General features: G+C 39.6%; 2 protein-coding genes across 3 annotated transcripts in view; one reads left to right on the top strand and one right to left on the bottom strand.

Annotated features, from left to right (window-relative positions):
• SRD5A3 (steroid 5 alpha-reductase 3) overlaps window positions 1-7,673 on the bottom strand; it is a 12,231-nt gene extending 4,558 nt beyond the window's left edge. Inside the window, exons 1-3 of one of the 2 annotated variants that reach the window (XM_007425328.4) lie at window positions 7,381-7,673; window positions 3,324-3,490; window positions 1,893-2,087 (exon numbers count right to left, since the gene is read on the bottom strand). In XM_007425328.4, coding sequence (XP_007425390.1) covers window positions 1,893-2,087; window positions 3,324-3,490; window positions 7,381-7,583 — 565 coding nt within the window. In that variant the 5' untranslated portion in view covers window positions 7,584-7,673. The remainder of the gene's footprint in view (window positions 1-1,892; window positions 2,088-3,323; window positions 3,491-7,380) is intronic. The other variant, XM_088130862.1, reaches the window with a different exon arrangement.
• Window positions 7,674-69,327: 61,654 nt separating this feature from the next.
• KDR (kinase insert domain receptor) lies at window positions 69,328-121,705 on the top strand. Its single transcript, XM_007425330.3, has 30 exons — window positions 69,328-69,559; window positions 76,163-76,253; window positions 79,992-80,188; window positions 81,343-81,464; window positions 81,990-82,158; window positions 82,782-82,921; window positions 84,315-84,486; window positions 85,946-86,057; window positions 86,548-86,711; window positions 92,059-92,215; window positions 96,046-96,169; window positions 97,288-97,396; window positions 98,802-99,146; window positions 100,217-100,363; window positions 101,176-101,307; window positions 103,994-104,100; window positions 104,508-104,643; window positions 105,922-106,026; window positions 107,031-107,144; window positions 107,504-107,592; window positions 109,509-109,653; window positions 111,442-111,542; window positions 113,975-114,097; window positions 114,322-114,433; window positions 115,430-115,529; window positions 115,808-115,913; window positions 116,007-116,158; window positions 118,772-118,868; window positions 118,973-119,061; window positions 120,164-121,705. Exons 1-30 carry the CDS (start codon window positions 69,487-69,489, stop codon window positions 120,372-120,374), a joined length of 4,041 nt encoding a protein of 1,346 aa, XP_007425392.2. The 5' UTR covers window positions 69,328-69,486; the 3' UTR covers window positions 120,375-121,705.
• The last annotated feature ends 22,474 nt before the right edge of the window (window positions 121,706-144,179 follow it).

Below are 144,179 nucleotides of genomic sequence, written 5' to 3'. Positions count from 1 at the left end.
TGAGGTGGGTTGGGCTGAGAGAGTGTGACTGGCTCAAAGTCACCCAGCTGACTTTCATGTCTAAGGGAGGCCTAGAACTCACAGTCTCCTGGTGTCATTATAGAATTTAAAATACTGGGGTAAATAAGGCATCTAAAATAGGGTTACAATAACTGGGCTATGAAAATCCAGAAGACCTCCAGATGTTTACTTCTAATTCTATGTTAAAACATTAATTAAATTATTCTCAAAGTATGGCCATGCAATTAACTCTTAGGTTCTGCTACTGAACTAGGGCCCTGATTAATCAATTAGAGCTAATCTAAACACTTAAAAGGTTGTGCCGGATATATCTCAGATACCCCGATGAATTAAAAAAATTCAAAACTTGAATGACTTTCTTACTTCACAATAAAGGTGTCAAAAGTACCAAATTCTGTGACAGAGGACTATTCTATATCAGGGTTTCTCAACCTTGACAAGTTTTAAGACGTTTTTAGCCAGCATGCTGGCTGGGGAATTCTGGGAATTGAAGTCCACACATCTTAAAACTTGCCAAGGCTGAGAAACACCGTTCCACAGAATGTTATGTCTGTAGCTTGTGTTATCTTTCTTTTACAACCAAAGATCATGCCAGTTTAATCATCAGTTCAAGAGAGCTGCTCTAAAACATGCATGATGTATGGTGTCAAGGAATTGATGGTAACTCTTAATGTCTACTGTATAGCACCGACTGTCAATACAACCCTATCCTTGGCAACTCTACTCAGAAGCAAACCCACTGCCTTCAGTGGGATTCAACTCTAATTAAATGTGCATAAGATTGAAGCCTGAAATTGTTATTTCCACAGATCTGATAACCAAGGGCAACTTGTTTTAAAAAGCACATGCATTTTAATGAAGTGGCACTCTACAGACTCTTGTAAGAATTGCAGTTTGAACCTCATATTTCTAATAGTCTAAAGTGGGTGAAAAAAAAATCTTATCATGGCAATACCCACTACGTTCCCAATTTACGAAAGCAGTGGAAAAGCTCTTGTCTCCAAAGTTTTTTTTCCCCCATCCTTAAAAAAAGATTTTGGGATATAGTTTGGCACCTTGTCCCTTACACATTAACTTACTTTGGATTAAGTGAAAATATGAAAACACTTATAGCTCAAATCCTCAGTGTTTCTGCAAACTACCTGCAAGCTTAATGCAACAAATTCTAATAAACTGTCCACCTTGAGCATGGGTTTTGTGTAGTTCATTTATTTATTAATAAATAATACATTTATTATTTTGGCAACTCTCACAGAGAGAGAAACCACTGACCAGAAGGCAGCACATGAGAAATACGTAAGGCTTCCAAATTCAGCCATCTGATCCAAAGGCACATTTGGAATTAAGCTTTTTTTCCTCCCCTCTTAAACTCAGCAGGGTCACAAGCACATCTGAATAGTTTTTGCTGGGATAAATGTCAGAATGCAGGCAAGAGAGGCATCTCATCTAGGGAAGAACTCACCAAGAGCTTAAAATCAGGGTGAATGAGCTGTAATACTTTTCCTGATACAATAATTTTCTGCTTGACGGGAACTTGGTCTGTTTCATAGAGAAGGGCATGAGGCATGCACCCCACACCTCAAGCTGTGCCAACTCCACTGAATGATTTGGAAGGGAATGGCCATAGTTCAATGGTAAAAGATCTGATCTTGCATTCAGTAGCCCCAGGTAAGTTTCCTGCAGCTGGGAAAGACCTGAAGAACAACTGCCCATCAGTGCAACAGTTCTGAATGAGATAAACCAACAGCTTCACTTTGTAGTGGACTGTGTCCTATGCTCCTATGTGCCATTAGACGAGGTCTGATACTCATCTGTTCCTGAACAAAACAAAAAAGAATGTTTATTGCAAGAGCGCAAGAGAAGATGCTTACCATCTCTATTCTTTGCTGGCACTTGACACAGCACTGTAAGCCCCACCAAAACATAGTAAAAAAGGCCAAAGCAGTACTGGACAAAATGAATGACACCTCCAGAATAGATGCTAATGTGAAGACATTCTTTTAACCGTCTACAGCTATTCACCCAGACCAAAAGGCATACCAGGAAGGCTGACAGGAACTCGGCACCTAGAAACCCAGCAAAAGCACTGTGTAAATAACTCTATCTTTTCTTAGGCATGTCAAATGCAGCCCAAACAAACCACAAGATATCCAAGAAATCCCCAGAGCTGTTGCACACGTTAACATACAAAATTCTGTTGGGACAAATATGGGATCAGCCTCTGCATTTTTCTATCTCAAATAAAAGACATCAAGCTTCAAGTGATTCTGGGTGGCTAACAGAAGATTAAAAACATCAAAGTATGACAGAAGTCAATAAAAAACACACCAGACCAGAAGCCACTCATCACATGCTACATATTAAAACAGGCTCCAATAGCATCTTGGCCAACTGCCTGGAGAAAGAACCAGGTCTTCAAGGCCTTTTTGAAGGCTAGAAGGATCAGATCATCTGAATCTTCAGGACAGTGCTGTTCTGTAGGACAGACATAATGAAAAGAAGGTCCTAGCTCCTGTCAGTTGACACTGATGAATTGATAGGACCCAGAACATGCCAACCTTGCTGATCTAGTTGGACAGGAAGTGATAATTTGTCTGATTTTGTTGGACAAGCAGAGATGGTTTCAGAATCTACAGGCTCTGTGCTCTGAAAACTTTTATAGGTGACCACCAGCATCTTGACTTGCATCTGGAAGCCCAAGGGTAAGCAGTGCAGCTCACGTGGTAGCAGTGTTACGTGGGCGTACTGAGGTGGGCCCATAGCTTCTTGCATTTGTTCAAAGGCTCTCCTGGCCACAGTTGTCACCTGCTTTTCAAGCAGGAGCTGAGAGTTTAGGAGGATTCTCAAGTTTAGATGTCTCAGTGCTTTTCAATAAAAATGTCCTGTTCATGCAAAGCTGTGGGGAAGGCATCTACTCAATATGTTTTTTGTTGATTCAAAACATTAAAAAATGCCCTTCAACCTCCAGCATTGTTTTGGGTACAGTTACTATTTCTATCATGCCTCTTTTCTACCCTGGGTTTATCAGCTCTGGGCCACAAAACTCTAGATGGTCACTAGGTGCAATAGTCTGGATCTTTCCAGATCTGGTAGCCTATTCTTCTCCCCTGCTCTCCCTAACTGAAGGTGGGATACATGGAGAGAAATATATTTTAAAAATCTGTAGTGTAAATGATTTTGCTTGCCACTGATTTTATGCACAGAACAAATAACTTCAGCTTTACTAGAGAAGATATTCTGGAAAATCCAGAACATATTGGGACCCTCTCCACCAAATTATATACATACAGAAGAATTCATACCATTCCCTGAATGGTGGATAACTCTGTCTCCCTTCGTTCCATCAAGAATGCCAAGCAAGTCCTGAAGCCAAATGGGGAATGGCTGAGAGAAAAGCACACGCTGGATAAACAGCAGTAGCAGGAAGCCGTTCCAGGTCACAGACACAATATAAAAATGGTAGAACCACCTGCAGAAGGAAACACGGTCAGTTCAGGCCTAGTCTGCACATGGCACTGAATCAAAATGTGGTTGGTTTTTAAATTAGCATATTGTCTAAACCCTGCCAATTAAGACTTATTTAAGCAAATCGTGGCTTAACATACTAGTTCCCAACCTATGCAACTTTTATGTTAGAGGGCAAGAATTTTCTGTTCCAGGAGAGAAGGAACATAACCTCAGCAAGGATTAGCAAAGCAGTTTTTGTAACTTTAACAGACAGATTTATTTACAGGAAATGCATGAGGTGGGCAGGATGTGCACTGCATGCTACCAGGAGAATCAAGAAGAAAGTGCCCTACAGAACAAAGCCAGGACCTAAAACCTTGGGATTAGCAATCTCATGAACAAAGAGCAGGCAGAATCCGAGAATAAAGAGGGAACACGGGGAATTCCTAACTCTCACTGTATATAGTACCTCACTGCCCTTGTGGTCAGGTGGTTGCAAGGGACTGCAAGCTGATTTTGGAATGAAAATTTATTTTTCTTTCTCAAAATTTATGGAAATCAAAGGTAAGATCTGCTTCATCTTTCATTTCTTTAAAGTCTCATAGCTTTCCAAGAGGGAATAGGGCAATCATGATTTCTGACTGTATAGATCTCTCACATCTTATTCACGTGCAGATTCAGATCTCTGCCCCGGCCCCTTGTTGTAAATCCGAAAAGATTGCAAAATAGGGTATTATATTGCTTAATCAGCTTGTACAGTTCCATGTGTGTAGGCTGCTGCCTTTTTACCAATTGTAGATTCTGGGTACAGCCCCAGGTACTGTGCACTGCAGTTCTCTAACCCAGAGGTAATGAGGACAAGAGTGACTGTTGCCAAAGCCTCTCATTCCAAAAAGGGCAGGCAAGCTGAAGCTAGTCAAAGGCATTTCTGACTATGGCTTCCATCTCTGATCTAGGAGCAGCCACAAATCCAGGAGCACTCCAAGTGGCAGACTTGCTCCTTCCACAAACCAGCTGGCAGCCTACAAAAGCAACCACTCCGTCTTGCTAGACTTGCCCGTGCCATTAGATCCAGCAGGGAAGGTAAGCTACGCCAGCCAGGGACCTGCATTTGGTGGGCCCCAGGAGGCGGGCCTTCTCTGCCATGGCTCCCCCATTGTGGAATGTTCTCCCCCCTGAAGTGAGGCTCGCCCCTTCCCTGCTGTCATTTAGGAAGTCCCTCAAGACCTGCTTGTGTCATCAGGCCTGGGGGTCTTTGGGAGCCGGAGACGTTCTTAGATGGCTCCACTGTAATTGATATTCTGCTCTCTCCATGGGGTTTGTATATTCTAAAATTTTAAAACGTTTTGATAATGTTGCATTTTAATAATCACTTTTTTTATCTTTTATAATGATTGTTTTTATCTATTTGTTATTTTATGGTATGCCGTTTTATCTATTTGTTCAATTATGGTATGCCGCCCAGAGTCGCTTTGTGTGAGACGGGCAGCTATATAAATGTGATATATAAATAAATAAATAAAATAAATAAAACCCAAAACGTGCTTGGTTCTATCCAGACCCTTACAGCCTTAAGGTAAGGCAAAGACCACAACATCTCCTATTTGGCTCTGGTAGAGAGATGTAACAGATAGCAACAGCATGTTGAGGATGTTTTTCCTTGAACTGACCAATGATCTCCCCAGTAGCTTCCTATACAGGTACTCCTCGACTTTCAACCACAGTTGGGACTGGAACTTCCATTGCTAAGTGATGCGGTCGTTAAGTGAGTCACGCCCAATTTTAGGACCTTTTTTCCTGTGGTTGTTAAGTGAATCACAAGGTCATTAAGCAAATCCTGTTTCCCCCATTCACTTTGCTTGTTGGAAGGTTGGACCCATGGGAAGGTCACAAATGGGGATCATGTGACCCCAGGACATTGCAACCACTGGAAATACATGCCAGTTGCCAAGCACCTGAATTTTGGTCACGTGACCACAGGGACACTGCAATGGTCATAAGTGCCAGGACTGGCCATAAATCACTTTTTTCAGTGCTGTTGTAACTTTGAACGGTCATTAAATGAATGGTTGTAATTCGAGGACTACCTGTAGATGTTAAATAATGTGGGGAAAAGGACTAAGCCTTGTTAGGCAGCCCATATAAAAAGAGCCAAGACTTGAATGTTCATCTCCCACCACTGCTGATTGGCTGTCATCTCAAAAAGTGTGGGACCACTGTAAAACAGTACCCCAACTCCTTGTCCTCCTAGGCAGTCCAGAAGGATACCATGGTTGATGGTTTTACTCTTTCTCTCTCCTCCTCAACCCACTCCCTCATTCCCATCTATGTCACCTGAAAGAGACAGGAGGGGCAGTGACCCAGCCCACAGATGGCTGAAGTTGTCAAGAACCATGTCCTGATCTTCAGAATCCACAAGACTAAAAGAATCCCAGGAAACATTCCAAGATGTTGCCCTAATTATCTCCTCTAGTTCTGCCAATGTTGTATCCAACGCTAAGCAAATGCAAACAATATTCTCTGCAATACATCTTGCTCTGACCACAGCAGCCCAAAAGTAGATCTGTGAGTTGCCCAATCACAAAGGGTTCTGTACAGCATTCCATTGACGCAATAAGTACAGAGTAATATTGATGTTTTGCTTCCCTTTCCATTACTGTCTAGGCCTGAACATCATTTATCTTGCTGAGAAAACTGAAGGACGTATCCAGGCAGTGGCCAGGAGCCAAGACTGACTAGAAAGCAACCCCCCCCCAAAAAAGTTTGTTAAAGACAAATTCTTAAGGACAGTGCCCACGAAAACTCATTTCATAAGTAATTTTTTAACCAGCAATATTTTATAAGACTATTTTTCTAAGATTTACTTCTCCAGAAAATATTATTTAAGGCGCAATCCTATGAAAAATTAAGTTCTACGGAAACAAGAATTGCTCATATAGACTCAGGCTTTTAAGGATAAGCTCCATTAATTTTACAAATATCAAAGGTTTTTTTTGTACTTATGTAGACCTGCTACTATTTTGTTTATTCTATATTTATATAAAAGTAAATTCTTAAATAATGAAATAGACATGAGAGAAAGTAATTGCCTAGTCGTAAATATTTATTGAGAAGAAAGTCACAAGGGAAACCATGTGAAAATAATTTTCTCCCTGGCTGGAATGCAAAGGTTTAACCCTAAAAGTTTCCCTTGAAGGCAGTGACTTGATAACATGACCGTTTAAGCCAAACAATGATAATAAAACCCCATTCGAAAGTTAATCCTGCATTAAATTTAATCACAAGGAAATCTAACTATAATTTCACTCTAACCTCATCACTTTTTTTCACCCTAGCAGACAATCCCGACATCACATAACTGTAAGATGACCACTAACTGTAGAAACTTGTCCAAATGCTAACCCTGCCATTAAATCTGACCCTCAACTGCTTTGCACCACCAAACTCAACCCTAACCTTAACTTTGTCCTAGCTGTAATCAAAATGTTTAACCTTAAAAAACAACAGCAGAGTAGCTCAGAGCTCTTGGCAGCTGAAACTGCCAAGAAATTCCAGAAATGAGATTACCAGCTGGAAAGTTTGCCTTTCTAGAATACACAGAGCCCCATAATAAGGGAGACTTCATTCTCCTTGAGTAAGTCCCCACCTGCCGAGCAATAAGCAGACTATCAACCCCACATCGGGAATTCCGGACTGAGAATCGGACAGGAACGGGTACGAGAAAACATTCTGCCCACGCTTGGCTGCACTCCGCAAATGCTCTCATGCACTCTGCAGTGCGGATTTATGAGAGCCCCGGCATGGAAAAGGACCTGTGGCGAAGCCCCGGGGGATGGAGCAGCTCCGCCGTATCCAGAGTCACTCCAGCAGACATTCTGGATACAGGGCAGGATAACTTCTGACTTGGCTTACCTCTTGGGGACATCAAAGGTCTGCAGAAAGGCAGGGCGCTGCCCACAGGCGGTCTTGGTCTTTCCGTACCGGATCAGGTCCTGAAAGAGCCCGGCGAGGCTGAGCGAGAGAACCCCCGGCGGTGCTTTCAGCAGCGGCGCCCGCAAAGCTAGCAGCGCGGCGAAGAAACCGGCGGACAGACCCAGCCACACCCCGGCCAACATGTCCCTCGCTGCGCAGATGCCGAACCCGTCCCTCCCTGCTCAACTAAATCAGAGCAATCCGCGAGAGTAGCCCCGAAGAGGGTTCCACTCCGGCAGCCAATGGAAGGGCGGGGGCGGAGCTGCGGGGCCAATCGGGACGACCGAACCGTCACTGACGGTAAGACCGTTTATGCCCGCCTCTAACTCGGCCTATCTCTGCCGGCAGCAGCTCGCGGAATTGCTGCTTTCGGTTTCCGTTTGCGCGCGCTCCGTTTGTGGGGTGTCTTCGAGGCAACGTGGGCGTGGCTGTATTGCAAGGTGGCGGTTTGGTGCCTGTTCTCTTCTGCTTTTCGGGTGCTTTTGAGCCATTTTCCCATTGGTTGCATACGTGTGGCTCCGAAGATGAGCGAAAAGCACGGGGCGTTGAGGATACAAGAGCTTTACAAGGCCCCGCCCGCGCCCCCCGCCCCAGTTCTGATTCGTTTTGAAACATTTGCTGTTTAAAACATGCGCACACGAAAGAAGAATAATCGCAGCGTTTCAGCGTCATCCGATTTGGTGCAGATTTGTGCATGTGATGTCGGTCGTGGAATGGTTCTAGTTTTAAAAAATCATTTATTTAACCTCATTGGCCGCTAGTAGGTATTTATTTGATTGATTAAATTGATTGGCTGCCCACTTCCAATGGAGTTTGGGCGGTGCACAACACGTAAAAGAAAAAACGACATATAGTCAGTCGCCTTGTGCAGGAGAATCAAAAATACCAGGACTTCGTCTGATCCAGTTATTACTTTCAGACCTGCTAATCTGAAGTAGGGTCACTACTGAGCGCAAAGATTTGGTAATTCTGGAGGCTGAGCAGACGTGGTTGTGGTGGTAACTAAGAGCAGAGTATAGTAATCTTAAATAAAGCTAAGCAGGGTTGGAATTGTTTTTTGGATGGGAAAAAGACTAGGCTCTAGGCTAGACAGGGAGATTGAAAAAAACACCCCAGAGCAGTGATGGCAAACCTATGACGTGCGTGTCAAAGGTGACACGCCACGACGTTTTGGGTGACACGCCAGCATTCATCACACCCGACAACAACTATTCTCCCTGTTTGAGTTACCAAAGAAGCTGAGTTTGTTTTACTCATATTTCATTTTTGTAATTACTTGATGTTTCTTTATATAATACATAGCACCACAAGATTGGACTATACATATATTTTAAATAAATGAATATGTAAAGAATTGTTTCTCTTTTGTTCCGGGGGGGGGGCGGACATGCCAGCAGAGTCAAGTTAGGCACTTTCTGAATATTTGATTTGCCGAGCCCAAAAGGTTTGCCATCGCTGACCTGAGCTAAGTGGCTCTCAACTTTTTTGAATCCACGGCATAATAACGAATACAGCAGTAGTTCTGGGGCACACCAGAAAATTATTAACCATATTTATGTGTTTTTAAAGATGTAAGATGTGGCTTCAGGGGAACTCATACAATTTTTAAAAATATCTGCACAGTATTGAATATACAGATTATATAGAATACACATAATATAAAAATTAAAATTAAAAAAATAGCATAAGATAAAAATCTTGTGGCACACTAGAAACAAGTCCATGACACATCTATGTGCTGCTATGAAGAATGTGCATAAGCACAGACTTTACTATTTCTTGCTGGGGGGAAAAAAAGTGACTCAAATGGAAGGAAGAGAACAATAAATCAGTTTGAACCTAGGCAGGTTTGAACTGCCTCTTTATTCAGTTTAAAATTAGTCTGATAGCCCAGTCTGGACTACTGTTTTAAGCAGTCTGGGCATTACATTTTTAAAATATGTGTTAACGCAGAACATCCAGCTCTTAAGAGAAGGCTGTATTTGGTTTCAGTATGTGGTGGAATGATGAAGTTATCTCTTTTTCTTGCAAATTCAGGGTGGAGTAGTTATATACCATAATGTAACTGTATTAGGCCAGTATATGACATGGCCTAATATACCATATAAGCTTTCACAGTCTTATCTAGGACAGTTCTTGCAGAGAGGGGTGGAATTTGGACTAACTTTTCATTTAAATTAAATTTCCAAATTTCATTTAAATTTGGATTGGACCTTAGCACTAGGTGGCACCAAATCCATGACTAACTTTTGAAGGAAATTAATCTGTGGAAGAGTTTAAGGAAAACTTTCATCCTTTAATCCACTGTTTCTTAAAGTGTGGTCCTAGGACCTCTGGGGGTCCCCCCAGACCCTCTCAGGGGTCTGCGAAATCAAAATGTTTGAATCAAAATGCCAGCCTATGCTGAAAAATAATACAATATTAAAATCCCATCAAACAATCATGAGAAGTGGTAGCAGGAGTGAATATGTCAATTCTAATTATTAATACGATAAATATTGATAAATATAATCCATACAAACAAAAGCTCTTTTGGGGTCCTCCATAATTTTTAAAAGTGGGAAGGGGTCCTGAGAGAAAAAAGTTTAAGAAAATTGCTAAAATCCAAAACATAGTTCAATGCCTGGTAGATGTTTTGATTAGATGGTCTGCAAAATAATTATTTTGATAATTTTTGTCTGAATCAAGCTGCTGGTTAAAAAGGTTTTAGAATCTTTATTAGTTTATTAGTTTGTATCAGTTCCATTTTCTAAAATAGATATAGTACATGCCAACTTTCAACTGCAAGGAATCCCAGGTTGATGTACATAAGCAACAATAAAATTATAAATGAAGAGGTATAATACAGTAATTTCAAACAAATTTCAATATATATTTTTTAAATAATGCCTTGGCAAAAAGGATTTGTTTGATTTGAAACAAAAAAAGAAAGGTTGGTTCCAACCATATCTGTCTTGAGAGCATGTTTCAAAGGTGAGATGCCACTAAAAACAAAAACCTCTTTTTCTGTAAAGGCAATATGTGTTTCTCCCACTAATGCAGTGGATTCCTCTAAAGATCTCTCCTTGAGGAGAGATCCCCCTTCAGATGTATGGGGTCCAAGCTATTTAGGGATTTAAAAGAAGTAGCCAGGACATTCAAAGTAAGAGTTAATTTAATATTTTAAGAATTCATTTATGACTTCATCTACATAAACTGCTCTTAATTCTAGCTTTCAATTTTTGCACAGATCGATTCCTTCTTGATGGCTATGGACTGTAAGTCAAGGTTATTGAGTCAAGGTTATTAGAGTCCAGGAAATGACACAGGTGGTGATGACTAAAAGATGTCCCAGTCACCAAGGCCACTTGGGTCTCAAATGACATTGTTAGATCAAAGAACACCTCAAGCTGAATATCTGGTCCTTCAAGGGGAATACATCTTCCAGAATGGGTTGGATTCCAATTCCCAGGATCATCTGCCTGCAAGGTTTTCATACTGGCAGGATTTATCTTTAGTTTATAAGTCTTTATCTATCAAATTACCATGTCAGATAGTGGCTTCAGCAACAATCTGATTCTGGGAGTCCTGGGAGACAGAATGGGATTTTCCTAGAAATGTTGACATCTCCCTCTAAATTTCCAAATGAGCTTGCCTAGAAGTTTAATGTAGTTGTGAAAAGTATTGTGATAAAATGGAAATGTACAGATTTTATAGCTCAAATCAGAAAGCTGATTTAGAAAATAGTGGAATTACTGTGGCTAACACTACATCCCAGCCATTGCTATAAGATATCAGGATCAATGGAATCAAAAGCTAGTGAAAAGACAAGAGAATCAGGAGTCAACTCTTCTTCCCTCCCTTCTTCTACACTGATTAAGACAATTTCAACCCCAAACTTCAGCCTAAAATCATATGAACTATATTTAAATAATATTTCTCTTCTGTTTGTATGTTATTTGAAGCGCCAGGGCCTTGGGGGTAGGGGTGGGGAAAAGAAGTCCAGACAACATTTGTGACCACACAGTTGAAGCCCACCTCCCTCCTATATGAGGATTCACTTCACTTTGCAGTATTTCAACTTTCTCCTTAAAATTTTAAAATTAAACATTCTAAATAAAAATGAGGTGGAAAGAATATGGTGGGCATCAAGCCCTTGAATGCTGAAAGGATTTGGGTATGTTTAGCCTATAAAAAGACACCTGAAGGGAGATGTGTTTCAGCACTCTTCAAGTATCTGAAGAGTTATCACATAGAAGAAGGAGTGGATTTATTTTCTGTTGTCCCATAGGGCAGGACTAGAGCCACTGGGTTAAAACTACAATGCAGTAGCATGGGGCTGTACCGCAGAAGGAATCTCCTGACTGTATGACCTGTCATCCAGTGGAACAGACTCCCACATGAAGTGATGAGTTCTCCTTCATTGGAAGTCTTCAAACAGAGCCTGGTTGGCCATCTGTCAGAGATGCTCTGTTGGAACTTGCACTGAGCAGAGGTTGACTAGATGCTCTTTAAGATCCTTCCTTACTCTAGTGTTCTATGGTTCTTGAGATTTATATTTGACTTGAAAGAGGGCATTACTGAAATCAATAGGACTATTTAATAGATGTGGTTAGGATCTGAATGTATGTCTTAAGAAAGGTTGTGGGTTTATTTTTTGTGGATACACAAAATAGGTTGCACAATATATGCCAAATAATTATTTCTCCTTTTTTAAAATCAGTTTGGTGAATTTTTGTAAATGATAGGCTGAATAAAGGATTTTTGGGTTAAAACTATAAGATAAAAAATACAGGCTAGACTTCAGGAGGAAGTTCCTGACAGTATGAGTTATCAGCCAGTGGATCTGGCTACCATATAAAGTGGGGATTTCTCCTTCATTAGAGGTCTTCAAACAGAGACTGGATAGCTATCTGTCTGAAATGTTTTGACGGATCCTGCACTGCACATGAGGTTGGACTAGGTGACTTTTAAAGTCCCTTCCAGCTCTATGATTCCAGAAAATATCTGCCATACAATCTTAAAGACCAGTGTTTCTTCACTGAAAAGACTACAAGCTGCTTACTATTTTGATGGTGAGTAATAGGGATTGCTAGCCTTTTCTGCTGATGGGCACCATTATACAATTTTGGGTGATAGTGCAGGGAGCCAACAAAATAAAATCTAGAATCTCATAAAATAGATACAACTTGTGGATCCTGCACTGAGTAGGAGATTGGATCTCTATGGTATCTTCCAACTCTATGAGTTTATGAGGCTTCTGAGGGGGCAGATATGGGTCTGGGTACTGGGTCCCGGGTCCCATATTACCAATCCTTACTCTGAGAGAATGCAGTTCTCAGCACACACATACCCACAAAAATGGGTTTCCTCTCCTTTAAGAGAAATTCAGTTTCTAGTTAGTTGTGCCTACATTGCTTGAATTGATTTCTGGTTTGACTCCAGATTTGGAAATAGCATGGGCTTCAGACTGTCAGGCTGGGTGAGAAGAGAGTCAAACCCAGCCATCTGATACATCTAGTGGCTATTCCTGTCTTCCCCCTCCACACAGGCTCATATATCTTTTCATACCTATGTACATCGATCTGGAGGTCCACATGCCTTTGAAAGTGTTCAGAGATGTACACTAGCATTTTTGGGTCTACACTTTGTGTACTGTGGACAAAACCAGTACTCTGGAGGTCCAAGATCCCAAGGAGGAAATATTCAGGCTCACTTGGCTTTTAGCAGCAGAGTAAGTACAGAGAATATAGAAGGCTTTGTCCTAGACTCTTGGTGCCTCATTTGTCTCTGATACTGAGGCCCAAATCCTATATTTGGCAACATGGGCAGATCATTCAAGTGACCCTCAGAGGCTCTGATCCAGCCCAGCTCAGGTCTCCTCTACAAAGGAGAAGACTCTGATAAGAGCAACACAACATTCTCTCTTGCTCTTTTAAGAGAGAGAGAACAAAACAAAACAAAACTTGGGAACTTATCAGCAGCATGCATGCAATCCCATGCTAATCTTTCTTTTAAATGACTAGAGGCACCAAAAAGCTCCCCTTATTTTCAAGATGTTGCAATTGCAGTTCCACGCCATTCCGTTGGTCTACTTTTGCATTTCACTCCACCCAATTTGAGTAACAGGAAAAAAAATGCATTTTGAGTCATTCATTTTTTAAAATAATCATTGCAATAAACAGTTGTTAGACATTCCTTACATAGACTTCTGACATCTTCCATCAAACTAGATCTCTTATTTTCTTATTTTCTCAGCACTGAATGCTATCACTTTGCTTCGAGGAACTTATCAGTGAGATCTGCTTTCTTTGTATGATTTCTGTGTAGCTCCTTGTAAGCCCTCTAGATAGACCAGACCATAGAATCAACTCCATAGAAAGGTTGAAACTACTTTTATTGAAATTGGCTATAATAACAGAATCTTGCAAGTCAGATTGCACTATTCCTTCTCCCTCTTCTTATATACTCCAGTGAATTCAGGGTGGCATCTGCCTAAGGTATCTCTGAACATTATCTTATTGTTCTGGACTTAAAAAAAATTTCAGCCACTTTTGCCTTAGGAAATATTTCCTGCATATATCTATCAAGGTCATCTTCCTTACTCTTCAGCAATAACAATATCTTGAATACAGAGAATGTAAAAAAGAAAGGAATAAACAGTCTCTTGAAGTGGTCCACTTCAGCTGCTGTTATCAGAAACTGATGGCCAAGCTAGTTATGACTTGTGGACGATCAATAACTGGCTTCCTTCTAGGTAAAAGAGGGCCAGTATAATGCATTGGCTAGGTTGCTGGAATTGGGATGTAGGACACCAAAGTTCAAATCTGGCCTCAGCTGTGGTAGTTCATGGTGCCTTGGGCCAAGCCAATCCTCGTGTCTTACTCAGCCTACTTCAGAGAGCTGTTGCAAGGAAAAATGAAAGAAGGAAGTGCCACATACTTGTCTTTCTTTCCTTTTTTCCAGCCTCGTGGAGCAAAGACGGAGGGCTGTATCCCATAACCAGGGTTGGAACAAAGTTTAGTTCCCATTTCAGTTGACAAAAGGCAGTGCAAAATGTCCTGGCCTTTGTCACTTAGGGAGTGGTGATTCTTATCAAGGGAGGAAGTTTTAATCTCTATCCATATGAACTGGTGTCCCACCTTCCTTCCATGTTTTGTTGAATGCAGGCAGGGAGAAAGGCAATCAAACCCATCCCACATGCAGTCATATACCTGCCTGTATCCAATTCTGCACACATTTATTATGTGGTGTGACTGGAACCATTATGCACATACATGTAATTCAAAATTGGTCAAATTGGCCATTAATTCATGTAGGTTTGCTTTGGAAGGGTGTATGTTCATCTTCACTGTGCAGTGATTGGATCCCTCAGATCCTGGGGATATTAGCAGCATCCACTGTGACTGTTGTCTCACCAATATATTTGGATAAATTGCTCTGCTTCGTGGTCCCATGACCTTGACTCAGCATGGTCTCTCTGATGTCCTTGGGCCTTTGGACATATGGGTGGAGTAACTGCTATTCTGCCACCTCCAGCTTCACGATCTCATGAACTTTTGTTCTTTGACTCCTTTCTCTGTGGCTGATAGGGAGATAGGCAATTTGTGCTCTTAAGGAGCACAATACTTCCCTTCCTGGCATGTGCATTATGTTTTCAACCTCTGCTTGCTTAGGAGTTTATTTTTATAGTAGTGGGGTGGCTTGGTTTTTTTTTTTTTCATTTTTTAAAATCTCCATGTGTTTCCTCTCCGCGAAATAACTCTGTAAATATTTATTATAAATGTGTTGGTGAGTCATGCTTTTATCAATAAATATTTGCTAACATTTGCTCTTGCTCACCATGGGAGATCTCTGTGGATACAAATTCTAGGCAAGAGGAATAAAACAATAGCAGCCATGCCACTAGTGGGAAGCATTTACAGGGGCACAGAGCTGAAGTGTCTGAAGATGGTAATGTCGGTGATTATTATCACCCGTTGGGGGAGATGGGCGGCATACAAATTTAATAATAAATAAATAAATAAATATAAATAAATAAATAAGATTATATCTCAGCTCAGTGTTTTTCAACCTCAGCAAATTTAAGATTATGGGCTTCAACTCCCAGAATTGGGAGTCTGTTCAATCTCATTCTCACACAGAACAATCCAAAATTCTGTTGGAAAAAAAAAATAGCTGTAGGTCAGCATTATCTTTGGGAACATTCTGCTTTGTACTTGTAGTAAAAGTTACAGTCCCGATGAATAAAATGCTATCTGTATTGTTTAATGGCAGCCCAAAAATCAATTTAGCAATGTTATATAAGGCATCAGGTCCAGGCAAATTTAATAATGGTGGAAATCATCCTAAAGAACAGGGTTTAATGTAAATCACATTTTAGCTATCTAAATGTCAAGCTAAAAAATATAACATTCACCGAGGCAAGGTTGGCTTGTAGTTTGACTAAGCCAGAAAAGGCTTTCTACTTCATTTTGTGAGATGCCACAAGCAGGTCCAGTTGGTATAGCATCTCACTCAATATTTCATATCTTATATGTATATAGTTTGGTATGTATAGATATCAGGGATATTAAAACTGTCTTCTAAGAATGAAATTAATTCATAGACATTCTGCTCAGATGGAAAGCAAAGGCGTTATGTATTTGTAATTGGTGGAATTGTACACAGTCTTAATTAGCTTGTATTCAAAATAAGCAAAAGCAGTGGAGATGTTATTCTGGCATCTAGATTCCAAATTATTTTTCCTGGAGTGTGGCACAAAAATCAGGGTAGACGGTGTGTCAGTCGTTCAGATGTGGATTTGTGGGGGTGGAGAACCAAGGTGATACAGAGCCATTCATGGGCTGCATGGTTGCACCAGCTGTGACCCCAAGACTTTTTGTATGACTCTTTACCCCTGCTAATTGCTGCGAAGCAAATTAAAATGAGTAATATAAAGATTAGAGTAAATTGGAGATTATGGATGGGGTTGGGGGAAAATGTGTTTTTCAGTCTGGATAAAGTCAGTCAGTCACTTTCTAACTCCACAATGTGGATCCATCTTTTTCTCTGTTACTGCCCACATGAGACCCTTGAACCCAGAAAAACCAAAATAAAAGTGAAGCCACAAAGACTTTCTAGTGGTCCCTCCAAACTTTATGTCCATCTTTCTGAATAAGGCACTGCAGGAGGACAGTAGCCACCATCAACAAATGGGACAGACAAGCAGGACACGAAGGACCAAAACTGTAGGCAGCTAATGGGGAAGAGAAACCCACCTTGTTTCTTCCCTTCTTTCTGCCTCTCCTTTCAAGAGGGAAACACACGATTCTAGTAAGCCGTGATAAAGCAGTTAACTTTCCCAGACACATAATATAGTGGCTTCGTGAGGTTCACTTGCAGTATGCAGATAAAAGATACTACGCCATCACATGTTAATTTGTTCAGCAGAACGAACAATTAGAGCTGACAGCTATATGAAGTGATGTGACTCTAAGGACTGAATAGCAGCCTTGATTTATCCTCCTTTACTATCGAGGTCAATTGCACATGCCAAGATGCTGTTTGATCTCACTCAGTATTCATGTTTCTTGCTTTGAAGAGACAGGTCTTTCCAATAAATCATCTACTGAATTAAACACAGCAGTGTTTGCTGATTTGGTCAAAATATTTGCAAACATGACCTCTGCTGGAGTTCGTACAGGGGTGGTGCACCCATCTTGGCTTTCCTAGATTTCTTACCACTCTTCGATTCCATTAATCATTGTGTTCTTCTGGCTTAGGGGGTTAAGAATGGAGGGGACAGTGTTTTGGTGATTCTTTTCCTTTCTCCATGGGCAATTTCAGTTGATGTTTGTGGGAAGTAAGAGATCATGTCCAAAACCCCTGACCTGCAGGGTGACATAGGGTTCACACCCTTCCTATTTAATATCTACATGTACCACTGTATGAGGTCATCCATTGGCACACAGTCAGTTAACATCAGTAGGCTGACGATACTCAGCTGTATATCTTGATCTGTGGCTGACAAAAGGATGCTGTTGCGGTCTTGTCCCAGTGCCTGAAGGCTGTGAAGGTGGGGATAGGGAGGAGAGACTTAATCTCAGCCCTAGCTGTGGGTGCACGGACCTTCTGGATCCAAGGATTTTTCATCTCTAGTTCTGAATTGGGTTGCACTTCTCCAGACAGAAATAGATTTGTGCTAACAAATGACAAATTTAGAAAGTATGTTTATTATTTATTTATTTATTTCATCATATTTATATGGCTGCCCATCTCACAGACAAGTGACTCTGGGAGGCGTACAACAAAGCTAAAAACAATATATACAAATAAATATGAATATTATTATTATTATTAAAAACTTTAAAAATGATAAAAGGCACAAAACTAAACTAATATGTGTATATATTGAAGAAGAGCAGGTGTTAATTGCACTGGAGCCATCTCAATATTTTGCCAGTCCCCTGGGGTCCCCAGGCCTGATGACATAGCCAGGTCTCAAGGGACTTCTAGAAAGTTAAAAGAGATGCAGCCAGGCTCACTGTTTACTCCAAAGTAATTCTAACTGCATTCGGTGGGGCTTTCTCCCAAGTCAGCATGACTAGGACTACTTCTTTATAATACAGCTGGACTCCTGTTTTCTCTGCAATAAGCATGACCAAGTTCAGTATGGTTTTTTTTAGCCTCAAGCTGCTGCACCTAGAATTTCACTGTCATTGTTCTATTTTATGCATTATTATCCTGGAATAAGTTCCACAGCATTCAAAGGAACTTGATCCCAATTCAGCGTGCAGAGGATTATAGCCTGCGTTAGTTTCATTAAGCTCTTCTTTGTGGTTGTGATTCCTAGTCTATTCTCATAACACATATACATGTGTTGCTCAAACTGTATCTATGAAGTAGAGCAGGGAATTCATCAGCTAGGTAAGTACACAGTAGGCCAGCTTCCTGTATTTTGTAATCTTCAGTGTAGGATCACAGTAATACTGGTTGAATTATTTTTCATACTGGAGTTTTTCCATGATACATTCAAGGTTAGCTTACAATAAGTATGTGTGTGGGTGCGTGTATGTGTCTATAACATTTCCAGGTTGCCTGTGCGCGTATATGTGCATGTATAAATACTAAATGCAGGAGCAGAGGGCTGTTATAAATGAGTCTTTTATTGTGCAATCATCTTGTCTTACTCATAAAATCACAGGATCCCTCTCTGGGCATCATTATATCCAAAGGGCTTATTAGGCCCCTTCTCTTTCGTCAAGACTTTGGCAACTTAGTGAGGCAGTATCTTATTCTTAGGTGCTGCGTCAGCACAGCACAGTAGCCCTCCAAGCAGCATTGTCTAAATGAAGGAACAACTAGTTTGGATTTAGCCTATTTTCTTAGAGTATTCCCACTGTTGTCACTGATCTTCCCACATTTTCCTAGCTTTTTCTTACCAGCCCCCAACCCAGATCTTCCCAGTGTCTTCTCATTGGCCCACCCACCTTGATCTTCTCCACATCTTCCAGCTGGCCTACATGTCCCCCATCTTCCCATCTTTCTGCTTGCCTGCCTACCTCTGTCTTCTCCACATCTTCTTGCTGGCCCATCCACCTCCCATCTTTACACCCACAACCCCAAATCTTCCCAGTGTCTTCCCATTTGCCCACTCCTTGTCTTCCCAGTATATTCCAACCAATAGTGCTCATATTCCTACTTACTTGACCCCAATCTTCAGTTATATATTAAAATTGTATGTTTTATTCTGTTTAGTGTGGAATGACAATAGAAGAGGTACAGCTTAGAAGGAACTGGACTGGAAAGGTTAAAAATCACCCTGAGCCCATCTCAATGTTTCTAGTGAGGCAGGGTGTCTTATTTTTCCATATCAAGACACCACTTTAAAGCAGATCACTGAAATAATAGGAAGCAAGATAGCTCACAGAGAGCCAGTTTGGTATAGTGGTAAGGCACCAGGCTAGGAGCTGGGAGACTGGGTTCTAGTCCTACCTTAAGCACAAAACCAGCTGGGTCACTTTGGGCCAGTCACTCTCTCTTAGCCCTAGGAAAGAGGCAAGGGCAAACCACTTCTGAAAAACCTTGCCAAGAAAAATGCAGGAACTGACTTGAGGGCACCTAAAAAAGAAAAGAAAAGAAAGAAAGAGAAGAAAAAGAAAAAAAAGCGGCTCATAGTTAATGATATCACTTTGCACAGCCCTAATGTTTAGTATGTGTCCATGCTAGCTAAGCTTTATCACCAGCCAATATGATTCAGATGTGATTGGCTTTGAATGGATGTTTGCTTGTTGAGTCTGATGGAGAGACATCTTTGCACATGTGATTGTACATACATTGGCTTCCATATGAGCAAGAATCCTGTCATGCATAGAAATAGTATGTGTATGATGATGTACATGAAGCCTTCTTTCCTCCAGACATTCACATGACCTGTGGAAGGCTGAGATCATTTGAGTAGTACTGGGAAGGGACAGATTGTCTGAACTGCTCATGTGGTAAGAGTGGTGTTATTATAATTTCTGATCAGGGCTAAAGAGTTCAGAACATCTTATCTTCAATTTTGGAAACCTCTTTCTTTCCCCTCCACTCCCACTGCCATGTTTCCTTGCTGTTTCTCCTGTCTCTTACAGGAAGAAAAGTTGGAAAACTACACAATATCCAATGGTAACATTGTGAGTTCTCTGTCTATCCAGACACTCTAAAAGAAAAGTGATCAATTTCAAGTTTTAACCTGAGGACACAAGCTTTCCTCTGCTGTGGCTGTGAAATCTTGTTTCTATCAAAAGACTGCAAAGCTTTGGAGACAGTCTGTTTCAAATGAACGTTGGTGGGGTTTGTGAAGCTAGCCATGGGTTGTCCACAGCCTAAGGTGGGCAGGCCCATCTCCTTTTGATATCCCTTTTCTAGCTTATATCTTCTTCCATAATGCACAGTAGCAGAGACCACTGATCCTCTTTGGAAGCCAGATTTGAGCTCTGAAAACAGCCCATCCCATTCCTTCCTACCCCAGGTGATAATCTTTCTAACTGATTCTCAATTCTGGAGCATGATTTGTGAAAACAGAACTTGCTTCCAGTGGATGGACTCTTCGTATTCTCTCTCCCCCCCCCGCCCCGTCTCTCTCTCTCTATCCTCATCTATCTCCAGGATCGGTGTGTGTAATCTTTAACGGAGAAGTGGTAGAGGCCCAGCTATTCTATTGAAATCAGGTACCTTTTTATTTTCCCCCTCTAACCATCTGCAGCACATGACTGTGCAGGACCTTCTCTGTATCCGAGAGAGAGAGAGATGGAATGGATTGTCAGGTTGTGTAAAGGAGAAAGCACTGACCTAGAGACATTTTAATACTCTATCAGCTGTTTTTCTGTCAATAGCAACTCATTCTCTCTGAAGCTGAATGTCCAACTAACATGACATATCACAGGTATATAGCCTTGTATGTTCATTTTTTCTCTTTTGATGGTAGCGACTACTGCTTGCATACTGTTCCCAAAACTCCCAGTGTGGAAAAGGCTTTTCTACACAATATTAAGAGAAATGGGGAAACTACCTATGGAGTGCTGGAAAAAAGCAAGAACTCTACAAGGGGGAAAAGAAATTTGATCTTCTTCAGCAAAGGAATTACAGGCTTGATTTTATTCCCCCAAAGAAATGTATTGTGGTATAATTTGACTCTCCATAAATTGTGGAAGGGATGTTTTTGAAATCTGATTTGATAAGTAGATATGGAGATTTTATGTACACCTGAAACGTATATGTGTCATTTAGATTGGTAGGAAACCTCCCAAGGCACACTCTTTTCTGCTTTCTTTTTAAACTAATTCTACAGATTTAGCTTGAATCTTCGCAAAACTGCTTGTCCGGCCCCGTGGTAGAAGTTGGGTAGATCAATGCACAAGACAAACCTTGTTAACAGTAAATCATTTTCCTTTTTAAAAAGGAGTGCTGTCAAAAGTAAACATTTGCAAACACTTTAAGTGAAAAAATGTTCTTTTGTATCTTAACTTAAATTCAGTGGAATTTGAATTGTTTTGTATAGCTTCTCTGTATATGCAAATTGCATCTCCCTGTATTCCTGCACTTCTTTTTCCATTTGACTTGGAATGAAGGAAGCTACAGCTAATGTTACTGAGTAATTGGTCCATCATGCACAAAGCTTCAGTGTTTAACATGTTGTGAAAATGATGAACTTTTGTGGGGGATGTTAGGCAAATCGCTGTATCTCACTTCAAGAAGATATAATGTTCCAGCTGAAAGATCTGTCTAACTGCTTGGAATATATCTGATTGTGTAGCCTCAGCATGCCATGCCATGCCATGCCATGCCATGCCATGCCATGCCATCACAAAATGCATCCTTCAGCTTGAAAAAGGTTGCCCACCTAAGATTGCTTGGTGAAGATGACAGAACTAGCAGAGATGGCAAAATTAACTTGTCTGATTAGAGAAAGATCAATAACTACATTTATTAGTGACCAGAAACCCTTTATGGACTTTTTGCTGAAAAAAGAGAAAAATGAACTTGTGATTTATGGGTTTGAAGATTAGAAAGGGTCGACTATGGAAAGAAGGAAACTATGATGTAACCTTAGAGAGAGAGAGAGGGTAAAATATAAATGTATCTATAAGCACCGTCAAGAAGATCAGAAGCCGCTTCTTTAGAATCTTTTCTTCTCCTTTTTTCTTTTCTATTTCTTTTTCTATAGTTCTTTTTTACTTTCTTATTACTTTTTTTTATTCTTCTTTATTCAGAATTTGTACTGCTTCAACAGAATTAAATTTTGTTGAAAAACTTCAATAAAAATTATTAAAAGAAAAAGAAAAAGGTTGCCCATCTTTGCTTTATAGTGGTGTCTGGAAACCCCCAAAAGTGACAGGTGGAAGGTGGTGGTGTCATCTGTTACTCCCACAAAATTTAGCAAACAATACAGACAATTGCACAAAAAAAATCTTGTCTAGAAGCACTCTTGTTCTGAAACATCCCAGCACTTGTGCATTTTTCCTGGAGATTAACTGAAAGCTTTAAATGTCTCCAGTGTTGTAATGTTATCATGTACACTTAAGAAACACGGCCAAACAGCACTACTGTGAAAGGTTTGGATTCAAGGGCTTAACAAGTCATGTAGGAAGAAATATCCCAATAAATACAATATCACTAGGCCAAATGGCTTTTTATTTGTCATCTGCAGGACACATGGAAACTCTTTTACTGCTTTATGCTTCTTGAAAATGTGCAACCATTTTAGGACAGTTCAAAAAAACAATTGGAAGTACAGCACTAGTATGGGAATAACCTGGCCTTACAGACCGTTTCCACGACGGGGCTTACTATACTGATAATCAGAGTCCAGCATGAAGCAGGAAAGTGTTTTTGGTTTGATCACATGGACTTCCCAATAACATGCCGATGTTGACAGAAAAAAAGCAAAGCAACCTTTGAAATTTGGGTGAAATGTCATAACAACGCTAAGGCTTAATAGATTCTTGAAGGACTGATTTTGGGGCAGGAAGTGGTTATTTTCATTAACATTAAGCTAATGACACGATCACTCTTTCTCCTAAGTGTTAAGGGTTGATAGATCCTTGCCATTTGTGCCTTAATCCCTTTGATCCATTTCTATACTCTTTGTTTATACCTTTGGAATCTACTCAGCCCTGGGCCAGAGGGATGTATTCTCCTAGGACATACAGCAGTGCCTGCTGAATTCATGCAGTGACCTCTGGAGAAGTTATATAATAAATCTGTTCCAACATATGTCGCAAATACAAGAGACTGTGCTAAATAGTGCCTTTTGGCCCTGGCCGTTTTGCATTTGCTCTGTCAGATGTGGGTATTATGAAATAAGATGTCTGTGTCTATGTTGACATCTGTACTGATATTAAATTTGTGAGAAACAGTGTTTGGTTTGAAAATCACACTGATGTACTAATTTGAGGAGCAGTGATTGTGCCAAATAGCTGTTGACTTCTTGGTGCTGCTAGTTCCTTTAGTAAGTTCTTCAATGCATTTACTTCAGAGTAAGTTCCATTAAGGTTGGCGAGTTTTTGTTTGGTGAGACATGCCCAGGACTACATTCTAAAATTTTGATTTATTTATTGAAAAAAAATTAAAAGCATGGAATATATAAAGAGAATTTTTTCCAAAGGGTGATAGTCTCTGAAACCTTGATTAAAAAAGTGTGATATATGTGAAATTATGGTTATGAGAAACCACCTTTCTCTTCTACTTTCTCAATAAAGAAACAGGATGATTCTTTTCTATTTTCTTTCTCCCTATGTAATTTTCTTTGTTGTTTCAATCTTCCACTTTGATGTCTTTCTTGCAATAAAATGTTAGAGCCTAAAGACCTTGAGACAGACAACAATATTGCTTAGATATTCTGTAAATGCCCATGTGTGTGATAAATGTACTGTATATCACATATTCATATTAATCTCTGCAATTATACTGGGCGTGCAAAGAAATAAGAGTTGTGACCTTTAAGTATTCATTTTGGATTCTAAGAAAAACACCAGTTACATCTGGTCATTACCCATCCATAGGTGACTTTGCTTTTAAAAGAAGGAGGAAGAGGAAGATCAAAGCTTAAGTTTAATTGAAGTAAAATCTAGGCAGCACTGGAGAAAGTCCCCTCTAACATTTCAGGGAAGAAATATGAATGTGTTAGTGAAAATTCAAGTATACATATAAAAAAGAAATAAAGCAGTTACAGAGACATACATTGCTGCTACAGAAGTTGGCAATCTTATATGAAGTTCTTCCCTTTACTGAGTTCTGTGTAACATACAATAAAGGTGTCAGTATTCTAACATCACCATGTCATGCAGTTCCCTGCCATTAAACCATCATTGTTAGAGGTCTGGGAAATGCATAAAATGATCAGGTGAAAAGAGAAAATACATTTTCCAACACTATTGAAGGAAAAGGGGAGAATTCAACACTGGATTGCTATAGTCAGCACTAGTCCCAAATGTCATGTGTCTAGCCGTAACTTCCACCATCCTCTCTGAAGCTATAACAGAATGGAGATGGTGGAGGTGGGTGAGCTTTTCTCAGTGACTTTGTTGGTATACCACACACTGTTCCACCTGTTCCGTGTTACTGTAATACCTAGTTGGGTGCAGTCAGCACTTGCAATGGCCTCTTCCCGATTTTTTCCTGTGGCTGAGGACCTCAGGGAAGCCAGCTAGGGACAGATAATCACAATGAGTGGATGAGAGAGGACTGGATTTTGGCAGAACAAATGACTATCAGGACCTTGGAGAGTTCAGTAAGGAAGCTACAGCCTAGGTTAACTCTCCTTTCAAGAGCTGTGGCTCCAGCACGCATGTTCAGCAGAAGCATTACAGAAACAAGATGTAGATAATTCCTTAGCCCCACCCCTGCTTGCTGCTGACTCTGGATACAAAGAGCCACAGCTTTTCTAAAGCTTGGGACTCCTATGTGATTGTGGGAACTATGAAAGACCCTGAACCTGTGTTAGCAGATGGTGGGGAGGTTACATCCTCAGGTCAAAAAGGCATAAGGAGACTTCCCCTGAGTTAGATATCCTGAGGTTTAGAGTTGTTTCAGAAATGGGCAGCACCTGAACTGAATTAATTAAATAAATACATTATTGATCCTTGCCCAAGCCCTACTGGGCTTCCAAATCTATGGATGCAACATCTTCCACCACTTTCCCAAGCTTGCTGCTTTCCTCCACCCCGAATTGTTCATCATCACATGAATTTCATTCATTTAATTCACAGCAGTTGATCATTACATGCATTTCATCCTAAGTGCAGATGTCCCAACTTCTGACAGTAAATGAATATACACATGACTTTATTTATTTACTTACATTTCTGGGGCTGCCCAGTTTGCAGTTGTGACTCTGGGCAGCTGACATCAGGCACGCACAAGGTAACAAAAATAAATAAAAAACCAGCCCTTCTGAGATCAGCCACAATCACCTTCCTAACCTGTTCAGAATGGGCTTGTCTAACTCTCTAACCCAATGTGTGAATGTCAAAGATGAAATAACAATCATCATGGTGAGCTACATCCATAGATTATTGCAGCAAGTACATTATTAAGAACATTATTGGGTTACAGGTCTCTTTAACTGCAGTTGTTTGATCTCTCTAAGCATTCTGATACGTTTGTAACTGATTGCCAGAAGGTTCTCATTAAAGAGGAGAAATCAGCAATAAAAACATGATTTTACCATCTCCCAACACTTCTGAAAGGTCAGGAGGAAAGATAAACAACTTCCTGCAGCTGTGTCTACATCTGGCACACGACCCACTGCAGAGAACGTGCTCTGGAAAGATAAACAGATCTGCTTGTGTCTTCCTGGTGTCCCTATACATTTAGAGAAGGCTGAAGGATTGAACTTGGCTGCATACCTTCATCGGTAATTAATTTTAAAAACCTGTCAGGATGTAAATGAATACAAACTCTGATTATGAGCACCTAGGGATTAAAAGTTCATTTCCCATGATCTTCCTTTATCTAAGGGTGGGTTTTAAATGCTTCACGGGGTGTAGGGTTGTCACAGCTCACAGTTTTGCAAATATATCCATTTGGAAAGTTGCCCAAAATAAAGCAATGGAGGGATCAGCCCCATTAGGATGAAAGACTGGAAATGTGTAGTACAGGAAAAGAAGTGCATCGTCTATTTGGAAAGAGTGTACACATACAATGGAACTCCTCGTGCAGTAGTTGATGCACTCATTTATTGGAGAACAACCAAAGACCTACACCCATGTCATTAGGAAGACTTGCTGATCTGTGAAACCTCAAAAATGTTTTTAGAGATGTTGCAGGGGAGGAACTGCTTGTATATGGGTTAGCAACATTTCCCTAGCATTTAGGCTGAGATTTTGAAGCATTTGTCACAGCTGAAATACTTGAGAAACAACATAATTAATTGTCCCTCGGAAATATTTCTAGAAGTAATGAGTAGGAAAGTTGGTTTTTTTGTTTTTTGTTTGCATTACCAACAAAAAAGGTTCTTACCTTTTGTGCAAACCAATTTGGGAATGTTTATTTGCGAGGTTGTTTATGCTTTTGGTGTTCTTAAGTAAACTGACTGAATGCTTGGTAAGATCACAGAAAGTTCTGTATCTCCTGATTAGCATTTAAAAAAACCTGGAGAATTACAAGAGACCCCAAAGAGGCCTGGATAGTTGAGAGGAAGGAGCTCATCACACCAATGGCTGATAAGGCTTCAGAGTGATCAATCACAACTGCCCCAATTTAATCTGTCATGATATCTACATCTGATTAGATATTGCCTTTTTAAAAAACTGATCAGTTGAGGTATCTTTGAGGAAGGAGGAAGTATGGTGTTCTGGCAATTGTGGCTGCTCAAATCCAACCTGCAGGTTGATAATCTGATTTTTTTACATTAAATCAGACTTCTCTAATCTGGAACCCTTCAGATGTGCTGATTCACACACATTCTATAATTCCTACATGGACTGAAAATAATGGGAGTTGCAATCTCAAAGCAACTGAAGGGCAACAATTTGTAGTATTTCCTCCTTTTTCTGTTGTATTTACTGTTTTATCCTTCTATCTTATTTTAATGTACTTAATCTGATTGTGCTGATATGTATGTTGGGCCTGTGACCTGTAATAAAGCAATTGATTGATCAATAATTCTCTCTGTGCCTGAGAATAGACTGGATATTTTATTGTGCCTCTGGCTTTCCTGAAATAGGCTGTTTCTTTTAATCTGGATCATACAAAGTCCAAGAATTAGACCCTAGGGCAGGGGAGCATGCTTGTTAACATTTTATTGCTAAGGTTCACAAACTTTTATTCTTTCCAGCCCAATAGAATGTTGGGAATAAAGTTTGTAAAAGGGGCTTGGTGCTCTGACTCTGTTAGCAGGATAATTCTCTGAAAACTGCACAGGATTAAATTTGGGTGGGGGAGAGAAGTTGGCAAAAAACAAGAAGTGTGAGTTCAAATATGGTCTGCTTAGAAAGAAAGATCCAGAAAAAAATTCCCCAGGGTGTCCCTATAGGAAAGGCTGTGGGCTAGTGGCTCAGAGGCTTGCTGATTGCTCCATTGTTAGCCCCCTCCTCTCCCTGGTCACATGACCAAAAGTGAAGCTATTAAGGGATTGGAAAGAATTCTAGAAGCTCTGCTTTGCCAGTTTTCCTTGCCCCATTAAAGCATCGTGTAAGGTGTCAGTGGCTGTTTTAATAAACTTTTAGGTGTCACATCATAACAACAAAGTATTTTAATAAGTCAAAGCCAGCCCTTTATTATGAAAACCATATATCGAGACCAGAAGTTTATTGTTCTTTGCAACAATCCAACCTGATCAACATACTAAATCCCCACCATCAGGAAACTGAACCAAGATCTAGGTCAAATACAGACATTTTCAATTAGTCCACAATTTTTCCAGAGGACACCTGAATGGAGCTTATTGATCAACTGGGACTTGTGGACCGTAGTTCGAGAAACTCTGCTATTATATAAACCAGGATGTGCATCTCATGTATGTGATGTAGGCCAAAAGAGGAATTAGTTGAAGGATATCCATAAGACTTGTCAGTCAGTGGGTTGGCAGATGAGTGACAAACCAATAACAAAGGAAAGATTTGTTGTTGGCCAAAAACATGAGGAAGTGAGAAAATTGTAGCCAGGTAATAGCGTGGAAAGGGCGTATTTGAAAAGTAAATTATTTCAATTGAAAGGATTACAGATCTGTGCCTATATCCTTGGAATTCAAGCCTCTAATAGTAAATAGTCCTAGACTAGATGGGTGTACAGAATGTGATAGTGTCATATGTTAAAGTTCTGCATGGTGATTGTAGGAAAGAGCACTGAATTGCAAGGGAATGTTGGCTATCCAATAGCACAAACCAGCCCTAGCCATTTTTAACTTAAAAAGAAAATTGAAATTCATATATCTGAAAGGTCCCTGCCACTTCTTTCAAGAGATCTTTAAAAGCAGAGGTGTCTGCAGGGTGCGGTCAAAGAAGTCAAGATGATGGTTCGACCGAAGCTCTGCCAGTTTTGATGTGCAATGCAATCCACGTAAAAAATGGGAGGAGCTTCAATCACACTGTCATGGCTGCCATCTTGACTTCTTTGACCATGCCCTGTGAACACCTTGATTAAAAGCTTCTAACATTCTATAAAACTACAGTGGTTTGCGGTATTTTAAATAAACACCAGCCATGAATGAATGAAAGCTTCTAATTTTACAAGCCAGTTGGTAAGAGGGCTTTTACTAATGACTTTAAAAAGCTCTAAACCATTTAGGACTGTAGGGAAATTAAGCGTGGTTTGATGCATGTGGTCTTGCAAGTCGTTTCTACCAGTCCACAGGGACTCTCTTCCAGCAGATGCAGGTAGGAGTGCAGCTTCAGCTGTTTTCGTATAACTCCACCATATCTGGATCATGTAATTAAGTAACCTGATAGCTCAGGGCTGAGGTTTCTACCCGCTCTTCATCTTGACATTTTTTGTCTCAATACTAGAATGCAGAATCTGGTTTCTGCTACTGTACTTCAGTGACTCTCATGGACTCATCAGCTTTGGTTAATCATCTCAAGCCAATTATCTGTGGCAACTGATTTGAGTCATGAACTATCATAGGTGTCCTACACACCTATCCACAGTAAAGCCGAATCCCCATGGACCAATCACCCAATGCTAGCAAGGTTTGAAAGAAGCAATGCTGTAGCCATTTCTGATGGGAGTTGTAGTCCAACACCTTTTGCAATCACCTGGTTGGAGCAATCACATAACCTAACTGAATGAGTTTGATTATTGTGGCAGATGGATTTTTCTTATGTTGTTCCAAAAGGTTCTTTCCTTTGATTATTGATCTGGTGGGAGTAACATCCATCTGATACAAATAATTAAAACTTGGATGCCAATTGTAGGATCATGTTTCATCATTTCAGATTTAATGATGCCTTCCCTTCCCCAAAATGACAATCATCCCAAGCTATTTCCATTTCAGACTGTTCCATCATTTTAAAGCAGAGACTCTCAAGAGCATTCTGAAATTTTGGTTTAGAATATAAGCATTTTAATGGATTTGCTTCCTTCCTTCTGCAAGGCCATGCAGGAAAATAAAAAGCACTGTATTTTCTAAGAACATCCAAGTGGTGCTGAGAGGCATTCTTGCAAGTAAAGATGTACCAGGTGACTTTGCAATATGTCATTTTTATTTTTTTAAAAAATAGTAAAATCTTCTAAAACAGGAAGTTAGATGGGACAAGCAGTATTCTGTGTTCAAGGCCAAGAGCTGCCATGTTCTGCAAGATACCAACTGTCATCATAAGTAACGCCCCCCGGAGAAAAAATTCTCTGTGGTGTATTATAAATACATCTGAGTTTGGATTCAAGCAATAACCTTATGCATCATTTATTTCATTTAAACAACACTTTCAAGAGCAAGTGTAGCAGTCAAAGGGGGAATATTCTGTGGGAAATTGGCATGAAGAAAAAAAGGTGTATCCTTGCTGTTTTTAAACATCCTTTCCACTTCATCTTTGATAACATTCTGCAGAAAAATACCATAATCTCATAGTTGTTTCAAAACTGTGGGGACTTTGCACAAATTCATCTTGTGTGCCAATTGTACCTGTTCCTAGATCAGGAAGCCTTGCTTATAGTTCCTTATGCCTTACTCATCTCTTGTCTGGACTATTGTATTGCAATGCATTTGACATACGGGTGCCTGTACAGAACATTCAGAAAGCTATAGTGGTTCCAGAATGCAGTGGTGTGAGTAGTTTTGGGCACCTGATGGCGCACCCATGTAATACCATGATGTGTCAGCTGCACTGCTTACTAGAAGACTTCCATATGTAATTTGGGGTGCTGATGATTACCTATAAAGCCATACATGGCACAGGTCCTAGTTGTTTGTGAGACCATCTATCTCTAGTTATCTCTGCTCATCCTACAAGATCCAGCAGGGCTGGCATGTTCTAGTCCCATCAATTAAACAGTAAATTCTGTGGGATCCAGGCGGCACGTCTTCTGTGTCGCAGCCCCTTCCCTGTGGAATCAGGCAACCCTGACCCTGCCAACCCTTAAGGAGGTTCCAAAGACCTGGTTCTTCCCTGAGGCACTGGATCAGGATGGTAAATGAGCCTATTTTAATTACGTGAGTTGTATCCCTTCTCACCAATGCTGTGTGTTTTATTGTTTTATTGATACAATTTGTAGGCCACCCATCTCCCAATCATTCTGGGCAGCTCACAGTTTTCTTTTTCATATTGTGGTGTTTTTATCCCTTGTTAGCCTCTGGACAAGCCATATAGATTGAATAAATGAAAAATAAAATAAATAAAACAAAAAATAATATAAAAAAGACCTTTCCTCTTACTTATGACTATGTAGCTTTTCTTCCTGAGAAAATCTGGAGTCCAATGAGTTCGTAATTAAATCTATTTTGGGAATTATTTTCTCCTATTATTGACTCTGCCATCTGGGAATTGTAGTTCTCTATATATGAGTATTCCAGATTGGAAAAACCTGAAAATAAATCCTGCTATCCTGCTCTCTCAGAGGATTATGCTGAGGATAAAGAAACTCACCTAATAGTCAGTTGGACAAGCTATATCCAAGAGACCTAAGAGATATTATGTATGGTTTTGTTTTTAATCTTCTTGTAGTCATTTTGGGTTCTGTTGCACATTCTGTTTTGTTTATATCCCACTACATTTCTTGGAAATATAGAAATTGTGGCTGTAAATGATGTATTTTGGACCATGCAGGTAGCATAATGGGCCTTCACATAATGAAAGGCCTGCTGCAGTGTTAATCTACAGAGGTGGAATGGAGGCAACCCCATATGGCAGGAAGCCATTTATCTGTCTTTGTGGTTGGCGGGAGTGAAAACTGACAGGACAATGCTATCTGCTAAGCTCCCAGACAGCCAGTTCCTGCTCATCTCACTCTTGTGAAAGCTTGCATTGATCTCACCATGATGAATAGTGTAGCTAAGGTGAACAAGCTTTGTTTCTTCAATAATAAAGATCCAATCATTGGTTGTTTTGCTCAGATCTGTTTCACTGCAAACTGGAAGCCAGTAACACTTCATCTTTGAGATTTCATAGTATAATCAACATTAGGAAACTTGGTCACTAATATGAAATGGGAAGAAGAAAACACAGCAGATTTTGCTTATTTCAGGAACAATATATTTACTCTGCAGTCTCATACAAAGCTAGGTATCTGAGTGAAGTTTTGAAACTGAATGTAGATCAGTAGAAGGTCTTCTGAGCTGTGCAGTTTATTCCCTAGCATGTTTAATCAAAATCAATCCTACTCAGACTATTTACATTGTCAAGCATAAAAACAAGTTTAAACTTGCACTCATCATTTTGGTAGTAGAAGTTCTTTTGCCAAGGATGGTTTTTTGAAGGCAATCAGTGGTGTCACTTATGCATGGGGAAGATCCGCCACTGTTGCATAGCCATTGAGAAGTTGCTCTCCAGAACTACCATGCACAGGAACTGCCCTTTCATCTTCTACAATAGTGAATGCTCTGTGGGATGACTTTGTATAAATCCTTGTCTCTTCTGCATAGTGCTTATGAAATCACTATCAATATAAATTAGGCTTGCCATATTTAAAAGGGTTATTTCAAGATCAAATTCCTCGATGCTGTACCATTCAAGGAGATTTGGAGCCTTGCAAGCTTCTTCAACAATGATTTCAATCTGCTCACTTTTTTTCTGATCCCAGAATACCATTTCTTTTGTTCTACAAGACAAAGCATTGGGGTGTCCACAGGGTGAAGTCAAATAAGTCAAGATAGTGGCTGTGATGGTGCCATCGAAGCTCCACCTGTTTTTTATTTGTGATGTGGAGCTTCGATGGCACCATCACAGCCACCCGTTTGACTTATTTGACCTCACCTTGCCTGTCAAATCAGGTGCATAACTTCTAATAACACACTTTGAATTACTATCAAAACCTGTATTCTGATTGTCGTGCCTTATTGACCTGACTGTTTAAGAAGGGTAAATTTTTAACTGCTAAGTTTGTAGGAAATATTTTTAGTAGGCTGCACCAATATAGAGTTAGGATTGTTATGGACCCTTGGTGAGGGTTAACTTGTTCGGCAATCTGTCTTAGTCAAAAGGCCTCAAAACAATGTTGGGGGGGGGGGAATCAAGTGGAGGATGTAGTATAGAGATTCTTAACTGTTCTTGGGATCTAGATAAAGTTTGCAAGTGTGAGAATGCTTGGTTTATAAGTACAGCAATTCAATACCGACCATGCTATATGATCCCCCCTTCCCACTCCAAAAATGATGACCCTCCTTCAGATTTTGTTTTGTTTTTATCACACTTTAGTCTGATCTGCATTTTACCCGATTCTCATTTCCCAGTGGCAAGAAAGAATGGTTTGTGAAAAAGAAATAAAACATATTATTGGTTTCCTGGCCCCACTCCCAGTATTATTACTGTTGTCTTAACAGGATAATTTTATAGAAAAGCATACAATGGATGGGGTTTTTTTTCCTTTATGTTGCAGCGTGGTTAAAGAAAAATGTATCTAAAACCGTGAGTTATTTGCAGTATGTTTTATTTTTTTATGACTTCTACTTCAAAAAAGCCACAGAGAAATCTATTGTTTTATGGTATCGTGATCTGAATAGAAATTGCCCAGAGAAATTGTAATTGGTTGAAACCATTTTTCTTTTCAAGCGATTGCAAAAAGTAACTATAGGTAGGCTAAGCTTAAGGGGTAGGAGGAAGCAATAAAAAGGTCAAACATTGTGCTGGAATGATTGGGCTGAATTAATAAGAGTTTCTCATTTCCTTTATAAAGCACTTTTCATATTATTTCAATATTAAGCATCGTATTTTTGCTTAATGTCATAAATGCTTAAGTCACCTCAAAAGTTTTTCCCTTCCTTTCATTTTGTATTGCTATAAAATTCATAACTGATATTTTGTACAAATGAAGATATTTATTTTCTCAGAACAGATTTAATATCTGCAACCCAACTTTATTCAGATATCTCAGTTCATTTGTAAAATGCATTCACAATATAACAGACACAGGGCCGTTATGAAGGAAGGGGAGAATGTAAAGATAACCTCTATGTCTGCTGTCTTTAACATTTGATATAAAAGAAGATCCATGCTGGATCAGTGTATAGGCCTGTCTGGTCCAACATTCTGTTGCCATGATGACCAATCAGATGTTTATAGGAATCAATAACAGGCTGGTTGAAAACTGTGGTACTAATATCCAGCTAAAAACTGTATTGTCTGCAATTTGCACTGTGCATACTTTGATGAACAAGGAGTGCACAGGTTAGATACAGTGAAGTAAACAAACATCGCAATCTTTCTTTCAGCAAGAAGTTTCATACCACATTGCACCATGTCAAAGACTGTATCATTAGCCACTCTTGTAGGCTGTACATAGGACTTAGATATCCCCAGTTTATTTAGAATAAATTCAGTGTTTGTGAAGCATTACCACTGTCTTACCACTTGATATGCAATCAGTCAAGTGGTATGGCTTTAATGTATTCTTTCCTCAAAGGTTTACAAAAATATCTAAATGTTACTGCTCTCCAAGGGAGAGGGAAAAGGATAATTCTGGCATCTAAAATAATAAAGCATATCTGGTACAGAGATGGATTAATACAGTACACAAACAAAATAATCAGCAATACGGTGTACATTTATAAACAATGGCCCTTTCTACACTTCTGCACCAAGCTAAAAGTCTTCTGAATTATGGTTTACTGTAAATGAGCACAATTATTGTGTCTTGTGTCTTCCTGCCTATTAGAGCAGCTAAACAAATTTCTTCCATGCCTTTTTTAGTGAGCTCTGTAGCTCCCGTTGCTTGTTTGCCTCTTTCAAACTAGCCAGGGATTGGATTCTAAAGGATATGGTGGCTCCCAGTTGCACACCTACAGGATCTGATCCTGTAAAGTACATAATCAGTAAATTCACATTTGATAAAGTTGGGTCAGCTAACTAAATAAAGATAAATAATAGATAAATAATAATAATAATAATAATAATAATAATAATATAATAATATAATATAATATAATATAATATAATATAATATAATATAATATAATATAATATAATAAATAATAATAGATAAAGGTAGCGATCAACTTTGCTATCCCACCTTTATGAGGACTATTAAAAGAGTATGTAAAAGTGTTCAGAGTTCAAACAATAAAGTCATAATAGCCTAACACTTATTAAGAGGTTATCAACACCAGGTGATAGGATGAGAATTAATGGATTTAAATTACAAGAACAAGGATTTAGACTAAACATTAGAAAGAATGTCCTGATAGTATAAATTGTTTGACAGTAAGAAAAGACTGCCTTGGAAGTTGGTGAACTTTCCTTTGTTAACTGTTCCTTTGTCCTTGACTACCTGTCAAGGTATTATAGTAGTGGCTTTTTTACACTTACCCTCTGGGGGAGATCTTTCTGAGTCTATGATTCTAATTCACAAAGTGTAATGGTGTTTGTTCGTACAAATTTGAATCTTATTCAGTTCACATATTCATACTTAAAATTATTCATCCGGGTGCACATTTGGGAAATATATTGTTATGTGCTAATAGTTTGTTGAATTAATTTATGAATAGTACTGATCTTTTAGTAAGCTGATAGGCTTTTGAATAAGGATCTCTAATCATTATTGTGAACCACCTGGAGTCACTTAGGTGAGATGATGGCTATACAAATCAAATCAAATCAATCAATAAAATAACCAACTGGACCAATACAAATGAAAGAGTTCCACAGTGTGGTTATAAATGTCCTTTCACTTGATGGAATTGTGCTTTCTTCAGGTATGCAACTCATGCACTTACTAAGCACACAAAGAAAAGGTGAATCTCCCCAGAAAGCTTGTCCCCTCTGTCTCCACACCAATGAAGATCCCATACTGACTGAGATAGTGGTCATCAAAAAGATGAGAGAGTATCAGGTTTTAATACACAACTTGGCATCCTCCAGATATGTTGATCTGCCATTGTCAATGCTAGGTTTGGCTGAGAAAGCTATTTTATATACTGGAAGAATGTTGGTTTTTGACTGTTTTATTACTGAGGTGTGTTTTTATTATTTATTTCCTATTTCACTAAGACTATCAAACAAGTTGTTGTTGTTGTTCTTTTAGTGATGACCCTAAGTAGGATTAGAACTGGTTATTTATTCTGAAGAAAGATAATCAGAACTATTAGAAAGTTGAAAAACGTCCTGAAAGAAGGCAATGGGAAATTCCTTCCACTGTTACTAAAAACTGTATGTCCATGTAGTCACCACCAGGAATTGAGCCCCACTTGAGGAAATTCTACCTCTTTGCATGTTCAGATAACTTTTTAGTATGCTGGAAATCACAAACCATCTTATGCCAATCTATTTATTCTGAATTGGGGTGGCAGATATAGCTCTTCTATCACATCAAAGAAAAATATGTCAATAGGAGGCAAATTTGCATGTGATACCCAGTCACTTGAATCCTTCTTTCAAGTCTTAGAAATTCAGAACAAAATCTTGTTGCTATCAAATGCAAAACTGCCCCTGGCTTCAATGAATTACAACTTTACTCTTTTATTTGTGTAACTCACATTTCTCTTTTCTAATCTCAGACTTGAAAGGTCCTCCTCCTTCACTTTTCTGAGATGGAAACATAAATATCTCATTAAGGCATTAGTGCTGATTTTTGGGCGGGGGGGCTGATTGGCCTGTTCTAAAAGAAAAGAGGTCAAGGGTTAGTTGTAAGCAACAACTTTGGAAAAGCATGTTTTCTTTTAGAAAGTGGAGTTTTGACTTCATCCTCCCTCACTGATTTCACTCACTGGCCTCTAAAGTGGCTTTGGTTTCAGGGTCAAAAAAGGCCTTACTTGGAGACAGCTATTAAAATAAGATAGGAAAGCCATCAAGGACAGAACTGTGTTTTGAAAATAGAGGGCCAAATAAATGTACTATGCCCTATCAGAGGTAAAGACAACGATCATCCATTCTCAGTTCATGAAAAAGTGTAACTTTGGTAAAATATTTATGTCTGAGGAAAAACAACAGGAAGAAAACACTAGCCACTTTCCTTGGAAAAGTGGAAGGGCTTCACTTGTAACACTATCTTCTTCCCCCTGTTTATCTAGTTAACCACTTCCATATGAGCAAACTTCCTAAGTGATTGTTCCTCTTTCAGGGTATCTCCATTAAGCATTCTCTTTTTCATTAAGGTACACTGAGTAGATGCTAATGAATGTTTGAATGAAAGCAAAGCTTTTTCTGAACCCTTTCTATTGGAAAAAAGAAGAAAAGGAGAAGGAGATTATTAACATGGTCTACTTTTGCATCTCTCCATTCCTCCAATCCAAAACTAATACCTGTAATGGCTACTGATGTACAGTAGATATTTGCATACTTTGAAATCCTTGCTTGCCATGCTCAGAGGCACATCCAGGATGTTAGCAAAGACACAGATGTTTGCATAACTACATTAGGATAGACATCCAGGAGCAAAATGTTCAGTATTCTAAACAGTTTGGATGGGAATACTTTGTCTCAAATCACTTGGACAAGAACATGTATTTACTCCATCAATCGTGCAACTGTTCTCCACTGGGTCTAATAGCCTTTGTCTGAACCATTTCTCTTACTATATCCTTGGTTGTGCTAAACTTTCTAATATCTAAGCTGAGAGGAAGTACAGTTTCCTATTGAATACCATCCATTTAATAGTTGAACTAGGAATGAATAATTTAAACCCCAAAAAATTTATCCTTATGTTATGAGACAAAAGAAAGAAAGAAAGAAAGAGAGAGAGAGAGAGAGAGAGGAAAGAAAGAAAGAAAGAAAGAAAGAAAGAAAGAAAGAAAGATCCAACAAAAAACAAATAACAAACAATAGCATGTCTGAGGAAAAAGAAAATAACTAATTGGGAATACACTGCATATATATATATAGAGAGAGAGAGAGAGAGACAGAGAGAGACAGAGACAGAGAGCGTGCATAAGCTGATTGACTGGAAGCAGGGACATCCAGCTTCTAGTCCCCCCTTAGACACAGAAGACAGATGGGTGTCTTTGGTCTTTGGAACAGGCACCTTCTCTCAGCTCTAGACTGGGAAGTAAAAAAACATATTTCTACCAGCCTGCACTGGACCAGTGTAAAGTAATAATGTCCAAAGTATAATATAAAAAGTATCTATGTAGCAATTAGTGATGGGGGGGAGGATGGGGAGAGAGAAAGAGAGGAGAGCTTTTTATCGTTTTTTATTTTTTGTCTGTTTTGCTTTTTAATTTTTTTCTCAAATTCCTTTAAGTATGTGCGTGTATATGTATATGTGGAGAGAGAGAGAGAGAAGCATTTTTCTTTTTGTTTTTGCCTCTTTTTTTTTGCTTGAATGTTTTACTTAACCAATAAAAAAGAAGAGAGGTTAAAAAAGAACCAACAATTTCAATAGATTTTTAGATCACATCCTTTTCAACAAGAAACAGTATTTCAAAAATGATCATACTGCATTTATGTTGTTGGTTAGTTAGTTATGAATGTTGCTATATCCCTTAAGGTTAGTTATGAATGTTAATATTATATTAACTATTTTATATATATATATATACACACACACACAATATTATACAATAATATTATACAATAATATATATATATATATTATACAAACCAGAAACAATTGTGATATTTTATATATATATATATATATATATATATATATATATAACGATTGTTTCTGGTTTGTATAATATTAACATTCATAACTAACCTTGAGCGATAAATTCCTCTATATTCAATATTTATGTACAACATGACATTTGTACAAAGACAATTTATTAGGAAAAACATTATTAATATAGCTAATCAGAGGAGATCACATTGACTAAATTATTCTTCATTGTAAAGTTTTTCAAAGCTCTTGGTGGTTGTACTCATTTTTGGACCAAAGAAATTTCATCACACTTTTTAAAAGTGCTGATTGAATGAGATACATACTTCAGTTTTCCAATGATTTGCAATAACAAATCTAGCAACTAACCATAAACTGAACCACTCTCTTGTGCTGGATTGATTTATATCTATTTGGAAATCTATGAAGCAACCAGCACTGGGATCATTATAACAAATTATTGATTGATTTTCCCACCTTCTTCAACACTTTCAAGTCAAAGCAGTGATTATGTGGGAACTGCCACCAATTTCTTTATATTCTTGCAGCACAATCTCAGAGAGTTGCAATTTATTAACAGGGTATGGCATATGCTAAAGATGATTTTTTTTATGGTCAATTCCAGATAGTCTGTTGAAATAGATTTAAAAGAAATTCTTTAGAACGCCCTAAAGAATTTAAAGGAAATTAATCAAATTCAGTAAGCAAATAATCCTAAAGTTTTTAAAACTTTTCATGGTAAATTGTCTTGCTTAATATAAGAATATTATATATAAGATCAATGATGTTTTTATCTTCTGTTATTGATAAATATATATGTGTAAATGTTGTATTGCACTGCATTGTATTGTGAATGGTTTTCACTGACATGTGATCTATATTGTCAAATACTATTAAAGATTTTTACTGATATGATACCTACTTTTTAATGAAGGATTGATTAAATTTGAGTCATTTGAAATCAAGCTGGTACTTGTGTCCATTTGTTTTGTGCAATATATTCAAAATGTCATCATCTAATTCTATAAAATCCTCAGTGTTCTCTTTCTTGGGTTGAAAAATCTATCTTTCTGCTTACAGTGTGAATGATCAAGGAATGGGAAAAGAGAAGATGGAACAAGAGACAAATTTTTCCCCGTTTCCTCTAAACTTCTAACAAAAAAAATTAAATACGGATTTGGAATCGCACTTACTAATTTGTTACTATCAGGAAGGGATGGTATTGCTTTCACCAGAGAAGAAACAAATGCTAACTCAATGTGCATCCTTACACATTCTGAGTTTCTAATAATATGAATGACCATAATTTTAAAAAATCAAAATAATATCTCAAATTTGGTATACTTAAACCTTCATGCTTTGTTTATTCTATGAAATTATTTATAATTCTATATAATTTATAAGTATGCATACCTGAAGAAACCTTTGTAATATATGAAACCAAGGGGGTATCTCCACTTATCATGTAAGCTGCTCCTGTCCTTTGCTCATGCTGGCTTGACTCTAAGTCAGTTTAAGAAAATCCTGTCCAGCATGAGACACTTTGGCAACAGCTTGCAAGGTATTTAATCTGAACTGCCGGCCACCATCTCCTCCTAATTCTGCTACTGGTGTGTCCTATCATCTTTCCATTCCAGGAAAGTAATGGCCAATCACTTTCCTTCCTGTGGGTGGGTCTTCCTGAACATATATACTTTTATGTGTGTAACTGTATGTATGTGTGTGTGTGTGTCTAAAACTGAATGTATATATTCAAAGTGAAGACATCAAAATGCATATACATGCAGGGACAACAAGCAGTTTTTTAAAAAAATAATTTCTTATTACTGTTTCTTTCTAATGTATTTTAGAGCTACCCTTACCAAGAGTGCTAGAATAGCATAATAGCTATAACTCTTGCCTTATACTGTAAATAAAAGGTTGCTACTTCAGAACTTAGCAGAAATGTTTTTAAATTACTTTTCCTCCTGCTTTTCCCTATGCTTTTTTTTAAAAAAAGTCTACTAATGCATCATTTTACTGTTTTTCTGGTCACCCGAGCTAGTAGCATGTCACTCCCAGCTCCCATAGGGAAAAGTAGGAAGTTCAGGGAAAAAGAAAAAAAAAAGTTTTTCTGCTGAGTTTTGAACCAGCAGCCTTCTATTTGCAAGGCAAGAACTTTAGCCATTGTGTTGTTGCAGCACTCATGCTAAGGGTACAGGTAGTCCTCACTTAACGACTGCCCTATTTAATGACTGTTCAAAGTTACGATGGTGCTGAAAAGGTAACTTTACAACTGCTCTTTGTGCTTACAATCATCACAGCCCCCCCCCCCCACAGTCACATGATAGAAGATTCAGGAACTTCGTAACTGGCGGGCATCTGCGACTATCACAGCATCCTGCAGTCATGTGGTCGCCATTTTCACACTTCATAGCCAGCTTCGAACAAGCAGAGTCAAAGGAGAAGCCAGCAGTAAAATTGCAAGTTGCGGTCACATGATGTCTCGCTTAACGACTGCAATGATTTGCTTAACGATGGAAGCGGAAGTGATGTCTTAAGTCTGTCACAGTCACTTGCTATTTTGCTTAATGATCGCGTTGCTTAGCGATGAAGTTGCTAGTCCCAATTGTGGTTATTAGGTGAGGACTACCTGTAGTTCTAAAAGTGTAATGGTATGTGGGAATGACCTTGGGAGACAGGGAGAAGAGAGACAGCCAAGGGAATGGTCAGATAAAAGGCAACTTTAAACCACAGAAGGAATGGGGATGGAGAAAACATCCCAGAAGGGCCCCTCCCTAGTTTCTTGGGCTGTAAAGGGGACGGCGGGGAGAAATGTACTTTCAGACTTGCAAGATTCTGATAATGTAACCTTACGATAAGGTAGAATTAGTTCATCTGGTCATGTTTCCTGTCTGGTCTACCTCGCAAGGCTGACAAAAAGGTATTACAGACCATAGAAAGCATTGACTCAGTTGAAAGGACATTCCTGCCACTGCAAACTAGCCCATGAACTGTTAAGCTGCAACAAACTGAAGTGCGCAACTTGAAATGGACAGGAGCACTTGCAAATTTAACATGTAAAAGTGCATTTTGGAAGTGGGCAGAAAAATGCTTCCTGTGGTTGCTTTGGTGGTGAGCAGGGAATTAATAGAGGACATTGGCTGTTTCTGCCCTCCAGAAACGATTGCCTGCCTATTCTAACTACAGGGCAAAGGGGGAGCCCAGATTAACCCAACCAACAGGCAATGGCATTGGAAGTATTCGAAATAGAAACAGGATTTGGGGGAGAATGCTTGCTTTCACTGTTGCAGTTCTGTGCATCAGTGATCATGAATAATATAGCCATAACTTATCTTGTGTAGAAGAAAGAAAATTGATGTCAGTCTTTTCTAATGATTACGCTTAGGTATATGAATATATCCAGACTAATATGAAGTCCAGGAACTTCTTGAAGCTGTTTTGTAATGAATTAATTTAGCAGAGGATTTATTGAAGTTAACTTCTAAAACCTACCACTGCATGGAATTTATTTAATTGAAAATGCAGATGAGATTCATTCCTAAAGAAACACATAATAATAAGGACCTGCAAACTGGTAAATTACATGATTGTTTTGTTTTTATATTAAAAAGGTTCTTTGTGTCAAATATTTTTGCTAATGCTTCAGTTATGAGATCTAACAAAAATAGGGATGATTGGCATCCTTGATTATACTCCTATTTGTATGTAAAAAGATCTATCCCATTCATTAATGCTGATTATTGCTTTTGCCAGGGAATTTAGCTGATTAATAATAGAAAGGCACTTATTTCCAAATCTCATTTCCAGTAACTTTTTTTTGAGAAATATGCTTTCCTCAATATCATTTGCTTTTAAAACATCTGACAGCAAAGTTAATGGAGTCTCCACATCAGTTTCCTATGTTTCTAATGGAGTCCATTATATTATTTTTAGCAACAAACAAATTTATCTGAGAGGTATATTACTGATTATGTTTGTATTTAATATTTGGGGCAATAATGCTGTGAATATTTTAAATCTTGACTTAATGCAGTAGGCCTGCACGAGGACATCTGTTAAGGATCCTTATTTGGTTGGGAATAATTAAAAGTGGGGCTTGTTTTGAAAAATCAGAAATTTGTGTCCATCTCTGTCATTGGAAATGCTTTTTTGCCACTTTTAGCACTTTTCTATTATTGTGTTTCTAAAATTCAACAGCAAACTATCAGTTGTCAGAGGCACCAATGCCAGTATTTGGTGAGAAATAAATAGGTTACGATGGCATGCTGCACCCCTACAGCTCATGGCCATCAGAAATATATATATATATATATATTTAAATATACAACCTACAGCTATCAAGAAGTTGCCTACCCTTGATGGAAACGAAAGGATCTGCTAGTTGGGACTTCTATTATGACTGCATAACTATGGCATGGCCCCTTTAAGCAGAGAGTGGCGGTGGGGGGAGATAAGGTCTAAGAAAAATAAAAGCAGCAGACTGAATTTCACAGATTGATTTCAGCTAGTCAACAGTTTTTGGACTGGAGGCATCTAACAAGTTATTATTGATTCTACACTACAAACACTAATACTAGGATACAGGAAGCTCCAGACTAGACTTAAGATTATCAGTGTACTGGTTGTAGTTACCATAAACAGAGGAATTGTCACTCCTGACTTCAGAACAGAACCAATACAGGATGAAAATAGAGATTGTAGACTGTTGGACTGGATATGCTGAACAGACCTGATTCTTGAAAAACATCCGGTGTAGCTGGATGGGTCCTCAAATCCCGACACATTTCCTGTGTTTCTTTTGAAATATTCAAAGATGGGTAGGGGTGGAGTGGAGGAAGAAGACTAAAATTATTTTGCACATAAATAACACTTCCAAAAGCATCATGGTTTTCTAATAGTTACTTTCTAATAACCCAATTCTCTCTTTCTGTACCAACTGGGAAAGATTTTCAAAGATGTGACAAGCTGAGATTCTTAGTTGACCCAAATATCTGAGAGTTCTGGAAGGCACTTGGATAAATATTCTAAACATAGGATAAGGATAATTAATAGCCAAGCTTTTGGAAGCAGCACTAAATAATATGATAACCCAGAGAGTTTACACACATCTTTACATGCGTTTGTTATCATGCAAAGGCTGGCATTCTGTGCAATGTGTGATAAAAAATATTCTGCTTTGAATAAGATTGAAGTCAGTGCTTAGACCATGCAGTTCTCAGATGTCAATCTCTCTGGAGTTCAATGAGATTTCCTTTCTAGTTAGTAGGTTCAAACATGCAGACATAATCCATGTGTATAGTCTAGTCTTGAAGTGCAGTAGTCTTAAATGCTAAAGCTGTCCATTTCATGATATGAAGCCTCTTGGCATAATGAATCACTTCTTTCTGACTAGTTCATGAAAAGGGGACCATGTGTCTCCCCAAATGCAACTCTTACCTATTTCATTAAAAGAAGAAATTGCATCTTGCTATACAATAGATATTGCTTTATGAAATTTCTTTGGTCATTGCCCAGCTATTCCAGCATGTTTTTCTTGAATAATGAGAAATCCCATGGCACTGGAAATGTGTACAGTAATGTTTGAGTGAAATCTACCAAAGTTGTATGGGAACTACAGAGTTGTGGGAAGCTGGGAGGAAATGGTCATCTGAAGAACAAATCACCAGGTTGTTCAGGAGTACTTCTCTGCCTATCAACCCTTCTTTTCAGCTGATTCTCAGGCCAATTGCTGCAAATAAAAGTTTGAGTTCAGTAACCTTGATAAAGGCCCAGAGGCACTATTCTTTTTATTATTACTTCACACGTTCCAGGACTGCACTTAAAGAAGACTCCAGGCCAATATGTTGGTGAATCCTGGCCTTGATTCTGTTCTGCAAATATTAGGTAGTTTATCAGTGTGTTATCACTGAGTCACAATCAGCTCTTGATGACTGTATTGACAAATGCCCTTCGTCTTGACTTGGCCTTAGTGACAGTCCACAGCTCTTCAGTGGGCCATTGCCTGAAGTGAATAGTAATTTATTGGTTCTTCTTGCAGTCCATGGTACTCTGTGTAACCATCTCTGTCTTCTTTCTTTCCAGTTTTCATCCTTAACCAGAACTTCTTGTGAAAAGATTTGTAAAAGAAGCCACTTCTACCCAATTGTTATTTTTTAAATTCATTCTCTCTTAACAGATCACAATAGGTTTTGAAAGGCATGGCTTCACAGATCACACAAGTTGGATAAAATTCTGTCTTATTGAGTAATATTCTTCCTAATTATCTTAATGCAGCATCTACATGTGCTGTCATCTAATGGATAGGAAAACATGAAAAAAGTTAACAAGCATAATGTCAGGTCAGAAAATGATTTTATATTCAAGAAGAGTATAGCATGGTGGTTTGTTTGAGACAACCATTTGAACAAAACAATTACACCAATAATAATGTTTCTATCTAACTAATTAGACAATCATTCAATTTAACAGAATTTACTACCTATTTTCTTGGGTATTACATCCATGTAAGAAATATATGTATGTGTGTGTGTTCCTGTTTGTCTTTTCTTTAAAAAGAAAGTGACATTAAACAATTTTTCAACAACAACAAAAAATATGGATCCATTTTGGGAAACTCAGGGAAGCTGTGTCATAAGCAGGAAGACATTTCGGAAGGAAGAGTCAGAACAGTTGGCTTGACTAGTATCCAACTTTGCTCTGGCACACAACACCATCTCTCACAAGGGCCAAGTAACTTCACTGAAGCAGATGTTGCTAGCAAATTCCAACATAGCTGTTGTTATGGGGCGTTGCATCTATTTTCTGAATATCTTGAAATATGTTCATAGGCTACAAATATTTATGATTATGAACTATAGTTTCAGACTCTGATCTGAGCTTATCTGCAGGGAGAAGTTAGAAGTCAGTTGAGAACCAGGAGTTGGAGCAAATGGAAAGACACTCACTTAAGAGGCAGAAGACTGCAAAGGGTGGCAGATTTGGATTGGTACCTCACCAGCCACCCCTCCAACTTACTGCCTTGCCTCTTTACCTCTTCTGAGAAGTTCCCCAAACAAGGCATTGAGGGGAGAAGACAATGGGGTGGGTGACTTTTCTGGAGAGCCACATCAGCCCCAGTTCATCACTCTGTGTCTTGTTCAGAAGGAGGACTGGAGATGTTCAGTGGCTACAGGTCCTACATCCTGATTTAGAGAACCATGAGATGTTGGGTGGACAACTGAGAACCATTATTTGGGGGAAAAAAGGAGAGAGATTCAAGGGCACATGAGAAGAATATAGATATTTTGCCCTTGTTCTGGTCTGTTTTAGTCACAGTCTTCCTCCAATTCCATTTTTAAGGCAATAAAAAGTATAAGTACTTATTGTTATTTGCATCTCTCTCTCTCTCTCTCTCTCTCTCTCACACACACACACACACACACACACGCACAGATACACCTTGATAGAAGCTAATATTAAACAGGAGGGTTGGATTTTCTAGCCTGTCCTTGACTCTGTCTTCTCCCCTTTAATGTCCTATTCTTAATGCTGGTTTACTACAGGAAATTATAGCCTAATCAGACAGTAAAACCAGCCAGAGACGGTAATTCTAGCCACAGACTGGAGCAGATAAAGGCCTGGGTTTTAGGCCTGAGAGATAAAAGTGTGTGCATTTTCTTCCTCATTATTCAACTATTTCTGTGAAGAGTTTTCCTGCTTGAAGTTACATAAGCAGCCTAAACAGCATAAAGTGAGAAGAGAGGTGTTGTCAGGGCCAACTTAGGATAGGAACACTTCCACAAGTGAATCTCTAAAAGAGAATGGGGTCTTTATATGATAGATCTGTCTCTGCAAATTAGAAGACCAAGTCCGTTTCCTTGTCATTAAGGCAGAATTTCAGATGCTTCCAGAGATACAGAGCTCCTCATGATATCAAATCCATCTGTCATGCTTTATCTGCATTTAGCCAAGAGCTGTTCAAATAAACATACATAAAATAAACAATAATAAATATTTAAAGCTAGCCTTTTAAAATTAGTTAAAAAACCAGCTGCAGTTACCATGGACAACCAATGCAAAGTGTAAATACCAGACTGTTAATTATCTCTCAAATTCTGTCACGCTGTAGGGAGCAGCGCTTAGCCAACCTTGGCAAATCTTAAATTTTCTAAGCAGGGTTGGACTTATTTCATATTTGGATGAAAGACCACCAGGAACTCCGTAGGCTGTGGAGTGGGAAACTAAAGACAGCCCTGGAAGAATGCAAGGCAAAACACTGTAATATTGTCACCAATATTACTGTTGTCTTAAAAAGCTGGAGCGGTAAGAAACACAGGCTGCAAATAGAATATGGTGATATGGGAACCCTCCGGTAATGCTCCAGGAATGAGACCAGATGACTGAGCAATAAATCTAGAACCGCAAGAACTTCCACATATTTACCATGCCTGGAATGTCCTGCTACCAAAAACACAACTGATTGTCCTGACAACACCAATATCATCCAGTATGTGTTTCACTATCCGAGCATCTTTCCCCACTACAAAAAGCCCACTTTTCTTTGGAAACCAGAACCAAACAGGATCACCTGTTCTAGGAGGAGAAACCTTAATATTTCTGATATTAAACGAAATATTCTGATATTAAACTGTTGCCCCTTTCAGCAGCCAAATAAGGTAAATACGGCACCTTCTTCCTAGGGAGGTTAGGACTGGAACTAAGCTGCAGCTCTGGGTCTACCGAGAATAACAGCCAAGGGTTGCTTTCTGTTTATTACAGGACATTCAGAACGTGAACGGCTTCAAGTATTATTTACATTTGTAAAGTCAGTGTTGAGATACTATTCCCTGGACAATAGACTTGACAAGATATATACTCCTAAGCGCGATGCAGGAGGTCACATACCCATTTTGTCCCGCAGTTTAGCAAAAATATGGGGAAAACCGAGTAGCTGAAAATGCCCTTTCAACAACCTAATTTCTGTTGCACAATCTGGGAGTTTCTTGGACTGCAAAATGGGTGCTAAGAGACTGTCTGTGGCCTGTACCCTAGCATAAGTTGTAAACATCTTAGAAAGAAATGGAGACTACTTTAGGAGGACAGTTCTAATGTGAATCTTTCTCCATTGTTGTGAAGAGGGGTTTTTTTTATGCTTGATGTTCAAAAAGTGTGTGAGCTGTGTCATTTTCTTGCATGTTCATTTAACGCTTTGTATTTTTTAGCTCAGTGAGATGATTTTAAATTCTGAATGAGTGCATGTATGACTTTCCAGTAATTATTTGCCTTGAGTCTAGTGTCATCATGAAACACCAATAGCCTTCACGTTTCGTATAGCTAGAAATCTTCCTTCCACAGTCCATCCTTGCGTTCCATGGTTTTTCCCACTCAGGTCCATCCCAGGGCTGAGAGAGAGTGACTGGCCCAAGGTCACCCAGCCGGCTTTGTGCCTGAGGCGGGAGTAGAACTCAGGGTCTCCTGGTTTCTAGCCTGGTGCCACTGCGCCAAACTGGCTCTCTGTTCCTAGATGCCAGAATCAAATCCCTCAGGCAGTGGGATTTCAGAAAAGCACAATTGGTCTATCTTCAACCCAATTTTTGAAGCTTCCAGTTTTCTGATTAAGGGGCTTCAAGGGGATTCCTCTAGAGAGGGAGGATCACATAAGACATGGCAAGAGGACTTTTAAAGTTTTCCACCATAAGACTGAAACTACTGTAATGCTCAATAGTCTGTGGGAGGTGGGAAGTAAATTTCATATTGACTTCACATCTGCAAATGACATCAGCAACAAATGCCTATTCTGTGTATACAGTACTTTTTAGAAAAGGATGGCAACAGTCAAGGCAGAAGTTTTACTTTGAAGTTATTTTACTTATCTGGTACACTAATAAATATAGGTGATATAAATGAGCAGGGTCTTGTTAAGAAGCTGCTCCAAATCTTTAAAGTTTCTACTGTTAGCAAGGAAATAGTAACAGATAGTCTGGGAAGCAGAGGAAATGCTCTTTCATTTCGTTGAATGCAAGAAAATCCTTAAGGATGTGAGGGCTCTTTCTAATTTTGGAAATGCACATGGGAGAGGAAGGTAAGTAACGCTTTATTTTGGGCTTTGCATATTGTTTTATTGTTTTCCTGATGTGAACCGGTAGGAGTCCAAGCAGACTGCAGTAATGTGTAAATTAATTAATTAATTAAATAAGGCGATACTTTGAACAACCAAATTCCCAGTGTGCCCATATTTGAGAAAAGAAAAAAACCCCAAAACTATGTATATTTCTAGTCAGCAAATGACCCAAAAGAGCCATTCAAGGGGCAAAAAGCAAAGGAAAAGGAAACCAACAGTGATCAAGGGACTGAAACATCTGTCTTGGGGGGGCGGTGCGGTGCATGGTATGGTCAAAAAAGTGAAGAAGGTGGCTATAACAGTGTGATCGAAGCTGTGATTATTTTCTATGTGTGCCCACATGTAACATGCATAAAAAACCAGGTGGAGCTTTAATTGCACCACCCTCTTGACTGTTTTGACCTCATCTGCCTCACTGAGTCTTTGGAACTTAGGCAAAAAAGACCAGTGGAGGATGGATAGTCATGATAAAGGTGTTTAAATGATGCTTGGTGTGGATAAACAGAACTTTCTCATAATCTTAGAATCCAGCATCTGCTAAAGAAACAGTAAATAGTTCCCCTTTACACCGTATCTAGTGAAACTATGAGATGGTTCCTTACCACAATGGAGTTGATGGCCACCAGCTAAGATGGGTTTAAAGTGGGACTAGCCAGATTCAAGAAGGAGAGAGCTCTCCAAGGTCGCAGTGGCTATTTATTACTTATGGCTTCCAAATTCCAGCTTCTGTGCAACATGAAGAAGAAGTTGCTTCTTGTCCTCTGGTCTGCTTATGAAAGCTTATGTCACTGTATCTGCTATGAATTAATGCTGGACTAGTTAGGAATTAATGCTGGACTAGATTGATGATCTATTAGGCAGCTTAGAGGACTAAGTGGGCTTTGGCTTTATCCACAGGGCCTTTTTTGTGTTCATATGTTTAAAATGGGAAATAATAAGCATTTTTTAAAATTAATATGCAAATATACTCCATAATATACTAGACTTCAGTTTATTTCCAAATGTATATTCATATGGAATATGTGTCACTGTAGTCTAGCATTAACAAATAGCTATAGATTTTAAAGCTACCCATTTCCTATTATGTTACGCTCATGAAAGTTTGATTCTGAGGCCCAACCAAGATGTTTATCCTCCGAGGCAAAGGAAAAGATGGTGCCCTTACCATGTCATGTAGACAGTGCATGTAACCTCTGGGTTTCATCTGGTGATGGAACGATATGCTCCTTTCTAAGAGCAGAAGGCTAGTCTAGGGAATGCTGACCAGACTTTGTGGGACACAGTGATGTCCTCTAGTGGAAGTTCAAGAGAAAAGTTTGAGGATAAGTTATCTGAAGTGAAAAGCTTTACTCTACCTGATGGTAGGCCTGTCTTGATGATTACTCCTTCTCTCCTCATATCTTCTAGAAAAGCAACTGGGAGTATTAATGCAAAGGGGATGGCTTAAATTTCTGTTTGGTTGGCTGAACTCTTTGAGAGTCAAGTCGGAACTGGTTTCTTCCCTCTGATCTTCAAGTACAAAATCACTTCACTGAAGAGATAATCTTCAGAATTACATATATAGGAATATTTAGTCACTTATTTATAGCATTTATATACTGTAGCTGCCCATCTCAACTAATGTGACTCTGTAATAACAGATTTTAGTCCCAGGAGAGTAAGCAAAGTTTTAATTTTGAAGCTAAAGTCCTAAGCAGACTTACTAGGGAACAAATACCACTGAACTCAATGAGTCTGATTTCAAAGTACATTTTTGGGGGAGGTGTTGATAAATGCCTAAGCAGACATTGATATCTTGGTTCAAACATATCTATAACATACAAGGTTTTCTTTCAACATTGGTGGAGCATCCATTGCTTAGTGGCAGAACATAAAATTTATATGGACAAGGTCTCAGTTTCAATCTCTGGCAACTCAAGATAAAGGACTTCATGGAACAATGCTGGGAAATGGGTGGGAAACTCCTCTTCCTGAAAAATTAGAGGATTGCTGCCCACCCATAAACTCAGTGGAGAAGAGCATGCTGTGAACTGTTAACAGTTGGAGTCCAGAGCCTAGATGGACTGATGGTCTGACTTAAAAGCTCCTGCCATGGTCCCTTGTGGCAGATTCTGAATGCATGGTGGAAAGTGGAGGTGGTGGGTTCAAGAAAGCTGATCCTGTTTCCAAATATGGCACACTTGCGGCACGGAAATGCCTTCTACTGTGAGAGGGTGAATTGCAGGGCATGTAATAGGGAATGCCCAGAATGTTGGGATAAGTGGGAGAGAGTTAGAATGGAATAAGCCTCTATGAAAAGACTTCAGCAAAGAGGAAATGAAGATTCAGAAGACAGGCCATCAAAAAGTAGGAGTCTAGAAAACAAAACAGCCTGAAAGATCATAACTAAGAGTCGCTTTTGACTGGGCAAATATAGGGTCCATTGAAAGTAGATCCCTGCATGTGCACACCACAGAAACAAACACACAAAACTGTGGAACCATTTAGTGTTTCAATGAACATCCACAATTCAGAGAAAAAGATAATGATCGCTTTGAACAACAAATGCTAAGCTTCTAACTTTCTTTGGTGACTTCTCCGTTAGACCTGAATACAAAGAGCTTCTTCAATGCTTTTTCAATACTCTTCTCAGTGGGATCTCTTTTTTCCTCCATGAAAGAAAAAAAAAACTGCATTTGAAAAACAAGAGAATGAAAGGAGCATACTCTGTGATTTTCTGTGAAGAAATCCTATTCTAAAGAAGAATGATAAAAATGAATAGCTGTAGAACCCTAGAAGAGGCAGAATTAATTAAATTCAATTTTAAAGTGTTGTCCTAGTAAACAGTTTATAGAAACTTGAAAACCCACCCAGGTGGGGAAGACTGGAGAGCATTCCAAGCAAAATTCCCACACGGCACCTCACGGCTTGACTATTGTAACGCGTTCTCCGTGGGGCTCCCTTGAAAACCACTTGGAAGCTTCAAGTGACCCAGAATGCAGCAGTGCAGGTAGCGATGGGCTTGCCTTAGCATGCCCACATGATGCGTCTGCTTCGTGAGCTGCACTGGTTGCCAGTGTGCTTCTGTGTGTGTTTCAAGATGCTGGTTATTACCTATAAAGTCCTACATAGCTTGCTTGCTTATTTATTTATTCAATTTGTATGCTGTCTCTCTCAAGCAAGTGATTCTGGGCATCTGGTGATTTGAGGGATGGTCTGTCTCCTCCAGTTTCTGCCAGGTTGGAATGATTTGGCAGAGTGGGTGCACTCTGGGTCCCCTCAATTAAACAGTGTCATCCTTTGGGATCCAGGATGCATAACTTCTCTGTCACAGCGCCTGCCCTCTGGAATGAGGTCCCCCCTAAAATCTATATGGCTCCCACTCTGATGGCATTCTGGAAAGCCATGAAACCCTGGCTGTTCTCCCAGGTCTTGGGACAGGGTGGATGGGACTCCCCTCTTTGTGATATTTTATATTTTGATATGTTGTCTGGATTGTAAATTATTTTGTAATTTGTTCTGGTCTAATGTATTGTATTTTGCTGTTTTCATGTTCTTCATTCTGTGAGCTGCCCAGAGTTGGTTGGAGTTGGGCAGCGTCAAAACAGACTAAATAAATGAATGTTTAGGAGTTGAAAAGTTTCACGTAATGGTATCCCAGAGCACTGTTTTCGCCAGCCTGCCTATTAGATGCTGAAGTTGAAAATGACACTGGTCAAAGTGCACCACACAGTACAGGATACCAACTTGAAAAGCTGCTCTGCAGCTGTAGTATCCTTTTGAAAAAGACCTCCATCAGCTCTTATAAACTTGCTGAAGTCACCCAATTTTCACTTCACAGGATAGGAAACCACCACATAACCCCGTCCTCTTCCTTTGTTGAAAAACCCATTCAAAGATTGGCTGTTAAAACGGAACACTTATCTCCATACAGAATAAACACGTTCATTTCTATGGAGAGTTAAAGACCCTGAATATTGCTAGCTGGGTCACATTTTAAGGCAGCGTTTCTCAACCTTGGCAGCATTAAGATGTGTGGACTTCAACTTCCAGAATTCCCCAGCCAGCCATGCTGGCTGGGGAATTCTGGGAGTTGAAGTCTACACATCTTAACGCTGCCAAGGTTGAGAAACACTGCTTTAAGGATACCCTAACATACTTTTAAAGAGCTAGTTTGGTGTAGTGGTCACAGGCACTAGGTAGAAAGGGGGAGACCATGAGCTCTAGCCCTGCCTTAGGCATGACAATGGCTTTGGACCAGTCATTCTCTCTCAGCCCTAGGAAGAAGATGCTGGCAAGTCACTTCTGAAAAATGGTACCAAGAAAATGGCAGGGACTTCCCTGTAGTTGCCAGGAGTCAAGATTAAAGGCACACAGCCTCCTTCCCCCTAAAACTTACTCAAACTTTGAACATATTCAGAGAAATATATTAGCTGTCCATACTTACTACAGTATATGTGAGATATTATACCAAGCTACATCCTCACCAATCCTCAACATGGAAGCTTCTTGGCTGACTTTGTGCCAGTCACTCTCTCACAGGATTGCTATCTGTAGGGATAAAATAGATGCCGATCCCATGAGCAATCAGAGGAAAGAAGTGATATTAATCTTTTTATCTAATTAAACTAATCAAGTAGGGTTTGCACTGCTCTTAAGAGTCAGTTTAGATGTTCATTCAGAAAAGAGCTTGATTTGACTCAGGCCAATTCAGAGACTGATTTGACAAAGCTGAACCCAAAGCAAGAATCAGAAATCCAAATCTTCTATTGAATAGCATGAATGCAACAACTTCCTCTTCCTCTTCCTCTACTCAAGCTGTCCTCAATTAATAATACTAGTTACATCTCTCCATTTCTACAGTGATTCAAAGTGACCCCAGATAAGTCATACAGAAGGAGTAAGAAATATTATAGCCAGAGATGAAAGGCAGGAAAGAAAAGGAAAGAAAATATAGCTAAAAATAGTTTACTCGAACATTTACTGTACCTCTCCGTTCCTTATATCCTTGCAAACCATCTGTGTTTCCACCGTGTCTATACAGTACACTGATTTATATACCGCCTTTTGTTCTTTAGACTCGTGTCTCTCTTTTCAAGGATTTCATGACTTTTTCATTTCCCTTTTTCTTGACCCATTCTTCCTTCCTTCCTTCACATATTTGTTTTGTGATTCAAACCTCCTTCATTCTTTCCATATGACTAAATCGCCTCAATATACGTACTTCTTTTATATTAGCCATTCACTTTTGATTTTGTTACATATTTTAAAACTGTTATTGAATAAGTTAATAGCTCAAGTTCACCTAGACAGATCTTCTTGGGTCAGGTCCATGTGCTGCATCCCGTGTGCGCAGCCTGTCGGCACATTGCACGTCCCTTCTGATTGGTGGGATGAGGGTAACAGTATGTTGCCTAACAAGGGAGTCCCTGGATTCCCTCATCCCACCAACCTGGAGGTACATGCAATGAACTGACATCTATTCAAGATGCAACTGTAATACTTAACCCTAGTAGATCTGTTTAGCTAAGCTGAACTATTAACTTATTCAGTAAGGGATTTAAATAGGAGCATCTATCTTTAACTTTGGGAAAAGATTTGAAATCAAATGGATTAAACACTAGATCTGAAATGTCAGCAATAGTTTTGTTTGGACTTTATTAACTTATTAATGACATTTCCAAGTTTTCTAATTCATGTCCTAATGTTGCATGCTGATTATATTATGTGGCTGTGGGTGTAGATTTTCAGCTTTTCGGTCAGTAACTGAGTTCCTTCTCATTAGGGGCAAAAAGAGAGAGGTTCTCAGGAAGCAAAATAAAACAGAAGATTGTCAGATGAGCAGAAAGGTGTATGATCCCTTTGTTACAGTGGAGTCTTTGGGGTTCTCTGAGCTTGGTTGTTTTCTTGCAGACATTTCGTTACCCAACTAGGTAACATCTTCAGTGCTAGGTGTTACCCAGTCGGGTAGTGAAATGTCTACAAGGAAACAACCAAGCTCAGAGAACCCCAAGGACTCCACAGTTCAACCCTGAGCTACATATATTCTCTTCTTTTGGTACCCTTTGTTACAGGTTTATTTTATGTGTGTGATTTATTTATTTGGCTGAACTGCCTCAATACATCAAGGAGCACCTGAACTGGTGTGGCGAGAAGGAAGTCCCAAAGAGAAAAGTCTTGTTTACATTAACAATGGTGCCTAAACTGCATGTATGACAGAAGCAGATTATGCCAACCACAGATAATGCATCTTATCACACAGAGTAAATACACAGAATGTAATGCAATAAAAATACATATTTGTCAATTGACAGCTAATTATGCCTCAAAATCCCTTGACATCTCTAGTGGGAGAACCAGAGTTATAAATATGGTCCAACTGCTGTTTTGCTTTCTCATTTCTCTTCCTGTGTGTGGCATATGCACATATCATATTCCATCCGATGCATTTCACCCTGCATTTTAAATTGGACTTTCAAACTTGATCAAAACAGGATCTCAAGATTTCAGTCCTCCTTGCGCTTTGATTCCTGTTTCTGTCTCTGCGAATGTCCACACCATCCTATATTCATCAAACAGAGGATTTGTCTTGATAGTCTCCCAAATGAATGGTCCCTTTCCTTCAATGACTTGATGTTTCAATTGCAGTGAGCGGCCCCTTGTGTTTTAGGTGCACATCCAATTTTTAGCAAATATGTTGTTGTTGATGCTGTTGTTATTGTTATTATCATTATTTAGAGCAACCGGCTGGAAGAAATAATCCAGATCCTTTTAAGGTCTTTGATTACCACTGGCTTCCAATGGGTTTCTTACCAAGGATGCTATTTGAATACACAGAGTAGAAACCTATATGTGTCTGCTCAAAAGTCAGCCCCACCGAATTCAAGGAGCTTAATCTCAGCAAAGTAAATATAGAATTGCAGTTTTAAAAACTTGGTCTGAGAGTGTGTGTGTAAATCTTTTTGTGATGGCAAGAAAAGCCTGTTGCATTACATTAAGCAGGGAACTCTCTATTCTCCATTGATTAAGATGTTGCCTGAATGCTTTGGTTTGTTGGTTGATTTGGTGGTGATGGTGGGGAAGGTGGGTGGATGAATGCATGAGCAGTGTTTCACATTTGGGATCAGGAAAATAATAGAGGAAGAAGGTTAGAATAAGCGGAGCATCCAATTTAATAGAATAGAGTCTTGGCAACCAGTAGTAATTTTACAGCCATGCGGTCATGCTGCTTCCATCCAGACTACCAAAAGCTAAAATCTGACTGCTTTCCATTTCTGGATATTTTTAAGAATAGCTGGATTGTAGCTACTGGTTTTTATGTTTTCATTTCCTTCACATAGGCAAACCATATGTTGTTTAAAAAGATTTTTAAAAGATAGAGAGCAGGAGAACCTTAAAAAGAATCACCAGATGCTGTGCTCTAAAGTCCAAGTCTATAGTTTGTGATCTACAGCCTTAGCTAGGCTGGCAGATTGAAACTAATCCGCTATCTGGCCTGCTTATCTTAAACCTTAACTTTCTGCTCTTGCCTCTTCTCTTTGTAAACACAATTAAGGTCCTTGAGATTAAAAAAAGGGGAGGGGGGCACTGTGAACTGGAGAGTTCTTAAAGTATGGGGTGTCCCTTGAAATGCAGGATGTCTGGCTGAGCTAATCATAATGAGCTCCTACCTATCACACAGCGCACATTGTGCTCTGAAAGTAATCAATCAGCGTCAAGGTTCAAACAGGGGTTTTTATTATGATTTTAGAAGGCTTTATCTGTGCCCAGCCAAGGAGCCATGAGCATTTTGGTCTCCTGGAAGGCAAGAGGCTGGCTTCCCACCAGATATGCCTACCAAGTTGCTGATACTTGGCTTATGAGCACTATTCGAAGTCCAAGGTTTACATGTACCCAGTGATGTGATAATGGCACTTAAAAAAATAGGCAGAGGAAGCTTCTCTATGAAGCCATTTGTGTGAATCAGTTTTCCATACAGTTCAAGCTACTTGTGGCTATTTATTTATTTTGCATTATATACATACATATATACATACATACTATCCACTCATATGACTCCAGTTTTAAAAATACAGAAATCAATCACTTCGAGCCAAAAGTTAGCAATAAATATAAATAACATGGTAGCCCATCCCTAACAGGTCAACATAGTCCATACAGAAACTTCTATCAAATGTTGAATGAAAGACTGTGGTCTTTATTGCTTTGTAAAGTTCCAGCAGAAAGGGTGCTTCATCAAGCCAGATATTACAGAAAGCAGGGAACAGAGGTAAAATAAGAAAGTCTAAAAATTAAGTCAGTCATTTTAGCCAGGAGTTATGCCATCCCATGAGTTCTGTAGATGTTGGCGTGACCTTAACCCATTTCTCTGTGGACAAAGGAAATGGTTGTTTCCTATACCATATCCCTTCACATATATATCCAGCATCCAGGAGTACATCAGTAAGATGGCAGCCAAAGATGAGCTGCTGAGAGAATGCCTGAGGCAGCAGCAGACAGGGGAGGAAATTCAATCAGAGGAAGTGCCATGGCAAGACAAGACTCTACATGGGATGTATCATCAACAGATAGCTGAGGTGGCTGACATTGGGAAGTCCTACCAGTGGCTGGAAAGGGCTACACTAAAAGACATAGCAGCACAAGAACAGTCACTAAGTATCAGATCCATAGAAGCAGGGGTCTACCACATTAGACAGGACCCAAGGTACAGACTGTACAGAGAGGCCTCAAAGTAGTCCAACACATAGTGGCAGGGTGTAAGATGCAGGCAGGAACACCATACACTGAACGGCACAACCAAGTAGCTGGCATTGTGTACAGGAACAACAGCAGAGTGTATGGGCTAGACCCTCCCAGGTCCAGATGGGAGATTCCACAGAAGGTCATGGAGATCCTGTGGGACTTCCAGATCCAGACGGACAGGCAGGTACTGGCCAATCAACCAGACAACGTGGTAGTAGACAAGGAACAGAAGACAGCAGTGGTGATAGATGTAGCGATGCCAAGTGACAGCAACATCAGGAAGAAGGAGTATGAGAAGCTGGAGAAGTACCAGGGCCTGAAGGAAGAACTAGAGAGGATGTGGAAAGTAAAGTGGTCTCAGTGGTGGTAGGAGCACTCAGGGACTCCTAAGCTGGGAGAGTGGCTCTAACAGATCCTAGGAGCAACATCAGAGCTCTCTGTCTAGAAGAGCGCAGTGCTAGGAACAGCTCAGATACTGCACAGAACCCTCAGACTCCCAGGCTTCTGACAGAGGACCCAAGATTAAGGAAGACACGTATCACCCATAGGGGTGACGGGATTTTTTTTATTGCAGCTAAGATTGCATTAATCCTGGGGTGAGATACTGTAAATAATGAAATCAAAGTAATATTCAATTGGCAGTAAGACAGCTGCATTTTATTACTTACCAGCCTTTTCTAATCTGATACCCACCATATAATTTGGACTTCAAGCCAAGTCAAATTACAGTCTGTATAGTTTTCTTGGTGAAAATACAGAAATGCTTTTCCAGGACTTTCTGCCAACTCCCTAATATCGTCTGGGGTTTCTGATGGTCTTCCATCCAAGTACAAAGCAGGTCTGATCCTGTTTAGCTTTCCAAGATGAACAAGACATTGCCAACGAGCTCTGCACACTGCTATAAAGGGAAATATCAATAATCTTGTGGAAACCTCAACATTTGCAGAACTAGGGTGGTGACCCCAAGAAGGAAAATTTCCAAACACTTCAAGGAAGATTGACATGCCTAATGGGTGTGGAATGTGGTCTGAATGTTGGTGCAAAGCAAAATGGGTTAACCTGGAAGAGGCCACTGTGTTGTTGTTGTTTTTATCCACACTCAGTCGTTACTGATTCTGTGGCGACTGCCTGGACGAGTCCCTGCAGTTTTCAAGGCAAGATGTTTCGGAAGTGGTTTGCCAGTGCCTCCTTCCTAGAGCAGAGCCCAGCTGGCGAGTGCAGGAGGCGGGGTTTCCGTTGCTTCGCACCTTTTTCAGGCGTGTGCGGCTTCCGTGCTACCGGCAACTTGGTCCCGTCTCCCACGCAAGCGCCGCCAGCATCTTTCCTCCCACCAGAGTGAGAGTACTCATTTATCTACTCACGTAAGTTTTTGAGCTGCTGGGTTGGCAGGAGTTGGGGAGGAAGCAGGAGCTGGGGAGGAAGCAGGAGCTCACTCTGCTGCGCGGAGCTGGGCTCGAACCACTGAAGTGTCGACCATTTCTGGCCGGCAACTTTCAGCGTCATTAAGCCGCTGCACCACCGCATCCACCACAGGCCACTGGTAGCTGGTAGTTATACTGAAGTGAAGGCAGAGACCACCTCAGGGGTGTCCAGATGGTATGTGGTACATCCCTGACGGTGTCTTGAAAAAAATTCAAGATGGCAGTCACAATGGCCCAATCGAAGCACCAACTGCTTTTTTATGTGCAATGCACATAAAAATGTGTGGTGCTTCAATCATACCATCATGGCCACCATCTTGACTTTTTTGACTATACCCGTACCCTGGTCCACGTAAAAACATTTTATTGCGAGTCTCATGCTTAGAGCCTAGATTACTTGACAACATTTGGATTTATCTAGCAGAATAGCTGTTGCAGTATATATGATGGGTTTTGTTGGAAGAACAATTTCTGAGCATGTGAAAGGGATAGGGTGTAATTCTGTTGACAGACTGGAGCCACAGGTGGCAACACTCCATCCTGAAAAAGCCCACAAGTCAGGAAACATGTGGACGGGCTGGGGAAGAAGCCAAAGTAGTGATCTGCAGACTGCAACTCATTTTCCTGATGACATTCTTCTTCAGAGGGAAGGCAAATGACATTGGACAATGACATTCCCTGATTGTGGACTCTCTGCAAGAATGATGGAAATTTCTCCCATTCCTCTGATACGTCCAGAGAAAGCTTTAGCTGGGTGAGATGATTTAGAGCAGAACTGGGCTGATTTCTCCCCCTTTTCTCCCCATTCTAGAAGTCTCACAACCTACTGGTATGTGTTAAAGGTGCAAAGCAAAATTGTACCTGATGTTTTAATAATTATGATAGAACTAACTAGTATGAAATGCTCATACATTGAGGATTGCCTTTTTTAAGAGTTAGCCTATTGGTGGGCAGAGCTAAAGATATTATAGGTGAAGCTGAAACAAAGGAAGTAGAATTAGAATTGAGGGTGGACTTATCTTTCTTCTTTCTTTTTGAAACCTTCTTCTTCCCTCTCCCCTTCTCTCTCATGCACACACACAGACACACACAAACAACACACACAAACAATACTCCATATAAGCAATTCTCCATTCAACTTGTGCTGTAGATAACGCTTGTGAGATCACTTGCAATGGACTGTTACAACCAGCCTAAGACTCTTCTAAAATAAAGCCAACTTATCCTTATGGACTGAGTTACAGGCTGACATCCTGCTACCATTCTAGAAGGGAAACTCTACTGGTGTGCCATTTTTTTCAAGCAGCAAAGAGGCCCAGAGTAGTAGTCAGTGCTTTACTTCTTGTTTAATTTACTCCTAAATTAAACAAGGCTTACCAACAGGGCCTTGGGAAAATGGCTGAAGTTAACTTTTACAGTGCAGTCTTTATCCCCAAGTTACAATAATAGAGCTGTTCAGCTTTGGTCCAGCTTAGTTAACAATTCTGTTTTATTCCAGGGAGTTACATCCAATTACATAGAACCCAAGTCTTGTATCTCCGCATCCCCCTCTCCCCGAAAAGTAGAGAAATATTATTGTATGAAAAGTTTCCAAGGGCATTGCCTTATCTGCCTGCCTGCCTGCCTGCCTGCCTGCCTGCCTGCCTGCCTACCTACCTACCTACCTCCACCACCCCCTCCCTTTTAATTTTGTACCATCCAGGTCAAAATATTATGGCTGCTTTGACTAAGAGAAGTAAGCCTTTACCTCCTTTGGATATTGTAACAGTGGGCTGCAAATACCAATAAAGATATATCTTTGCTAACAAAACAGCAGCACAGATGGAAGATACCTGAAAGTCATGATAATGGAAGAATTAAAAATGTTTTTGGCCTTTTTCAACATAATGCCAGCTTCTTCCCCATCCGTTCAAGATATTTCACTTCCCAGTACATTTTCACACACTGGATTATTCAAGATGGTCTGTATAGTTCCTGTTCTGTAGCCAGTGTCATCCTCAATAATTAATTGACTTGGACAAAACTGATCAAAGGTGGTGGAGTGGGGAAAAAACCAGATTCCCATAACTATTTTTAACCAACCATACAGCCATAGGTACATATGTAAGCCTGATCATATATTAGTATGGTTCTAAAGAAACTGATACCTTACAAATTTAAACCATTACAAATTCTTGGTTTAAATAATCTCATTTCTGGCAAAAAGAAAAAGGGAAAAAAAATGTAGGTTGTACTGGCTCCATAAGAATTCCCAAACCCTTAATACCATCTTTAGTCCAACCCAGAGATAATCAAATATGTAGTTCTGCATTCTTCAATGGACAAGATGTTACAAAGATTAGAAGAGGATAGTGGAGGGATAGAATAAAGGGACAGGAAAGGAACTTTTTTACACTTTTGAAATCTCCATGTAGATGGAAAGGAAATAAACATATTCAGCATCTTCATAGAATTCCCAAAGTCTTAGAAAGAAGCAGGGATCCTTATCTTATCCAATGCCAACAGAGATGAGGAAGAAGAAAGCAGCAGATGACATTATTCGAGTTAAAGTATAATATCTAAGCTAGTTTCAAACCAGTATAACATAAATGGTGAACTCTTGCCATTTTTTTAAAGAGTCAATAATAAGTTCCACCTGCCCTAGTGCCACTGATGCCATCAATATATTTTTAAAAATGTGTTTCCTTAGGAAATTGAGAGAGAGAGCAAATCCCAAAAAAGAGAAGGGAGAAAAAGGAGAACTATTTCAAAATGAATGTTGTCCAAAATTCTAACAGTGCAGTCCAGTGCTCCTTATTCAGATGGAAGACCCACTGATTTCAATGGCATTAATTTCTAAATTAGTGGGTGTAAGTGCACAGCCTGATCTAGATATTAATTTACAGTGGATGCATCAGGACTCTGAATAAGATGTAGCTGTCTGGGAAGGAGAACATGAGGTCTTATGCATGGCTGATAATTTTAAAAAATAGGACATGGTTCCTTTTCTTCTGTTTTCTTCCACATGCTAAATGCAAATAGGAGTGAGATCCCACTTTGGAAGGCTGTTAAGGGTGTTCTGACTTGCTGTCCTCCAACAACTAATCAGACACTTCTAACTCCATACACTAGTTGCAGGGAAAAAAATCCAACGGTGCCTTAGATAATAGAAAAAGGCCTTGATAATCACTGATACATGCAATTTATAGAATTTACTCCTGCTTCAAAAATGTTTCAGTTAGAAACATCATTTGTTGTGATAGAAGTCTGCCACAAAAGACATTCTGCATCAGTTTTAAGACAATGTGATTTCTTGACAGGTGCACATGACCTTGATCTCCAAGTCTTCCCGCATTCAGCTATTCAGACAGGGCTCTTTTGTCATTGGGGAAGAGGGCGTGAATGCCCAGTCTTTTAAGGTGGCATATAAGAGTACATCCTGCTGACAAAAGGCCAATTGCAACATTGCATGGAAAACATATTTAAGGCTTTGCACCTGATCTTAGGCAAATCAGTGAAGGAAACATACACTAAAGAATGAGTTCTAGTTTTGGAGCATCGTGAGTGCAAAACTCATGTAGCCTTCTTGATCTCTGGAATCTACAACTGTGGGCCTTGTCCCAGTTAATGTACTTAACACGCATCATATTATAACTTCTTTCTTAAATGTTGTTGGCTACTTGAAGTCCATTTTCCTTTCTACTGAGTGCCTGAATTATTTATAGGACATATATCGCGCCTTTCCTTAAATGAAGGATACTCAAGGCTATTAATTATAACAATAAAAGCAACCATTTAATGATAAATGCAATTTAAAACATAATTGAAGCAGTACCGTGCTTCCAAGTGGTTTGTGTCCTTGCCTCTGTATTTTCTAAGATTGGTTTGAAAGACCTGCCTTTTTGCCAAAAGGAAGAGGAAATAACAGGTTTTAGGGCAGTTTTACAACTTTATAGCAAAAGGAAGTCTGCTTCACTTTCCAATGGAAGCTCTTGGGCGTTGATTTTCACAGTTTCTTAAAAGGAATGTATTGCTATGCATTGGGAACTCTAAAAAAAAAAGGGAATTAGAAAAAAACACACAAATACAACTCTCAATCAAAATGATGCAATCCTAGATGCACAATCTTTCAAAATAGTCCATTATACCATCATTACTACCCCGACCGAGTACTCTGAGTAAGTTCTGTCTTGGCTGTTGTTTTTTTAATGGCGGGGCGGTGGGGGGAGATATCCTACTAATTTTGTTTTTCCTAAAGACTGTTCTCCCTTTACTAACTTTAGTGTTCTCCCAAATGTGCAGATAAATCCCATTTATTTCCTGAGTATTCTATTCTACAACATAACTAATCATGGCTTTGCCGCTAAGGTCACTCTCAGTGTATCTGATGTGATAAGGCAGAAAAAAACCACTTTCACAAGTTGCACAGAGGATACTTAAAATATCCACTTTCCAGCCTTTCTAGCTACTCACAGATATGGGCATTTACTAACCTGACATGCCCTTCAAGCTGAAGAGTAAGGAAGCAAGTTTGTTGGGAAAAAACCATGAACATTTTAACAGTATAATGTACTGATTTATGAGGAGGCTTTGACTATCCAAACATTTCATGCATATCTGAACAACGATCATGGCGCAGTAGCTTTCTTAAGACTGAATCTCCAGCTTTTTCAGGATATACAGTAATTTTCCATTTTTTCTAATACATTCTGAAAAGTAAATAAGGCAGCCTGACTGTTGATAACAGGACTTTAATTTCTGTGCTTCTCTTCAAGTATAACATGAAAAGCAGGGATGTCCTCAGAGAGGGGGGGTCAAAAAAGTCAAGGTGGTGGCCATAGCCATGCGATCAAAGCCCTGCATGCTACAAAGAAAATTCTGACTCCAAACTTTATCTGTACTTACAGAATCTGCCCTTATGTGAAATCATAGGCACGATGCCATGGGAGGGCAAACCTTCTTACTGTTAGTATGTGAGATGATGATGATGATGATGATGATGATGATGATGATGATGATGATGATGATTTGTCCTCTATTTCTTTCTTTCTTTTTTTTTTCCACCTTGGCTGATCGTGAAAAAGTTAAGTAGGACCTGGTTCATATTTAGGTGGGAGACTACCAGGAAATCTGAGGGCTCTTGTAGTCACGGAAGGCCTTTTCTGCCTCCAACCAGCGCCAGCCAAATGGAGAATCATAGCATTAACTTACAAGACTGCAGCATGGGTAGCAACATCTGTTGGGAGCCAACTCTGCTAAGCATGGACCATCCAGGAAATTCCCAACTTAAGTTGCTGATAGCTTTCTCCTTCAGAGGGTAGAGGAAGGCAGAGGAGGATCAGCTATTTCTAACTTGATATTGATCCGTAGAGTAGGCCTGGTCACCACCCAGTGCTGACCTGTAGAGAGTAAGGAAGAGGACCTTGACAGAAATGCGCAGGAACAGTTGCCTAGGCAAAAGGGGCTGAAGCATTTTTTAAATCCGGGGAAGCAAGATAATATTCTGAAGCGGATCAGGCAGATGCCACCCTGATTCATAATTCAGGTTTATACTGAATTCAGTAAAAGAGGGAGGAGGAACAGCACAATCCAACTTTCAGGATCCTGTTATTATAGCCAATATTTATAAAAGTAATTTTAGCCTTCCTGTGGAATTGATTTGCTAGTATGGTCTACTCAGTGGGGTGATATCACCACGGTTCCTGGTATGTATCCTTAGCTTAATGGGCTTTATTGTAATTTCTTTGTTTTGATTGGTGGGAGCTGCCAAGAGTTGTTGGGAGTCAGGCAGCATACAACTTTAATAATAAATAAAAATAAATTTAAAAGCTTAACAGTGATTCCTAGGTTTTTTTTTTAAGTGACATATTTTATAATTCATAAGTAATTAATGAGATATAGAAAATCTAATTTCCAAGACATTCTAGATCTCTTGTGTACTTATTGGTATTTTACTTTTTTATTCCTTTTTTACTTGTCTTTTAACTCTTGTTCTTCATATTCTTTTGTAAAATATTTAATAAAAAAAAATGGAAGACCTGGTGTAGGAAGAAGCAGAAACATTGTGGGGATGGGAGAATTCCACACAATGCTGGAATTCTTGATTTTAAGGAAAATGAAACCAGAACATAGCCAAATGCTTATCTTGGACCTCAAAAAAAAAAAAAAAAAGCTGGTTTCACTATCCTCAGAGGAGCAATTAGTGAGATCTTGCAACAGAAGAAACGAATGGGAAAGTGAGCTCAAGATGGATGAACATTTCTAAAGAAGGCTACTAAAAGCACAGTTGTGAGCAGTTCCAGTAAGGAAGGAAAATTGAGGAGAACAGAAGAAACCAAGGAGGCCACAGAAGAGGCTTGATGTAGATCTGAGCACACAAAAAAGGGCACATAGAGGAAAAGAGAGAGGGACAGTCACAAAGGAAAAGTTCAGACATGTAGCCTGAAACTATATTACTGATGTTACAAAAGCAAAACCTTAGGATGAACTGAGATTGGTGACAGAGGTTAAGGATAATAATGCTTCTTTATCTAAAATTTAGATCTTTGAACATCTCTGAACATATCTAAAGAAGAAAAGGAAAAAAATCAGTATAAAAAAATCAATGGAAATGGCAAAATCAAAAGAAAATGCCTAGTTATGCTGTAACAAAGAAAACAAGATAGAGCTCCTATTTTGTTCAGTTTTCTCCAGCAAAAAAGATTGTGTTCCATCAGGAAATTGGATGAAGGGACTGGCATGAAGCTTGAGACCAAGAAATATGGCCAGGGAATATCCTAAGTTATATAAAGAGACGTCATAAAGAGCTCCATCAGTAAACAATGCAGAAATTAGCAAGAGCGGCATGAATATGTCAAAAACCAATGTTGATAGACTAGCCTTAATAAATTGTGGGAGTGCTGCAGACATCAATACTTGACTTCAGCCAAGCATTTAATAAAGTACCCCATGACATGCTGATTAATAAGCTATTAAGTGTGGCTTGGATGGCATGACAATTAGATACACAGCTGGCTCAAATATCATATTCAAAGGGAACTCATTAATGGGTCTTCATCAGATTGGAGAGAGGTGACACAAGGAGCAGTCCTGGGTTTATATTCATGGTTTGGATGAAGAGGTGGAGCCATTGTCCACTCCTCCGATTTGCAGATACTACAAGACTGAGCAGGACTTCTGTCTAGAAGACTGAATTGAAGTTCAGTATGATCTTGATGGAGATGGCCTTAAGGGAAATATTCAGAAGCTGTTACAAAACTAAAAAGGGCAGAAGCATTTCTTAAATCCTGGGAAGGAGATAGTATTAGGAAGAGCCTCAAGATGGCCTCTCCCTGAGGGAGGGGAGGAAAAACACAATCAGATTTGCAAGATTCTGTTACAATAGCCTGGTGTTTCTCAACCTGACAACTTTAACATGTGTGGACTTCAACTCCCAGAATTCCCCAGCCAGCATGAGTTGAAGTCCAGACATCTTAAAGTTGCTGAGGTTGAGAAACACTGCTATAGCCTATCCCAATACAGCACAGTCTTCTGATGGAATCTGTTTCCTGGTCTGGACAACCTTGAAAGGCTGGCGGTAGGTTAGAAAAATGGACTAAAAGAATGAAATTTAACAGAAGCTAATGCAAAATCTTCTTCACCGTGGAAAAAAAATCAAACGTGAAAGGGGATAGACTAGGGGATATCTGGTTTGGTAATGGTACCTAAGAAAAAGATCTTGGCATAGAAGTTTACAGCAAAGTGCACGTCAGCCAGCAGTGTGACATTGCTGCAAAAAAGGAAAATTATTGTACACTCCCAGAGTCACTTGTGAGATGGGCGGCTATGTAAATTTGTTTAATAAAAATAATGATATTAAAAATTTTTAAAAACCACAGTGTAGTATCAACAGATGCAGAGTTTCCAAACAATAGAAAGTAACCATTTCACTTTATTCCACTTTGGTCAGATATCATCTTGATTACTGTGTATTGGAGACCGTAAAGAGGGATTCAGAGACTTCTTGTCTTTCATCCTGGGGTGCGGGACATAGAATAATGGATTTAAGTTACAGGAAAGTGGATTCTGATCAAACGCTGGAGGGAAAAACATCTTCATAACACTAAGAGCAGTTCAACTGTGGGGCCAGCTAGCCAAAGGATTCTGTTTCACTGAGGTGTCCCAACGTAAGCTAGATAGCTGTGGTCTGCCTCGTACTTTGATTTGAATTCCTGCCCTGACCCCCTTCCTAGGACCTGAACTGCAATTCAGAGGTTGATTATTGTTCTTCCTGATTCTCATTTTAGACCAGGTAACTGTTTATGTTCTTCCAGCCTTCCAAGTTGATGTTCTCATTCATCCACAAGATCATTTGCATAAAACTAGGAAAAAGTAACAGTGTTGTGCTCCCCCCCATTTTTTTTTTTTTTTTGAAGTTCCGCAGTTGCAAACGAGACGTTGTTTCTATTGCCCATGGACTGCAGAAATGATAAAGCTGACTATCTGACAGGGCCTTGTGGCTCAGGAACTCCTTTCCCAGATTGTTCTTATTTTCAACAGTTAAGGAAACAAAAGGCAGCTTGTTAACAGGCCTGCTTCTGCTGCTGGCTTCTGTCCCGGCCAGACTCCTTCAATCAGGCTGTCCGTGTGGTGCCCCGAGCAGACCAGGAAAGAGAAATCGTGACCAAGTTGGGAGCCCCAGGAGGAGAAGAAGTGTGGTGAGGGGGCTGGGAGGGGTCACCCTCTTCTGCGTTTCCTGCCGATTCCATTCATTCTCCTGCTCCCTTCAACATTGCCCTGAATGAGATTTTGATCACCAAGAAACAAAAGACTTTCCCCACCCCCTTCTCAAAGCCAGTGGTAAAATGTGTAGTTCAGCTCCCACAGGGTGTGGTCAAAAGAGTCAAGATGGCAGCCACAGTGGTACAATTGAGGCTTGGTGCAATTCACATAAAAAACAGAGAGAGTTTTGATCTCACCGTTGTGGCTACTGTCCTGACTCTTTTGGCCCCTGGCAGCATTGGTCCTGAAAAGCACCGCTGTGTTGCTCCCAGCAGCTGTGTGGAGCTCTGCCATTTTTTTCTCTTCCTAACCAATGATGATGAGGGTTTTATTAGAAGAAAATAACGGAAGCAGCAGTGGGCAATAAAAACCATTACAAAAGGAAAATGATGTTCTCTAGACATCTGTCAAATGCAGTGAATGCAAGGCAGGGTGATGGAAGGGTGAAAGCCACATCTAGAAACCACTTCAGACTGGTCCCTACACAGAACAGCAACTTCATGGTCTTCTGGTCCATGTCTATCGATTTCATGGAGTTCCTGAGTTTTGCTATAATACCCTAAATTGTATACCACAATAAATGGTTTAGCCTTTTTGGACTCAAAGAACACTTTCCTTGTTTTGTGGAATAAATTAAGAAAGGTATACTACCAAAGAATTCCAGATCAAGTGCAAGTACGTATCTCCTGAACCAGCCAAAATAAGTAAGGAATATGGCTGATGAACTGTTGGGGAGACTAAAACTGAAGAGAGAGATGTTCTAAAATGGAAATTATGGGACTGACAAGATGGAATTCTAAATGAAACACTCAAGCCTGCAAGATTTTGATGCAAAATCTACCTATAGTCATTACATAGAGAAACCATCTGAACTCATTAGAATATCACACACTCATTAGAATATCACACTCATTAGAATATCACACCAAATTTCCACACCCTTCATCAAGTTGGAGTGGAGTACATACTTAATCCATATTCGTCCCATTATTAGAAAAATATTGATTTCACATTTCTTTTGTAAGATGAGCTCATGAAGGCTTTCATTTCGCTGAGATTCTGAGAATGGGTTCAACTATTTTAAATGTTATATCGGCCTTAAGCTGGGGTGCCACAAAGCTGATAAATTATTACATTAATTTTTCTGAAAGAATTTGATCAGGTATTAACATGCCACAAAGTTTGTCGTTACCTACTTTTTAATATCTAGTCATTTTATGGCTGTTTCTCTCTGTGAACTCAGTTTTTATTATTACATATTCTGTTTTTGATCTTTTTATATTGGATTTACTTCTAGGTATAGTTTGATGTTTATTTTTTATGACGAATTTGATGATTTTACTGCTATGAACAGGAACAGGATGCAAGTGGCAGATGAATAAACATAGGGTGGGAACCCTGACAAAACACCTGGTTATTATGATAAAGAGAACTAGGAGGCAAATGTCCCCTCTTTCTCTTACAACTATACTCAAGGGGCACCTAACTATATAAACTACTACAGCCTGATGTTAAACCTCAAAACCATCTTAGGGCAAACAGCAGGACCATGGAACCTCTGTCTTGTTTTCTAAAAACCTTATTTAAAAAGTGTGTTGGAAAGAGCAGGCCAATTGTGTCCTTGAATTAAGTGCTCTAAGACAGTGTTTCTCAAGCTCTGCAACTTTAAGAGGTGTGGACTTCCACTCCCAGGATTCCCAGCCAGTAGGCTGGGGAATTCTGGGAGTGGAAGTCCACACCTCTTAAAGTACCAATAGAGGCAAATATGCGTAGCTCAGGGTTGAACTGTGGAGTCCTTGGGGTTCATTTCTTGCAAATGTTTGGTTCTTTTGGTAATGTTACCTAGCCGGGTAATGAAATGTTTGCAAGAAAAGAACCAAGCTCAGAGAATCCCAAGGACTCCAAACCTCTTAAAGTTGCAGAGCTTGAGGAACTCTGTTCTAAGGAGATGGTCCACCCGGGCTAACTTTTTGTCTTCCCTATAACTCAATTCTCTGGCCTCAGACAAAAGTCGATTCCCCAATCTGGCTTCCTTTCATCAACCTATTTTTCTGCCGCCTCCTTAATCGTTGTGGCTTCTGAGGAGTCAGAAGAGCTCTCCGACCCCAAGCAAATCGCTCCAGCATCTTTTAGAAAAGGGCCCCGGCAGGACTCCAGGTAGCCCCCAGGGACAATCCGGAGACGGGCCCGGGGGCGGGGCTTCCCTGCCCAGCTCCTCCCCCTTCCGAAACAAGAAGCGCCGCGGCTGGGCGCTGCTGTGCCAAGGCTTCGCTTGACCAAACGCTTCTCGCCCGGCCGCTGGGAGGAACGCGTCGCCGGTGCTTGGCACTGCTGCGGCGGCGGCGGCCCGATCCTCCGACCCCCGCCGCGAGGGCTCGGCTGAAGTCCGCGGGAGCTTCGCTGGGAGCCTCGTTCCGGCTCTGGCGCCGAGGCGCGATGGAGTTCGCGGCGGGAGTGGGGCTGTTTCTCGCGCTGTGGGTCGCGGCGGAGCCCTGCCTGGGGGATTCGGGTAAGGGGCGCCGGTGCGGATGACCGGGCTTTGGGGGGCGGCGGAGGCGTGTGTCAACCTCGGCGAAGGCTCGGTTCCTTCTGTCCCGCTGGGCGATTAGCTGGATCCAGGGGTTGGGTCGCTCCGGCTGGGTTGAAGTAGGTTCTCCCGGGGGATTCCGGGGGTAGAGGGCAGCTGCAGCCTGTCGCCCGCCGGAGGAGCGATTGGTATCCCCCCGCAATCTTGGTTTTTCTCTGTTTTTACTTTTATTTGTACTTGAGTGTGTTAATGATGGCTCTGCTGTTGTAATTGTCACCGTGGTTGTACGCCGCCCGGAGTCATGTCCTGCGAGGTGGGCGGCTATATGAATTTACTAAGTAAAAAAAATAAAATAAATACTGTAAAGGGACTGGAGACCCAGCCGCCTTTAGCGCGCAAGTGCGGCCCGCCACAACTGTCGCGCATCTGGGGGGCGCCAGGTTGAGGGAGCTGGGACAAAGAAAACGCCACGACGGCTCATATTTTTACGGGGGTGGGGACGTGAAATGTTACGGGTCGTGAATTATGGATCCTGTTGTTGTCGTGGTTAGGGGGAGTGAGGGATTAAGATGTTGGGCTTGATTCTGGGAGAGCCAAGTTCAAATTCCCGCTCAGTCGTGGAAACTCACTGACTTTGGGGCAGTCTCTCTCTTTCTCTTTCTCACCCAGTCTACCTCACCGGGTTGTGGTGGTGGGAATAGAGCTGCCCTGAGCTCCAGAAGAATGGGTGAGATATAAATCGAGCACATAAAATAAATGGAATAAATAACATAAACAATAATACTTGTATTATTAGAGGCAGAAAAGAAAAACCCTCAAAAGCATATGACATTCATAACATGCTTGACAAATAATTAACATTTAAGTCAATTTTCTTAACAGTAGGGATAAAAGCAGAGTAAACATTTTAACTCCAGCATTTGCTCTCACCACGCCTGAATTGTCCCCAGCGTGGTCTTCTTGGAGGGACTCATTGGTGGATTTCCAGAGGTTGCACCACTTCATGTTAAAGGAACAATCAACTTATAATGGCCAAAGGAATAAAATGAGCATTTGTAACTGCATCAGTTGCCAGCATTTACAATTGTGCAAGAGGAGAAACAGTGTGCATGTGGGTGTGTCAGCCTAGGGATCCCCCCCGAGCTGTTCTGGGACACTTTTGGATATTCTCCCTGGGCTGCAAAATGCCTTTTGCTTCTCTGCTGTGAAATATGCCTAGCATTTGAGCACAGCCCTGCTCTAGTGGCAGAAACAAGTCACAGGAGATGGCACTTGTCCTGGATTTTGGACTCACGTAGGAGCGCAATGCACACAGTCATTGAATAATGCACACAGCCATCCCGGTTGGTGGATCTAGACGTCAGAATCCCCACGAGGATGGGGGTGTTGGTCAAGGGACCTGCCGGGCTGACAAAGCTCTCCGTAGGGTAATCTGGTCATCTCTATGGGATTTCAGAAATTTTTGGTTTGTGGTCCTTGCTAGGGGATTTTTGGAACGGTGACTGACCTCCTTACTTTTTAATGGAGTAAACAAAGAAAAGTTTCCTCACCTACGGGAAGCCAGATTAGCCGTTGCTGAAAAGTGACACATTTCCTATGGAATCTCCTCCAGAGCCAAAGACAAGTTGGAGATAGCAGATGGAAAGGGTAAGGATGGGAGATGTTTCACCTTGGGGTTAAAGAAAAGTGTAGAAGCTTTGGATTGTAACTCCTTGGGAAAATATCTTATCTCTCCCTTGCAAAGCAATTGGAGGTGCTTCTAAAGCAATCAAAGATAAAGAAAATAATTAAAATGATGATACTCCTCATTTGTAAATTATATGGGTGTCTGTTGCAATGGAGGTGGAGTTGCACAAAATACCCTGGGAAGCCACTGCTGGGGACAGGTGGGAACACAAGTAAATGTTGGTTAGGCCAAATATTGTTGACCAAAATGTCATATAATTCCCATCATGCTGTGAAATATGGGAGTTGTAGTCTAGTGCATCTGGAGTACGCCAGATAAGGGAAGGCTTGCTTTTGTTTCATTTTATTTGTGGTTCCAGACCAATAAAACCAAATACAAAATTTAAAATACAGGAAAACAGACAAACCAACAAACTGGAAACAATTAATAAAGGGAAAAGAGTATTATCCAGTTTCTGCAAGCTATAGCTATTGCTAAAAACTTGGCAACCTTTATAGTGGTTGTCCAAGTTAAGTCTTGCAGAAGGAAGATTGTAATGTTTTGTTCAGAAAGATTATGAAAATTTCTGATAATTGGGTTTATGAGTGCCAGACACCACGGGTGGCACAAGGGGCATATAACAATACCTGGGTTCCTGACTCAAGCTCTGTTTCTGAGCAGGCACACGTGATGGCAATACAGGAGACTAAGCACTTGCCTATAGTTTCCATAGTAGGTGGTGTGTCAGTTCAAGCCAAGGTAAACATCTCTTATGTGAAATATGTAGGATGTTAGAGAGGTAGCTAGGAATTGTCCATGGAGAACCTACAACTGCACCATAATAGGGGTGGATGACTTGGCCCTGTCATTCTGTAGATCTAAATCCCAAATCCTCTGTTGAAGTTTGATTAAAGGTTTAGCTGGGCTGAGAGGCGATGTTGCTTGGAATGAGAGGCCGCAATATGCTAGATCAGAAGACTATGATGGGATACCTGTTTATAAGAAATGCATATTTTATGAGTTCAGTGAGTTCAGTTCCTATTAATTCTGTCCAATACAACTTTTCCCAGGCTTGGAATTTCCAGTCACCTTCAGTTCCTGAAAACCTGACAATAAGAAAGAGAACAAACAAGTGCACTGTTATTTGCTCTTACTAGATCTTTAGCATGCGAGAAGATTAACATGTAAACTTCGTAATGACAGTAAGAACACCAGTGCCCATATTCTTCATTTCCAACCAAATAAAGGCCAATGTTCATTGGAATCACAGTGAGATTTGGACCATGCCATAAGCAAAAAGGGGCAAATTGTTTTATACTTGTGCTTTAAGAAGAATCCATGGGCACAGTCTGCTAGTTATGGGTAGCTTGATGACTGCAGGTGGTATTTAACTTAAAACTATTCAGGCTAATCAAGGAGTAGGTATTGTATGGAAACAGCAAAACTTTGAAGCTGCCAAGAATTTGAAGGACTAAAAAATGTTTCAGGTCCTTTCTATGCATTGGGTAGCAAGTAATGATGCTGTGTAGGAGAGGCATGGTTTCTTAGCTTGGTGAATAGAGAATCAAGAGTCTGTAAATCCTTGTCTTTTCAAATTTATTACTTGCAAAATGAATAATGGAAAGTGGGGGCTCCTTGTTTATTATTAGAATCTGGAGACCCAACACCTACTTGGAATGAAAGAGAGAATTCCAAGCCAGATCAAAATTCTACGGCCAGATAAGCATATGTAGACTGTACCTGCACATGAGCCCCATTGAAATCAATCACATCAAATATTTATTATGGTCATAGACCAGCATAGTGAAATCAATGAGACATGCATCTGCTCATGCATAGGAATGGCTGATAGTTACTTATGACAGATGTTCAGTGGGATTTGGAGTGACTCTAAACATGTTGAGTTCATTGGCATTTCTTACTGAATAAGCATGCATTGGACTGTAGACTTACATAAGTAAAAGCCAAGAATATCCAGCACAGAATAGATTATTTTAAATTATTTGTCACAAATAGCCTAGAAACTCTCAAATAAGAAATATTTCTCTTTGACAGTAATAGTAAATGGTGGGATGTTTGCTTGCAAAGAACAGTTGTGATAGGAATCCACTTACTATATTCCCAGAAATAATGATGATAGTAATTCCAGAATTAAGCCGTAGTCCAAAAAACAAATTCAGGCAAACACTTTTTTTTATTCTTTCCAACCCAGTAAAATGTCAGAAAGAAATTACATAAAGGTGGCTAGGAATCTCTCTGTTGGTCAGCAAGATAACTCTCCAAAAACTGAGTGGAATGGCCCCAAGATTGAAAATGGGTCAGATCTGACCAATAGCCATGGGGGAAAAATATGGAACATTTTCCCCCAGACCCTCCCTATGAAAAGGAAATTTGATAGTGCTTCAGTGAGATATTTAAATGATTTTTTCTGATCCTAGGAGTAGAAACCTGTGTGTGCCTACTTACAAGCCAGTCCCACTGAATTCATTGAACTTACTCTAAAATAAATGTGTTGAAGACATGGATGTCTCTTCACATCACTGATGCTGGTTGAAGAAACTACAGAGGTCTTTATAAGGTTAAAGAGAACACGGAAACCTGGTTCATGACATTCATATACCGTTTAGATCAATGGGCCCATCTTGCTGAGTACTGTGCGCAGTAATCATCTTTCAAGCAACTTTTCAGGCAGGAACCTTTTCCAGATCTACCTAAAGATATTGGGACTAAATGTCCCATATTTGTGTTTACACTCCTCGGTTCCCAGGAGACACCAGCGTGGTGTCATGAAAGAACTGAGTATGTATCAAAGATGAAGAGAAACACTTTTTTCACTGAATGTTCTAAGGGAAAATCAGTAAGTGAAAGTAGACATATTTCATGGAAACATGCCTGTTAGGACTAATTGTCTCATTGAGGAACATGGGTTGAAAGTTCCAACCAGAAGTAAAGCCTCCTTTGGAACTCCTGGTGATTTCATGGACACATCTTCCTGGTTTCTTTGGAACAATACTAAATTAGGGGGGCCACTGCTTTCTTCTGAGATTTGCCCAGTCAAGCTCTGGGTTGTTTTGGTGGTCTCCCGTTCAATCCCAATCACCTTTGACTCTACATAGCTTTTTGGGGGCAGTCAAGGTTGATTAGGTGCTACCAGCTAGATGGACCCCAGTCAAAACTGACAGTTCTGCAGAATGCCTAGAATCCATCTTTGTCCAATCTAGTGGTCTGCAAACTCTTAACACATCTGAGTAAAGCTGCTTTTGTACAACTTAAAATACCTTTATAGAAACAGATTTCATTGTAAGCTTCTTATAATTCTAGGCTCTTGGATGACAAAAAGGAAACAAAATATGAGCAACAGAACTAGGTCACAACTTCTCACTGTCTTTCGCAATGGTAGCCAAGAGAGTGTCATGAACTGCCATTCATTTGACAGCTGCACATTTTCTCAGCAGCAGCAGCAGCAGCAGCAACATCTCTCTCTCTCTCTCTCTCTCTCTCTCTCACTCTCTTGGAATAACTTGATCACAAAATCTAAAAATATCAATTGATACAGTTTCTTAATTATGAAGTGTTTTCAAAATAAAGAAAACAACCACTCTAAAAGTATTTATTTCAGAAGATAATCATTACAATGTTGCAAGGCACCTGTAACAGGATAGAAGACAATTCTCTCTCCTGAAGTCTGAAGGGACAGAATCAGTGGTGTCTACAGAGTGATGGGTCAAAATTGGCAAGATGATGGATGGAGGATTGTGAAGCAAGCCTCACCTCTTTTGTAGGCGAGGCTCCGTCTGCCACCTTACTAATCTCCACCCACCCACTGGTGGATGCTGCTGGAAAGTATCATTCCCCTCCCTTTTTCTGAACTAAGTAGAAAAAACAAAGAAAAAGAATACACAAGATTATAAAAGAAGGGGAAAAAAACTTTAAAAATCAAAAACGTACAGGGAATAAACTTACAGACACATTTATACGTATAAAGTTGTACAATAAACATTTCAATGAAAGGAATAATAGATTTTTTTGATAAATACTGATCCAGTTGTTTCACACTGTCCTGCAACATTCTTTTGTTACAGAATGCCAGCTTTCATTTCAGTAGCATAATCTGATATGGATACATTATTTGGAACCCTTCCCAGCAAATTTAATTAATTTGATCAGGTAGCACATTATGCTTCTTTTTTTTTAAAACTAAGGGAAGATTTAGGTCATGCCTGAGAAAAATGAGATCATTATTAAAACCAAGTTCACTGTATTTCAATGTGCATATCCTTTAGCTAGACCTTGAAGTTAGAAGTGTAACCAAACAGGAACTCCACCCTAGCCGTATGAATTGTAGAGCAGAGTTGCTAGCTTCTGACCATCTGCCCATTCTTCCTGTTATGATAGCGCTCATGAATTTCAGTGTGATGTGTTTCACTCTTCATAATTTAACCCTTTTAATGGACAAATCCTCTCCTGTCCAAGTCAGAATTCCCCCTTGTATCCTGTTATTAGGCATCCTCTTAAATTTATTTGCTGGCTTGAATGAGCTAACAAGTTATGCACAGCAGTGGACCGTCTGTATCTAGTGCGCCCCAGTTTCCCATGCTTTCAGATACAATTCGATCGCGACCCATTGCTGCGATAAAAAAAGCAAGATTTTTTTTTTCTGGCTTTGTAGGCCACTTTCCCAAATTTATGCATTTTGTATGCAGTTTTGTAATTCTGAAATGCAACATTCATAAAAGCATGCAGTCCAAGGAATAACTATTTCGATTCACATGTTAGTCTAGGATGTGCAGGTTAAAACACTAAAAGATACAGCCCAAAATAAATGGTTTCCTACTGGTATGTATTTTCCCATTTTTTGGAGACCGTGGCTTTTTGCACATTCCGTTACTGATACATGTATATATATTTGAATTTTACAGGTTCGTCTAGTTCATTGGATCCACCATCTCTTAGTATCCAAAAGCATATGATTACTATAGCTGCAAATGATACGTTACAGATTACTTGCAGGTAAGGAAGGAGCCTCAGCATGATTATCATTGGTATTTAATGTATTTTCTTAATTTCTTCCTGTGATACATGACTTTCTTAGGGATATGAGCACACACAAGATAGATACATAAAACGAGGGATATAAATAAAGTATTTTAATGTGCCCCAAACATTTCCAAGTGTCTCTTGGCTCAAGCATTTAAAGCTTTAGCATTCAAAAGAACAAAAGCAAAGACATCCTGTTGCCTGAGTCTCCTAGAAGTTTTCAAGGACGAGATTTTATTTACTTTGACTTCTGCTGCTACGTTTAAAAGAGCAAATGTCAGTTCCTCCATCATTCCTGATTGGCACTTTCTGTCTGTCCCCAATAGATCTACCTTTATAAACCCAGATTGTAATGTGCCAGAAATAGACAGCAGGTCATTCCAGATGATTCTTTCAAGAGCTAAAAAGTCTAAAGCCAAGCTTGATTCCTGGTGGCTGCACAGATACAACTATGTAATTTTTTAGCAACATTATAGAAGTGCTCTGTTGTGGTCTTCTGAGATGTTTTCAACTTCCCAATAGACATTCCCTGGCCATCTCCCGTCCAAAACCAGGTCCAATTCTGCTTTGTCAATGCTGAACAAATACTGTCCAGACTCTGTATTTCAAGGAAAGGCAAAACCTTTAACAGAGCAATAGGAATTTTTTTCTGTTGAAAACTACAGTTCTGCTAAAGAAATTAGGCTAAAGATTTGGTCACTGGTTATCTACTTCTGTTTTAGACAGTTCATCCAATTTTGCCCCCCTCTGGCACCCAATTGTTATGGGTTGGTCAGAGTGACAGAACTGCAGTTGTGAGGCTGTTGCCACTTTAGGAAACGGGGTCCCTTATTTACCATCCTTCACTCCCAATTTGTAACGATCTGCCATCAGATTAGATGCTGATTAAGGAGCTTGTGTTCAGCAAGAGGACTATTTATATTGGATACGTCCAGGTTGGCATCATATAAGTTTAGATATCTGTGTTTACCATCTCTTGTTCTAGCACTACAGATAGTTCTCGACTTACAACCACAATAGGGACCGGAAAATTTGTCATTAAGCAGTGAGGTTATTAAGTAAGACATCATGTGACCGCACCTGATTTTACAACATTTTTTTGCGGTGGTTGTTAAATGAATCACCGCGCTCATTAAGTGAATCATGCAGTTCCCCATTAATTTGCTTGTCAGAAGCCGGCTGGGAAGGTCGCAAATGGCGATCATGTGACCCTGGGACGCTGCAACTGTTGTAAGTACATGCTGGTTGCTACGCACCTGAATTTTGATCATGTGACTGCAGGGATGCTGCGACAGTCATAAGTGCAAGGACCATTTGTAAGTCACATTTTTCAGCGCCATCATAACTTTGAACGGTCACTAAATGAATGGTTGTAAATCGAGGACTACCTGTAGTCTTCTTACTGTGTACAAAAAGGGAGGAGTCACACTTTTTGTTTTTGGAATATTGCTTAGCACATCCTTTTATGTGGACTTCCTGCGTAAATAGCACAAAAATAAGCAGCAACATCTAAGGATACTAATTGTGCTTTCTACTTTTATAGCACGCAGAAAGGTTTTTCATGAATACGGTTGCACAGAAACTGACTTGACCCAGAGAAGTTGTTTTAGTCATGGCTGATTTAACATCCTTTGGTTTTAATGGACACACACTCTAAGCCTAACTCAAACTAGACCCAATCCAATGATCCAGTTTTAAACGTTCAGATATTTTAACTAAGGAATCTAAGGCAGTTTAGACAAACTACAGTCAGGCAAGCTTAAGACAGATTTGGGCAGTTCACAGCAAGATCAGTAAAACAAACAAAAAAGATAAAACAGGAATGCCCAACATCTACACTGCACTATACTGCATGGCGCCCCCAGTGATGCTTCCACCAAACAGTTACATCCTATCCTCAGTGGGCTCTCTTCACACTGAACCCAATGCCTGACTCCAAAGACCTGTCTCTGTTCCAGGCCCGGGGTTAGGGTGGTTGTGGTGACCTATTGAGATTTGTTTTTTCCTTTGGTAGTGTGGTTGTGGCCCAGGCAATTATGTGGTTTTTAATATGTTTTTTAATTTATGTTTTAGAGTTGTTGGAGTTGAGTGGCCTTAACATATCAAATCAAATTAATCATTCAGTATCATAAAAGAGCCAACTCTTCATAGCCTACTGGAAGGGTGGGGGCTTTCCCGATCTTGAGTGGGGGAAAAAGTTGAATAAGCTGCCAAGAAGCAATCTTTTTTATTATTTTACTGCTTTTTTATAAAGACATACCCCCAACAAATTAAACAAAAGCATATTTTACATATGGAAAACATATTATTCAGCCCAATTTTTTAAACATACCATTAAAAGTTGACCTCATGGAATAATATTGATCAGTTTTTTCACTAGACAGAAAAAGAATCAGTAATAAATAGAAAGTGAACACATACAATTGACCCCAAATATTTATTCTGGGGTCTCCCTATCTTCCCAACATCATAAAGTAAGCCTTTTTGTTGCACCCTATGCTAAGTAAACCCATAATTCTTCATGTAGTGATACATTCCAAGTTTTTGATACATAGTTGAAGAGCATTTTGATCTGTGCAATATTAAATGTAGAGATGTTAAACCAGAATGGAACAGTAATGAGACAATCCTATGCATGCCATATACAGTAAGTGTCTCCTTGCTCATTTTACATTTCCAGCATGATGAGGTTGACAACCAACCCCTTTGAACTTTATCTGAGAAGTCCCAATACACATGGAAGAATGTCCATCTTTTGTTGAATGACTCTTATCTTAAGATCATAAGAAGCATATTTTTGTATTTTTCAAACCAATAACTGCTGATATATTAATATGGAGTGTTCCAAGTCTTTATTCCTTGGAGATAGTTAATATTTGCAATACTCTTAGTTTATAAATAATACTGTGGACTAAAATCATCTAAAACACATACCAATATCAGCAATAATTCAGGAATTTTAGATGTTGCTAATGCATCTGGACCCAGTTATGAAATCAGATGTTTTAATTGTTTATACTGTCATTTTGCAATTTTCGGCAATCTAAATTTCCTTGCAGTAACTCAACATTTCTAAATCAAATTCAGTTTCCACTTCTATCAAAGTTTAAAAAAACAGCTTCAACAGAGTTAAGTTGGTCCAAGGTAATAACATTATAAGCTGCCCAATTTATCTGCCCTCAGAAGGATTTACCTAATATTCTTAAAATCAGTTTATCCCATAATGTAAACTTTTCATGGATAAAGGAATCTAAACCACCTGTGCTACAGCATCTTCCATATATATCTTGTTGCATTAAGATTAAGTTGCAGACATTTCTCCTCCTACCGACACTATTGCAATTTGGAAATGGAAGAGTTAGACACGTAGAAAATCATGCTAAGTCTGGAAAGCATGATTTGAGTTCTGACATACAGTTGTAATATTTAATGTGAGCACAACTATTTTTGAAAACAGTTAAAAACTACAGTTCATATGCATGTTCAGTGGATCACAGATACAGAAGTGAACACATTCTACTAAATATTACTGTATTTAAAGTGACTTGTGGCCTGCCTTGTGATGGCTTCATTAAGTGATAAATCTTCGATAAATGCACCTCTGTGAACCATGGCTTAACAGTGTTGATGCAGACCATTAGCAGAGGATTCCATAGGACTCAAATATCCTTAAATAGCTTACAGTTCACTTCCCCCCCCCCCCCCCCCCAGTGGCGAGAGGACTTTGGATTGGCTTTTGCCTAACAACCAGACGAGCACTGAAAACCGAGTAGCAGTGACTGAGTGTGCCAGCGATACCTACTGTAAGATGCTCACCCTGACGGAAGCAGTAGGCAACGACACGGGGTCCTACAAGTGTTTTTACCAAGACAACCATACATCATCAAGCATTTATGTTTATGTACAAGGTAGGTTGAGATGTTGAGATAATGCACTTTTTCTGTTTAATGGAAAAATTGCCTTAATATTATGCAAATGTGAACCATATTGGATCAGAACAAAAACCCCTCTGCTCCACTGTCTTGTTCTCATCATGGCCAGCTAAATATCAATTGGAAATCCACAAATGGGCGTGAGCACAACAGTGCCTTCTCATGTGTGTTCTCCAGCAACTAGTATAGAGAAACAGACTCTTCAAGTCCCCAAAATATCTCACCTTTATAACAAATCTCCACTGACAGTTTCTTCTAAACCAATTGATCTAATTGGCTTTAAGAACCACTCAAATTGGTGGGCATTACAACAGCTTTTAAAAGCATTACCCATATTTACTTCTGGACTTCATGAAAGAGAACTTTCTTTTATTTGTTTACTTGCTTTATTTGTCTTGAATCTTCATTCAGATTTACTGGATGACCTTGGATTCTAATATGTGAGAGAGTGAAAACAATCTCCTTATGCACTTCTTCAATACCATTTCCTCCCATATCCTTTTCCAAGCTTAAAAAGCCCAACATTTTGCAATTTTTCCCAAACAGGAAGTTTTGATGACTCTTTTCTGCACCTTCTTCTGCTCTGAATTTTTTTTCTTTTTGAAGTGAAGGAATCAGTATGGCACACTGTGTTCCAAATGAAGTTGAATTATAGATTATTCCTGGCAGCCCTACATCATGAGGATAATCAGGCTGTAAGAAAATGAATTAAAAGGCCCATGGAATCTTTCATATTTGTTACCTATTAAGAGAAAAGAAACTTTGCTCTAGTTGCTGTCAATCTCCAAGCCATTTGGAATTCTTGCAGTCTTCATTGGTGATATACTCCTAAAACAGGTGCTGATTGTTTCAGCCTGCTGTTGGACTAGAGAAGTGCTGTGTAGTATAAAATGGCAAACACTAGAATTACAACCAGCTCTCTTATGCAGCACTTTCTTTCTTGTTTGGCTGAGTTATGGGTTTGGGGGAGCCACCCCAAGTCACAGTCCATCCCTGGCAGCATCAGTGTTCAATCTACTATGAGTTCAGCTGCTGGACTCCAACTTACTAGGACAGAATGCTGTAAACAAATTGCTTTAAATAAGAGATTCTGAAAATTCAATGATATTTAGAATTTCTATATTCTTCAGATTACAGATCTCCATTTGTGATGTCAGTCAGTGAGCCTGGGGCTGTATATATAACTGGAAACAAAACTGTGGTGATTCCATGCCTTGGATCTTCATCAAACCTGAATGTATCACTCCATTCAGTAAGACAAACTATCATAATTCCTTTTGCCAGTGATTTTAGCTCTTTTTTATTTTTGCGTTGACGTTACATATTTTACATTTGAGGCAGAGGGCCTGACAATAAGGCACTGTGTAAAAGAGCATAAATAGAAAGGTGAATTTAAGATGTGAAAGATAATTCTATAATTACTAGATTAGAAGTGCATAAACTGTAACCCGATGCTAGATCCCTCTTCCCCAAAGTCTTGATGTGACTTCCAAAGCTCCTCCAAAAGTGATAAGTAATTGTAAATTTTAATTTGGCAGAATGGAAACATTAACTGTATGGAGAATAATCATTGCATTTCATTTCATTACTTTTAATTCTTATTACATTTCAATTGAAATTCAATTTAGGTTTTGTCCTCACTCTACTGATCTCTTAGACTATGACCCCCTACATGCCATTCAAAGGTCAAATGGGACCCTTTAGTTCTGTACCTAATTACTAGACTATTTTAGAGAACATCAGAATTAAAGTTATTGTTGTTTTGTTATTCATATAGAAGTATCCAGAGAAAACATTTGTTCCTGATGGAAAGTCAGTTACATGGGATAATCAAAAGGGTTTCACAATTCCCACTAACATGATCAGTGATGTAGGAATGGTCTTCTGCAAAACTAAGATAGATGGTGAAAGCTATCAATCAGTGATGTACGTTGTGGTGGTTTTAGGTAAGTGATAGGCTTTGTTTATTTATTTGGGTGCTTATAAAGTAACTATTTGGGAAAATGGGAGCTTAAAACACCACAGTACACACTTTTGATTATCACCACATTGATAATCAAAAGGGGAAGATAAAGTCCCACTGAAATGGAACTTAATAACCGATAGCTGGGACCATATTATTTTCTTGGAACCACTTTGCTATTGCTTTTTTTCCAGTATGTTCTCTCTCTTTCTCTCTTTTAATGTTCCAGTCTCATTTACAGTTGTGTGATTTTCTGGAGATTTCTGACATCAATATTTATTTTTAGACTTGCTGGTTTGAGTTTTATCAATTCTAGTTAAAACATTTAACTAGTCAATTAAACATTCGTCATCAAGAAGTACTATTTCCACGTCCGTTGACAGGGCAGGGAGTGAAGTTTCAGGGTCTTTCTCCTGAGTAGCAGAACTAAACAGGGCATGTACTATTTGCATTTCGGGACAAACATACTGGCTTTTTTACTTGTTTCGGATAGCCCACTTCCCCATATCATTCGTTTATCTCACAATTTGAGAATGGGAACATTTGTATATTTTCTATATGGCTTTCAGTGGAATTTTTCTTCTGGTTTCGGCCCCCTCCATTTAGGATACAGAATTTATGACCTCAGCATGAGCCCTCTGCACCAAGTAGAGCTGGCAGCAGGAGAGAAGCTGTCCTTAAACTGTACAGCAAGGACTGAGCTGAATGTGAGAATTGAGTTTCAGTGGGACTACCCTTCAAAAAAGGTAACAGAAACCAGGGAGCTTTCTAATCAAAGAGGAATTTGCTAGACTCCAGCCCAAAGGGGCCCTGGTGTATGTGTGTGTGTGTGTTTAATGTTCCAAACTGCATTGATCAAAAGGATCAATTCTGGCTCATCCTTAATCAGTTGATGTCTGATGATTAATAGCAGCAGAGTTAGTTGGGCTGGATTATTGAGAGAGTCAGTTAGGAGGTTTCCAGGTTCAGGTCTGGACCAAGATTTGGTTCTCCTCCTTCCTCCCCTTGTTTCCTAGAGACAATTGGGTGACACAAACGTACATGAGGGCCAGGGCCATGCGAAAGAAGAGAGAGAAAACACTCTGTGGGAAGGAAAGTAGGGAGCACTGAGATGGGAGTGCTAAGCAGGGAAAAAAACTGGGGTGTGTGTGTGGGGGTGGCACATTGGGAGCATGTTCTTTATATATATATGTGTGTGTGTGTGTGTGTGTGTGTGTATATATATATATATATATAGTTTTTGTTAAAGATTTTTAAAATGGAGGATAAAAACTAATGCAAACTAATATAAAGTAAAAAAAGAAAGAAATCAAAGAGTAAGCTAAAAGTGCAAGAAAAGAAAAAAAGAAAAAGAAAAACAGAAAAGAAAGAAAAAAGATACAAAGAACTAGCTTCCAATCTTCTTTGCAGTAATCATAAGTACAATTATAAATTTACCTCTTACTCTATGGTTATAACATAACTCTCTTCTTTCTATAATCTATCCTATCTAATCATCAAAACCATAAATCAAAAGTTCATTTTTTAATGTTTTATGCAAAAAGTCCATAAGGGGTTTGCGCATTGGGGAGCATGTTCATGGGAGAACTAAAAGGGCAGATTGATTGGAGCCCTCCTAACCCTTGTAGCACCACTGAGTTGCAGGCAGAGAAGCATTGTTTTTCCTGGCAAGAACTGCTGGGTACAACTTTGGGGCAATAGAAGAGAAAGGGAATTCATGGGGCAGGAACCTCATGAGCAGTTGTTGAATGGCTCCCTGCCCATCTGGTGTTGAAGCCAGTGCCATGCTCTACAGAGGGGTGATGTTTATCTACTCCAGTGGCTACATCAGCTGAGTCAGATCCCAGTAGCCAAAGATGCTATGCTGATAAATGCATGCTCCCTGTTTTCTTCCTCCTGGTCTAATTGCCAGATTTTAAGTCAGTGGACAGGGACATATGCAGGGTTGTGGGTTAAAATCTGCAAGATGGCAGACACGGCATTGTGATGAAGTCCTGCTCTTTTGTGTATACATGCACAAAAGGAGTAGCCTTTGATTGTAATGCTTGCCCACCATCTTCCCCTGAACCACTCCTGTCTACGGGTGAGGGAAAGCTGAAAGGATAATGCTGAGTGAATGCCCTTTGAACTCTGTTGCAGAAAATGAATGCTGCATTCAAGGAAGCCATGACATCCTTGGGCAATGAAATGAAGAAGTTTGTGAGCACCCTCACCATCGAACACGTGACTTTAAGTGATGGGGGTCTGTACAGTTGTATGGCCTCCAGCAGCCAGATGACAAAGAGACACAAAATTAATGTCATTGTTCATGGTAAGGCTTGATTCTGGATAGTTTTGGGCTTTACAGTCATAAAATGTGAGATGGTGGGAGAAACCTTGAAAATAATTGCCCACAAAATCAAGGCAAACCGCATGAGTCAAAGTTTCTTTGGTCTTAAAAATGAACCCTATAAGCTAATAAGCTTCCTTCTTTGTGAGGATGGCCAAAAGTAAAATGAATGTATAGTCTATAAATAAGTGAAGCTTGTGTCTGAATAGATGAGGAACAGAGTGCCTTGTTAGGTCACAGCTGAATGTTTTCAGAAATGCAAGGCTGCCGTTGGAATAAGTTCTTCCATCTTTAGCATTTCTCTTCAGTTTGTTGTCTAGCTGCTATCAGAAAGGTTTGCCAACAATAGTGTAAGACAGATCCAATCAGTGTAACATCAGAGTCAGTTAAAATATATTAAAATGGATGAATGTCAATTTTAAACACATAATATCAGCAGTGAGGTGTACTGGTTACAGGGTTGGGCTAGGCCAGAGTTTCTCAACTTTATGAGCTTTAAGATGTGTGGCTGGCTGGTGAATTCTGGGAGTTGAAGTCCACACGTCATAAAGTTACTGAGGTTGAGAAACCCTGGTCTAAACTGAGTGGAGCCTGGTTTAAGTTCATCCTTAATCAGGGAACCTGCACTGGTAACCTTAGGCCAGTATCTGTCTTTCAAGCTAATATATAGTTGCTGTGGGAAAAGAATTGGAGGAGAGAGTACTACTATCTACGTAGCCTTGACTTGCTGAAGCAAAGGTGGAACAGAAATCTAACAAATAAATAATGAATAAAAATATGATCTGGAATATCCCCACTTTCCCAAATGCCTAGTCTTAACAGAAAACCACAAAGTGAGTGAGGATATTCAAAATGAGAGTCACCAGAAATGCCTTCAGCCTGGAGAACCTTCTATTGAGCCTACTTAGTTACAACTCCCATCATCTTCAGCCAGCACGGTCATGCTAGAATAAAGAAGCTAATAAATATTAGTAAGATTGGTTTTCCCCATATTTTGTGAGTATTAAATCTGGCTGTTGTCACTGTGATGACCTTGACTGATAGTTGTGTGGCTTTGATAAATGGGTTCCCACATATGCTAGCTAAGCTGCTGGGTCTTAGCTTAGCAGGAAATGAGGACCATGCTGCTCTGGTTTATAATCCAAGACATATGGCTTAGTGCAAGTGTAACCAGGCACTGTGGCTTGTTCCACAAACTGTGGCTTAGCGGGGGGTCTAAGTACCTCCATATTGGTCAATTCAGTATTTTTGGTATTTTACTATAGAAGGTGAGTAAAAATAAATATCATGAAATGATTGTTTTGAGAAGTTAAAGACTAGTTTTGGTTTCTAGAGTCAACAAGCAATTTGAAAACTAGTGGTATTAATATCCATTATATTGTGAATATTATTAACCATATTGTCTATTGTTTTAAATGATTATCTTTTAAATTTTTGATAGAAAAGCCTTTTCTCTTTTTGGGAAAAATGCCACTTCTGGTGGAGACAGTACTCAGAGAACCAGCTAAGGTGTCTGTGTTATTCAAAGGGTATCCACCCCCAGAAGCAAAATGGTAAGACCTAGAGAGTAAATTTTACTCTTTAGTTTTTCTCCTTTTCTGTATACATTTTACAATGACCAACAACATAGAAATATTGAAGACTTAAAGGAAAATGTTGGACTTCTGATTTCTTTGTGAGCACTGAAGAAAGGATAAGTGAAAATAAAGTTTTATGCTTTTGTTATTATTATGATGTTACTCACTGTAATATCTATATGCTTAGTGTTTAACTGGATCCTTTTTCTCTTCTATTTTTCTTTTCAAACAAATGAAAATCCCTGCTTAGCAATGAAGTTTCCTGAGAGTTGCAGACAGATAACTCCTTTTTTCCCAACTCTCACCTAATCTTAGGAATGCTGTGTAGGCAAAATTAGATTCTCTCATTGCAATGTACTGGAGTATCCAGGAGTGTGGAAAGTAGAGTGTGGTTAGATGCAAATGCACTGTTTCATCTGTTCTATCTCCACATCTTTCAAGCCACAGAATCAACTGTGTTTTGCAGGTATAAAAACGGAGAAGCTATCGTTGCAAATCGTACTGTGAAACTTGGTTACTCCTTGATGATTACTGAAATGAGTGAAAGAGATGCTGGAAATTACACTGTTGTGCTGACCAATCCCATTAACAAGGAGCGTGAGAAGCACACATTTCATCTGGTGGTAAACGGTAAAATCTTGTTGCCATTAAAAAAAAAAAGTTACTTTTTCCATAGTTGCAAATAAACTGGGGGGGAAGCTGCAGAGATTGTTCCTAAAGTATCATGTTTAGAGAACAGGTACATTTGAAAGGGCCTAGTTATCAAAAGGGTAAAGCAGGCTTAAGAGATACAGGTAGGTGGCCAAATGTAATGAAGGAAAGAGATGGAATTCAATGGGAAGAATACAGGTTTTGTATATGGAACAATCTTCTTTAGACAGTATTGGGAAGTTACTGTGAGGGTGAGAAACTTTGGGAAAGCCACTGCTAGGCCAGATCCGCCATTTATGCTTCCCCATTGCTGTTATGGGCCACTCACCATTTCTAACAGTAATTTTATTAAAATTACAAAAACAATGATAAAAAACTAATACAAAATAAACAAAATAAAAGAATAAAAAAAACAGGTGTGGAAAAGAAAAAGAAAATAGAAAAAAAAATAAGAATATAGTAAAGAAAAAGGAAAGAGATGTATAAAGAAATGAATTCCCCCTTCATCACAAGTATAAACATATCATTGTCTCTTAAAATACAACAAATGATCTGTTCTTCCCATATCCCATCCCTTATCTATAAACAAATCCTTAAAACCTCATCATTTCAGTCCTGATCAGCAAAAGTCCATTAAGGGTTACCAGAGATAACAATGTATTTATTTTAACCTTGATCAGATAAACCAACTTTATATTCCTTTCTTTTATCTTTGACAATCTTAAGCTTTAGTCCCTTCAAATAATGTCCTAGAACTTGATTTCTTTTCATTTTTTATTTGTCTCTTCTCACAAAATTCTTCAAAACTTTAACAAGCCTCTTTTGTAAGTCCAATATGGAAAATTATCCAGGTTAGTCTGTTGGTTTACTATTTGTATATCCCTTTTAATTATTAAGACATTAGCCAGTTTCTTTTGTATGTGCAGTGTAGCATCTTTTTCCATATCATTCTTGTAGTCTCTCATTTTTAAATCCATTTTCAGATTAGTCTCAGTCTGGTCCAGTAAAACTTGTTCTTCCATAACATCTTTTAAACACAGTCTATCTATAGAGGCAGACACTTTTAAAATTAACTTCTAGGTCCATTGTAATCAATATCCTTCAATATGTCCAATATTAAAATATTTTGCTCTATTCTGTATTAGTAAGTCAAATTTAAGTGTTCTTATCCTTTAATTGTAATCTTTAGTTCCTTTTAGTTCTCTCTAGTGGCCAACCTTCAAAGTCCCATCCTATCATGTTTTTAAAGAATTCAAAACAAAAGCATTTTCCCACGGGAAGGATTCTTATAATTAATTTTAATTTTTTACTTCAAATCCATCTGGACCCTTAGTCTGTTTGTAACTTTCCAAAATCAAAGTTCTAACCAACATTTTGCTGCTTATTCCAAAAAAAGAGGTCCCTTTAAGTCCTTAATCTTGTATTTAAAACTTATTTTGCTAAGGATTGAAAGAAACTCACTCGGTGTTTTCAGGCTTATCGATCCAAAGGTTCCTAATAGCTGAAAAGCAGTTAACAAGGAATTTCCAAAAGTGATTAGAAAAGGTAGTACATAAACTCAATGTCCTTTTAAAGGCGCCAACCACGGTTTGAGCAAGATGGCTATTCCCTCACCTCCCAGACCTCTAACCTGACAGAGACCACTGTCTTGCAGTCTCCTCATGAGGAGCAACTGTCTGGAGCACTTGTGGGTGATCTCAAGTCCTCTCCTTGTCCAGAGAGGAATTATGAAGAGCACTCAGTCTACTCACTAGCTCTTCATTCCGCTGCGGTCGTCAGCTCCGCTTTTAGCAGAGTCATCTTCAGTTCGCCATTTCTTCCATGGAAATCTGGCCACCCACCATTTCTAGAGTGTGGAAGTGAACAATGTTCCTTCATCCTCTCCTAGCCCATTGTAACTCCATCCCCAGCCTACATTTTTCATCCTGAGCCATCTCACTCTCTTTTGAATGTTGGTCTATTTGCTTTTCATTCCACTCTAGACATATCCCCAGCTACCCAAGTTGTAGATCTTGGCTACAATATCAAGTCACCCCTTCCCCTCCAATGGCTGGCCACTGTCCTGTACAAATGTTTCATCCAAGGCCAGTGGGTTGTTATATGCTCAGCTGGGAAGGGGCTGGCTGGCTGGCTGGCTGGCTGGCTGGCTGGCTGGCTGGCTGGCTGCCTGCCTGCCTGCCTGCCTGCCTTCCTTTCTTTCTTTCTTTCTTTCTTTCTTTCTTTCTTTCTTTCTTTCTTTCTTTCTTTCTTTCTTTCTTTCTTTCTTTCTTTCTTTCTTTCTTTCTTTCTTCTTCCAGTTGATCTGATTATGGCCCATAAAGGCCATGGAGTCCATTGTGGAGTTATCATGTTTTTTGCCTGCATATAGCCATTCCATTGTATACCTCCCAGTGGACATACTTTCAATTTTTGGATGAAGTCTATTCTCCTTTATTTCTCACTTGCACTTGTTCTGTTTCCCTTAGGAAAAATAATTATTACATTGCAACATAGGCATGTCGGAACAAAGGTTCAGAGTTTCAATGAATGGTCCTCCTTTGCTTCTATGAACCTGAGACACAAAATTGCTGTGGACCCATAATGGACAAAGAACAACCAGTCCCCTTTGCTTTAATTATCGTAGCATCAGAACAACGATAGTACAGTAAGGCGGGGTGTGTGTGTGTGTGTGTCAGTCTATGTTGCTATCAAATGAGAGAATGTGGGAAGAGAATATGAAAGTACCCATGTGTGCAAAGAAAAGGCCCGGAGACTAGTGAGGAGGGAGCTATCCCCAAAAGGAAAAGGTACTCACTAGTAGACTGATCCGCCCAGGAGCCAGCTAGTGGGGCTTGCCTTCCCTGCAAAGGAAAGGGCAAAAGGCAGGGGAATGACCAATTCGGGTGTGTAGTGGCCATTATCTGGACTAAATACCAACCTGGCCCCATAGCTAAACCACTGCAATCTGGGCTTGAGTTTAAGTTGGCTTCAGGAACAGCCTGGACCAGCAAAGAAGACTAGCAGCTTAGGTTCAAGTGCACAAGAGCCCTTAGTCTGATAGACCAGGATTAAAAAGGCTGTGCCCACAGACCCAGGATTCAGACTGGAAGATAAAAAAAACAAAACCTTCAGCCACCCCAAATAAAATAATTTGCTGAACTCTTGTGAGATTGTAAAATCTAATTCTGAGGTAAGAAAGCTAAAGTTTCATAATAGTTTGGTACTCTCATATGAGAAGTCAGGTCAATTTGGTGATCTCACCCAAGGTTTCACTGGGATGATCAGGGCTGGAAAATGCCCAGGCTTTTTTGTGAATGCCTTATTTAGCAGTCTTAGAAACTAGTTACGAAACCTTTTATTCTGTGAGATGATAGATGGTAGGGCATGTACCTTGATGCATTTTTCAGACAGTCCATCAGCTGAATGCCCAAGCCAGTAACGCATATTGCTCATTATGTGTTATGGCTTAGAATAATGTGGAAAACTGGCTTGTGATTTTAAAAATGACATATGGTTTGGTTTTATGCGTAGGCCGGATAACAGTGACTCATTCATCAAACTAAGGGTAAAATAAGTCATGGCTTAAAGAAGTCGAGGGCAGGGCATTCCAGCCTCCAGATCCCACTGCTGAACTTTGATGGCAAAACTACTGATTTTCTGATGGCAACGTTTTTGTGGGCTTTTTGTTTGATAATAATCAGGCGCAACTATAAAAATTACCATCCTTATTTTGCACATGAAACCGACTACCCAAAAAAGGATCACCCCCACTTTTTTGTTCCTCCCTCTGTGGTGGTATCTCCCAAAACAGCCATCTTACCTTTGGGGACCTTAGATGCCGGAAAAACAAATGTGGATCCTGACTGACCATTAGTTGCCTTCCATTGACTTAATGTGCCATGAGAACTCAGGCAGGACATTTTCTGGCTTTCAGTGCTTTGTTAGACCCTGGCTTTTGACAATCACAGGCAAGCAGCAAAAATAATAGGTTGATGTATGTATGGCCAGATGAGTCATCATTCGCTGAATTCATTTTGTTTGACTTCAGTAACCTCCTCTGTTTATTTATTTTTGGGGGAGGGGGGGAAAGAGACAGACTTTTGAAAGTCCAGTTTTGTTATAGAAAGAATGTTGCTTTCAGTTTGCTGTATATTTTGGTTTGGGCTTTGTGTCCTGGACTTTTCCTGTCTTCATGCTTCTTCTTACTCCTGGATCACAGTGGATACTTCCCATTACCTCGCCCATCCTTCCTGCTTTCTGTTCACTGTCTTCTTGAGCTTCACCCTTTGCATTCCTCCTTCCTTTGCATCCTCAGGAAACTTCCTCATCTTTTGCTTTAAAAATAGCCATGGAGGCGGTGGTGTAGGGAGAACAGCATCCCACAGTTAGCAACCAGCATATCCAAATACTGCTATGGAATGATGCTGGTCACTTCGTAAGAAATGGGCGATGCTGGCTGAACCCATGTTCATGAAATGCTTTAGGATGGCAACAAGGAGCCAAGGGTAATCTGGAGGATAAATAAGGCAGTTTTCACTTTCAGAATTTGACTGCACTTAAAGGAGAAGCAAATATTTAAATACCATGAATTATTTTGTGATCAGTTAACTCTGTACCAGAGCAGCATAAGGGAGCAGATTTTGTCCTCTCTGCCCAAGTGAATTCTAGTGCAACATTCTGTCTTTTCTCCTAGAAATGAATTAATCTTTCATTTAAACTGGGGTAAGGAAAGAAAGGGATTCATGGTTACTCAAAGGAGCCATTGGTTTGGTTGGCATGTAGCATTAAGTCATAATGTGGTTGCTTACTTTTCACTTAGTATGAAGTTGAAACCAAACTTAGTTTAGCATTCTAGTTGCAGATTGAACCCATTGGCTTCTTTTTATTCCCTAGCAATTGGTAGATAGGAGGGTGTTGTCAACCTAGAGACGGCTTGGAGGCCTCATGATTAGTAGATGCTGGTGAGTTCTCCTACCATAAATTTGTCAAATCCCATAGCTAACAGTCTTCATCAGATCTTCTGGTAGCACATTCCATTAATGCATTATGTGGGGAAAACTTCCTTTTTCATGTCCTGAATCTCTTGACTCATCCAGAGTTGGTGGACATAAATCTTTCCTCTAATGAGATGGATTCAGTAACAGAAAGGGAATTCTAGACACTGTTTCTTGTTAGCCAGTGAAGGAGCAAAAAAGGGACATCCTGGTGACCAGCACTGGTCAAATAGATTTCTATCTGAAATTGTGACAATCAATTCAAAGTTCTGAATCTCAAAGGATGTCCATCTCTTCTCTCAGAATTAGTTCCTGTTAACTGCTACTCATTTATTTAACTTTTCCTCTGGCAGTTCCACCTCAGATTGGGGAGAATGCTCTTCTGTCGTCTGTGGATTCTTACAAATATGGCTCCACTCAAACTCTTACATGTACAGTATATGCTGTTCCAGCAGTGAGCCACATTCAGTGGTACTGGCAATTTGAGGAAGAATGCACTTTCAATCCACAGTAAGTAGAACACAATTTCCCAGTTATTTCTTTTTCCACATTTGATTTGGTACTAATATACTGTGTTGGTGATTTGTTTAGTTCTCTCTTCACAAATCAGTTTTTGCTGGGTTGGTTCCAGTATACCTAGGCTTAGTATTTGGGACTCCAAAAATCTAGATGACCACTAGGTGGCAGCAAAGAGACCCAGAAATGCTAGTTCTTCACTGTCCTCTAGAGTTCATCTAGATTTTGCATTCAGATCTATTAGTGTACCAAAGAGACAATTGGATCTAAGTCTCTCCAGGTTCTCAAAGATCAGCTTAAAGTCTTCTCATTGTAATGCTGTAGAGGCATTACAATTCTCAGTAGCTGCCCTATAATGTGGATTTCCATTTTTTGCATCTGTCCAAATTCAACCTTGACCATTTTTTGAGGACAATGGAAATGTACTCCAGTCCTCAGATTTCACTATATATTATCCACTTAGATGCTCAGTTCAGAGGAAACCATAATTTTACACTAGCCAAATAAGCCATATCCAGTCTGGATTTTCTTCATACCTGAGATCAGAATCCATTTTTGGTTTGGGGCTAACCACAGAGTCCTCTATGGGTTGTTTAATTAGTTTTAGGATAAGTCAGGATCTAATATTAGGGTTTGATTGTGGCTTTTCCCCATAAACCACAGTTTAAGCTATCAAGATGAGCTAAAATTCAACTCCAGCAGCACTGCTGTCCAGTCATTATGGGAATTGTATACTATTTTTTATTTATGGCCCAAAGACCTGAATAACATTATAGGAGTTGAAGACTAACATATCGGGGGATGGGTAGCCTGAGGAAGGCTAGGTTCCACAAAAACACTATGAAGATTTATCATTTATTGAAAGCTTACAGAGTTGTTCTTATAGATCAGTATTTCTCAACTTTAGCAACTTTAAGATGTCTGGACTTGAACTCCAACTCCATGGCTGGCTGGGGAATTCTAGGAGTTGAAGTCCAGACATCTTAAAGTTGCCAAGGTTGAGAAACACTGGGATAGATGGAAGAAGAGCAAGGAATGCTTTCTTCACATATTTTTGATTCCCTTACACAATAAGAACCTGTGATTTCCATGTATTTCTGACCTGGATCTCACTTAAAATCTGTATGTCAGCTAGAAAGTTTCCTTAAACAAAACTGAGATCCTGAAGATCTGAATTCTCTATGGAGTAATCAGTTTCAAGTCTTGTATGTGAATCATCACAAAATGAACCTTTTGATGCAAAAGAAAGCTTTCAGAGAAGTTGAAATTCTCTTTCTGCAAAGGTGTCTGCAAAGACAGGCAAATGATGAAAGCAGCACCATGTGTACATCTATTGCATGTATGAAAGGGGCAGAGTTTGCATCATGTTCATGCAGTACTGCCTCTGTCACTTTGATGAGAGCCTTTGTTCCTGCAGATGCCTCTGTTCCTGCCCTTCTCAGTAATGGCTCTGCTCCTTTTTTGTTCACTCATTTAAACCATCCTGCAGGCAACCTGATCCCACCAAATCAAGAATCACATTAGCAGTGTCACATAGCCAATTCATAAAGCTAATTCAGAGTGAAGGGAAAACATTCAGCCCTAATTCTGAATAGATAATTCCAAGCAATCTCTGAGCATGTTGGCAGTCTCTTAAAACGAGCCCCATCCACATGTATGTCATGGTCTGATACCCTTTGCTGCCTCCCCAAATGGTTAAGGTCATTCTTCAGCCATTGTGGGCTATAGGAAGAACGGGGGGTATATAAAAATACTTACTTCCACCCCTTCTTGGCTGGAACCACAACTTCCTTCCTTCTCATGACTTTGTGCCTATAAAGGCACTTGGGAATTGGATCCAGCAACAAAAGGTGTTACAAACATAGCAAAATGGCAGGTGACTTCTTCTTCTAGGGAAAAATACCTTGTAGTGGCAAAAGTTCTCTGTTAGTGATATCCATTAACCTGAGTTGTATCCAAAACTTGCTTCTCTGTTTCTGGTGATCGTGTGAATATTGTTGATAATGCGGTGTACTCTGGGTTGGGTGGTTGATTGAGATTAATATATATCCTGCTTTTCTATTCCATTCAGACATAGCCAAGATTGTTGGAAGGAAGGGAGGGAGGGGGGAGTGAAGTCTCTTTTGAATTGAGCTTGATTCCTGATGACTTTCTGGGTATGTCCGTGTAGTTTCCCTTGGGAATGATCCCCAAATGATTTTCCACTGCCTTCTTCAGGGATGTTTTGGATTTTCCAGTTGTCCCTACAGCCCTGGGATTTCTGGTGGTCCCCTAACCAGGCCAGTCTGACCCTGCTTAGCTTTTCCAGATCAGCTAGATGCCAAGACCTGGCTGGGCACAGGCAGAGCACAGAACTAGCGAAACAACTGAACGTTGTTGCACAGTGTGGGTTTATTTAGTATTCATGCTCATGCAGTCTCTTGCAAGCTACCATGAGATTTGCCAGGGCTAACGTGTCTAAGTCAATAAAGAAATAAGGAAAACCTTTTCTGCTTGATAGCTACTGTTTGCTTGTCTATAGCCAGTTAGGCAATGGTTTAAAGCTGCTCAGATTCCCTGAAAATCACTGGGCTTTTAGCAGTTTAATTGTGTGCCAGATTTTGGCTATAGGTGGCTGCTGGCTCTCAGCTTAGAATGTTTTTATTGTTGTTGATCCATATGACAGATCTGTGGTCTTCTCCCCCAATTTCCTACGCCACGGCAAACCAGGGCTTCATTTGGCTGTCTTATCTCTGTGAAAGGGCATGTCAGAGGAAGCCCCTTGATTGATGGTAGGGAATGATAGAATGAGCTCTGACCGAGGACCACTTCACTTCCCTTATCTGAATTTTGCACGAGAACAGACTTCCTTTAGAATGAAAAAAAAAAAGAAAAGAAAAGAAAAAGGAGCCTGTTTTCCTGTTGTTGTTTTTAAAACAACTTCCACTGTCTTCTTCCTTTGGTGCCTAACCATTTCCTATGCAAAGTTCAGTAGTCCAGAGAAATATATTAGGGAGTCCAGTGGTTTCCATGTTAATCTTTGCCTTTCTTCGAACAAAATGAACTCTGATTGTTAGTTTTATGAATGGAGATTTATTCCTAGAACACTGTTTCTTACCTTTGGTATCTAATTGGGCTGAGCTGGCCAGAATAAAGAAAGGATTTACCTTGAGGGCCTGAGAATATCTCTTTGCACATAGTAGTAAGGACTTTTAGGCATCATCTGAGAGTTTATGGGTTACCCTAAAATAGGAGCTGCAGAAAAATATTGCAGTGCGAAAAGAATTTTCCTGTTCATTGTTACACCCCACCAGTTGAGGATGCTGTCCAGTAATGTCCTGGATACTCGTCTCTCTAATTGTTAAGGCTCTTCTGAAATAGGCCCATTGCTGAGAATTCTTGGAGTGAATGTTGCGCAGCTGGAGGGCACAGAAGTTGAGAAAGATTGTTCTACAGAATCAGATATCCTCATTCAGTCACTATGTTCATCAAGCACATATAGGCAACTTCTACCCCATTAACTCCATCTTCAAACTGTAGAGCTCCTGTGGAGCTCAGCTGATCAGTTAGTTGCTGGATATTGGAGGTAAGATCTTAATTAGACTCACTGGGGTTAGATGGTTTTTAATTTCCCTATTCCAAGTGATTCCCACAAAGCTGAGATCACTGGTGCATGGTCTTTAACCTCACTTCGCTGATAATCCTAGCATATTGGAGATGCTATTCTCCACAATGAACACTGCAGGTAAAATTGTAGTTTGCCACCTACTATTAACAATTGTGAAACAGTAATTTTGTTAGCAAAGCATACAAGTGAAAGATGAAATTTCTTTTATTTTTCTCAGCCAAGCTAGAATGGGGAATAATCCCTATGCATGTAAGAAATGGAAAACCATAACAGACCGAAGAGGTGGAAATCAGATTGAAATCCTAAAAGATCAGTTTGTTGCTATTGCTGGGAAAATGAAGGTGAGACATTGATTTTGCTATTTGCTGTTGGAAAGTTTGGTGGTAGAATCTAAGTTGTTGGCTTATTTATAAGACATAATCATGAGCCTACGATCCTAAATAATATATTGCAATTCTCACTGTGCATAAATAAAATTGCTACATAAATGAAGAACTGTATGCATAAAACAGAAAGTCACATAGTCCAGTGACAGAAAACTGGGGAATGATTATAAATTTATAAATTATAAATACCAGCTGGTCTCAGGTATCTCTTAGCCCAGTAACTTAGTTGTAAAATGGATGTGATAGCATTATACATCAAGCAAAACAAACTTGGCAGATATCTTTGTGGGGTTTTTTTGTTACCATTATTAATCATCCCTAACATTAGTTATCATAAATGCATTCACTGAAATGCATAATTTAAAAGGGTTTACAAAGGGCAAAATCTAAAAGATTTTGAACCTTAGGAGTTAGGTTTGGTTAGAAATGGCATTTTAAGTGTTCTTGGAGGTTTTTAATATGAGAAGCAATGTAGAAATGATGATGATGATGACAACAGTCCTGTAAGGGCTTACTTGGAGTTAAGCCCCATGAGATAATGGCTTTTTTCTAGTAAGTACTGTTTGCGGTTTGGTTTATAGCTTCAGGCTGAAATCTTAAGCAATATTATTTAGTATTTATTTCCTCTATTTATATTATAGTTCTTAGGTCAAAGTATCACTTCTTAGCAGGAAAATCATTCTGAACTCAATGGGTCTAAGTTTTACATAAATCAGGGTTAAGCCTGATCAGAGGGATGTAGAAAAATTCCTGGAGAAAGTGTTGGTTTTTCAGCTTTACTCCATCTCTGGATTTTTATGGACAAACAATAAGCTCTCTATTGACTATTGTTGCCAGAGAGTTGAGCAATGATGAACAGTTTTACTTCTATTCACCACAGAGGGAAGCCAAATGGTCATGTAAGTTTCAGATGCAAATAGGATACTTCAAACAAGGGTGGGTTGTGTTGCAGTAGAATTCATAGCTTAGATAAACTAACATGGCCACATGTTCCATTGACTCATTTTGCAAGAGACCAGTTCAAGCTTTTAGCATTAGCCTGGCCTTAAACCACTTCACTTTTTTTCTTGTAGACCGTTAGCAGTCTCACCATTCAAGCAGCAAATGTGTCCACCTTGTACAGATGTGTAGCAAATAATAAAGCCGGAGTGGGTGAAAGAATAATTTCCTTTCATGTGACTAGTAAGTCTTGTTTGCATATGCATTTCCACTGAACACATCTACCTCTGTTTCTCTAACCATGTCAAGTGCCTTCTTGTTCTGTATTTGTGCATAGAAATACTTCCCAAATGAATGTAAAAGATCAGGGCATCCTCAAGGGAGGGCAAGAGGGGGCATGATGTCATCATAGAAATGACACAAATGATTATTTGTGCAATGAAATCATGATGTCATCACACAAATAACCATTTGTGTCATTTGTATGATGACATCATGCCCTCTCTTGTCCTCCCCTGAGGACACTCATGGTTTCAGGCAGATGCCTTTGGTAATAAGACTAGCATATTCCTATGGCAAGTTCAGAGTAGATTAGTTTTGTGTAATGGTTGTGAAAGAGAAAATTGTTATTACTTTTTAGGAGTAAGTTTTAAACAGAGTTTGAATGCTGGGTAATCTCCCTGTTTGTGGAAAAAAACTCTGTTGGTTAATGTGTAGATTTATTGTATATTTATTGAAGCTCCAAAATGACCTACAGGGGTCATTCATTCACCCATTTCAGGGTCTGAAAAGCATTGATTGCAGACATCAGAGCCCTCCCATAATTTAAAACCCTGCTGTAATTTTCAAGGTTACAAAAGAGGAAAATTATTAAAATTTAAAATGATTAAATACTGAGGAACTCGTTGACCTCTGAGGTACTTTCCAGCTCTATGCTTTTATGATTCTATGATAATCGTGCTAGCTGAATTAAATTATATTAACATGTGCATTGAATTGAATCAAATTTAATTCTGGTCCTGGCTGTGCCCACTTTGTTGCCTAACCAGTAGTGATGGATGTTGGAGTCTGAATCAATGACATCTGAAAAGACATAGGGCCTAATCTGTAGCACAGGATGAGCAAGTTTCTTGGGACCAAGGAACACCCAGTCTCTTTTGGTAGGTTCAAAATGGGAAAAATCTTCCAGATTTGGTGGAGGATGCTTCAGGACTTGAAATGGATGCCTTAAGGCTCTGTGAGGCTTATTGCACCCATCCTTAAAACTTTCCTCAAAATGAGCAGAAGATAGAATTCCATCCACTGGTTGAAAGAATGCTCTATGGAGTCTATGCCCATCCTTGAAATAATAAGTGGAACTAGAGTCCACTCATTTTCTCAGTGATAACAGTTCCAGGGGAGTCAGAAAAAGTCAAGATGGCAGTCACAAATGTTTGATCAAAGCCTTCTCCCTTTTTCATACATGTAAAAAAGGGCAAGGCTTTGACTGAGTGATTGTGGATGCTGTCCTGATGGATGCCCCTGAAGAGGTCTCGGAATATTTCAATAAGAGGCCCACCAAGCATTATTCTCTCTCAGAGCATGATAGGCAATGGTTCTCTGATCATTTCTTTTTGATCCCTTCTGATCCTTTTCCTTTTATTCCCAGGAGGCCTTGAGATCAGTCTTCAGCCTCAAGGCCAGCCTACCAAGAAGCACAACGTAACTTTGCACTGCACCGCAGACAAGCACACGTTTGAAAACCTCTCCTGGTTTAAGTTCAGCCCTCGTGTTTTGGGGACTCGCCTGGATAGGCTGCCTATGCCTGTTTGCAAGAATTTGGAGGCCCTCCAGAAGCTGAATGGCACCACCACAAAGGCCATTGGGGGGAACATTACCTTGAGTCTCTTTCTCCACAATATTACCCTCCAAGATAGTGGGGAGTATGTGTGCATCGCTCTGGATAAAAAGAGCAAAACTCGACACTGCCTTGTCAAACATCTTGCTATTCAAGGTAATCCCTATGCTGTGTGACAATAAGAGGGAATATTGCCTAATTTTATTCAGTTATTTGTCACCCCAACTGAATCAACCCAAAAATCAGGCAAAAAATGTCAGTGGTTCACCCATGTTTCTATATATGCTCTCAGCTTTAACTGTAGCATCCACCTAAACTCTCTACATCAAGGATAGCTAATCTTTTTGGTAGGCAAGGACTGTATATGGTGGCCTCTGCCAAGCTCGGAAATCACACCATAGTCTTCATGCATTTCCCAATCTCCACATAACAGGAAATTGTGCGGTCAGTCTTCTGCAATCACTGTCTAAGTAGGCAATCCTAGAGCAATTTAACATTTAAGCAGTAATCATTATGCAAAGCAAGAAAATACAGAGCAAAATGTAGGATACAAAAATGAATATATTTAATATGTTCCCAAAGTGTGTGTTTTCTTGCAGTTTTATTCACTGTGTAAAACATTGGTCAGGGTTGTACAGCTTTTTCTGGGCCAAAGACTGCATTGGGATTTGAATGATGTGCAAGAGACCACACTCCAAAAGTAGTGGGTTGAGCTAGTGCAAAAACTGGATTTGATTTCATTTACATTTAAAGTTAATGAAAATCAAGTTGAGTTATTAAGCCTAAGTTCCAGATTAGTTCCTTGTTCTTTTACATTAACAGTGACATTTGATCACATCTGGAAGTATTTAGGGGCTGTATTCAAGGCTCCCAGGGGTCACATGGGAGGTTTAGATTGTGCACCTCTGATGTGTCATGTATGGGGGAAAATGATCAATATAAATCCTGCTCTTTCACATCCAAGTAATCTTTACATTAGAAAAATAGGTGCAGTAATGTTGAAGGGTCTATAAATGAGAAATCTAATGGATATAAATAAATTCTGTGTACTTGTGTTGGAACATTTTGTGTTCATTCTACAAGTTTAGGAAAGAGCTTCTAGCAAGGCTACTAACCATTGTGTTCCTTCCATTTATTGTAATGAAGCATCAGTTGCTTTCAGGTTTGCCTTTCTAGAGGGGCATTTTTCAGATCTTGCTCCTAACATTTTTATTTCTTGCAAACAGAACCAGTGGCACCCACAATTACAGGACACCCTCAGAATCAGACAACAAACATTGGTGAAACCATAGAAGTAGTTTGCACAGCAAGTGGGATTCCTCCTCCACACATCACTTGGTTTAAAAACAATAACTCTCTGATTGAAGATTCAGGTGAGACCCAAGGTTCTCCCCTACAGTTGCTTAGGTTAAATAATTCCCCACTGATGTTGTAATGCTCAACGTATTCCTCATCCAAGAAACACATTTTCTACCATGTCTCCTGAATGCTCGTATCTGTCCTTACTGAACATTCAGGAAGCAAAACTGGGATCCCATTGGGGCAATAGGCTTTGCCCCTACATTAATTTCTTGCCCAATTCTAATCCCAATGAAATCATTGATTTTATTCACAAGAGGCATGATACAATTCCTGTATCATGTTGAAGGTTACAGCATGTAAACCATTGCCAATGGTGATTTAGTTTTTGTGACTAAGCAAATCATAGCATAATATAGCATCTGACGAAGATATAACTCCATCAGGAAAAAATAGATGTCCAAATTCCACCCAGCTATTGGTTAATTTTACTTACAAATATCAGATTGCTACTGAAATCATCCACTTTGGTTGGAAGCTCCTACTAGTGCTAGAACTGTGTTGAGCTGGTTTCACTCATATCTTATCTCCATTATCATGGTTGTATATGTTTCAGGACTGAACCTCATCACAAAAAACAAGTCCAGAGATCTAATCTAGATAACTTCAGTTTCAGATAAATGCTATATCCAGCTCTGTAGGTCAGCTGTTCGAAAAGAAAATGTAAAGTGGAGTTTTAGAATGCTCCAGTTTGGTTTTTCTTCATGTTGGATGAGAAGAAAGTCTAAAACTAAAAATGCATATACGTCAATATCTTTATTTTAACCCTAAAGTCAACCAAATCATAGCAAAAGGAGTTATTTGTACTTCTTGTACCCTCTACAAGGTATTGTCCTGAAAGATGGGCACCAACGGCTCACCATACGAAGGGTGAGAAAGGAAGATGAAGGTCTCTACATGTGCTGTGCCTGCAATGTCCTAGGTTGTACAAAAGCAGCTGCATTTTTTGAAGTGGAAGGTTGGTGGCAATATGCATTTCCAGGGTGATTTTTGAAAGTCTTACTTTCTGTGTCATTCCTCCTTAGAATTGTGTTTCAAGCTCTGTTGATGCAAGTCTGGATGATAGGAGATTAATTGATACTTAAATGAAAATGGAGCTAAAGAGAAGCAAGCTTGCCAAATCTGGGGCCAGACAGGAAGTCCAGAAGCTGGATGGCAGCCATGGGAGAAATGCCAAAATCTAAGTGGAAGAGGAAAGCTTGGAATTTAGGAGGGATGCAGATTATACTACATTTAGATAATTTCTAAGTGGCTCTCTTAATTTGGGCCAAGTGTGCCGATTACTTAAATAATGTCAAAGGTCTCACTCTCTATCACATTATATTGAATAAGGCTATGTAGTACTTTGGATTCTATTCAAAAAAGATGTTTTGGCGCACATGACAATGTAAACATAATACATGTCCTCAGCTTTTTAAAGCAGCTGCATCTTTCTTGAGATTCCACAAGATTCTGCAGCTGACACATGATCTTAGGAAAAGATACAGCTGCTTGAAAGGGTTGCAGATGAGTGAAATGTTCATGCTTCTGCATGCTCCAAAGAACATTTCTGATACTGAATCCAAAGCATTGCACAGCCCTGTGATTTAATGTTAATATGTGAAATATTAATATACTAGCTTTCTATACAGCTTTTCGAAAGGACTGCTTCAGTGTCATGATTGAGGGTTTTTTGTTGTTGTTTTTTTAAACCAAGCATGTTAGAGTTATATCCTGTTATTCTTACAGTCTCCAGCATGCAGTTGATGTGTTGTGCTAGGCAACCTATCACTCTTGGATGAAAAATGCCTGTAAATAATTCTTTGTCCAAATATGTAACATCAGTTATTTAACAAATAAGATTTGTTTCCCTAGAATCTAGCATGTTTTCTTTATTTCTTTCTTTTTTAAAGTGGAAACAACTGAAAGCTTTACTACATATATATTGAACAGTGAACTTAGTATTATAAATGATTGTTCACTCTGGAAAATTTAATAATAATTTTATCATTAAAATGTAATCTGCATGTGGCAGGGGCAAACACATGGAAAACTTTCTTCCAATAATTCAGAGTCCTTGTAAGCCTAACCCTAACCCTTAGCATTGTCTATAGTACCCTGGTGCTATCAAGAGCAAAATGCCCAAGCACAAGTCAGAAAGGAGGGTTCTTAATGCAGCAGTGATGCTTTACTCATTTGGAAATGAGTAATCTCATACTTGTTGATATTTATAAAGGCGACCTACTCTCTACATAGCCATTTAGATTAGGACCACTTCTCTAAATAGCATCAACTCTTAAGTCCAGAGGCTAACATCACCTGGTTGTACCAATGACAATGGACATCAAGCATAGGAAATCTGTCCTGAAGGGCCAGATTAGGTGATGGGTCAGCAGGGCAACATTTCTTCCCTTCCTAGTGGGTCATTGGGGTGAGATTTGCAGCTGACTTTGCATGGCTTGTTGAGACCCATACCTTAAAAGGAGGTGAAGCCAGGACCCATTTTAGGTGATATGGGTGAATTTTAAGGGGTAAAAGGCTTAGACATCATTTGATTCCTTAGTCCCACCAAAACGTTAACAACAAAAATAAAAAATAGAAGCATAGAAGCAGCAGTAGGAGGATGACACTTAACATTTGGTTTCACCCACTCTAAGGGTCAGGTCCAGCTTAAAAAGGTCAGCTTTTTGTTCTTAGACACTCTAAAAAAAATACTAGAACGGAATTAGCCTGTGCTGTTGAGCCTGTCACTCTATTCTAATCATCTAACTTCATATAGGATGTCCTACAGAGTTTCCTTCATTTATCCCTGCCTGTCTTCCCCAACCTGACACTCTCAAGTGGTGTTGGAGCCGTAAATCCCAGATGACCTATTGGCTAGGAATGGGGACTTGCAATCACAACAAATCTGGAGAAGAACAGTTTGGGAAAGACCAATCTATGTCCTTTGTTGGTTAGAGTCACTAATCCCCTTTAATTCACTTTCTCTATTCACCTTCTGTCAATAAGATTAGTCTTTCTTTGGAGTTGGCTTATCATCTGCCTAAGCCTAATTATACTTTTTCTTCACCCTCTTGTTTCACTGATGAAATGACCCATTGCTAGTTCCTTGGCATTTTCCATCTTCTTCATGCAGCCTGGATCTCTCATTGATACACGTTCAGAGAAATTAGAAAACTGTCACATTTTCCTGGAGCTGTGCAAATCTTACTGGAGCTGAAAGATTCACGCTAACTGAAAAATCTTCTCCTGTTGTTTTAAATGGGAAAATATTTGAACATTGAATTAGATCCAGACACGCTTTGGTTGGTTTTTATTTGTTTGGTCCTGATCAGTAGGTCATTATTGCTGCCATAGCTATGTGACTCTCTGGCTTATAGTCCAGTAGTGAAGAAGATACTTGATAATATGTTTACCAGTATAGTATTATGATCAATCTTTATGTTCCATTTTTGTATGGTACAGGAAAGGGCGGTGGTCGTTGTATTTTGTTCTGAAGAAAGATATGCTGTTTTCTTAACATATTTTTGTCTTAGACCTGTTAGGTGTTGGGCATCTGAAGTTTTTCTTTCGTGGACAAGAGTGCCCTTTCAGTATTTCAGCTGATGACCTATCCCAACAGGCTTTGGATCCTATCAATGAATCATTTCATTGTTTCTTCCCAGGCACTGATGAGAAAACAAACCTTGAGCTCATTATTCTTGTTGGAACAGCAGTCATTGCCATGTTCTTCTGGCTGCTCCTCGTAATCATTCTCCGGACTGTTAAACGGGTAATGAAACTAACTCTCCCACTGTCCTGTTGGCATTAGTCTTGCATAACAAATGAAACCTGACGGGCATTCTTTTGTCTGGTTCTCGGCTTTGTCTTGAAATCAACAGAGGCTTTTCCCTTTTCTTGGTGCATCACATTCCTGCAGAGCATTGCAGGCATGTAAATATTTTCATTTTAATTGGTGGAGAGAGAAAAAGTCCTCTTTTCAGATATTAATAAAGCAAGTTTCTAATGATGGTTGATGGGTATATGCCCCACAAAGCAGTTACGGGAAATGGCTTCCTTGCATTTCTGGAAAAAAGAAAAAGAAGTACTTCAAATCTTAACAAAGCTAGTAAATGTGAGAGATGGCGATTGCTCAATAGTAAGGATAACTGACTATTGCTGATACTATGTTTCTTTCAGGCCAATGGAGGAGAACTTAAGACTGGCTACCTGTCTATCATTATGGATCCTGATGAAGTCCCTATGGATGAGCAGTGTGAACGTCTCCCTTATGATGCCAATAAATGGGAGTTCCCCCGGGACAGGCTGAAGCTAGGTGTGCTCTCTTCCTTTGGACAAATAAGTGTCTGTCCTGATAGCCATGAAACTAGAATTTTGGGGGAGTGGACATTGGCTTGGGGATCACATGACACTTAGAAAGTCAACACATTTGTGCTTGGAACTTCCACTGGGAACATTCTTCAATGCAGAGAATGTGTTAACATTCCTGAGACTACAAAGTAAACTTGTAGACATTGTAGATTGTTTATAGGCTGTGTTTCAGGGTATCCTTTGTCAAGGGGTTAATGTTTGAGTTTCCCAGGAGGGTTCATGGGCTTTAATTAGCACTGGAAGCCAGCCAGGTCCCATCCTTTAGGAGAGGGAGGTCATCAGACAGTCAAAGAGAAGTGTGGCAGAATGCAGAAAAAGACATGGCACATTTTCAATGATTTCCACCAATCCTGAATGATGGAGTCATTGGTAGTGTATCACATAGGGCACTGAAATCTCAGCTGTGCCACAGCCCTAGGGAATGTGCCAAAGCTGTGACTGTTGGAATCCATCTCTTAATAATGCCATTAGCCATAAAACATGCTATGTAGTAATAAAAGAAACTCTCAGGATAAACAGAATACACGCCTTTGTCACAGAGCAGCCCAAACATGCACCCAGCTGTATGCAGTTGGCAGCCAGGACTTTCTTATCAGAGGAGGGCAGCCCTTCCTGGCACCTGTCCTTTCATAAAGTGACATCAGCTGCGCAGTTCTTGAGCATCATGTTTCTAATTCTGAATCATTGGGGTTGAGCAAGTTCATACCATCAGTTTTGCTACTTCTTCAGAGATGTTCTCAGAAGAATGACTTTGTAGCATCACGATATTTGTAGCTCCCATTTTGCTATAGCCACAAACTCTCTTGGTGGTCTTAAGCAAGCCCAGCCTGAATGCCCCGATGCCACAGTACTATTGGCTGACCTCACAGGAAAGTTACCAGGGTTATAGCTAAATAATAGAGACCCAGTTAAGGCAAGGCCTTGGGCTTATACTCCTGCCTGGGTCTCCTGCATTGAGCTGCCCTCCCTATAATCTCATATACTCAAGAATAACACAACCTTATATTTGGTTTGATGACACAATATCCATGGCCAGCACTGAGACATATTTGCAAGGATGCACAATGGCTAGATTCTTCTTTTGTCTGACTGGTTTCTTTGTACTGGTGGCATTCTCAGATTCTTCCCCTCCTTCCTCAGTTTTTTTTTAATGGAATGGGTAAATTTCTTTCCTGCCATTTGGGGATAAATGTTACTCTTTTTCTTTTTCATACCTATCCAGGTAAGCCACTTGGTCGAGGAGCATTTGGTCAAGTTCTTGAAGCAGATGCATTTGGAATCGACAAAACAACTACCTGTAGAACCGTAGCGGTCAAAATGCTGAAAGGTAAGAATCAATAATCTAAAATCACTTAGCGAGGAAGTGATGGTAAGCAAATGTAAAAGCTACACTGATTATAACTCTTGGATGAGGAGAGTTGTACTGTATTTAGCTGTTTTTTAGCAGCTTCAGGGGTGAAAGATGTTCTCCTGCTTTGTTCTGTGGTCCTGACAATTGTGCCTAGTCACCAAAAGACAGGTAATGTGCACAGGCTGACTGCAGCAACAGATGCATTTCTGCATTTCCTGGCTAGTCTGGATAATCACCAGCTGTTGCTGAACAAGGTTTTTACATTGAATTTTACACATCACACATCTGTCATTAGCAAGCATGCATCATCTGAATGGAAAGAATACAGTCATTTTCTGACCAATGGAGAAATTTCAGGACTGCCACCACCCTAGTTTGCACAAACTTTACTGGGGGCTATGCATGATAGCTGTGCAATACATCATATTCCTTACTCACGGTATTAGTATATGTAAATTCTGCAGGTCTCTGACATTAACTGATGCCTAGTTCTTATGCATATTCTGCAAATTCTCTATGCAATTTCTAATAGCAACAAATCTCTACTAAATTTGCCCCACTAATCTGGACAAAATACTATTTTGATCTCTCCTGTGGTTTGCCTCAAGAAAGAGCCCACCATTTAGACTTGTCTATAGTAGAAAGAAACTCAACCCATTGTAATGTGAGAGATGAGGCATAAAATAGAGATGTTAATTGCTCCAGGTAAAGTCCAAAAGAACTCCTGGTGGAGTAGCCATTCCTATAAAATGCTTTAATAAATGTGACTCAAGGTTTAGAGCAGACTTTCAGGGTCCTGTTTAGGATCTTATGTTACTGCAAAGAAGCCAGATAGACCTTAGGGATTATGTAATTCTTCCATATCTTTTGGAATGGAAGTTGGTAGCTCAACTAACTGGAGGCTCTCCAGATATAGTGGGACTACAATCTCCAGAATTCAGTTTATTACTGCTACTATCTGTGTTCCTTTTCTTTTGCAGAGGGTGCCACACACAGTGAACATCGAGCATTGATGTCTGAACTCAAAATTCTCATTCATATTGGCCATCATCTCAATGTGGTCAACCTACTTGGGGCTTGCACAAAACCAGGAGGTCAGTGTTGCTACTTAAGAGAGAACATCTCTGATTTATCTTACAAACTGTGTTAATTGATTTTACCCTAACAATCAATCATGAATAGATTTCAAACAACTCATCTTGTAGACCTTTCTGAAGTTCAGCAATCAAGAAAAAAAGCCACAAAACTAAACAGAAATATTTAACAGAAAACTTACAGAGAATTAGTCAGCAGGACAGGTTGATGTCTGTTTAATACCTTCCTAATTCTTAACTCTTCCTATCTTAAGGCTTAAATTCTGTCTGATGATGTTTGCCCTACTTTTGTTTTAAAATTGGATATGCTTTGGTTAATTTTCATGATTTGCCATTTTTTTTCATTGTACTTTGTTCAGGTCCACTCATGGTGATTGTGGAATACTGCAAGTTTGGAAATTTGTCTGTGTATTTAAGAAGCAAGCGAAATGATTTTGTCCCTTACAAGGTGAGATTTCACAGCTTGGAGAGCCCTTCAGTGTCTTTATGATGAGATTTGTTGAATGTTGTGCAGTGTAGTCGTTGGTATTTGAATAGGAATAGAAGACTCAGGTTTTAATCTACCATCAGCCCCAGATCCTTCCTGGGTGACTTTGGAACAGTCATACTCTTTCAGCTCAACCTATTTTACTTGGTGGTTGTTGAGGGGGAAAAAATCAGTCTTGAACCATGCTTAAGTATAAACACACACCAAATGAAAATACTAAGTGTTCCTAACAATGCTTCATGAAATGAAAGCTTCATTAAGTTGGTTGGCCTCTACTTTTGGTAAGCCCTTTTCACATTTTGCAATTATTAAGCGTAGAGATGTGGAGAGCAATTCCACTCCTATTCTTTTCTCAGTAGATTATACATTTAACCTTTTCATCATGAAGCCATTGACTAGCTTTAGGCCTCTTCCCCTGTTATTCAGGTAAAATGGCATTTGCTTCCTTGTGGCTCTCTCTCATATTACTCAGTGGTTCCAATCAGCTAAGATAGTTACCACTAAGAGTATAGTCCTTTACATGTAAAGTGCAGACATAAATGCCTAGGACTGATTTCTGAGCAGAACTATCCACAAACAATTTGCTACCAGAGGCAGAGAGCAAAATGGTAGCCTTCCGTGTACACAAGCCATCTTGATAAGCATCTAATCTTACTTCAGCATTGATGGTGGAAGGATGTTGTCTGGGCAAGAAAACAGCTGAAGGCAGGGGCACCCAACTTTTGTCAAACCAAGAGTTATACCAACCTTTTGACAGCATTTCTGGGGCTGCACTGCTAAAAAGGGAAGAGCCATTAAAATATGGAATGAAAATGACATTAAAGGCAATGTTGAGGTTGACTTACTGTAGATTAGATTTATTATCTTGCCTTTCATTCAGGTGCACAAAGTGGTGTACATAGCACTCTTTCCTCTAATTTTTATCCACAACAATCTGTGAGTAGGTTGGGCTGAGAAATGGTGACTGGCCTGACGTTCCCCCATGAGTTTCTTTGGCTGAGGGTGGACTAGAACATGGGTCTTCTCACTTCTAATCCAACTTCTAATCCAACACCTTAGGTACACTGCACTGTCCTTTTTGCTTTTAATTAATTTAATGAGTAGATGTGGCCCTTGGATTGCAAACTGCATACCTAAGCCTTAAGGAATGAAGGACAGATTATGTATCATAGCTGTGTCCTCCAACATGGTGCTGCCATTACTTTCCCTCTTGTCAAAGAACACAGGGAACCAAATTAGTCATGCTAATTTGCTCTAATAATTTGAGCACTATTTGCCCACAATTTGTTTTAGCTGGAACTGCTATATGGGAAACTGCTATATGGGAAAAGTAAGGAGCACAGTTAGTTCCCATGCGTGCTTTTGGGTTGTGATTTAGGAGTCATCAGGCTTAGGTTATTTCCTACTCTAGAAATTGTATGAATTATGTTAGATGGAGCTACTGGGAACCAGCATCCAAACTGTTCCTTGCCATCTAAAAACTGGCTCTTTTTCTTCTTAGCTCAGGGACATATCTAATAGGCATTACTGCACTTACACTACTCCATGCCATAGCACAATCACGAGAGCAATGAATGAACTATGGAGAAAGTGTTGTACTTTGAACACTTGTCGAATGGGATATCTCTGCAAGAACAGCATTCGCCTTAACATGTTATGGGATCTTTGTATGTGGAAAGCCAATATATAGCTGCAGCAAAATAGGTGTTAATTTTTCCCCATACTTTGTGGCATCTTCTGTTAAGTAGTTTCCATTGTTTACCTATAACTAAAAACTGTGGGGTTGCACCCCTTTTTCTTTGCCATAACAACAGAGAATGATACCAATTTTGATTGTACTCTTTTGTTTGTTTGTTTGTTTGTTTTAAATGTCATAGACCATTAATACCAGATCTGGGCGAGGACACAGTGATATCTCTGCAGACCTGAAGAAACGCTTGGACAGCATTACAAGTAGCCAGAGCTCAGCAAGTTCAGGATTTGGAGAGGAGCGATCCCTCAGTGATATGGAAGAAGGAGAAGGTGAGATTTGCCTTCCATGATAGTTTAAGCCTTGCAAATTTTAAGACTGAAGTTGAAATGAATGATAAATACATGAAATAAAACCATCTGTGCACCCAAATAATCCTAAGAAATTAACCTCTGTGAGGAGAAACCTGCTAAGGCAACTTACTAAGGCTGTTAATACTATTAATGGTATTTCCTTAGCTTCACTACCTGTGGTCGGACACTCTCAGGGTATTCATTGACTGCTGATATCTCATGAATCTGCAATGAGGTTTTTCTTACAAGTCTGTTGTACAACAAATAAATGTACTTCTGATCTAGACAAGGCTAGTTCCCTTGGAAAACACTCCATTATGATAGTTCAACTGATGGAGGGTCAGCAGTTCCCATGGAAAATATTCCATCATCATCAGAGGCATCTGTCAGGATCTACGCAAAATCAATTAAAATAATTGAAGATTCTGGTTTGCGTAGATCCTGACAGCATCTGTGTTTCTTCACATTGCATGTAAGATTATATTGATCAATGTATAGCCAGAGAAGTTTGGCACTGGTTTCAAAGAGAAGTATGAACAAACACTGAGAGGTTCATTATATTACAGGATTGCAAGCAGAGACTGGGAGCCTGCTTTCTGAAACAGATTAACCTGGGCAAAAACTTGTATTAGATAGCCTTATTAATTAGGGAGTTTTTTACTTGATGCTCTGAATACAGGTCATATCTCTTATCCCTGTGTGACATATTGTGCACCACAACACATTGACTTGTAGGTGTTGGGGGGATGCTTTACAATATTCTCCCCCAGCCTGTTGCCCTTCCAATTGGCTGGACCAACTCCCACAATCCTTAGCCAGACAGCCATTGGTCATCTTGACTAGGGAATATGGGAATTGACTCAATATATCTTAAAGCCATCAGAAGAGGAAAGGCTGCTCTATAGCAAGGCAAAAATCCAATGAGCTATCTGTAAGAAAAACTGAACATAAATATAAAATTACTTCCTGAGTCTGACTATGGTGGCCATCCTTTGGTTTACTTAACTCTCCATAAAATCATAAGAAGAACCTTGTTGGCTCAGACTAAAGGCCCATCTTACCCAGTATTGTAGCTCCCACGGTGACCAACCAGACCAGATATTTTCAGAAAGCTACCATTAAGTCATGAAGGCAATAGATACCTCAGTGATGGAAAGTTTCATTTTCAGATCTAAAATAAGCTAAAACCAACAATTAATTATTCATCAAAATGTGTATTTGGGGTTCAGTGTGTTTTGTGATATACCTATACAATTTAAAATTGTAAATAATTATTAAATATGCACTAAATAGCCAAAATTGAGAGCCAGTTTGGTCTAGTGGTTAAGGCATCAGGCTAGAGACTGTGAGTCCTGCCTTAGGCACAAAGCCAGCTGGGTGACCTTAGGCCAGTCACTCTCTCTCAGCCCTAGGGAGCAGGCAAGGGCAAACCACTTCTGAAAAACCTTGCCAAGAAAACTGCAGGGACTTGTCTAGGCAGTTGCCAGGAGTCAAATACTGATTCGAAGACACACACACACACACACACACACACAAATAACCAAGGTGTTCACCTGATTTCCTGCTTCAAATCAATTCTCTTCCCCTTAAGGATTCCCTGCAAGAAACTTGAATCTCTCAGGGTAGTTTCTGCTGTGTACCTCCAATGGCAAGAACTTACAGAAGAAAACTGGAGAATGGAACTCATGTGTACTACAATTTTAATTGTGGTGATCGGGATGTGCAGTAGAGTATGTGTTGTATACAAATCCATATTTTTCTTTACAGTAACATCAGAAGATCCTTGCAAAGCTTCTCTGAGTCTAGAGGACCTTATCTGCTACAGCTTCCAGGTGGCTCGGGGGATGGAGTTCCTGGCCTCCCGGAAAGTAAGGAATTTCTTTTAGGGAAATGACATTTGTCAGATGACAACATCCTTCAGGAAATAATTGTAATAAGGATGAGGCTTGGTGGAAGGAAACTGTAATGTTTGTGTCTAGAATTCATTCAAGAGTTCAGAGCATTCCTAAGCTTTAGCTATTAATATTCCTAAGTGCTTTGATAAAGATGTCAGCACTTGTGAATTCACCAACGACATTCAAGCACAAGTTGGAAGTTTTCTGCCCATTTCCTCTGCATATATAATGGATCATGTTCTAGTATTTATTTCATGAATGTACACATGCATGTGGGTATCTAGGAGTAAGCCCTACTGGTGTCAAGGGACTTATTTCTGAGGAAAATTGTTGTAATGTTCACACATTTATTAAGAACCCCACACTCAAGCTAATATGTAAGAATGCCTCTGCTTGGAGCAAGAGCTAATACCACAAGGCAGTTGGTGATAGATATCCCTGTGGGAAGCTAAAGGGAGATCTAATGTGGTACAGTGGTTAAGATGTTAAACTAGGATAGGGATTCTAATCTACCCTCAGCCACAGAGTGGTTGTTATGGAAAAAAAATAGGAGGAAGGATTTTTATTATGCCACCTTGAGCTTCTGAATTAAAAGCAGGAGATGAATCTAGCAAGCAAACAAAGGATATCCCAGCTGGAGACACCCAGAAATGGCCTCTATTAATGTATTTGGCTCCTTCTAGATTAGGTATAAGCAGCTTTTTTTAATGGGCCAAATTCCCTCATAGGTAGGCAGAACTAAAGCAAGGAGTGGATAGGGCCAGGGTCTGAACTCACTGAGGACTCCATTTCTCTCTCTGATATCCATCCTTTTATTTTGTTCACAACAGTCTTTTTCTTCTGACCTCTTCCTTTGTTCTTCTTGTAACACCTTCTTCTCTTTCTACCAAGCTTCAGAAAAAAGGGAACTCTTTCCAAAGATTTGACCAGGTCTCTTGCAAAGAGTTTTAAAGTTAGGCTGAGGTCAACATGAATTTAGACAAAGGGATCTTTGTATGTGATCTTAGGGCCACCTGTCATCCATATCTGCACTGTATCAGAGATACAAGACTACAGTCTGTTTGCCCTTATGAATCTTATATGGACCTCTTTGGCAGCCACTGGAGCACCCCCAAGTTGGAGGAGGGAAGAAAATGTGTATTTTGTGGGTTAAGGGCAGATTTCCAGGGGCACTAGGGTTGCTTCCGATCTCTTCCTTTAAATGTTACAATCTAGTGGGACCTGGGCAGTGCACCTTCTTGGTAGCCACCCTGCCCTTTGGAATACCCTTCCCCCAATATCTGGCAGGTCCCTACCCTCCTAGCCTTCCGAAAAGCCTTAAAGACCTGGTTTTCCCACAAGCATTGAGGTAGTGTGAGGCTGGAACCCACAAAAGTTCCTTGGGGATGTGTGTGGGGTGCATTGTGGTGGGGGCACCAGGAGTATCTGTGTTGGTTTTTTATTTTTTTTATTTTTTTATTGTTGTTTATGAACTGCCCAGGATTATGTTGCATAAGATGGGTGGCTATATAATTTTTAAAAATAAATAAAATAAACATGACTTCCAAGTCTTGCAGAAGCTTAAGACACCCATTTCTTCCTTTCATAAATCTTCAAACCTGCCAAAACTCAAGCCTTCTTTGGGTTCCGCCTCTTGGACTGTGTCCCTTAGTATGCTGAGGCATAGTCCTTTTGCTGCTCATGCTCAAAATTACGCATAGAGAAGAATTTCCCATAAGGCTCTACCTTGTGAAGATTTGCTTGTTGGATAGCATTCAAAACCTTTCCATGGTTTGAATAGTTAAAACAAGCCTTCTCCCTGACATGTAACTTTTCTGTTTGCAAGGAATTAAAGGCATCAGATGACTTTTCCTTCATCTGTGCAATATTTTGAGAAATCTAAACCTCAGTAGAAACAATATGCGCAGACTGAAGACTTCTTCAGGAATTCTTAAACGAGGGAGGAGGAGAATGAATGTGTTAGCTCAACCTCATCTCCATTTATGTTTGGGGAACATTTGAAGCATGAAGCTTCTTCTGTTCAATGAGATTCTTCACAAAACAAAGAGCTATACTAGTTTGAAGTATAGAATCTGACTTGTCAAAGAATCTGCTGGACTAACTCATGGCTAAGCTCTTGTGTAACTTGTAAGATGGTGTGTAGTAGAATATTTTTATGTGGAGCATCCATGAGTGGAGGAAAAAAAGTCAAGATGATGGCCATGATAGAAGTTACAACTATTTTTTACACGTGTCACATGTGCGATGCATGTAAAAAAGAGGTGGTTAAATTCTCATTTGAATCCTTGGAAGGCAATATTTTACTATGAGTATGATGTCATGCAGAGCACATAGCTTTTAAGATAAGGTTAGCCAGATTTTCTGGAAGAATTCAGACAACGGATCTATTGTTTATCTTGCTTCAGTGTATACACCGAGATTTGGCTGCTCGCAATATCCTCTTATCGGAGAACAATGTGGTCAAAATCTGTGATTTTGGACTAGCTCGGGACATCTACAAAGATCCAGATTATGTCAGGAAAGGAGATGTAAGTTCAGTGTCTGAAATTTTGAGACATTTATTTGAAATTGATGCTAATCATGACATCGTAAGTACCTAATCCCACCTTTACTTCATTGATTTGCAAATATTCTGTAATCGGTTTACTGCAAGCTTTGAAGTTTTAACTTTTAAGTAAATTACTATGACAATAATTTCTTGTTATTGGTTGGTGGTATCTTGTATATAATATATTGTTTCTTAAATATTTAGGCTAGACTACCCCTTAAATGGATGGCCCCAGAAACCATTTTTGATCGTGTATATACAATTCAAAGTGATGTGTGGTCTTTTGGTGTATTGCTATGGGAGATATTTTCATTAGGTAAGTCAAATGTCTTTGCTGGCTAATTCTTCTCAAAATGTTAACATTAAAACTACCAGAATGCAATCATGTTTGTTTATTTTTAATGCAGTGTCATAACAGTAGTGTAGCTATTGAGGAAAGAATATAAATTCCTACTTCTCCACCAATGTAGAACAAGAAAGTGAATATTGAGTAGGCATTTAAGTATTTGGAATATTTTCATTTGTTGGTCCTTAATAAGACCCAAGTCCCTCAATAAGATCCAATTATGCCCATCAGTTTGATTCCTGTTCATAATACTGATCAAAAGTTCCATGAATTGTAATGGTCTGGAAGTTCTTGCCATTTAATTTTGGATGATTCCCCTCATCCCCCTACATCCCATTTATCTGGGTCTTCTGAAGCTGTTTCAGAAGATGGGGGAGAGAAGGCATCCGCTTTTGTTATATCAAAAAACCTTTCCTTCAATCCAATCCTTAGAAAATAAATTTATTAGACCTTGATAATAAATAATTATTGCACTTTTTATATGCTATTACAGTACTCACATATTTTGATTGGAAAATGTATAGCAAAACAATATCCAGACATTTTAAAAAAAATGAATGTTGTCCCATTAGATATCTCTGCTGGAGATAGCATATTTCAGCCTTGCGGTATCTATATGCTTTTCGACCAGAGATCCATTAGAGTTGTATGCAAAAGACATGCATTTCAAAATGGAAAAATTCTGAACATCAGAGTATGTTTGAATTCCAGAATGGACTTGATCTCCAAGTCCTTCCAAATGTTTGTTTTTCCCATTATTAAACTATTAGAAGACTTGACATTCTTGCTGACCTTCTCCAAAAGACCCAAAGGTTTACCTGAAGATCCCGATCTATCTTCCACCCACCTTTGGTTAAAGTGATGTCTTAAATTTGTAGCTTTTTTTCATATTGGAGAAATGTAGGTAAGCAGAACAATGAGACCAGAATTTTTAGCAACTTTCTAAAAGGAAATCTATTATTTTAGGGGCCTCACCATACCCAGGTGTAAAAATTGATGAAGACTTCTGTCGAAGACTGAAAGAAGGAACAAGGATGAGGCCACCAGATTATACAACACCTGAAATGTAAGAAATTTATCTGCTGCAAACAGGTTTTATAGCAGAAGTTCATTCATTCATTTTGTTCCATTCTGTTTCATTTAGGAATGCTCCAATAAAAAAAAAAATCACATTCATTAGTTGGCCAATGGGGCTTTGATATTAATGGGATAGAAGAGGAAAGACAAAAGGCAGATCTATTTTTTCCTGTTGTTCCTTTATTTCTTGTAACAATAGCCATCAATAATTAGCTGAATACGTTTAATTCTGGGGCATATTTATTTATAGTAGATTTAATTCTCCAGGTACCAGACGATGTTGGACTGCTGGCATGGGGAACCCAGACAAAGACCCACCTTTTCAGATTTGGTGGAACGCTTAGGAAATGTACTGCAAGCAAATGTTCACAAGGTAGAGGAGTGTTCAACTCCCTGAATATTTTTTGACCCACTCCAGCCATGAATACTGAAAAGTAAACCTATTTCTGTCTGCCTTTCACACCAGGATGGTAAAGACTATGTTGTCCTTCCCCAAATTATGTTGCTCCATATTGAAGAGGATTCTGGACTCTCCCTGCCAACTTCACCTGTTTCCTGCAAGGAAGAAGAGGAAGTATGTGATTCTCAGTTCCATTATGACAGCACGTCACAAACAAGGTTCGTAATAGTTGGAGCATTCCACTGGGAGTGCTCAACAACCCCTTCCCAGGATACTTGATAACAGGGTGATGAGAAAGGCATTTGTGTTGCTCATTATTTCTGTGCAACCTAGTGTGCTAAGTGGTAACAGTTTGTGCCCAACCCAAGGGGTGAGGTGACTAATGGATAAGTAAACAATAGATGATTGATTGTGTACAATCTCATTTAACTTCCCAGAAATGCTATCACACTCCATCTAACAGAGACACTGCTGCTACAAGGGCCATGTTCTTTCCACACATTGGGGGAGCTGATGAACTTGTAACAAGGGATACACCACCCTCACATTACCACAAACACAATGATCCACTCCATTGTTGCCATTTCTCAGGCAGGGGTTCAAAACCTCTGATACTCTCACAGCCCCTGTTTGATGAATGCAACATCCATACAAAAGGGAGGAAGGCCATTCTACACTCACCCATAGTGCCCTAGGCAGGCTATCTAAAGGAAGCACATATGTGACCTCTCCCCAGGAAATGGGTTCAGGACTATCCCTGGGAGAAAGAAACTGGCCAAACAGCCGGAAGGGTGGATTATCTAGGAAATGCAAGAAGCAGCCTTCAGGGACAGAATAGGGGTTGCTACATGTAGCCATAATCCTGATACTGTGGCCCCTGAAGTGGATTTTTTGGGGGGGGAGGGGATAACTCTTGGAGCCTCTGAAGTTTATCCAAGTTTCAAGTGCCCCAAAATTGGTAGCATGGTTTTTGGCATTTTTTCATTGGAAAATTCATCAAAAACAAAAACAAAACAAAACCTGATTGCATAATTCTGATAATACATGCACACATGCACACACACAGAGCCACAAAATAACCTTCAAAGCCTAGGGAAAAATGGGAGACTCCATTCCTAGGATAACGGTCTTATCCTGTTTGGCTCTTTTCTTTTTATTACTGCCCTATTCGTTTCACCCATCTGCCTCTCCTAAAAAATTGGGTGCAGCTATTAGTTATCCAAAAGTTGCTCCTTTCAGACCTAGGTGTTGTGGGACAAGAAAGGCTCACCAAGAGAAAGAGTCAGCTGGAATAGTGTTTATGGGAATCCTCATGATTATCTAACTGCACTCTTAGCACCTTGGCAAAACAGGGCCATTTTTTAAGTCGAAAGAAGTTGTAAAACCCTCAAATCTAGCTGATAATAAAGTTGACAGAACACTGAAGGGGTGGGTCCTCCCTTTGCAGCCCTCTTGCTAGTTTTGCTTTCCAAGCCACATTTTCCTGTTATTTTGTAACCGTAAAAGGAGAAAGCCGATGCTATCCAGTCAGTTACCTTTTCAGTAGGCTCTTGGGCTATGCTTTTCTTTTAAACAGTCAGGAAGGAAACAGCTGCCAGATGTGTCATTATTAATCCATTTCTAAAGCCCCTCAAAGTATCTGGCACTAAAGAGCCTACCAAGAGGCTTAATGGAGTGTGGGAACCTTCTTTGCTTTTGATTGCAGGTCTTTCTCCAGAGGCCACCATAGCCTCATCCTAACCCTTTTCTTTGGATGTTCTCCCTGTTGTGGATTCTCTCTCCAAGAAAAGTTTCCCTCAGATTCCACCTAGTCTGCCAGAGACAGGCCCTGAATCAGGTTACGTCTCAGTGTAATTTCCAGCCCATTAACTTTTCTCCCATTGGTAAGGAGCTTTGGAGCCCCCCATCATGAAAATATGGCATGTGGGTTGTCACAGGATTAAGAACATTTCCAGCTCATCTGATTTTCTTTGGAGAAAAGCCTTTGGAGAAAGGGGGAGTTGTGAAACATGCAGGGCCAAATCCAGCAGGGGGTAGTTGGCGGCTGCTGCCTCCAGTCCAGATCAAAAGGTTGATGGAATTGATCCAACCTCCTTTGTTGACTGTTTTGAAAGAGATGTTTGCAGTATTAAAAATGTAAAATTATAGAAAATGGAACAATATGCTTAACTTGTTTCCTTTCTTCAAAAGCAAAAAGTGCTCTCTTCATCATCTTTAGAATTATGTAGCTACAGAAGAACAAGGACTGTGTGTCAGGATTGGTTACGACTTTCCTCCTGATTGCATTAGAATATGCAAGTGGGAAATGAGTAATTTGAATTCATTACCCTAAACAGAAGCCTCCACTGAACCCCTAATATTTGATTGGACATGTAACACTGTGGGTCTCTCTTCACTGCAGACAATATGGTTAAACCAGTCACCAAAACCACAATCTAATCCAGAAATTTTGGATTGGATTTTCCACATGAAATTCATGTAGATTTTGAACTCAAAAAAAGACACACATGCACACAAATACACACCTGTACAAACCATTCTTGTAAACCAATACAGGTTGCAGAATCCGTATAGCATCTAGGTGCATCAAGGAGTTGACTGAGTCCACAGGAAGTACCCATTTCTTCTGGTTAAAATAAAATCGTAACCACATGAGATTTTGGCAATTTTTCAATGATACCTGGGGCCAAAACTAATGATGACCACAGCTTGGTGGGATGCTAGTTGTACAAGCCTGCTGTTGAATAATAATTGCAAAAGGCAAACAGAGTTTTGAATATCCAGTCTTACTAGCTTTGGCACACTAACAAGGCGATCCATTTCTTTTCTAGTAAGCATTGCACAGGGAGTAAAAGAAACAGCCGCCCTGTGAGTGTCAAAACCTTTGAATCTGTGCCCATAGAACCAACCATAAAAGTGGTTCAAGACGTAAGTCCATTTTACATCTTCTTATTGTTTGGTCTGTCATTCTGTGTGTGTGTGTGTTTCCACTGATCGACCAAACTGAAACCTTTTTTTCTGGTTTTTTTCAGGAAAATCAGACAGACAGTGGGATGATTCTTGCATCTGAAGAACTAAAAGTGTTAGAAGAGAAATCTAAACAACTGATATTGCCCTTCAGGTAAATCTGCAGAAACAACCATTATGTCCACTTTGTTAAAAAAAATCAAGATGGCTTAGAATAAAATTGACCACTTGAAAGGAAAAAGCTAGAGTTATCTACCTCTCTTTTGGATTTATTCTTCTTACCCAGTAATGTTATCCTTCTATCAGTGGCACCACACTCTTGGGCTTTGCTGTGAGATGGTGAGAAGTGAAAGAAAGGAGCATGTCTGTGCACAGTGCCACAAGCTAAGCCTGAAATTGTCCATCAGCATTTTGACTTCCTGAGGTTCCAATGTCACTTTGGGAATCACAGGTCCAATTAAATCCTATTCTGACATCCTCATTGACTCCAGCTACCCTCTCTTGGCTGAGTTTCCTCCTCCTCTTTTCACTGTGGGTGAAGTTCCATCAGTTAAACTGATGATGACCAGCAACTATGTGGGTATCAGGCTAGCTTAATAAAGTACATGCTGCCTTTGTTATCATACGTCAGACAGAAGTTTGGAAGCTCTGCAGACTGCACGGTCCCATGCCTGCACCAATGTCTGGCCCTAATGGGACTGCTGAGTTTAAAAGAAAACAGTTCAGGACTCCAGGGTAGCTGGTATCTCAGCAGACTAGTAGAGTAGGCTCAGCTTCCCCTCTCTCTCTCTGTAGCAGTTTAATAGAATAGTTGCTGCTAGATGGCAGTTCAGGAGAGGAGAAGTCACTGACATGGGACTTGTTTCTCCATCTCTGCCTGTGTTTCAGCCATATGGAATGGTCCTCCATGTTTATTGGCCAAGGCGAACTCCCGTATTGTTAGCCCTTTGAGGTAGTCCAGACAAGAAGCACAGCTATGCGTACTAACTCTATCTTTATTGCAAGGTTACATTAACAGAATCTTGCAAGTTCTGGAAGTATTTCTCCCCTCTTCTCCTTTTACTTCTGAAAATCTAGGGAGGGTCCCTTCTGAAATGCTTCCCACACCTCCTCTCCTTCTGTGGGCTGAGACATCTTTTACATGCTGGTTGTCCAGCTGTGGCTCTTCCTCCTGTCTCCCAAGGTCATTCCCACATACCATGACACATAGTCTGAATCCTGGTGCATAATTAGCCATTTTTATTTTTATTTTTCAGTGGGCTGGTTTCCAGTAAAAGCAATGAATCTGTTATGTCTGAAGCTTCAAATCCAACCAGTGGCTACCAGTCAGGCTATCATTCAGATGACATGGACACCACCATTTATCCTAGCGAAGAAACAGAACTCTTAACACTCAGAGACGATGCTTCTCAGACCTGCTACATTGCATATGGCCCTGCTATCTCTCTGAGCTCACAGTCTGTTTAAGGACCTCTCCAAAAATGGCAATGACTGGAACTTGTACCAAACATTGCCTTTTCCTGAAACCCATAGTATTTGTATCCAGAGCACAGGATGGAAGAAAAATATGAATTTTCCCACATCTTCTAAGATAAAAAGGAGACAAATTGCAATAAGGGATGTTGGAGGCAGTGTCAGTGTTGGAGAGAGCTTGAAGATATATCAGACGTTACTGAGAGTCATGCACAATGATGTCATCATCAGTTTGAATACAATAAGAACACTGTAAAATCTGCTAACGAATCATCTTTCTGTGCAGTTGCATGAAGATGGAAAAAGGTTCAGTCAGAATCCTTTGAATTTTGGGTTTGGTCAGCAGTGAAGTTTCAGCAGTGCGGTTGGTGGAACCTAAGACAGACTCTGACAGTACAGCCCCCTGCCTTTACTAAATTCTGTTTCACTTTTCCACTGAAGGAACCTTCAGTCTAAATCTTGCTGTTGGAAATAAGCCACTGAAAGCTGCTGAAGAGCACAGCAACTGTCTCCTTGTGAGAAGCTCTGTTTTGGTTACATAGCCCTTGATGTACTGTGAGTCTTTCAAAGGAGGCTTCCTACTGAAATGACTCTTACAGGTTTGATGAATCCTTAAAAAAATAGCGAAATGGTCCCGGAGTTTAACCACTATTCACCAAAGAATGTTGGTGAACTTTGCTTTATTTGATCAATGCTATATGGTTCTTAAGATACAGACCCATACTACTTCTTGGAAACAGCCACCTTGATAAAATAATTCATTGTAATGCAACCAAGCACGTTGTCTATAAAACTACTTGCATCACTGACATGTTTCATAACCAGCTGCTCAGAATATTCTGACGATCTTTCAAATGGAAAGATTTCACAACTTGGGTCACCAGAGTTCTAGCAATGTGCGATACACATTGAAAGACTTTACAAAAAGTATCATGAAGCTATTTTGATTAGAGTTGTTTTGGTTACTTTTATATTTTTCGTTCATGGTTTTGTATTGTGTTTAATATTTCAAGCATAGCAAATCCATGAATTAACAAAAATTTAAAAGGCGCAATACAGTATTTATAGTCTGACTATGTAGAAAGAATTGTAATATATTATGAAAATAAATAAATATATTATATAATGAAAGCGAAGTGGGACTTACTCTTTGAGTTCGCTGGATATTTGGCCCATAATTAAAAATGATGCTGAGCACAAGCTCTCAAATGAACGTTTTTGAATGTGGGTGATTTTATACATTAACTGATGTGCAAGTTCATCACTTCACAGCAATCTTACAGCAGTCATGTTCCCTACAGTCTGTCATGTGTACATTTCCAGTCTCCAGCATTTATATCCAATGGACCAATAAATAAATTCTGTGTCATTTCAAATGGTCTATATTATTACATTTTTATTAGAGATTTTTCCCCCAGCAATATGTTGGAAGCATTTCAGATCAGCAAAAGAATAATCTCACACCTGTTTTGGGGGGGAAAAAAACAAAACCCTGACCTTGTTTGCTTCTGGTTTGTTTTATTTTTTAACATCCAGGAACATGTCAGGAATCTATTGCTCTATTAGCACTACAGTTCTTTTCTTAGAAAAAACATCTGGCATTTCAAAATATATATTCGGTTGTAAGCATTCTTGGCAAAATGCCAGCTGGTCACATCTGTTTTAGCAGATGTTAGACTACACAATATTTTAATGATGACACAGTAAATGGAGATGATTTTTTTACACCTGCACACACACATACCCAGTATTTAATGTATATCTTTAGCTTTGGGGATTTGGATGTTGAGTTTGTTGTGGGAAATGTGTATCATCTCTCACAGCCCTGAACAAGTCTGCTTGGAAACAAGACCTATTAAGTATGCTTGTGACCTAAGTTCTATTTCACTTAATGCATACAGTACAATGGCAATTTTAGTCATTAAGAGATAGCCAAATGTATCAGTGGCCATGCATTCAGCTCAGATTTAAAGGTTTCACTTACTGTGCAAATGGTCAGCTCACATGATCTCTGCAAAGAAATAAAGCAGTAAAAAGAAACTTAAAAGTGACTGCTTTTCCTAGATCATGTAATCCCTAGGAACAAAATATTACTTAATGGATCCTGTGTCCAATTCAGAACTTTGCTGATTTCTTCTCCTGTATACACAACTGCTTGATCAGTACCCTGAATATTAGGTATTTGTAGAAGACCCTCTAGTAGAATCCCACTTTAGATTCCTTCCCCAACTTTTCACAGTTAAACAAACAAGGGTGTGCATTGAATTTGGCCAAGAGCTGAATGAAAAATTGCTACATTCATCTTGGGGATGGATTTTATGGCTCTTGGAGACAAAGCAGAATCCTCTCCAAAGCCACCAAAACAATATCTGGAGCTTCCTTGAAGCTTCTGACTCTTTTGGTCCTCTGTTGGGCTACAGAAAGGCTGTATGTCTTTCTCGCTCTCCTTACCATCCTAAGCATTAAGATACAACATACAGCACAGGATGAGGAAGAATTTCAAAAAAGTGGAAGGTCGTATGCCCATTTACATGCCCAATTGGTTAAAGATAACATATTATTCAAGTCCCCAGGATGCTGAGCTTTAGGCTAAATGTTGCTACTAAATGTGATTTAAATCCCACCCTCTCCAGCTTTTCAGACTGATTAAGTCCTGGAAAACGTCATTTGATGGTCATTTGGGGGAAGAGTAGGAGCCCTTTAACTTATGCTGCTGATAAGCATCTAAGAGAAGAAGTTGTTTAATGGGATTTGGGAAGCTTGTCCTTTGTTGCTCTAAAGCTGGGCTGTGTAAAGCATAAGCCACAGATGTAATTAGCTGTTCACCTTCTCAGGTTCATGAGGAGCTAAAGCATAAACTGCAGAGTATTCAGATTAACTTTAGTATAAACAAACAGCTTTTTTTGGCTGCCACACGGTACGCAATATCTGGAAGCTTCCACAAATGCCAGAATTAAAAGACCTTTAATTAACAATTTAAACTGAAAGCAGGTTTAGCATCCTAGCCCTATGAATCACTATTCTAAAACCACAGTCCTATTTTGTCTTTGAAACTATTGATGGATTGGGACTGCGTATCTGGGAAAGTTTCTTGGGATATATGAGCACAAGGAAGGGAGAGGGGAGGGAGGGAGGGAGGAAGGAAGGAAGGAAGGAAGGAAGGATCAGATGGAGTCCTGCCACTGTCCTGAAGCTGTGTGGGATAGGGTTAATTCAGAGAAGACCCAGACAGTTTCCATTCACACTCCATTTACCTTGAACCAGAGAGAGAGAAAGAGAGAGAGAGAGAGAGAGTTTGAGATGGACATCACAATGAGCAACCTTTCTCAGGCGTATGCCAGGCGCTTCCAGGTACCAAAATTCATTAAGTGAGCTGCTCCTTTCCCACTTATCAGACAAGTAATATGGACATTAAATAACCATGTTAGGCCAGTGGCAAGGGTGTGGGGGCTTCTGTCATCTTCACTGCTAAGCCAGATGCACCTATTCCTGGACTAGAGAATCATGGATGGGGTGACCCATGCACTGGTACCTTGACTGTTGTCTGCATCAGGCTGAATAGCCCATCTCTAAAGCCACAACATTTTGCTGTGGACACTTTAAGAAGCTGGGCCAACCTGAGACTCTTGGCTGCCCTTCCACATAATATCCCAAAATTAAATCAACCCATTTTGGCATCTGAGAGAGACAATGCTGCAAGTATCTTTCCTGATAAGTAAAAAGTCAATACTACATAATGGTAAAGTCTTTTTCAAATCAGGTGTGACTTCTGGTGACTTCAGAGACCTGTCCACATCTTATTCTTCACAAGAATAAGACAGTGGTTTTGCCATTGCCTTCTGCAGGGGTGGTGTTCCTTCAGCTGCCCAGTTTAGACTATACAGGCTTGGCATTCCGGAGTGGCCTTCCATCCACATCTTGCTTAGCTTCCACACCAAGTTAAAGCCAGCCAGGTGCTGCTATTTGTTGAGATGAACCTACGGGCACGGCTGGCCATTTAAGTTGGAAAGAGAGACGCACATTTCTTCCCTGTCAGCTGCATTGGAAGAATGGCAGAAGGCTCTCTCCCCGCACACATGAACTCAGGATGATTCCTACAACATCTACCTTAATGCTTGTTCTTTTTGATAAATACCCATTATATGACAATTCAAACTGTGAGGCACAAGCAGAATGGAGAAATACAGCCCTTAATTTGTAACAAAGATTATTTAATGAACTTTTGTTTCATGGCATAAAATGCAAGGTTATGTGTGAGCCTTCAGGAGATAATTGTACAATAACAGCTCTTTGGATGCATTTAAATGTTTAGTTTTAAATTACAGTCCCCAAGACTTCTTTACATTTTCTGATAAAACTATTAAAGTGGCAGTGGCTGTTAAGTGTCACAGCTTGGTTAAGTACCAAACCAGCATGCCATAAGCAGATAAAGCAAATGCAATTATCAACACAAAGACCAGTCATATTATTAAATCAATGGCCTTTTCAACCATATTCTCCCATTTATTTGGCTATTTCCTTGATGAAGGTAATTAGGTTTTATTAGCAATTTGCAATTCACATTAAGTTTATGGCTATTGCAGATAGCACCATAGTATAATAATGCTGATATTTCCACAATAAATATAACCTGCTTTTAATATGTAGATCAACTTCCCCTATCTTGTGTTTTCAAGTGGATTAGATTATGGCTCCCTTCATTTCCACTGACTGACTGGGGGTGATGAGAATTGTAGTCCTTCATACTGGCAAGCTCCCAGAATGGGAAGGGTGGCTGTGGGTTGGTGAAGAATCATTGATGCTCTGGAAGACAAAAATTGGTGGTGGAATTAAATGGTGAATGCCTCAAAATGTTGCAGAAGCCTTAAAAAATGGGGTCACCCCTACATGTGCTTTTCTTTTCTTTCTTTGTGACTCTTTGTTATTCTTCAATATCATATTGATTGACACGAGCTACAATATATGAAAAGTTCTCTGATTGCTTCCACTGCAATAAAAGCAACACTTGAGATGACAGAGGCCAGAAATGTGTTTGGCACATTATGACATACAATTTTAGGAGCATATATAAAATGCCTCTTGAAAAGGGCACAGTGTGAATTATATAAATTATGGAATAGGCAACTAGTGGGAAAGAGACTTTTTAACATCATTGCCCTAAATTTAATAAGCTGATGAAACTATTTCCCATCTTTTCGAACAGGGGAAGAAAGTTACAAGAAAAAAAAAAAGGGTTGGTTGATGGCTGATTCCCCCCTTCGTTTCATGTTTCAGGATAAGCAAGGAAGTCAAGGTGGCAAAAAAGGTGGGACCTCCAGCATAATGGTCCTGCTTTTTAATCCCTAATCCCAGGACAGATGCTGGTAAAATATTTGGTATTGGGGATTTAATCCTGGATGAAAGCACTGACCTGGTTAGATTACAGAGACTTTTTATTTATTTACTTATACGTCACATTTATTTAGCCACCCATCTGACACAAAGTGACTCTGGGAGGCCTACAACAATTACATAAAATAACAAGTGGATAAAAACAAGCATTATAAAAAGATAAAGGTTATTATTAAGATAAAAACATTATCACATTAAAAAAAATTAAATATGCAAACCCCATGGAGAGAGCAGAATATCAGTTACAGTGGAGCCATCTAAGAATGTCTTCGGTTCCCAAAGACTCCCAGGCCTGAGGCCACTACTAGATCTGGAGGGACTTCCTAAATGACAGCAGGGGAGGGGCAAGCCTCACTTCAGGGGGGAGAATGTTCCACAGCGGGGGAGCCACGGCAGAGAAGGGCCGCCTCCTGGGACCCACCAAATGTAGATCCCTGGCTGATGGAACGTGTAGCTTACCTTCCCTGCCAGATCTAATGGGACAGGATGGTGTAATCATGGAGAGACAAGTTTCAAATAAACTTGAAACAAATAATTTCTCAAATAAACCTTGGCTGACAGAAGAAAGAGAAGTAATTTTCTCTGAGTTCTATCATCTGAGTAGTCTGTGATGCAGCAGCTTAGGCTGGAGGGTGCAGAGGTCTACAGGACTACATCCTACTGTATAGGATTATAAAGTCATTTAGTTATAATTATAAAGTCAACATAAATATTTTGTCTTGCAAATTTAGCATAAATGATTTTTCTTTTTGGTAAACTCTGCTGTTCTTCATCTCCTTATGTCAGATAAGAACAATTCCAGGCCTTTTCATAAAGTCTCTGGTGTAGTTTTCAATACTTCTCTAAAAATTGAAATCTAATTCTAATTCTGAATATCACAGAAGGAGAAAATTATTAAATACAAAGGGAGTAATCATATTAAAGTAAGATTCTCCAAAGTCAAGCTTGATTCCTGGTAATTATGTGGAGATGTCTACAGTGTTTTTTTTCAACTTCCCAGTCAAAACTACATCCCTACTGGTTTACGTCCTGTTGGTTTACATCCAAGTAGTAACCAGATTAAACCATGTTTCAATTCCTTGAGATCAGCCATTGGCTAAGAGGTACCATTCACTGTAATCTATTGCAGGTAACTATATTTAAGTAATTTTAAAATTCAGTCTTAGGTCTTCCTTTGTGTTGAAATGTAGTAAGCACCAGATTGATTCTTAGCCCAAGATCAGGTGTATGCTGTTGCCCCTGTATTTCCCTTATATGTATGTATGTGTCTGAAACTCAAATCTAAAAGTTGAGAAGAAGGAAGGGAGGAATTTGCTATAAAACATGTGATATGTATGTTTAGGAACAATTAAGAAGTCAGTCCAATTTCCTGACTGATGTGTAGAAATAACCATGGAGTAATCTTGGCTGAAATACCCACGCTGACTATATTTGAGGGCAATTTCTTTACTCCCTTATGGAATCCCAATGGATTGAGAGAGCACAGAATGAAATGTGTGTTCTCCTCAATTAGAAAACCACTTTTCCTACTCTGGCTGCTTCCACATATGTTGGGATTACATCCCCAATAATACTCAGACAGACATCCTCACAGATTGGAAAGGTACCCTAAACATGCTTCAATGTTCTCTGCAAGGCAAAGGGAAAGTTTGAAAACCATCGGTTGTCCATGAACACAACTCAGCTGTGCACCAGCAAATGGGCCAATGAGCAGGAATGAGATACTTCTGCAGGATTCAGTTGCATGTCCAATTAATCTTCTCTTTTTCTCCCTGTTTCTTGTATCAGCTATACAGGCTATTTAAAACATTACTGCATTTGAACTGGGAATAAATAATGCTATCTTAATATTTCAAAGAGGCAAGAAAGGAATCGGGACACCAACAGCCTTCAACAATTGATGTAAAAGGAAATCTACTACAGATTCAGGAACCAGCTAAGTAAGTTTCCCACGCATTCTCAACAAGATGAGAAGAAAGCAATCATTCTAATTATAGATATCCTGTCCATATCTACTGGATTGGTAATGTTATCTATTCTTAAGGGGGAAAAGAAGACTGAAGAGGAAAAAAACTCAGATGTTATTGAATGAAGTGTGTGGACAAATTGCACTGCTATTTATCCTGTTTATTTGTAATTTTTAGATATAAGAGATATTGACACATCCTCTGTACTTTATGGCATGTGTATTACTGATGATAGGAAATGTACATTTATTTTGGATAATACCAACTTTTCTTTCCAAATGAAGTAAATACTCTAACACTCATGCACACACACACACTTTTTCAAAGATCCTCACTTTATTGGATCAGTTAATATCAGAATTAGTATTTATATGATGTTTTTATAGGGGTATAGAGTGGTCTGCACATCTTCATATTCCATATACATTGAATCCAGTTCTAAGCAGGGAGCTGGGCTAGGTGATTTCCAGGGTCCTCTGCACATCTAACACTTTATGATTCTCTTACTCTAAAATAGGGGAAGAGAAAGGGACGATACCAACTGTCAAGTACATCTGGGGTGTCCTCTTCTCCCTGTCTGCTGGTCACCTCCATTTGACAGCTGTGTCATGTTTTAGATTTCAATAGGTTTGTTTCAAATTAGCAAACAAATTTACATGCACACCCCACTTAATATTTTACATAGAGTAGTTCTTTACGTGTGAACCAGTTTGGTGTAGTGGTTAAAGATACCAGGCTAGAAACCGGGAGATGGTGAGTTCTAGTCCTGCCTTAGGCATGAAAGCTGGCTGGGTGACCTTGGGCCAGTCACTCTCAGCCCTAGGAAGCAGGCAATGACAAACCACTTCTGAAATCTTGCCAAGAAAACTACAGGGGCTAGTTCAGGCAGTTGTCAAGAGTCAAGACTGACTTGAAGGTGCACACACACACTCAGGAACATCCACAATTTAATGACTGACACCCCAAATGGTGACTTGAATATATGAAACATCATCATAGATCAAACATGAGAAACAAAATATATCAGCTTCCCATAAATGCAAAATTTTCTGCTGGAATCAATCTCTGTATCCAGTTTTTAGAGATGAAGTATTTGCAGCCTTCCCAATCTGGTGGCCTCTAGAAGTATAAGGACTACAGCTCCCAGAATTCCTTGTAGATGTTGACATCTATAATTCAAAGAATATCAGCTAATGCTGATATCATAGGAGGGAAAGATCTTGGCCACTGTCTTAGGAAAGCTGTGGCCAGTCAGAGTAGATAATACTGGTTTAGATGAATAAAGAATCTAACATCTGGGTTCTTTATCACTGGAGCTTTAAAGAAGAGCTTGGAGACCCACCTCTCAAGAATGGTTTCAATTGGTTTTCCTGTGCATTGAACTAGATTGGACTAGATGATCCTTGCGATACTGTACAACTCTACTCCTAACTCTATGATTCCATGACATCATATATGGTGGGTTCCTTTATACTGAAGCTCAGTGGAACAATTTTTAGTGCTCCTGGTCAACAGCACTAAAAAATTTTAGTGCTCACAATCAACAGCTTGATTCCCTTGAACCAAGCACAATTCTTGGCGATTTCCTGAATGCAACCCCACAGATTTATTTGCAACAATATGGAAATAATTTGCCATTGCCTTCTGCAATATTTTTTGAAGTCAAGTATACTTCTGATCTTACCAAGTAAAACTGTTTGCTTCTTCATCTCTAACCAAATGGCACAGGGGACGGAAATATTGATGTTTCATTGAACATCAACACAGAAACACCAAAATTTAGTTCATAAAACATAAACATTTGGGTCATAAAAATAATTCCTGATTTATAAACATCTTGCTGCAAAAACATCTATGCTTTGTTGTTGTGTCAAAGGAAATGCTAAAAAAGGCTTAGAAAATAATCCTAGGAAGTAGAAGAAAAAGCACCTCATATTTATGAAAAACAGAGGTTTACATGGAAACAAAAATGCTAAAGTGTTGCCCACTGGATCACTTATTTTGTTCTTACAACACCTCTTTCAGGTAGACTGCACTAAGTGATCATGTTGTTGTTCAGTTGTTAAGTCGTGTCCGACTCTTCGTGACCCCAAAGTGATCATGACTGGCCTTTAAAAAATATACTGCATATGCTTCGAGGCAGAGATAAAAAGTTATCTTCAAAAACAGCTCATGAAAAAGACCTGGTTTATCCTCCATCCTTCTTGCTGTAGGATTTTGTCCCTGCATGAAAGTATTTTGAACTTGCTGGCAATTGCCATCTTCTGAAATAGGATGATCAAGGGAGATTTTTTTTCAGTAACTCTTGGTTTATTTGTAGGATTTTAGCCTCAGTCCTGAAAAATCCTCAAGAGACTAGATTTTTGGCTGGAATCTTGAATCATGCCCTCCGACTGTTTGTTCTGAAAACAAAACTGCCAGCAAAGCTCTCCAAGAGGAGAGCCGTGGATTACACAGTCACTTGATATTATAGCTCAAATGAGTGCGCTTGTTGGTGTTAATTGAGGTCATCTTTAAATGCATTTGATTGGTTTCTCCAGATGCTGCTGCCCTGAACCACTTCCACTGCTGGTGAAGATGTGGGCTACCAACTTTGTCACCATAATTCTGCCTTTTGCAGGCAAAATGGGTGGGTGGGTGATGAAGTTGCATCTCCATGCTGCATAGAAAAAAAGGGCACATCCTCATGCCAACTGTATTTCTGGCTTAAGCTTCACCTTTCTGAGGATTCCCTGCCTGCCAGGACCCTAATTTTTCTTCTTCCTGGAAAACTAGAATCCAGAATGATTTATGTTAGGGTGAAGTTCTGCTGGCCCTCAGCCTCCGAGACCTGAGTTGCAATTCTATCTAGAGCTCTGCAAGTAAAACCAATACAGGCAGGATATAAACAGGAAATCCTTTATCCCAGCAAATTACCTATTCAATATTACCATAATGGGAGGAAGAAATGACCTTGAGGGACTGGAGGAAGAGCCGCCCCCAAGGCAACAGTCAGATAAGAGAAACTTGAGTCCAGGGCAGAACTGTAACCTGAATAAGCACCTCAGGACCCTCCTTAGTTCTCACAAAGATAAAGGGAGAGGGAGGAAGCACATTCAGACTTGCAAGATTCTGTTACTATAATGTTATATTAAAAGCAGTATTGGCCTGCATGACTTTGCTTCCTAGTCTGGTCTACTCTGAAGGGCTGACACACTCTCTTTGGCTCACTTTCATGTCTTGCCATCTACCATATTGAAAGGAAGTATAACAGTCAAGTACAACCCCTTTTGCAGGGGGAAATTGGGAGGAACCTGGCCCGTCAAGGTCCTTTTTGTAACAACCTGCATCATACCTTCATAACTCTGCTTGCTGACAGAAGTTCTGCTTGTTCTGAGGATAATTTTCTTTGTTTTTTATGACTGGACTAGAATTTGAACAGAACAGTCACAACATTTCTTACAGTGACCATTGCTTTACGTGTAGGAAAATGCTGCCTTAATTTTAGGATGTTATAATTAAGTTAAATAAAAAAATGTACACTTTTTATGTTGTTCCATGTCTTTTTCTCACGTGCAACCAATCACTGATCACAATAAAATTATACATACATACACTTCTTTATTTTGCATTTCATACTGTTTTTTTAAGGTAAAAGTTCAGTGCAAACTGTCTCCTTCTGCCCTCATTCCCCTCTGCATTATGGTGTACAAACAAATGGGTGAGGATTAAACTTTCAGTGTTTAATTCTGTCACCCACGGCCTGAGTTGAGATACCATGGTTTAATCCCCCTACAGGTGTTAATTAGCTTACAAATGACTGGAACTTGGGCTACCAACGCTGCATAAAGAGGGCCAATACATTTAGTCTTATACACTTCAGCTTTAAGCTAATTATCACAGTTCGTTTGCATTGCATTTCTTTTTTACCTTGCAGCTTCTCTTTTTCCCTTTCTATCCCTCTGTGTATATGTGCCTGTCCCCTGAGATTAGCACTTCATTAACACTGAGTTCAACTCTGTCCAGAAAGGTACATCTCTCTCCAGCTGATCTGACTTTAAGGGCGTGCCTATTTCATTTACTTGGCAGCAATATGGAGCCTGTTTGCCTGCTGCCTTCTTCTGGGTATGATTTTTAAAAAATGTCCTGATCAAGCCCTCAGCTGAGGATTTCCTAGTGGTCTCCTGTGATGGAATGGCATGGGACTGGAAGGGGGGTAAAGAACGTGATCTCGTCTCCAGAGCAACGCACTGGAGATAAGAGGCAAAAGCTGACGCACCCCTAACATTCCAGGAGATAGTGAATTCATGTTCCTGGGAACTGCTGGGGAGTCTGAGAAGATTGATGTCAGGCCTAGCCCAAGGAACTCCTGGAGACCGTGCAGGTTCAATCAGCAAGGTTTATTAGCTAGTGCTTGTTTACAGAATCTTCTCAGACTGGCCAGCAGTTCCCAGGAACAGGAATTCACTATCTCCTGGAATGTTAGGGGTGCGTCAGCTTTCGCCTCTTATCTCCAGTGCATTGCTCTGGAGATGAGATCACGTTCTTTACCCCCCTTCCAGTCCCATGCCATTCCGTCACATCTCCCATCCAGTCCACCCTGCCTTCTTTTTAAGATCAGACAAGGCTGACTGGATGTTGCTACTTGCTGGAGGGACTGAACAACTGCCTGATTTCAACTCTCCTCCCAACAGCTTGGTGAGGTAGATGGAGCCGATTAACATTTTCCTCTCCAGCGACTATCAGTCTGAAAGGACCAGAGGTACTGAACTGTAACCAGATGAAGAAAATACCATACAACCAACCAATCTCCACAGGTGAGTCAAAAGCTGAACTGGAACCGATGTCCTATGTCCTGTTATCATCAGTGAAAGAATAGCTGTTCCCAAGCCCTGCTGATACGGGTGGAACGCTATTCTGCTCCCGCCAACCTCCTTTCACAGTCAGCAAGTCATTAAGCCAGACTTCTCTAATTCAGAGAGGCTGGAGTGTTCATGTTGGAAAAAAAAATCTGTTCAGTTACATCAATTTCCCTTCTAGCCATCTTGCTCTCCATCCACTGCTTTTTAGTTTGTTTCCTGTTTTTGTTTCAGAAGTCCACCTCTAAGTTTGATGAATTATGAATTAAGTTTAGCCCTTAATGTTCAGAACTTCAAAGCAAATAGTATAACGCATTCAAATCATGGATACTTACACTACACCCGCCGTGTACACCTTTAAGACAAACAGCAGATTGTATTCTTCTGACATCAGCTTGCATTTCTAATAATATTTTTTCAGAAAATATTTTGACTCGGCAAAAGCTGAACTCATGGCATTGACAAATGATTCTCCTCCAAAATTAAGCTACAAACTTTTCAAGATCAGGTCCTTTACCCTCAACTTGTTGACAGATCCTTTTAAAGGGAGACAGTTATTTGCCTTTAGAGTTGTACTTCTCTTACTGAAGTTACTTGAAAGATCATCTTTCTGTAGGTAAACAAACCCAGCTTATAAACCTCTTTAGCCAGTGTTTGTCTAAACTAAAGGGGCAGGACCACAGCAGTTGATTTCATGGAATATTACCCTAACCCTGTAATTCTATAAACCAAGAAAGCTCTAAATGTTGAGTACTTCGAGCCACTATAGAACCTGGTATAAGGTTTTTAAATATTAAGTGATGATTTGCTTTTTCTAAATAAAAGTGTATTAGGATACTGAACCACCTCTGGGTTAAGAAAATTAGAAGCAGCATATTAGGATAATGAAAATATATTCCTGTATAGTTTTAGGATGAACAAAGGTTTTCTTCCTGCTGGGTCATATACATGAAGTCATCACAGCAATGTCACAATGGGTGTAATGATGTTCTGACCTTTGTAACATCCCTTGTCCCTATTGTTCTTGTCCCAAGGATGCTCACATAAAAGAACAGAGCTGTGGATTGTGCTTTGGGTCTAACAGGTTGCTATTTCTTGCACCTGAAAGTCAGGTATTACTTGGTGGAATATCTACAGTGGAAAATAGTATGCACATGGACTTTCTACGCAGCTGGGAGCCTTCTAGACACCTTGTGTCAGATACATTGCATTGGGACAAGCTAAGGATTCATGCAGCCATCTGTGTCCAAAATACTAGGAGAAGCAAAAGAGCCATGATAGCTACTAACACCCTACTGGGAGTTGTAGTGGTACAAGAAATTATATCCCTGGAGGCAGCCGCCACATGGAGCACCTACTATTTCAACTCTGCTACAGTGACAATGAGGGTACTAGGAGACAAGAAGCATGTCCTCCATTTTTACAGATAATTATTTTTCAGATGATGCTTCCTCAAATTCGTCAGTTCCTCTGGACTTTCCAGCATACAAGGAGAGCAAGAAATGGTCCATTAAGAAGTGGGTCACCTAGGTGATCTCACCACACCACACCGGACGGCTCTCTGCTCACAGTGCATGTCCCCAAATAGTTGCTTAACTAAGCGCAAAATCTCATGGAAGAGTCTAGAAGTATTGTGAATTGGTATTGTCAAAGTGTTGTCTGGCTGTATGTTTGCCATCCTCCATAAATCAATTCCTTAGGTATTTGGGATGCAACCCCCTCCCCCAATCTTGGCTCTTTTTATATAGTAAACCATAAAGAATCCTACCTGCCTTTCTCTTTGTCATAAGTGCCTGCTGTAATTGCATTCTTTTACCTCATCTCACTCTGATGCACAGCATCAAAGCCTTTTTTAATTAAACTTCTCCTACTTAACTGTAAGAGGTAGCTGAACTAAAGCAGAAAGCAGTTCTGCCTGGGCAGAGCTTCTGACAATAATTAATTGCATGTATCATAACTGGAATATTTCCCCATTCAGTCATGGGAAGCAAGTAACCATGACTGATGAGAAATAAAAGCTGAGATCAATCCCAAACTGCAGGATAAAGCTATTTGTTGCTCCTGCTGAAAGCACTTATATGTTAAGATTTCCAGCAAGGTTCTTCAGGAAAGACCACCCTACTGGTGAACCATAAACCTATTTTGGCTCCTCTCTCTCTCTCTCTCTTCCTTCAGACTCCAGGAAATAAGCTGTTTCTTGGGCTTAACCCTCTAGATTTCCACCCCAGACTCAGAGTTTATGATATTTGATTCTTGCTGTTTACCATCCCACCTGGGTTTAGACTGTAAGGTCCTAGGAGACAGTGGCCTAACAGGTATGTCAGTGAGCTGGATGGTGGTTCTTAGTTAGTAGACCTCCACCAAAAGATCACCAATTGATTGCATAACCTAAGTGCAAGCAATTGATCTTTTTCTTCTTTTTAATTAAATCAACAATACTCAGTTCAATAGGATTTGCTCCTGAACTGTTGAAGCGTCTTCACCAAACCAGGCCAACCATTTCCTCAACCAGTTTCTTTTTGAATTGTTGATTAAATTTCACTAAGTTTGGGTTGAGTAGTTCTAGCATGGAGGCAAGTATCATAAGCAAGGACAATTGTGCTATTCTTGCAACCATTACTCTGTATATTCATAAGGACAATGTGCTATTCAGATACTAAAAGTAAACTTCTTCAGGGATGACCTGAGATCTCCCCATTTTGCTGACCTGCATCTTGGAAAAAAGGCCTCTACGCCTTTGTGTATGGCTATGTTCCAATCGAGACACTCTGGGACATCTGAAAGACAGGGCACAAGCCAACAATAAAATCTTAATTGCCCTTTCCTCATTATTTGTACTTGAACAGATGCTAACAAAATGAGAAGGTATAAATAAAGACCACTTGGCATATGCCACATGTTTTCCTTTGACTTTTTGGGGGAGGAGGGTGATGGTTGAGAGCTCAATGGGCAAGGGAATAACACGAGGATGTCACATCTCTGTTGTATGGCAATTAGCCACTGAATTATGGCATCATGATTTCTGGAAGCTGTGAAAATTTGAGTGCCACAAATTCTGCAGGTCCATGGATTGTCCATCCCAGGTAGAGATGGATGACACGGTAAAAGAGTAAATGAGAGGACACAATGGATGAATGCTGGAAGGAGGCAAGCTGGAGAAGCAGCAGGAGAGGATGGCATTTTTTAAATCACAGCCTTGGTTAGTGAGCTAAGAGACCAACAACTTACAACATATTCACAAGTTAGGGGGCCAATTTTGGACTGAATGCATGATTTGTTAAGAGTAAATATGTAAGAAGAAGAAGAAAAATAGGGAGCTGTTTCAGAATTGGATGTAGGAGCGTCATCCCATTTCCAAAGAAAAGTTCAATAAAAATAGTAGTAATAGCAGCAGTACGCACTATGCTAGTATAAGGAGAACTGTAGCTGTAAGAGCCAATGCTGTGATTATGGAGACATCTAGTGTTGGAGAAGAAAATCTAGTGCAATTGCACAGCACAAGCTTTCCCCCACTTGTGAAATTCAGTGTTAATATAGACCCTGAACATTGAAATATTAACTTTTTTCCATAGCATGCCTTTAAAATTAAAATCTTGCAGTCATGTTTCACACATTAATTTTTTTTAAAATCAAAATCCTTCTTGTGCTTATTAACAATGGATTGGGTTATGCTTCCATCCAAGAAATACACTGTTTTTTAAAGCCTCATGAGACTCCTATTTGGTAAGTTAAAGTGAGATTCTATGTGCCCAATCTGTAAGGCTAGCCTGTAAGGATCATGCTGGACTTACAGAAATGAAATAAAGTTTCCACTAAAGTCATCGTCAATATTATTTCGGTAATATGGATGCAGATTCTGCTCATCTCCTATGTCTTTCTTAAGATCCTTGGAAAAATTTAGTGAAATCTTCTAGCACTGATGTTGGAAGAAGCAGCTCATAACTGAATTTCAGCCTTAGTCATAGAAACTACTAAGTTTCAACCGCAGTTGAAGTAGCTGCAGAAAGGAATACTGAAACATTTTCCATGCAGCTGAGATAACATCAAACTGAGCCAAGTAGAATAACACATAGCATTCAAGTAAGATGCTAAAAGACTCTGCAGGAACGTTTTCTCTGAGGACAAGAGATGACTTAGTCATGGCAGGACAGAGAGGTGTATAGATGACATGTATAATTCCTCTTTTTTTTTTCACGAGAAGGAGAAGGAGGAGCTGTTTATAAGAACATATTACAAAGACACAGTTTGCATCTGTTTATTTTAGTGGCCTTTGTCCTCCTAATTTAATCCATGGATATCCAGACAATCAGAAGCAGAAGCTCTGCCTGGCATAGAAATGAATATCTACCTGCTTATCCAATAAACCTTCAGAAGAAATTGGGGGTCCCCGTTGAGGTTATGGTTATACCACTTCTTATGGCAAAGTTTTTATACCAGCTTCTCCCCAAATGACATCCGTTCTGTGCATGAGGCTTTGTTAAGGGACTTCTGTTTTGAAGAATGTGAAACCCAACCCTCTCCTGCCAGTACACTTTCTATGCAGACATCACGACGTATTTTCATTTTACATCTAGGTCTCTATTAGTGTGGATAACGAATCTCATGAAGTGGTTGCACTATTCATATGTAAAATATGGTAATTGGGTCCAGCTTGATGGAAATAGGCAATGAAAAATTTTAAATGTATGTTTTTATATGTGTTAACAAAATATTACAGTAAAGAATAAAAATACATACTTACAATTTTAATTGTTAACAATAAATTTAAGTCTCAGGGTAATTATAGAAAGCAAAATAAAAATTCAGGCATTCTGACATCTTGTCCTGTTTTAGAGTGGCTATGACCACATTCATGGTGTTCAATCGCATCTTCGCTTTTTGCGCCCATGGTGTTTTATCTGAAGGAATCTTCCTTTTGTCCATTTTGCACATGCGAAAATGAACAAGTATCGACTGAAGTAGCAACATCTAAAACCCCAACAGTAACCTGGTAACCTCAACTGCGCATGTGCTAGCCTTGCATTAACTGAATTTTGGTTTGCATTAAATGCAACCTGGTATCATTGTACAACCTGCACTAAATCGAATATCCCATTATTTGATCTTGCATTAATCACAACCTAGCTGTAATTTTTAGTTGTAGGGAAGTTTGTTTCAAAGAAGCAGATCCACCATGATGGATCTTCTCAGGAATGAAGGTTCCCTAAATAAAGGTCTGAGAAATCTCAGGTTTTTGGATATGACAGAATGTGTCATCTATCATCTGCAACACTATTATCTGACCCTTCCTTTTATGGGGTAGAAGGCTGTTTCACATAATATACTATCTGATTCTTTAACCAAAAATATCAGGGATTGAATCGGAAACCTGCTGTGTGTAAAAGACATGATTGTAGAGCAAACAAATGCCACATGGTGATATCATGATGTATGCTGGATTAGGAACCATTGGTGGGAACTAAATCACTGATTTGCAATTTCCAGTAAGCTACTATGTCCACTTGAGGGCTCCATTTGCCATATAAAGACAAAAAAGATTTGCCAGTTGGTCAGCCTGTCACATCCCAGTTAACTTGTTCCTATTCCACCTGAATGCTAAGTTTAAATAAAAATAATAGAAAAGAGGGAATAAATAGGTTGGGAGAGGTTAGCAACCTACATGAACTGCAGCTTGGCCATTGATTACAGAACTTCAAGCACCATTCTGTCTTTATTAACATTTATTTGTTTTATTTATTTATTTATTTATTTATACATCACATTTATATAGCCTCACACAAAATGACTCTGAGCAGTGTACAACAATTAACATAAAATAACAAGTGAATAAAAACAGGTATTATAAAAAGATAAAAAGTTATTCTTAGAATAAAAACATTAAAAAAAGATTTTTTTTTTTTTTTAAATATACAAACCCCATGGAGAGAGCAGAATATCAACTGCAGTGGAGCCATCTAAGAATGTCCCAAAGACCCCCAGGCCTGATGACACAAGCAGGTCTGGAGGGACTTCCTAAACCACAGCAGGGGAGGGGTGAGCCTCACTTCAGGGGGGAGAATGTTCCACAGGGAGAGAGTCATGGCAGAGAAGGCCTGCCTCCTGGGACCCAAATGCAGGTCCCTGGCTGATGGATTGCATAGCGTACCTTCCCTGCTGGATCTAATGGGACAGCTTGATGTGGTCGAGGTGGTCCCTCAGAAGACCCAGCCCCATGCCATGAAGGGCTTTAAAGGTCAAAACCAGCACCTTGAATTGGACCCGGAAGCAAACTGGCAGCCAATGCAGCTCATGAAGCAGAGGTGTAACGTGTGCTCTTCTAGGAGCACACATAACTGCCCGTGCCGCCACATTCTGCACCAGTTGAAGCCTCCAGATATTCCAAGGGCAGCCCCATGTAGAGTGCAATGTTACATGTTATTTTCCAATCTCCCTTCCAGCAAACTTTCCAACATGAAACATTTTCCTAAAGTCCCTACCTTGAATGATCCCTGATTTTCACCTGTGGGTACTATGAGAACTCCACTGGATTTTATTTTTGGAAGAAAAGTGGAAAATATATTTAATGAATGAATGAATGACTTCCTTAAGGAACCTTATCTGGGATAATTTTGGGGACTGTTTGGTGTTAGGGCATCTGAAACCATAACAAAAAACACCCAAACATGAGCAAAGTGCCTTTTCCTATATCACCAAGGAACAAAAACTACTCCATTACCCTTGATGTGGATTTATAAGCATGTTTGAACTGGTTTTTATATTAGAAATTAAGCACAATGCAAGAAGCGTGGAAAGAGGGAGCAGGAGGATCGTCAATGATTACATCACCAATTAGCTAATTAAAGTCATTATGAAGTGGAGTTGCACAGTGTTGTTGTTTTTATCAAAGCTTCAGCTTCAAATGCATATGCATATAATTATATCTATTTATATTCCTGCTATTTCCTTTAATTTTCTCTGGAGGATATTAGTGAACGGCTTAGACGGTGTGTGCCAACCCTACTCCACTATTGGGTTGTACATTTTAATGGGCAGTGATACGGTGTCTTCTAGTAGCTGAACAACAATTTGAAATTAATTGTTAAAAACCTCTATACTACAACTCAAGGCCAGAATGGCTTCACCTACTGAATTTCAGTCTGCCATGCAGATACAGAAGCCCTGTAGAATTAGAGTTAGTAATGTTAGCCAGTTTGACCAAATCTAGCAGGTTTGAAAAGAAGGGTGAACCTCTCCTGCAAACTCCAATCTCTCTACAAACTTTTAGATTTAATTTGCAAGTTACAGAAGGTGGGAGCACCTAGCCAAATTGACCATTCTTGAAAAAGTTAAGCAGGATTAGACATGGTTAATACTTAAATGGTAAACCACTGTGGCATTTCAGGGCAATAAACTAGATGAGGAAGCTGAAAAAATATTTCAGGAAAAAGGAATGGCGAAACACCACTATGTTGCTGCTGTGTAACCTGTACAGTTCTGAGCAAAACTTGAATGACTTTATATTTTTAATATAACTGAGTTTTAAGAGGTCTCTGGATATTAATCAGCAGCACAGACAAGAAGGACATTGTATTTATGCCCAACCATGCACAATGATTTTTTAGCCAAGGTAAATGTCTTCCAGCTCTGGTTTTCCTTTAAATCTTCCTTGCACATTTGATATTTCTTGCCATATATCATGTATGGCATCATGTATCTTAAATATTAACATTTTCTTTCTCAATTGTATTCACGGTTTCCTTGTTGTTGTCCACTGTTTGGAGAACTGTTTTACTTCATACACATGCAGCTCATGATACTTAAAGTGATCTGCAAATCCATGTTTCAAAGGCATCTTTTCTCCAGTGGGTCCAGGCTTCTCCTCTGTACAAAACAACTAGCAAGACATAATGCCAACAAAATACTAGTCTTAGAGCCTGATAGCAAACAAATGTACTGATTTACACTTCCAGTAAATTCTTTTTGTACTATTTTAAGAAATATTTTAAAAACATGACACATCAAGCTTATCATACAGCGTTCATTGCCTTTTATTGCACTGTTTGTTTTAAGAAGAGTAAGAAATGTAGATATTAGCTAATCGTCTGGAGTAATATGTGTATCATAAATTATACAGGTAGTCCTCGTTTAGCAACTGCCTCATTTAGTGACCATTCGCAATTACGACAGTGATGAAAAAGTAACTTTACGACCAATCCTCACACTTATGACCTCTGCAGGTCTGTAAAGTAAAGGAAAACTGAAGTAAGATCTTAAACACAACTGCTGTTTCACTTAGCAACCACTTCAAGAACCCCATTTAGTTTCTACTACTTCAGTTTCTTCATATCTATCTCTCACCCATTTTTCTGCTGCAGATCATTTTCTTCTATGATCAGGCAGAAAGCAGTTGCTGCAGGACTACACTTCTTGTAGATGAAGAATGGGGACATATCTTGATATTAGACTTTGGCTGGTATTTGCAACACTGGACTCACTTGTTGGCTGTGTCTCTTTGCTGCCATCTAGTGGCTGACAAGAGTTTTACAGCCCATTTGATAGCCTGATAATATACCAAGCTTTAAAATAGTTTGATTTGGAATCAGTGTGTTGTGTGTACCCAAACATGATAACCGCAGTTTATGGTTTAAAGTGATGAACCAGCCTACTAAGTTTTGAACAAACCATGATTGAACCAAACCATAGCATAGTGCACAATGAGAACCTTGCAACATAGATTCAAGAGAAGCACTCTGATATAGGCGATACTACTGTTAGTGTGCTGATTTATTTGAACTGTGATTTCTTATAAATATCACAATGTGTCCCATGACTTGGAATTGGCTCATGTACACAATTCATATACACAATATAGTTAAAATTCTTATAGTTTATTCCTAATACTAAGAGGACAATACAGATGAGACATTCCAAAAGTATTTTATTTTTGTGTGTGTGTGTGCCTTTGAGTCAGCATTGACTCCTGGCAACTGCCTAGACATGTCCCTGCAGTTTTCCTGGCAGGATTTTCAGAAGTGGCTTGCCATTGCCTCCTTCCTAGGGCTGAGAAAGAGTGGCTGGCCCAAGGTCACCCAGCTGGCTTTGTGCCTAAAGTGGGACTAGAACTCACAGTCTCCCAGTTTCCAGCCTGATGCCTTAACCACTATTCTGAACTGGCCCTCTCACTTTACCTAAAACTGCATTAATTTGTTTTAATAAATAAATAAACAGGTTTTCAGATAATTAAAAATCCCAATTGATTAAAAAGCCTTAATTGAGACCTCCTAATGAAACTATTACCATTGTGAATTTTGTGCCCAAATCTATAATTGTTTTCTATATCTTGATTCAATAATGACTACAAGGAATGAAGGAGGCATATTTTGACTGTGACACATTTCAGGGAAGATCCTGCCACAAGGAGGCAGCTTCTACTAGTTTGAAAGCAAAGGGCACAAAAGTTCATTTATGGCAGGGAAAAAAAACCCCCTCTACATCCATGAGAAATTTCTGTTCAAAGTAAGTCAGATTCCATGTGGTTTGTTTAAGCAAGCGTCTCTAACCTGTCTTGGAAATTTATGCCTCTGTGTGCTATGCTGACATGATCAGGTTGTAGCATTGTCATAAAGAAGTCAATATTCTAACACCCCAATCCTGGGTAAGTTCCCTGAAATTAAAGTTCATTTAATTGAGACTTATTTCCAGGAAAATCACTTTGGGAGACTTGACAGAACCTGTGAAAAACACCCCACATCTAGCGATTTTCCAGAGGCAGAAATAACCCACATCCTCCTGTAGTTTCATGCCATCCTTTAACTGTGCATGGCACAAAATGGGCCCAAGCAATCAGGAATGAAATAACATTGGACGCTTACCTCCAGCCCATAAAGGCTCTTAAAACTATTTATTTCATGGTTGTCAGCCCCCTTGAATGTTTCTACAAACAAGAAAGACGACTGGGTCCAGCTCCAGTAAAATAAATAAATAACCGAAAAGCCAATTGACATATTGGAAGGGGGGTTGGCAAAACGTAAAAAAGAGAAAAGAAAGATTCAAAGCCTGGAGTGGTTAAGAATGTTTTTTCCATCCCTCTGATATGCACCATTGTCTGTGCTCCCAGCTTTGATGGAAGAAAACATTGGTTTGGTTTGATCTTGAATGTCACACCATCCTACTGTCTTCTCCTTCTTGCATATAATCTCAGCTTAGCACAGTCACAGCTCCCCATAGTTTCTTGGTCTGCTGGTTTGCTATGTCACAGAATCATTTCTTAAATAGGTATAGATGGTGGCTTCTTCCCACCTAGTCATAATCTGCAAGAAAATCGATATTGTGCTCTTGGTACTTTGAGAACTTACCATTCAGTCATACTGGCATCGTTTGCCAAGAAAAGCTGGCCTGCGTTCATGCAGTTTCTCGCTGGGCAGATGTAAATGGCACTTCTGTTGTTAATTACTTTTCAACGGGCTTTGAAAATTAATGTTTCAAACTGCTTTTTAGTTGACATTGCAAAGATCTGTATTTAACTTCTCGTTTTCAATTTCTTTTTTATTTTGCGTTGCTTGGAGTTTGCTTTATTTTATCCTGCTGGAAATGCTGAACTGCTTCTCTCATTATATATTTTTAGATTGTGGATTTGTAGACTGTTCAATGTTATCACAACATTTTATCTGTTAATAAGCTCTGACTGCCTTGGGAGGCTTAACCCTGAAAAGTAGCCTTAAAATATCACAATAAATAAATATTAATTAACCTGCTGACCCATCAGCTCAGATCCTAGTGGGATTTCTAAAAGCATGATTTTTAAAAAAGCATGTTAAGAACTGATAAATCTATACAATAGAGGTATATTTGTTAGATGTCGAAATGTTTTTGATGTAATAGGATTCTGAATTCTAGTATTAATTAACATAAAAGGAATAATTGAGCACTCTCTTCTCTCCTCCGCCCTGTTAATGGAGTTCATACTGTACATGTCAGCTCTCAGTTCCTATGTATCTGTACTTTTTTTTTCTCTTAACATGACCCTAGCACAATAATCCATTTTGTTCTTCAGCAACAGCATCGGAGCTAGAAGCTTGAAAGACTGCTAGGAACAAGCATAATGCCATATGAGGTCAGACCCTAAAGGTTTCTGGGTATTAAATTAAGAAGAATGGCTTCCTCCATTGGTGAAATAAAGGGAATCACATCTACAGAACTACCAATATATGCAAATGCCTACCTGATTATTGCCAAATCATCATCCAACCTGCTACCCTATAAATTAGTTGAATTATATTGATTTAAAGACTTAGCAGGAAATATAACCAATCCTGAAGTTGCCAATTCTGACCCCCAGTCTAAACCTCATTTCCATAATACGTTATCATTACTTCTCTGAGATTATTTTTCGATTTTTAGTAAGATTATTCCATACTCCAAGCTTATTAATACATATTCAGGTTACTCATAGACTCCTCATAGCCAGGTACTCAGAAGAAGAAGAAAAAAAGATGGTCGGTGAATATACAGTGAAGAAAAAAGACCGAGATATATTATAGTGATTAAAATAAACTAAATGTGACAAAAGAAAAACGAACTAAAAGGAAAAATTCATAGAATAAGTGTAGATAACTATCTAAAGT

This window comes from Python bivittatus, unplaced genomic scaffold (genome assembly GCF_059951505.1).
Source record: "Python bivittatus isolate LINGU-HERP-01145 unplaced genomic scaffold, Pbiv_v1 ctg000070_np1212, whole genome shotgun sequence".
Lineage (NCBI taxonomy): Eukaryota > Metazoa > Chordata > Lepidosauria > Squamata > Pythonidae > Python > Python bivittatus.
The sequence above is the reverse complement of the archived record's forward strand: the minus strand, read 5'-3'. Positions and strand labels throughout refer to the sequence as shown.

Coding starts and splice junctions, on each gene's coding strand:
- KDR (XM_007425330.3), top strand. CDS start 69,487: ATGGAGTTCGCGGCGGGAGTGGGGCTGTTTCTCGCGCTGTGGGTCGCG. Junction 69,560..76,162: donor GCCCTGCCTGGGGGATTCGG/GTAAGGGGCGCC, acceptor TGAATTTTACAG/GTTCGTCTAGTTCATTGGAT. Junction 114,098..114,321: donor ATTATGTCAGGAAAGGAGAT/GTAAGTTCAGTG, acceptor TTAAATATTTAG/GCTAGACTACCCCTTAAATG.